This window comes from Sciurus vulgaris (assembly GCF_902686455.1).
Source record: "Sciurus vulgaris genome assembly, chromosome: 6".
Classification (NCBI taxonomy): domain Eukaryota; kingdom Metazoa; phylum Chordata; class Mammalia; order Rodentia; family Sciuridae; genus Sciurus; species Sciurus vulgaris.
In genome coordinates, this window is record NC_136466.1 from 164,246,663 (window position 1) to 164,389,262 (window position 142,600).

A 142,600-nucleotide genomic window follows, 5' to 3' on the forward strand; every position below is an offset into this window, starting at 1 on the left:
TTAATAAAATCCTACCCTCGGCCCTCAGGGATCTCGAGTCCGCGCATCGTTTCAGCGCGGGCTGGCTGAGAACGTTCAGCGGACGAGACACTCAGCTGCCCACCGCGTCGCCGTCCACGTGGGGACAATGCCAGAGCGGTTCCGCGGAGGAGAGGGCTGTTCTCAAGCTGGGCCCTTTTTATCCACCTACTACGCTCCTGTCCCCAGCCAGCTGGGATCCCTTCCTCTACTAAACCCTAACGCTACGCCCCCCTTCCCCTCCACTCGCGCTCGCGGTTTCCAACGTGGCACTGCCTGCTGCGCATGCTCCGTACGCGCGCGCCGAGGGCCGGAGGGGCGGAGCGGACGCGGTGACGTCAGCGCGCACGGCGCCGGGGGGGGGCCGTGCCACGTCGGCTCGCGGCGGCCACGCCCCCCGCCGGGCGGCGGCGGCCGGGGTGCCCGCGCGGCGCGCGCTCTGGCTCGCTCGCTCTCTGCACGCACACGCGCTCCCACACGCGCACCCTCCTGTCCGCCAGCTGCGCCGCCGCCGCCGCCGCCCAGCCCCGCGGAACCCCGGTGGCATCATGTCTTCGCCTCCCGAAGGGAAACTAGAGACTAAAGCTGGACACCCGCCCGCCGGTACTGACTCGTTTCCGCTTTTTCTCGGGGGCGCCGGGCGGGGGAGGCCCCGGAGGGTCCGCGCGCCCCGATGCCCGAGCGCGGGGCGCAGGGGAGTGCGGGCGCCCGCGGCGCGCGGCCGGCCGCCGGTGCGGGATGTCCCCGCCGCCCCGACCCGCTGCGGTTGACAGACCCCGGCCCGCGCCCGCGAAGACCCGCTGCCGACGTGCGCGCCACGTAGCGTACCTGTGGCCGTGCCTTGCAAAGGAGCGCGCCCCAGCCAGTTGCACAGCTTTACAGGACAGTGTGAGCGTTGTCGTTTACCGAGAATGTTCAGATGTTTTTTTAAGAAAGAGTAACGGAAGTCTGTGTTTTTAGTATCGGGATGGTTAGTTGTAGCCTGACAGCGTAGGGTACTGATGAAAGAACCAAAGGAGTATCACTGATAACTCAGTATGACTTCTCTTACCCCACTTTCTTTCACGTCCAGCTTTTTCTCAGAGGTGGCTTGAAAAAAAAAAAAAAAAGAAAAAGAAAGAAAGAAAATGCTAAACTTCTGAGCCAAAGAAGCTAAACCCAGGAAGTAGCCATCTTTCTTAGAAAATAGGAATTCAAGCAGCCTTTATGTTCATGGGGGCCTCCTCTTCTCTGTGCTCACAGTTCCTGTTTGCTCTGACTTTGTCCAGACTGGTTGATTTCCATTTCTGCTGCCCTTTAAATGACAGTGGATCCATATGGAAGGATACTTGGTGAGCAGATCAGAGTACTTAGGTCGCAGAAGCCAAGTCACACCAAGGTCCGGGGTTCTTTTGGGGTCTTAATTGCAAACATTAGTACTAGAGACTCTTGTCTTTTTCTGACAGAATCCTTGGAGGACCGAGGCTTCTTTTTGTGGCGCATCTATGGCGGTGTAATAGTGAAGAATTCGTCTCCCACTGTAGGACACAAATTCTCTGCCTCATCACAGGGAATAGGGACAATTCTTTAAGTATGTCACACTGCAGAGTAGGAATATGCTTCACTAGTGACAGCTGCCCAAAGCAACAAATCTAACTTGCTCTAGAGTGAAAATATGGCTCACTGTTCAAAAAGGACTTAGGAAGCCTGTGTTAGAAAAGTGTCCCCTGTAATGGGAATGGCTTTGGGAGCTTTTGTGTCACATTGGCTTAACACCAAAAACAAAGAGCCCCCCAGGTTCTGGGAGTGTCCTCAGTAATAGAGTACCTGACACCCTGCTTGCTGTCCTCAGCACAGAAAAACAATACAAACTCAAGCAAAACCACCCTCAAAGGGATTTCCTATAAGGTTAAATGATCTTTAATTCCTACAGCAAGAGGTCCCTGCCTGGCTGCCCATAACTCTGTGCTTCAGTGTAGGGAGGAGCACCTTTATTTACACCAGGTGGCAAGACTAACACTCCAGAACCTTGCAGTAGCAGTCTGCCTGAGACTGTCCATTCCCCCAGGATAATGAATTCATTCAAGCGTATTTGCTGGAATGATACCAGATCAAAGTAGCAGTAATTAAATTGCATACAGAGACATTCATATGGAGATTTTTAAGATCAAAACTATCAACTGTTCGTATTAACTCTGGGAGAAATTTTCATGCAGAACTCTAATTTTGCTTGAATTGTAAACTGCTAGACTTTTAACTTAAAAATAAATGGTTTATTTATGCCTAACAAGAGCAGAGGCAATTTATTTGCACCTGTGTATCAGTGAACTTGGGTTCCAAGTGTTGAGGAAAGCCACTTCACTTCTCTGTGTCTCAGATTTTCTCACCCATGAAATTCCAGGATGGCCTGAAGATCTTCCTCTGGATAAGTCACCAGGTTCTGCCTTTGCTGCTGTGACCTTGCATTGCTTTCAGCTGCCCTCCTCAGGATCAGAGCCCCCAGGACAATTAATTCCACAGTAAACACCAGGGGTTTCTGTGCATACTTTTTAACTGTGGGACCCAAGTCTAGCAGGAGTGCTTTGGGTAGCTGTCACTGTCACTCAGCATTTTCAGGGCCAGTAAGACTTGGCCAGAGTTGAAGGAAGGGCCCAGGGCTCTTGGCCCAGAGGCCTCGGAAGACAGGTACTTGGAAAGTACAATACTTGGAAGCTGCAGTATTGGCCACTCAGCAGTGCCCTTGGGAGGCGTGCTTTCCCCACCCAACAGAGAACCTGTGCGCAAGCCTCTTCCCAGGGAGCTCCCCGTGTTCTTCAGCCTGGTGTTGCCAGAGAGTAGGCCATGCTGCAAGCCACTGTAATAATCATCACAGATAGCCACGAGCATAATTCATAAATCAAAATAATTGCCTTAAAAACTTGGGGAACACTTTTATTAAGTGCTTAAATTGGATAACAGACTTGTGCTTAAATCCTTAATCAGAAATAATAAAGTTCTCTTGCAGTGACTGCCTTGCTATTCTTTTGTGTTTTCTCTTTATTGCTATCTGGACCAGGTCCCTCTTCCCTCTCCCCACAGTAGTCCCATTTTCTTTATTGCACTTACTTCCACCTGTCTACCTCACTTCTCCTGGCTTCCAGGGCTGGGTCTCGTTGGTATCTTTAAATCCCAGGGCTCTCCCCGGGCCTGGCACAAGATATCAGTAAACAGCTTGCTCCTGGGAGTTACTTCAGGGCCTTTCTCACCTTTTATTCCCACATAGCATGCTCGGCCTGCAACTTCCCCGTCAGACCTCTCCAGCGTGTGCTGATGGTGCAAGGGGTCCCCTCCACCCACTCATGCTGCAGAGTGCAGGAAATGGTGACTGTCACTTATGGAGTGTAATACTGTTCCAGCACAGTTCTAAGCATGTGGCACTTTCATGAAATTAGTAGTCACCTTACCCATCGGGACACTGAGGACAGTGCCATTTAAAAAACTGAACTGTTTGGAGTATGTCTTGCTGACTCCTCTGAGCCAGTAACCAGGAGACTACTAGCCTAAAGGGCCTTTGCCTCCCACATCCAGAAAGGGGACCCTGTCACTTGCCAGGTGCCGCCCCCTTGAAGGTGTGAGATTATTGGGGCAGTTTGTAACGGCTCCTGGTTAGCATGGGAGGAAGGCCGTGTGCAGATACGAAGTGTCCTCACTTGAGAGCCATGGATGGCGCTGCACCACCTTCTGCCGACTCTTTGGAGAAGGAATCCGTCTTAGTGACTGGATTCCCCAACACTGCTCTCCCCTACAGAATATTTGCAGAGAAACAGGATGAGAACGCTTATTTTACAAGAGTGATTAGCACAGTTAAAATTAGCGAGATTCCTTGCCATTTCATCCCACAGCAATAATAGCATTCCATACAGAAAGGAGGACATAATTACAAGCCACGCTGTTACTCATTTCTGCCAGTCTCTGTAGGGTTTGGCAGTGATATGGATAAAGTCTCTTCTGTAAATACACGTTGCTGGCCACATTCCCCCGCCCCCATTTTTCAGAGGGGCCTAAACCGTGTGTCAGTGAAGTCTCGTAAGTCTGGTGTGATACCATTGAATGTTACTAATATTATATAGCTTTCTTCAAAAAGTAGATGGCATCCCCCATAGTACTAAGTCAAGTGACTATTTATTTAAAGTAAAATGGTAAATAGATCAGTTTGCTGTTTTTAGTAATCAAACTAACTCAGTTCTCTGTTTTATTAGCCAGTGGGTCATGAGTAAAGGATGCATTTACAAGATTGTCCGTCACATTTCTCCCTGAATTATCTTCCTGTGGGAAGGTTTGAAGTTATCCAGGCCATTCTGTTGCTCGACATGTGAAGCTCCCTTGTCTTTTGTTGTATTAAGCATCTAGTCACAGACTGCCCAACAGGGTCCCCGTGTTTTCAGCTGATGTGCTTTTGCTCCCAGCATACCAAGGGGAAAAGACCCTTCAGTTACTGCATCTTTTTTTCCCTCCAGAAACTTCTGGTCAGGCTGGACCACAGCATTTCTAGATTTTACCACTATTCCCTAACCACCTTTGGTTATTTTCCCCTTCTGGCACCTTCTGTGTGTGTCCTTTCCATTTCAGCCAATGCTCTGTACATTCTGACTTGGTTTTGTGAATCGTTTCCCCTTCCCAACCTCAGAAGTCTTTTTATTTATGTAAAGAATATTCACTTTTGTAAAAAGTACTAGATTGGGTACACTAAGTGAGCTGAACAAATCAAGGTTGATTTCTCCCCTGGGTGACACTTCACGAGGAACAGTACAGAGGCCCAGACCCCTCCTGCTGCAGGACACGGCTGTTTCAACGCTGAGCCTGCAGAGGGGATAAGTGTAGGTCAGCGTGCTTCGGGCTTTCTGGTGGCCCCTGTGCGTGGCCTGCTCTACTGGGTTAGTTTCTATGACTACTGTAGCAAAACACAATAAACTTGGTGGTTTAAAACCACCAGAAACTTAGAGTGATTGTACACATGATCATATTTATTTAAAGTCAAGTGGGAAATGGGCCCCTGTGTGTGTTTTGGTAATAATTCAGTTTTTATGATGCTACAATTCTGGAGGTGAGAAGTCCAGAAGAGTCAAGGTGTCTGCAGGGCTGGGTCCTACTGGAGGCTCCCAGGAGAATGCTCTCCTACCCTTCTCAGAGTCCCGAGGCCCACAGGCCTGGTGGCCCTGCCCCATCTTCAGAAGTCACCATGGCTGCTTACGTCCTTCTTTCATCCCATCTCCAACCCTGACTGACGGCTTACCTCGTCCATGTTTAACGGCCCTCATGATAATGGGGGACCTCCCGGGTGATTCCTTATGTTAAGATCCACTGCTTAGCATCCTACTCCATCCACAGCCTTGATTCCCCCTTGCCATAGAACACTTTAAGCTCCTGGGATGACAACATTGTGCTGCCCACCAGTCACTTTTCCCCGGAGTGACAACCTCAGCCAGCAGTCTGTAGTGCCAGGTTTCTCCCCGGCACCTCCAGGCAGCGGCTCCTACTCTCCCCCTGGATTTTTTAGAATTAATTTCTCTCCCTAAACTCAAAGTTCCCCACACAGCTGTCCCCCACATTCCCCAGCTTGAAGGGGTGTAGTTATCTGACAGGATCCCCTTCTGGTCCCCACCCAGTTTGTCCTTGAGGTCAGAGCTGTGTGGTGAATGGAGCACACTCTGTGGGAGACACACCCAGCCTTTCTGGCTGAGTCAAAGCCCTCAGGGCCTTGCGGGTCACACCATGTCTCTGAACTTCATTTCCACCCCTGGAAAGTGCAAGGAGTCGCCCTCTGTGGCCCAAGTGTCTTAGCAGCTGCACAGTCTGCGATTCTAATGCACAGTAGCAATTTCCCTTCCTTCCTCGGCTTCCTTAGCCATTTTGCCACCTGGGGTGCAAGTTCAGCGATGATACAGGGCCTCAAGTTTTAGTACGGGCCGTTACTTCCCCCTGTGCACATACCAGAAAGCCCCTGTCCGGCCCACAATGGAGAGAGGGTCTCACTGGGATCCCCCACAGCTGGTGTCTGTTTTCAGTACAGATGTTAGAACCCAGTGTGCCGAGGGTTCCCTCTGCCTCTGGCCTCTTACCCTGACACTTTGTCCTTACAGGAGCCAGGTGATAAACTCCATCGAGGGGTCCTTGACTTGCCAGTGGTTCTCCCCTCCAACCCTAGTGCCACTTCCCTACTAAACTAGATGCCCTGTGCCTTTCAGGAGGCTCACCCTCTAATCTCGCAAGCCAGCAGAGAGGTCCCATGCCATCCCTTTGCTTATCTGTCACTACAGTGCCTTATCTGAGAGCGTGAGGTTTAATCCTAACCTACAACACTCTGGTTGTTTTCTGTTTTGTTTTCTTTTGTTCTTCCTACCTGGATGATCCTCTCAGAATATTTCATTTCTTGTAGCGGATTAGCGTCCCTTTGAATAACATTTCAATAGCCCTTCTCAGGCAAGAGCAAAGGTAGTGACACTTCTAAGCCATGCTCCAGTCTCCACAGTCAGTGCTTTGGGGACATTTGTGTGCATCCACAATCCTTTCTCTTCCCTTCTGGCACCACCTGGGAGCTCTTGTGGCTGCTGAGGTACTGAGAGGTCCTGGGAAGACCCTTCTCCGCCCCACCTCCATCGTCCTGCTATTGAGTTTTCTAGCTGGCCATTGATCCTTAGCAATAGCCAGCTGCCCGTGGCTCCCTCTCACGGGTCCCTCCTGGAGGTGGTAGAATAGTCAGGACCTACCTGTAGGCCCTGGCTTTGTAAAACTGACAAGCCTCCATGCTCTGCTTCTTGGAAGGAGCCCCAGCAAGGGAAGGTCTGCATGTGATCGGGCGAGCAGGCTCCTGGGTCTGATCCTGCCGTGCTGCCGGCTGGCTGTGCATGCTGGCTGCTGTGTCAGGCCCAGTCCCATGGGGAGCTGATGGAGTGGGACCGTGCGCAGGAGTGGTCAGGGCAGTGCCTGCACTATGGGGACAGAGAAAACGGACGTGGGAGGATCATCCAGGATCCAGGTTCTCTGGAAGCTTCCCTGCTTAGGGGGTGAGTAGTGGTGACTACCCGGTGATGGCTGGCTGGCCACATGATCAGCACACAGTGGCCAAGCACTTTGTTCTGGAGTCCCAGGAAGTGAGCGCACCCTACATCTTTTATAGGTTAAGGTCTCCTGTTCTCCAGCTCTCTCCCCCCTTATCTCTCTCCTTCCTGCCTACTTGACTAGGCCCAGGAGATGCCCGTGACACAGCAAAGAAAGAGAGAAGCAGGTGGCAGGGGAAGGGCCACAGGGAGATTCAGGCAGGTAGAGCCCAGGGGGCATTAATTAGCAGCTCCCTGCCTGCAGCTTTTTGGGAGTTAGGCAGGTAACCTTGGCGATCACAAGGGCTCTGACACTGACATTCCAATCTGCCAGGGGCCTCCAACTTCCCAGACTCTGGTGGCCTCCGTGCCTCGATTTGCCCAGGTTTCCTCTTCTACACTCGCTGCCTGTCCTCAATTCCGGAGGAGACAAGCCAGCACCAGGGATCTGAGCTCCGCAGGTCTCCAGGCACACGATCCTAATTTGTAAAAGCTGCCTGATTGGTTCAGATGTGCCGTGTCCCCCACAAGCTCAAGTGAGAGAAGGCAAGAAAGTCCAGAGGTGAAATGATCTGAAATGATCGTAACCTAATCTGCCTGGATCCCCCGACAGGGGTGGTGACTGGCAGATGGGGTGTGGCTGGAGGGGGTGGGTGGCGGGGGTGCCTTGGGGTTCTGTTTTGTCCATGAGGGGAGCTGTCTCTGTCTCCCTTCTCTCCTGGTCCTGTCCTGACCTGCGCTCCTCCATCACACCCTTCGGCCATGACGTGCTGCTCGCCTCCAGCCCTGAGGGTCCTGAGGAATGGAGCTGGCCACGTGTGGGCTGAGACCTCAGATAAACTTTCCCTCTGCTAAAACTGTTCTCGTCAGGAGCTTTGGTCACAGTGTGAGAAAGCTGACCGAAACACTGTGTGGTGAGACTAGCTGCCAGTTACGCACCTCCCGTGCGATAGACCCTGCCGGGGTGTTTCAAGGGTGCTAATTCATAGTCCTCAGCTGTCTTGGGAGGGAAGAATACTGTCACTCTTCACAGAGGGGGACCCTGAGGCACAGAGAGCTTTGGCAGCTTGCTCAGGCACATTCACACACACGCACATAAACGTGCAGGCAGACACGGAAGCCGAACCCAGGGGTCCGGCCCAGTTTCCATGTGCTTCACCTCTGCAGAGCACTCTTGCTGAAAGGTAGGTTGTTATTCCTTAAATTTGAAGCTCTTGTTTGAATAACAACCGACACAATAAAAATTTGAGTTTCTTTCTAATGTCTCTCATGAAAATACCTAGATTTGCAAATAATTCTACAGAGTTTTCTGAGAAAATAATTCTGCCATTGTAGTTTTACCAGTGGAAAGTTCTTGAGACACAGATAGGACAATCACAAGAAATATGTGCTGTCATATTTTGGAGCAGTTTTGCAAGTTAAAATGAATCTGTCTCAGCCTTGAATTATTATTATTATTGCCACTTTTTATTGCTGCATTAATCACCAAACATACTGAGAGAAATTAATGAAGTTAATTGTTTTTAGAAACAGAATTAAACGCAAGTGCTAATGCTGGCCGACCGAGCCCTGACACCGTGCCCTTATTTCAATGGGAGAAGGGACAGGCCTTTCCACCAGAGCTTCCAGAGACAGGTTATTTCAAATGTCACCTTGATGCTCGTCATCAGTTTTCGTTGTAGTTAGTTTCAGAGCCCTTTTTACTTTTAGTTAGTTTATTTTTTTTTTTTTTTTTACTTTTAGTTAGTTTATATTATACAGTTTAAATGTTTTATGTCTGCAAGTTGAAATTGATTTCGAGATTTTTTTTTTTTTTTTCCGATGCTGGGGATCGAACCCAGGGTCTTGTGCTTATAGCAAGCACTCTACCAACTGAGCTAGCTATTCCCCAGCCCCCGAGATTATTTTTAAATGAATTTGCTAGGGATGCCATAACAGAATATCAAGACATTTCTTTCTCACGGTTCAGAAGTTTGCAAGTTCAAGATCAAGGTATGGGCAGGAGTGGTTTTTCCCGAGGCCTCTCTCTATTTGGCTGGCAGTTGGCTATTCTCTCTGCCTTTTTCCTGTGCACATGCATTCCCTGCATCTCTCTCTCTCTCTCTCTTTTTTTTTTTTTTTTTTTTTTCTTTTGGTACTGGGGATCGAACCCAGGGGCACTTAATCACTGCGCCACATCCCCAGTCCTTTTTATGTTTTTATTTAGAGGCAAAGTCTTGCTGAGTTGCTCAGGGTCTCATGGAGTTGCTGAGGCTGGCTTTGAACTCACAGTCTCCTGCCTCAGCCTCCTGAGTTGCTGGGATTACAGGGATGTGCCTCTTCTTGTAATGACGTCAATCTTATTGGATCAGGATCCAACCCAGTTTTAATTACCTCTTTAAAGACAGTCACATTCTAAGGTATTAGGACTTCAATGTATGCATTTTGAGGGAACATAACAGCATCTTTCATCGATTTCTAAAAGGCATGGGATCAAGGTGGGGAGAAAAGGAAAATGTATTCTACCTTTGATGGGACAGTTCCTCTAGGCTTTTCCTTTGGTCAAAAACATTCATAATTCTCAAATCCCTTATTTCAAGAGAGTAGAAATTCATCTTACTGTACTATAGAATTTTATTTTCAAACTCCATTTCTAATGGGGTAACAGACTACATAGGCTGGGAAATCTTAGATTTAAAAGCTATCCACTGAGAGTGAATTCTTTTTGTCTTTTTTTTTCTTTTTTTCAATCTGAGTTTAAAGTGAGGGAACTCCTTAGGAAGCAAAAACAAGGAAAGAACTGAAATCCAGATAGCATGAGAGCTGGCCCACATAAGGCAGGGAGTGGCACCCCAGACCCCAGGATAAGGCTCGATGCTCAGAAGTCAAAACCTGGGGGAGACACAGTGGAGGGGAACCTGCCCAGCAACACAGTGGAATGGCAAGATGGGCCATCCCACCCTTGGGTGTCCACGTGGGCTCTGAATGAAGGCACACGTCACCTTGAGAATTTGTAAATGTGGCCTGCACATTTGTAAATGTGGCCTCGATGACATGGGTTCAGATTCACACTGTCTGGTCTGGCTGTTCCATTCTAAGAAATTCTAAGAAAGGACTTCCAGGCTCCTTTCCTCTTGATCTAACAGAAACACATGCAGCATTTCTCCAAAGAATTGCCTGGGTCCCATAAGATCCTCACTGATAGGCCCGGTGAAGACAAGGGCATAATCCATTCATCAGCACAAAAGCAGGAATGAGCAGACAAAAACAAACAGGAGGCTGAGTCGCTAGGGCCTCAGGTAACGAAATAACTGCATATACAAGTGTGCCCAGATGACTAAATGCTTTGTAATGGGGAACTTGAGAACCGAATCAAACCCTATCAATAAAGACCTGATGAGTTGGAGACCACAAAGCATAAGCGCTAGCAGTCTGAGAAGCAGAATGATTAAAAATGAACTGCTGGCATAAGAAGCGAATCGCCGAACAGCATTCCATTTCTTTCTTTCCAAAGTAGAATGCGCCCTCTCCATGAAAGAAGCAGTGGGGCCTAAGGAGATTTTAGTTCCAGTCCCAGACCAGCATCTGCACTGTTTAAACACAGCCCTCTATTTTACTTGCTCCCTGTTTTATCCTCATCTGTGGGACAGCTGCTAGGGTACCTGTGGCCCTGAGAAGCCAGCATCCTGGTCTTCCTGAAGTCCGGGGCTGGCGGGGTCTCCCAGGGAAATTGAAGACTGATTATCTTGGAGCATGCGAAGAGAGGTGACTTCACATTCTCCTTCCTGTTCTTCAACCTCTTAACTTGCTTTAACTTTTATGAATCAGCAAGGTCCACCCAAACTTGTAACACCAAAGGACCTGGAGGGCACATGGACTATAGTGTGGAATGTGGCAGCCTCGTGGCCAGAGACTCAGGGGTTGCCCTAGTGGGGCGAGGCTGGGACTCCGTGGGGCCTGCAGCAGGAACCGAGGCCAATGCAAAACCCTCCTCGCCATCCAGCACTCCCCCGCACTGCTGTCCCCTCCGTTGTCCCCGTCTTAGGAGGTTTCTCCCTTTTCTGCAGATGAAGTGGTGTGCTGGCAACCAGTGTCCATGTAAAATAACAACTACTTTAAAGGAAACAAGAAAAGAGTTTACTCCAAGCCAAACAGGAGAGACTGTGGTCCGGGAAGTGACACTGTGTCACCGTCGGGGAATGACAGACTCCACCATGCAACTTTTATAGCCACAGGACAGAGGAAGTCCAAATCAAAACATTTAGCAAATGCTTGGTGGGGCATCAGGTAGGCTGGCTGCAGCAGAGTGGGAAAATCTTCCCTGTGGGTTCCACCATTACCCTATGCATGCTTAGCTTGGTAGTGGCTATGTGTCAGCAGAGCTTAGTGGTTTATTCTGAGAGTTTTACCTGAAGTTATGAGGATGTTAGGGCAGATTCCAGGGTTGAACGTAAGTGGCTATAAAGAGACCTGGAATCTTCCATCTCTCCACAATCACAATGCTCTGCTCAGCCAGACAAGCAGTCTGCAGGATCTTCTCTAAGGCTGCAGCTTCTTCAGAGAACTTCAGCTCCACACCACCATGTGAGGTCAGCTTTTTGGATATAGGGCTAGCATTTCCATACTCTCCTCATGAGACGCTGTGGTGCTAAAAGATGATAACAGCATGACTGCAAAACCAAAAATACATCAAAAAAAAAAAAAAAAAAAAAAAAACGAAGTCAAATGTATTTGGGGCCAGGCATGCCAGGCATCCCAGCCACTTGGTAGGTTGAGGCAAGAGGATCTCAAGTTTGAGGCCAGCCCGGACAACTTAGTGAGACCCTGTCTCAAAATTTAAAAAAGGGTTGTGGAGGTTACTCACTGGTAAAGCTCCCCTGGGTTCAATCCCCAGTTCACACACACACACACACACACACAATAGGAAGAGGAAACATTTTGGGGGAGACCACAAGCTCCATGCCCCTCATAAAGCTTCACGTTGCACCTTAGCATGCTAAAGGGCCCCAAAATCTCTCTGGAAGAAGCGCACTTGCTTTTATTCAACCTAGTATTTCCTACACCAGCTAGATCCTGGCGTCCCCATGTCCCACCCTCCTCCTTGTAAAATAGTATTAACATGTTAACGTTCGGCAAGTGCCCGTCGAACTGCTGTGGGATAGCACTCATGCCCATGAGGATGGCTGTGATTAAGTAGACAATAGCAAGCCTGGGCACACGTGCACAAGGGCAGGCCCTCACACGGTGAGAATGGAAAGTGGTGCACGCAGTCCATGGCTCGTCACAAGTGTCCGTGCAGTCACTATGTGACCCAGCCATTCCTCCTAGGATATTATATACCTTAGGAAATGAAGACATGTACACAGGAAAAGTCATGTAAAAAGTGTTCAGAGCTTAGTATCCATGACAGCTGAAAAGTGGAAACAGCCCAGTGTCCTCTGCAATGAATGGAGGAATGGAAGGTGGTGCATCCTGGTGGTGCAGTGTATTGGCGTCCAGAAGGAACGAGTGCTCAGGCACACTGCAGAACAGATGACCCTGAACTCGTACTATCTGAAAGGAGCCAGTCACCCAAGCCCATTGTTTTATGATTCCATTTCTATTCCACACATCCAGGACAGCCCAGCCCAGGTGACTGGTAGCGGGAGGCAGGGGTGGGGGGTGGACAGGTAAACAGGGAACAACTGTATGGGGTTTTCAGCTCAAGGTGATGGAAGTTGATTGCAGTGACGGTTGCATAACTCTGAATACACTCAAAATGCTATATTATACAATTTACATGGGTGAATTGTACATAAGGTATATCTCCACTAAGCTATTTTTTTAAAAAAGCAGAATTAATATCTACCAAAAGGAGGGTTTTGGAGCACAGCCTGGGAAGGGCTGTGCTGGACATCTTTGCTGCTCCTGACTGAGCTCTGTGACTGACACAGTAGCTGTTCTATGTCCCCTGTGGCAGTGTCACCTGTCGAAAACATCACTGATATTTGAGGAAACAATGACCACAGGGCAGGGTTTAGGGGGCCCGCATGTCCAGAAGATGTGCAGAACTAAGCCACTTCTCCACATGCTTCATACTCTGGTTATGTGACTGTTCTTACAAAATATGTGAGAGGTGACCAAAAAGGAAACCCAGAGTCTTGGGAAGTTTCTAACATCTGGAGCAAGAGAGAGCATTGTGCCTTATACCCCACTGAATCACCTCCAAACCAGGCTTGCCCCCCACCCCCAGTTAATGATGGTCACTGTTAATGACTGACTTGCCGCCACTAGGCAACCAGAAACTTTCCAGGCAATTCCACTTCCCCACTAATCATACCTGCCCTTTGTTTGCATTTTAGTGAAAGCGGGTGGAATGCGGATCGTGCAGAAGCACCTGCATGCGGGAGACACCAAGGAAGAGAAAGACAAGGATGACCAGGAATGGGAAAGCCCCAGGTGGGAGAATTCTGGTGACTCTTGGCAGACTTTGCAAACACCCATCATTCTGCTAAACATTAACCTTTGTTCTTTCTCTGCTCTGGGCTTCTGATAACACTTGGGCAGCTGGACCTGTGCTGTGTATTCTCAGTTTTGTGGTCAGTGAGGCAGGATTTTGTGCCCGTCGGGCAGGAGACAAAGCATGTAAAATGCACCTTTTTCCCTCATGACAACCCAAAAGCCTAGGCAGGTACAGGGACTGCACGGGTGTTGGCAGGCACAGAGTCTCCCTTGTGCCCTGGATAAGTTAGGGCTACTCCCTTCCTGCAAGGGGCTGTGCCTAGCAGAAGCAGGAGACCCTGGAGGAGCTGACTGTGGCCCCTGGGTCTCTGGTGGGTGGCACCCTCCCCCGACAGGCCCGAGTGGAGGAAATAGGTGAATTCTTGCAGCTGCAGGCCATCTGTACTCTCGGTTTCAATTTACTGTTCCAGAGAAGTAAGTACTAACAGTCTGTGGACTGCAGTTCTGAACCCCCCGGGAACCCTGAGATACCACACTCTTGAACCTTGGCCATCTGCACAGCCAGGATGGAGAACTTCTGGTTTAAGAAATGCTCACAGCAAACTGTACGTGACATCTCTGCTCCCAGCCCTCTGGGTCCTGCTCACCATTCTGTTGGGCACCTCCTCTCCTTGGAGGGTCTGAGTTCAAGCTTGGTTCAAGGGCCTTGTCCTTCGCTGTGTGTGACCTTACTGTGCATAGCAGGCACTGTGGACATAGGCACCTCTCTGGGAGATGTCCACAAAGAAGAATGGGAACATCAAATTTTCTGCTCATAACTTGTCTCCAGACAGCAGAGGAGGAAATGAAGGGTAGGAAGGAAGAAGGGTGTGGACAGAGTAGACTCTGGCTCCTGCGGACCAGGCACAGGCTTTGACTCCACTTCACTCCCATAGTCCTGAGCAGCAGGTAGCATTCTCTCCCACTTACCCATGAGGAAGCGGAATCCCACAGAAGCCAGAAGCACGCCCACATCCCGCTCTTTCCCAGTTAAGATAGCAGTCATTTAAATGCAGGTTAGTGGGATCTGGAGCTGGCCAGGTTTCCAAAAGGGGGCTCCCAGGAGCGCACACCAAGAAGAGGGCATGTGTACTTGGTACCACGTGTCTGCTGGTGTATGTCCCCACCTGGGCATTTTCCATAAGCTGCCTATGGGATGCCTCACAGTCCAGCCCCTTGAGGGGAAGATGTTTGGGTGAGGTTTCTGTGTGATCATTGCCTATTTTGAACCATGAGTTAGCAACGTCAAAGGAAGTTCAGCCTAAGTTCCAGTTTTATTTTTTTTAACTCTTTTTGTTTGGTGCTGGGATTGAACTCCAGGCCCTGCACATGCTAAGCGTGCACCTGAAGTCTGGTTTTAAAAGAATAAAGTGGTTTAAAGAAAATTCTACAATGATGTCTCACTGACTGTTTTCACAGAGCTGCATGTAGGCTGTAACAGCAGCAGTAATTCCTCCAGGCCCACAGCTGTGGGACTGGCAGCCCAGTATGTTTCACGAGCCATACACGCTGGGGCTTTAGAGAGTAAGGCAGATGTAATGCAGTAGTGCACACACCATCCGTCTGGCGAGACACGGGCACCTGACCCAAGCTGTTCCCTGCCCTCCAGCCAGGTGGGCTGAATGCTCACCTGTAGGGACTTGTGTGTAAGGGCAGGTTAAGTTTTGCGTCCATATGGGACATAAGGAAACACAATTTCAGAGCATTCTAGAATTAGGGCAAGAGCATGTGGCCTGCAGGAGTTTCCTCCTTTGGGAAACTTGCTGCCACTGCCCTTCCTCAGGTCTAGCTCCTTCCTTAAGACACAGGAAGAGGACGAAGGTCCTGCAAGGGTAAGGAAGGTGCCTCCTGAGTGTCCCTGGGACGAGGACACATAGCTTGTCTCCTGCCCAGTGCAGCACCAAGAAGCCCAACATGACAAGTTATCTGCATGCTGAGAAAGAAGGGCAGAGCAGTCTGTTGGTTTTCTTCCAACTGATTTTTTCATGAGCTCAAATGCAACATTTATAGAAGATGAGTAATTCCACTAACTATGCCAGAGGATGAACAGTGGCAAAGAGAAGGTGGCACACACCAGCGCTTCCCATCCTAGCATCTCCTTCCCCCAAAAGATTACTCTCTGTCTCGACAGACCCGATGTTTTGAAGCAGGCTGGCCGCAGGGTGGGCTCCATCAGGTGTGTCTCTGTGGTTGTTCTCTGCAGCTGAACTACAGCGTGTTGCTCTGTCCTCTTCACTCTGGCTGGCTCCTCACCAGCATGGGTTAAACCATGTGACACAGTGTGCGGGCAGCCCTGTTGTTCAGCTTCTGATCTGTGTCGCCAATACAACTCCTAAAACCCCGCATCAGGCCTGGGACCCTGTGTAAGTTTTCTTCTACCACCAGGCCCACCCATTTTTCTGTTGGGTAAATGAATAATTGCAGTCATTAATGTCATTTCTAGTCATGGTGCAGTGAGTCTGCCTGTTCCAAGTGTTCTGTCCTCAATCCATTGGATTCTCATAACTACTCTGTTGTTTTTGCTATTTCAAAGTTGGGTTATCCCCATTCCGGATTACTACTCCCTCTTCAGTGGCTCAGAAAGTTAAGTGATATTTCCAATGTCACACAGCAAATAAGTGGAAGAGTGCTGGCAGCTGAGTCCAGATTCTTCACAAAGCTGTGACTACTGATTCCCATTTCTCATCAGGTTTTATACATTAACATATCAGGTGTTAATGTGCCCTTTGTAGAGATGAAGAAAGGCTAAGGTGGTCATCCAACCCAGTGATATGTAGCCTGTCAGTCTCCTGGCTAGGATTGATCCCTGAGTCTGTCTTGACTAGAAGCCGTGTTGGTTAACTTATCACTGTGACAAAATACCTGAGAAAAATAACTTATAGGAGGAAAGACTTATTTGGCTCATAGTTTCAGAGGTTTCAATACATGGGTGGCTGATTCCATTGCTCTGGGCCTGAAGCAAGGCAGAACTCCATGACAGAAGAAAGTTGCTCATCTCATCACAGCCAGAAGGCAGAGAAAGGGGGGAAGCGAGAAAGAGGCCAGGACAAGACACACCCTCTAGGGCATGCCCCAGCGACCTACTTCCTCCAGCTAGGCCCCACCTCCTACCACATCTCCCACCTCCCAAAGTGCCATCAAATTATGAATGCATCAGTGGGTCCTCCCACCACTGAGGTCAGAGCCCCATGATCCAGTCACTTCCCAAATGCTCTACCTCTCAACGTTGCCACCCTGGGGACCAGGCCGCAACACACGAGCCTTTGGGAACATTCCAGATCTAAACTGTAACAGAAGCCCAAATCTCCAAGCTGTTACAGAAGCCCCTGATCAACATGACCGCAGTCTGGATCCCTTCATAAATAAAGCTCAGTATTGTGAAGTCACCCTAACATCGTCTATACCTCTCAACCCCATAATCCTACCCTTCTTCAGCCTCACCATCAAGAGATGGTCTAATTATCAGTTCACAACAAGGTTCCAGGTGGCTGGGCTGATTTTACTTTACATATGAGAAGGTCTTTTATTTGCAGAATTTATAAAACATGAAATAATCCTCTTGGAAATATCATATGGCATATGACTCAACCTTATCTTAATCCTAAAGTTTTGTGTTTTTTCGTGTTTTGACGCAATGTTCTTCAGATACGAAGATAAGTGCATTGCGTTGGGTGCCAATTTCCTCCTTCAACATAGATCTACATTTACAAACTCTCTGTTTTCTTTCCCAGATATTTGAGACTGTTCTTAATTTACCAACTCTTCTCTGGTGGCTTCCCTCCCCATTCATTGAGAAATTATGCACTGATTACAGAGAAAAAAAAAAAAAAAAAACCTGGATTATTGGAAAAGTTCTTATGTGACCAGTAGAAATCCCAAGACCTTTTTTTGCAATTACTTTTTTTTTTTAGAAATCTTTGTGCAACTCTTACTCCTTTTAATCTTGTAATTTTTCATAGATTTCAAAATAACCTCTTATGCTGCTAAATTGTTGGGAGATGCTACTTTAAAAAAAAAAAAAAAAAAAAAAGAGGAAAGTGACTGGATTGTGAAAACATTGTCCAAGAATTCCCATCAGGCTGAGTTCTAGTCATCTGTGAGTTTTTACATGCAAGCAGAGTAAGAGGCTGTGCTGTCAGCAGCCTCCCTCCTGAGTGGCTGCTAGATTCCATCTCACAAGCGGCCCAGTTGAGGAAAGCAGGGGTTGTCCTCAGAGGCTTTGTTGAGCATAATAAGACAACGTGCCCAGCTTCACTGGGTACAGCAGGAGCTGCGTTGTGGAATGGGCTCCAAGAGTCAGGATTCACTGAAGGAAACTTTTAAGTTGAGTATTATCGAGGACCTGCCATGAACCAGGCTTAGTATAAGACATTAAAAAGCAATGAGTGTCAGAAAGAGTAAACCAGAAAAGAATGCGTTGTTTTTGTTGTTGTTGTTTCGTTGTTTGCTTTTGTGTATCAGAGATTGAACCCAGGGGCACTTTACCACCCAGCCACATCCCCAGCCCATTTTTACTTTTCTTTTAAGACAGGGTCTTACTAAGTTGCTTAAGGCCTTGCTAAGTTATCGAGGCTGGCTTTGAACTGGCAATCCACCTGTCTCTGCCTCCTGAGCCACTGGGATTACAGGCATGGGCCACCATGCCCAGCAAATGAATGCATTTTGAAGGATACTAAGAAGTAGAGGATGGAATGAGTAGTCAGGATCTTGAGGAAGCAACAGCTCCTCACTGAGCTTGGCTTCTTGTGTCCCTCTGACCTTGAACCATGGTATTGTTCTATGTATCCAAGAAATAAGCAAATCATTCACATCAACCAAATGCAGGAGTGGGGGATTCAACCTGCAAACAAACAGTAGCAGATAAGGCTGGCTGTAATACAATTGGTTAATATCACCACATGGAAGGGAGCAGGAGTTTGCCTAAGTAGCTTTGTAAAACAACATTTTGATTGGATACCGAAAGGCTGAAGACAAACAAGAACTATACCCGAATACTGTACCCCAGTTAGTAAACAGGTATCCCAAAGGGTCTTGGGTAGCAATATTGAAATGCTTTATGTATACACCAGAATTGAACAAGTTAGTAAATATGTTGTAGATCATGATAACCAAGTTTCTCATTGTCAGAACAAGAGGTTATAAATAGAGGGAAGATTGCGATGAACTTGGAACTGTTGGATGGGTGTTAGAGGCCAAACTATAAGAACCGATGATTTTAGATGGTTGGACGGATGGATAGAAGATGCATACATCTATGCAAAAATAAATGAAGATGAGGGGTTAGTACACATGCTAGTATTTCATACTTACATTCCCTACCTCTCTTCACTGAGAGGATACTGGTATCCATGAAGCCGTAAGTATCCTAGGCCGACATCTTGGTTTCTACACGGTATTCCCAGTCATGGGAGCAAGGTCCCTTGGAGAAATCGTGGATACCAGGACCACGGCAAGAAAAGGACCAGATTAGCCTTGAGGGTCTCATAATGCCAGAACATAAGGAAGTGCTTCAAAAAGGGCACAGGCATGGCAGAACACACAGAAGCCCACTTCTCGGAGGATCTCTTAATGGCCAAAGTTGAACCATTCTGCCACAAAACATACAATGGTAGCATTGGGCTATAACCTCTACAGTAGATTAATACCCGAGTCCATGCTGATATAAACAAATAAAGAAGGGGTAAAAGACAGCTCTTATTTACTGAATAATTCCAATTAGTAAATATGTAAAGAAGGAGGGAACAACACAAAGAGAGTGTCTTTACCTTAGAAACCATGAAAAGGACCTGTGTTTACAGGATGACGAAGGCAAGTGTCATTTGCGAGACCCCAGCTGGGGAAGCGCGTATTGAGTGGCTGAATTTCTGCTGCTGCGTGCAGGTCTGTGAGTGACCCTGAGAGCAGCTGCAGGGTGTGCAGGTTGGCAAGTTCACAGCAACCGGGCCTGTGAGTAGCGAGCGAGGACTCCTTACTGTGTGGCCCTGTTAGGAAAGATTTGCCAGCCCCTATTTTGATTTAGTCTACCTTCAAAAAATGTTCTGCTCCATAAGCGATTACGAGCCTTCCAACGGTACCCTTGGAATTGCCACCTCCCACTTTGTGCCCTTGTCAGATACTTTACTTCTACCTATTCCACAAGGAATAATGTGCAGGTGCCACTTCACCACCGGCTCTGCAGTGGCACAGAAGGCCTGACTGGTAGCTTGACGGTCTTTATGTGTAAGAACTCCCCCGGGGCCAGTTTCAAGTGAGCTCATGACATTACTGAACATGGACTTGTGAAGAGACGCTTCCAGTCAGCCCTGGCACACTAGTGGCTACAACCCCACATGAAAAGTTATTAGTTTTGGTTTTTAAAGATCAGTTGTCTTTTAAAGAGTTTTTTTTTTCTTCTATGAAATGATTCCAACTTGTTAAAAAATATTTTCATTTGTTCTAATTAGTTACATAGGACAATAGAATGCATTTATGCATTTTGATAGATCATACATAAATGGAGTGTAATTTCTCACTTTTCTGATTGTACATATTTTAGGATCACATCAGTCATGCAGTCATATAAGTACATGAGGTAATAATGTCTGTTTCACTCTACTGTCCTTCCTACCCCCATACCCGTTCCCCTCCCCTCACTCCCCTCTACCTAATCTAAAGTAACTCTATTCTTCCCTAGTGCCCCTCCCACCTTATTGTGAATTAGCATCCGCATATCAGAGAAAACGTTCAGCCTTTGGTGTTTTGGGTTTGGCTTACTTCGTTTAGCATGATATTCTCCAACTCCATCCATTTACCAGCAAATGCCTTATAAAGAAAGATGTGAAGTAGTCATAAAGATCCATTATGTATTTTCACAAAAACATCTCTTAGTGCAGGTACTCTGATCAGGCTGTGGCTTGAGAGTGTCTCCCAGGGGTTCATGTGTTGAAATTTAATTTCCATTGTGAAGTCTCAGGAGGGTGGAAAAGCAATGTGACTATGGTGGTTAGAGGTGAGGCCTTTAGGAAGCAATTAGGAGTAGATAGGTCTTAAGGGTGGAGCCTCCACAGTTGAATCCTGCTGGCTTTTTAAGAAGCGGGGAGAGAGACCACAGGAAACCCATCTACACTCTCTGTTATTCCCTGCATCACCTTGGAACTCTACCAGCAAGAGCATCTTTACTGGAGCAGATTCAGGACCTTGGATAGAATCATGAGCCAAAATAAAACCTCTTTCTGTTAAAGTTACCCTGCCCCAGATTGCATTATAGTAACAGAAAATGTTCTAATAAGAAGTTGTAAGAAGGTATTCGTCTGCTGGAGATGAAATTATTTCAGTTTGTCTCTGTCTGAAAATGAATTTGTTTTGCTTTAACTTTGAATATATGTTTTCACTATTGAATTCCTAGTTATGTTTTTTTCTTCTAATCCTTTAAATGTGATCTTCCACTGTCTTCAGGCCTCCATTGTACACAGCAAGAAATCAGCCATGATTCTTATCATTGTTCCTTTGTATAATCATTCTGTACCTTTGGTACCTTTCAAGATTTTCTTTGTTTTTGTTTTTCAATAATTTGTGATATAAGAAGTATTGTTTTCTTTGTATTTGTCTTATTCAGGGTTCTCTAAGCTTCTTGGGTCTGATTTAATATCATCCATTTAGAAAAATTATTAGCCATTTTCATTTCAAAAATTGCTTCTGCTTCACTCTACTTTTCTAAGACTCCAGTAGCTACAGTAAACCATTTGACTTGCCCTCAGACCTCAGATGATCTGTCCTTCTCCCATGCCCTGACTCTTTTTCATCTTTATATTTCTGATTAGTTTCCATTGACCCATATTCATGATCACCAATTCCCTCCTCTGTTGTATCCAGTCTTATTCTAAGTGTACCAAAAGGATTCTTCATTTCTGAGATCCTGTTTTTCATTCCTAGCATTTCCATTTGACCTTTAAATTTTTTAAAAAGCTAAAATTTAAAATTTTAATTAAAAATTATATAGCTCCCATTTCTCTGCTGAAATTTCCTGTCTTTTCAAACTTTTGTCATAGTTATTCTTAGGTCCATATCTGATGATTCCAACATCTGGGCCATCTGGGCCTGTTTCCTGGTTCTGTTTACTGCTTATTTCTTTACGGTGGTTCACATCGACTTTTCATATATCCAGTAACTTTTAGTTAAAGTGATAACTCATATGTAAAAGAATGGCAGCAGAACTAAAAACACTGAAGGTTGATGTGAATAATATTTACTCTAGCTCAGAAATAATATGCCTTTCTGCTCAGCCCAATAGTGTGTGTGTGTATGTGTGTGTGTGTGTGTGTGTGTGTGTGTGTGTGTGTACGCACATGGCTCTGAGCCAATCTAGTATCTCTAGTTGAACTTGGCCAGGGCTGTGTCATCGTCCTAGTTGGATTCAAGTCACCACAAATTTCAAGTTAATTGGAGGTGGGGGTCCTAGCCTTCCCACTTATTATGGCCTAGTTTGTGAGCACTTGAAATTTTGTCTCCATTTTCCTGCCCTGGTCTCAGACTTCAGCAGGCTCTGCTGATGTGCAATTGAAGATTCTCAGCTCCCCTGTCTCCCTCTACCTTTCTAGGACTCTGCATGGTACTCTGGGTGAAGCTTGAAGTGCTGTCAGGAATTATATTTGCAATATATATAAATGCCTCAAACCATTTCAAATATTCAGCAAAGGATAATCATTATTTTGTCTATGATCTTTTGTTTGTTTGTTAGTTTTGGGGTGCCGGGGATTGAACCCAGGGCCTTACACATGTGAAGCAAGCACTCTACCAACTGAGCTATATCCCCAGTTCATCTATGATCATTTTTTAAAACTTTATTTTGAAATAATTTTAGACATACAGAAAAGTTGCAAAAAAAAAAAAAGGTACCAAGAAGTTTAATACACCTCTGACCACATTTCCTGCATGGTGAGATTTTACCTCATTTGCTTCTGTTTGTTAGCATCCTACACAACCAAATCTTTGTCTGTCTGTATGAACACTCCCCTGAGTCATTTGAGAGTGAGTCCCAGATACAAAAAGTGCTTCAACTGCACTTACCCCATAAGTGTCAGAATCAGGACACTAGCATTGAAGCAGTGTAATTATCTAATCTGCAGACTTTTTTTAAAGATTTGATCAGTTGTCCCCAGCTCAGATTTCTATCCAGGATAATAACTTCATTTAGTTTTATCTGTTAGTCTTTTCTGATCTAGAACAGTCCTCCAGCCATTTTTCAGCCTTCCATGACCTCATCGTGTTTGAAGAGTACAAGTCATTTATGTTGTAGAATGTCCTTCAGCTTGACTTCTCTGACATTTCTCCAAGAGGGCGTCCAGGTCCTGTTGGGCCAGGACTCCCCACCTTTGGGATGCCCCGTTGGAAGGCACACAATGTCTCCATGCTCCTCTACTGGCAATGTCAACTTTGTCAGCCTGGGTAAGATGGCCTCTGCCAAGTTTCTCCTCTGTAAAGTTTCTATTTTACCCTTTGTAATTAGTGCACGTCTTGTAGGGAAATGCTTTGAGGTCATCTGAATGTTCTCCTTCTCATCTCATCAAACTTTGACCTGCTACTTTAGCATTCACTGATGATTTTTGCCTGAAACAATTATTCCTGTCAGGATACTCTCTAAATTTCTAGGGCTGCCTTACCAACGTGCTGTAAACTGGATAGCGTAAAATAACAGATATCTATTGTCTGGAAGTCTGAAATTGAGGTGTTGGCAGAGTGGGTTCCTCTGGAGGCTTGGAGGGGAGCCCGTTCCATGCCTCTCTCTGGCTTCTGGAATCTTGCTGGCAGTCTGGCACACTAGGCCTGCAGATGCACCTCTAGAATCCTCTGCCTGTACCTGGTGCTCTCCCTGTGTCTTTTTCATTGGATTCCCTCTGTGTGTCTGTCTCTTGAGTCCAAACTTCCCCTTTTTCTTGGGTTGGGGCCCACTCCGATGACTTCATTTTAACTGATTATATCTGAGAAGTCCCTCTTTCCGAATAAGGTCATATTTTGATGGCCTAGAGGTTTAAGACTTGAACACATTCTTTTTGGAGGACACAAATGAACCCGGAACAGATGCCATCTTGTGATCATGGCAGTTTTTAAAGGTTCTCTTAGTAAAATTAATTGTTAAGGAAAAATATTGAGATCTCTGAGGTTGAGAAGTGGCACAGCTGTGTGCCAGCTGGGATTTCATGACCTCCGTGCCTGGGAACGTTTGCGTTGAGCTGAGAGCCGTGGTCTGCAGGTGTGACTAATGGCTCCTCGTGTGAACCAAAGTCGACATCCCCAGAAGGACAATGTCGGATTTTGTGTGCAGGCGGCTGTCAGCTGCCTTTTTAAAGAGTGTATCCTCTCCGCGGAGCATGTGGAGCCACCAGTTGAGCAGGAACGCTGAGCACCAGCCAGCACCAAGTGTGGTGTGCAGGGCCCACAGAGCCCCGTCCTGCCAGAGGCAGCCCTTCCATGTGCTCAGTGCCCGTGTGGCATGCAGTGTCCCTATGAAGTGGCTGGTTGGTTGTCACCTGCTGTGGACTGACCTACCTCAGTAAAGAAGCTGTCGGAAGGCACAGTGAGAGCCTCAGATCAAAAGCACTTGAAAGGCAAGTTTCACGTCAGCACAAAACAGTGAGAAACACCCAGAAGCCCGGGTAAGAACCATGGGAGGCAGTGGCTCTTCCTGTCGACACTGTCTGTGTGACCCTGGGCAAAACAGGGCGCTGCTGAAGGGGGCCGCTGCACACCAGCCAGGGAGAGGTGCGGTGACCACCTGCCTGTGGTGACCTGGGCAGAGCCCACGCGGGGCCCCCATCCCAGCCAGAGCCCAGACCAGCTGCCACATCAGCTGCACACCAAGTGCCTCTGAGGTGGCGTCACGAGAGGCCACCAAGCCTCCCTTGCCCCACAGTCTACCCAGAAGCCGCCTCTGTCTCCATTGCTCTGCGGCGGCTCAGGCCAGCTCGCTCTCGCCGCCAGCAGGTCAGTCCTCTGAGCAGACTAGTCCTTTCCCGGGGCTACCCTAGGAACATGCCTCAGACTGGGTGGTTGAACTGAAGTTGACTGACTCACGTCTGGGGGCTGAAGTTTCAGGGTGCAGCAGGGCCGCGCTTCCCCATGCAGGGAAGGGTCTGCCCAGGTCCCTCTCTCAGCATCCCCAGTTCCTGGGATATGGCAGCAGATCTCCAGTCTTCATGCCGTTTCTCCCTGTGCACTTGTCTGTGTCCAGATGTCCCCTTTCGGAAGGCGAGCAGGCCAGTTGGAGGCACCTGCTTCAGGATGCTCTCCTCCTAACCCATCACATCGGCAAGAACCTATTTCCAAATAAGATCCCATTCGGGGGTCCCAGGGTCAGGACTTGCACACACACATTCGGGGTCCCAGGGTCAGGACTTGCACACACTTTTTTTTTTTTGAGGGTACCAGCTTGCTCTGGGCATGGGTTGGCAGCTCCCTGCTCCTTGGACATCCCAAGGACGATGGCTGTACAATAATTCATTAGCCGAGGTCTGCGTGGCCACGAGTCCCGCTTCCTCCTTGCCAGCAGTTTCTGTCGAGTGCTGCAGCAGCCTGCCTTCCAGCAGGCTGGCCCCCACCCATCACCCACCCCATCGAGGACTGTGTTCTGCATTCATCTCCAATGTGCATGTGTTCAACTTAAATCACACGTGTGTGAGGTACAACCTGTGTACAAAAGTGAGAGGTGACGTGTTAGGTAAAGGTGAAATGAGCAATATCTTACCTGTGTTGCTAAGCATTGTGACTTCAGACCCGGTTAGCTAATATCTCAAAGTCCAAATACCCTTGAGATCAAGTTTCTCATTACTGATTCAGGATGCGAATCTGAATTTCTAATGACCTTCTGGTGATTTCGGGTTTTGTGGGGGAGGGTGCTGCTTGTCAGGTCTGATTATATCCCTTGTGTCTGCGATGTCATTGATGAGTCGAGTGTGAGCCCATCCCTCATACTGTTCACTTGTGCTTGTATACAGATTAACTAATACATACTGAGTTTTCTTTTTCTTTTTTGGGGGGTACCAGGGATTGAAGCCAGGGGTATTTAACCACTGAGCAATATCCCCAGTCCTTTTTTAATATTTAGAGACAAGGTCTCATTGAGTTGCTTAGAGCTTTGCTAAATTGCTGAGCCTGGTTTGGAACTCACGATCCTCCTGCCTCAGCCTCCCATGCCGCTGGGATTACAGGCGTGCACCACCACACCTGGCTTACAGAAATTGTCTTAATCCACTTGTCCATTTCATAAAAGTTAATTTAAAATCATTCATAATGTGATATTTGAGCATAGTTTTGGGTACTTGGGATTTATTGAAGAGTGTCAGAGAATTCAGTCATCCTGTCACTCAGGCACAGTCAAACGTGAGTTTCAAGACACTGAAAGCAAGTTTTGGGACATGGGGTCAGCTGAGGGACAGTTTGCCTGTAGACAAATTTAACAATCCACATAGTATACAGTGACAAAACATAATGTGTTTTGTTTCTTTGGATTAAAAAACTAAACAGAATAGATTTTCATGTTTATTTCATTTTCCCAACTAAATCAGAGCCTTATGAAGCGGAAGGAATTTCCTGTCATTGCTTGCTCCATGGAGATCGCAGTACAGTTTCATTGTTGTGCACGGTAGAAATTAACCGTTTCTTCCAAATCTTGTGGGCATGGTGTTTTAGCATGATCAACAGGAGTTCAGCTGTGTGTGTTTTAAGAAGCTTTGCCCAGAGTCACCCTGTGAAGGCAGAGCTTGATGTGTGAGATGTGACACTTTGTGCACTAGAAATCACAGCTGGGCGCTGCCAGGATCTCCATCTCTGCCGTCCCCTGCGTGGGGCTGGCTCCTCCTCTCGCTGGTGGGCAGCAGGGAAGGCCCAAGTCTGGCAGGTTCGAGTGCTGTGCAGGCACAGAGCATATGGACGCCCATATGTCCCGGATCCTGACTGGACTCCTCACTTCTGGGGAAGGAAAGCACAGCAGGCCGGCTTCCTCCCGGCAGGCCCCGGTGCTGGCGAGGCTTTGACAGTGTTCGTACGGCATCTGGTTGCATGACGGGCGTGGAAACCAGGTGTGATGTCCTGGCTGCTGAGCCGCCTCCCACCAGGGGAGCTCTTCTTGTCAGCGGGGAAGAGACAGGAAGGAAGCTCAGCCGTGGCCTTCCCTCCCAGACCTGCGCCGCACATCTGCGCTGGAGCCGGCCTCTGAATAGACGATGCTGCTGTTCCTATGGCGTGGCTCACAGGGCTGCGCTGTTTATCAGGAGTCTGTGTCAATATGTGAGCCAGATTTAAATCAGTGATCTACCTTGGATTCTATGGAATGAAATACATGATAATAACTGCATAGAAACAAGGGCCCCTTATTGAGCTTCTTACGTCAAAGTTTCTTTGCCTGAAACTTAAACCCTCTTCGTCTAAGCCAGCCCCACTGACTTCACCTGCGTAGGAACGCACAGCACTCTGAAAGTACTTGGTGCATCAGTGATAAGTAGCTTGGACTTTGATTCTTTAAAGATTATGTAACCTAGCAGCATGATCACTTCTTACTACCTGGTGAATGGTGCCAGTGTTGGGAAAGAAAATTCTTAGTCCTTATAGCCAAGTTGTGGAGCTCTCCTCTCTCTCTAGACGGGATGTTTACTTGATTTGGGGTTGTGTATGTCAGACTGGGCTGCGGTAGTTAACACAAAAATAATGTGGACGGGAGGAGCTGATGTGGAGGGCCGCAGGTGCAGCTGGACCCACTGAGAGATCCCCAGTCCAGACGTGCTCCAGTGGGGCCCGCCAGGGGCCAAATGCCAGACTGTGCTGAGGACCCAGAAGGATTTAGACTCCAAAAGCAAAACATGTACTAGGTAAGTGTTTTAGTCAGCGTTTGTCACAGCTGCAACTGAAAGACCCAACCAGCATAATTGTAGAGGAGGAAAAGTGTATTTGGGGGCTCACAGTTTCAGAGGTCTCAGTCCACAGACAACTGGCTCCAGTCCTCAGGACTCAAGGTGAGGCTGAACATCATGGCAGCAGAAGAAAGCGGCTCACACGAGGATCAGGCAGCAGAGAGACGCTGCACTCGCCAGGAACAAAATACAAAAGCCACACCATGCAGCGACCCCCGCCTCCTGCCACATCCCACCTGTCTTTAGTTACCACAAGAACATGGAGATAATTGAAAGAAGCCAGTCACCAAGGGACAAATGCTGTATGATTTCCTTTATGAGACATCTAAAGCGGCCACATTCACAGGTTAGGAAGCAGGACGGTGGCTACTGAGGACTGGGCAAGGAGTGGGAATTAGCGTTTCATGTGTACAGTTTCAGATTCACAAGACAGAGAAGTTTTGGTGATCTGTTTCACAGTCGTGTCAATGCACCTGACACTGCTGAGGTGTACACTTTAAAAGTGGTTAAGATAAATTTTATTACCTATTTTTTACCATACTAAAATTATCTTTTGAACAAAAGACAACAAACAGGCACTGGCTGCTATTATAGGTGGCTTGGTGGCTCCTCAAAGACTAAACAGCATTCACATATGACCCAACAATTCTATCTCTAGGTATTCACCCAAGAGAATTGAAAATAAGTGTTCAAAAAAATTTATTCTTGGATGTTTATCACCTCACTATTGACAAGCACCAAAAGATGGAAACAAGCCACACATCCATCAATGCATGAATGCATAAACAAAATCTGGTCTATCTGTGCAGTGGAATATTATTCAGCCATAAAAAGGAATGAAGTACTGGCTGCTGTTACAGCATCAGATGGACCTTGAAAAACATTATGCTAAGTAGAAGAAGCCAGACACAACTGCTCACATGTTATTTGATTCCACTTACATTAAATGTCCAGAGGAAGCAAATCTATAAAGACAGAAAGCAGATTACTAGTTGCCAATGGCTGGGAAGAAAGGCAGAATGTGCAGTGACTGGGTGACGGGCTTGGCTTCTTGTGAGAACGGTTAAAGTGTCCAGGATTGGACAGTGGTGATGGCTGCACAGATGCTGAGCATTCCAACCTCCAAACTATAGGATTTTAGATGGTCAGAGTGGTGGACATTACCTCCCAAAACATTACCTCCCAAAACAAAAGGCTTTATGTATAAAACGTGGGGACTTTATCTTGAGTCTAGCCCAGATTTGCTTAGCTGGGAAGGTGGAAGCTCGCTGGGGTAAAAGGCTCTCTGGGGCCTCGGCTGCGTCCCCGGGACACCAGGGCTGTCCTGGGGGAGGGGGAGGCGGGGCATGCTCCTGCAGCAGGGGCAGATGCTGAGGCAGTGTGCGCATGCCAAGTTCCGTGAAGAAGGGCCAGGGTGGGCGTTGGCTGCAGCAGAGGGGGGCCCTTGGGCTCCCCTGGAGTCACTTCCCAGCTACAGAGGGCTCACCACTGCAGGTCCAGGCTCACGCCCAGACAAGTGGGATCCAGGGGACAAAACAGGAATCCCTTGCATCTCTTTTTAGGAGAAGACAATTTCCTCTGGAAGACTCTGGCAAAGCCATCGGCCACCATTGGGTCACGTGACTCCCTAAGTCAAACGTGGCGGCTGTCTCAGATCTATGGTGTGCCGTGGAGCGGATGGGGAAGCAGGCACAGCCCGTCCCACAGGCCAGGCATCAGGCAGGGCCAGGCCAGGAATGTCTTGGGAAACCGTGGGAATGCGCAGGTGCTCCAGATAAGCAGGGAAGGGGTGGAGTCCAGGGAGGGACCGAGTCGTGCGTCAGAACCTGAAGAGCTGGGACCAGGTCCTACCCTGTGAGGCTGGCTGCAGGAGTCAGACTCCCAGGCCAGGGCCCGGGAACAACTGGCATCCGCCGAACTGCAGGACTCCCCTCCCAAGCCCCCAGGAGAGCCCCTCAGAAAGCCGGACCTGTCCCCAGAATGGCACACGTGAACCCAGAAATAGAACAGGTAGTGCCCCGGCAATTCAGAGTGAGAAACAGGCTTCTGAGTAAAGCCAGATCTTGTCAAAAGGTTAGTCCCTACAGCCACCTCTGGAACTGACCAGGGACCCCCGTGTACATTCCTAGAATGTCATCGTCCTCATTCATCTGGTAGACGTGCCTGGGACGGGGACGTCACGTCACCGACTTTTCAGCAGCAGCTGTTACCCGTTTCCAGACGTGCATGCATCCTTGTGGCCCACTCCGCGGTCCTTGACCATTCGTCTGTCCCCTGGCACCTGTAAGCACCTGCTACGTGCCAGGCACTCTTGGACACAGTGGGGTCCTGCTCATAAACAAAATCCCTCCCTTTCCCCTGGATTCCAGTGGACTGGTACCCACACCGCCGATGGAACGCATGCCATGGCAAGTGGGGGCATCAGTGCTGTGGGAAACCAGCGCAGGCCAGGCCAGGGCCACAACGCCCAAGAGCACTGCGCGTGCAAGACAGCCCAATGGAGTGCTCCTAACCACCGCGACGGCAGCCAAGGCCTGTGCAGAGTGTGCGTGGAAAGAGAGGAAGTGGAGGCGTGGCTGGGCAGATGTCGCAGCACCTGCCAGCCCAGGAGGGCGCGGGAGCTCTCTGAGCCAGGGGGCAGCACTTCCACCCCACTGCTGACTTGGGGACACTGCAAAGATGAGTTTGGTGCTCACGGAAAGCCGAAATCTTTGTGGACACGGCAGGTCTGAGGCTAAGGGTTTTGCAAATAATGCACAGTCACTGCGAGTTGTTTGGTGCACCCGTCCAAATTTGGTTGGCTGCCGCCTCCCTGGCATTCGACAACACAGATCTCCAGTGGGACAACTACAGAGCACTAGAGAGAGAGTGTCTTTGTGTGCCGAGAATTTGTCAAAAAAGTTGGACTGCCACCGCTAAGTAGATCACTTTGAATTCATTTAAGTTGAGAATAAAGAAGATTGTAAATGACATCTGCAAGGTGTTCCTTGGGAGCCGTTCCGCTCAGAGGAACTCAGGAAAGGAATCCAGGGAAGTTCAGCCAGCCTGACCAACGGAGAAGAGCAATGGCTGCTCATTCCCTGGGAGTAAGGAGAGCAGGAAAGAAGAGGAAGGGGAGAGGAGAAAGGAGAGAAGAAACTCCAAGATGATGGGGTAGAAATCCACACATTCTGATGTGGGGCCCGTTTTGAAAGACGATGGTCAAGGACAAAGTTTTATTTGCTCACAAGCACTGATTCATTCTTTTTATCTAGCATTCCTACCTACGGATTAGCAACAGCATGACCTCTGTAGCAAAGATTAACTTTCAGCTACACGTGGATTCAATAGAAAGCAGACGCGAGGGGATTGTTTTGACAGTTTTGAAATCTATATTCTCTGTGAGAAAAGGGTTGTTGAAATCCTGCTGTATTAAGCCATTTTGCATTATCTTAACAAATCACCTGGGGTTGGATAAATTTATAAAGAAAAGAGGTTTATTCTGTCTCATGGTTCCAAAGGTCCAAGGCCAAGGGACAACTCCAAGGCTGTGCATGGTATCACATGGCAAGAACAGGGCATGTGCATGGGCGTGTGCCTCTTCTGGTTTCTGCCCCTGTCTTTGTAAAACCACCAGGATTCAGACATGGGCCCCACCCCACTGACCCCATCTAATCCTGATCACCAAAGGGCCACACCATGGTGTGATGACGTTTTGATCCTCTAAGACCTCACAGTGGCTATTAAAATTCAGCACATGACCCCTCGGGGACACACTCTGACCATATTCAAACCCTTGTAATACCACAAAAGTTCTGTGCGTTGAGAGAAGAACTCAGACAATTATTAGTCATTGATCAGCATGCCCTTTAACTTATATGGGAAAAGTGTTGCTCTTTGAACCTAGAAGCACACGTAGAAGTGTGATGGGTGGACACACAGGCAGTCCGTGCTGGCCAAGAGGAATCGCACCCACGAACCTTTTGAAAAGGCAGAATCCTTGGTGCTGATGCTGAAGACAGGGCGGGGCCGCCTCCCTCCTGCCCTTTCCGCTCTGCTTCCCTCGGCCTCTCACCTCTCTCTCTTCTGAGGGGCCACGTGTTGTATTTCTCCCCGAGGTTTCAACGCCCGCCTGGCCCTGGCCCAAGAGCTGTGTGGGGGCCATGGTCAAACAGTTGCAATGTGGGACAAGATACATTTGCCTGATTTGCCATGAACTTGAACGTAGGATTTTGGTGACTCTTATCTATGACTTGCTGGCAGGTCAAGTGTCTAAAGAAGATTCACGAATCAGTAAAATTATAAATCTCTACCAGTGCTTTAATTCCTTTAACCCAGCACCTGCTGCCTGTTCATCTATTTATACCTCATTTCCCCTGAGCTTGAAAAGTAGGGAAAAAGATCATGGTCGCGGGCCACAGAGGTCCCCGTTGTTGTCTTTCTGCTGTCCCTTGAGCTAATTCTAGATCTTTCCCCAGCATTTTAAATAACTCCATACTTAGCTTCTTAAAGTAGCCACAAAGAGACGGTTGGAACCAATAGGAAGTTTGTGCAAATGAATAATAAACACATCACGTTCCCAACAGATTAAAAAGAACACAAACGATTCACAAGAGTAAATATCTGTAAACAAATACTATTAGTGAACAAACAAACAATAAATAAAACGTCACTCTCCCTGGCTTCTGAAAACCAGACTCTTGACGTTCTGTTCCGTTGCTACTAGTTATGGACTCTCGGTCTGTGTCCAGCAGACTCAGAACGCCGTCCTCCCCGCCTTCGCCCTCCCTGGCTTCTCAGACTCGTGTTGGGCTCTCAGTTCTGAGTTAACCACACCAGGATCAGGAAACTTTGTCATTTCTCCTTCTCCCCGTCCCCCTTGACCAGAACCTCAGCGTAACTAGGGTCCTTCGGCGTCGAGAGCGAGGCTGAGCCCCATCCTGCGTACCCCCTGCACCTGTCTGTCCTGGCTTTCTGCCTTGTGCTCAGAAAACGGACATCCTGAATGCTGGGGGTCAGCTTGAAGTCAGCAGCCTGGAGACCCTTCCCAAACATTTCCCGACTCCCTAGGCTGGGGCGGAGGATGCAGGCTTTGGTGGCCTGTGCGTTCCCATGGATGCCTGGGACTTCCCCTCTCCCAGCTGGGCAACTTGATTATGGCTGCCTCTGCTACAAGCTCCCTGGGGCAGCACAGCCGATGTCCCCTGCCGTGTCCCAGCCACCCGTTATCCCGACACATGGACACACTAAGCATCCGTTCTCCACAGACGTGGCTTCTTTCTGCACTCTGGATTCTCTGAGCAAAGACTTACACAGCCAGGCTAATCATGTTTGCATAAGAGAACATTCCAGACCAGGAGAGCTCAGGGACCTTCCCTCCCCAGAGGTGACCCGAGCAGTGAAGGCTCCCTTCCCCTCCCAGGAACAAGTGCAGACTTTCTGCAGCCGTAAGTCTGTCCCTGTGTCTCCAGAGAGGAGGCAGGGAGGTCACCAGAGCCCAGGATAAGATCAGGGTTTGCTGATTTCAGGTTCCTCTCCTGTGGTGGTCCCAAATGCACAGGGACCCCACTGTCACTGTCATTGTTGGAATCAGCGCTTGGGGAACAGAGGTGAAGACACAACTCTGGATCTGAGTGTTTTGGTTGTCTTTGCTGTGAGTGATAAATGCTCTTTTTCTCTTACTTCCCCCCACCCTGTCTCACACACACACACACACACACACACATACACACACACACACACACACACTGTGGCTAACCTGTTAGAACAGAGGCTGCGCAGCAGTCAGAATCCTGGTCTCCTGGGTTCCTGATCAGGACCTTGACCAGTGCATGACCTGCCTCCTCTGTGTGACCGAGGGGTGAACAGAGCTTCTCTAACCCTAATGTGCTAGCACATCGCCTGGGAACCTGGTCAGAATTCAGACTCTGCACCAGCAGAGCCTGGGGCTATTTCTCTACAGCCTCCCCAGGTCCCCAGGGATGTGGCACCGCCTGTGCTGACCCCACACTAGCAGCAAAGCTCTAAGGCACGCACACCCCAGTCTCTGTAATGCACACTCTGTATGAATGACTTACCTGTTAGTTGTGGCTGGATAATTACACCTCCGAATTGACCACCTTGTTTACAGGTACTTCAGAGGGGAAGGGGGAGACTGTATAAGTGAGAACTGCTCATAGAGCAGAGCTGGATATTTTTTCCTTGGGACTTTGTTTTGGAAATGTGTGACATTCAGTCTGCTGAATTTATGATTAGGTCTATCTTTGCATTGCCTTGGGGAATGAGAAGTTTTGAAGATTGTCCTGGATGTTAAACAAGCAATTCAGCATCATTCAGAAAGTCTGAAAGCCCAATAATGGCAGTGCATGCACCTTTAGACCAGGTACTTTCACCCTTAGTCTTCCTTTGTCTTCACATCCTGTAGGAGTGTGGACGCTACCCGACTGGATGACCAAGGAGATCTGCTGTGGAAAGATAAGGATATGCCCAAGGTCATTCCAGCAAACTCTCAGAAAGTCTGAAGGCTACTCCACTGCCCACCATCTCTTCTAGCAGCTAGTGGTCTTTTCCCAAAGTGCTGGGCGGGGGGATTATTGAGAAGAACACCTACAATTCTACCTGCAATTTTAAATTCAGAGATCTTTTTGGCAATAGAGTACATTCGTAGGCACTGGTTTCCACCCAAGCTCATTTAAGATGCAGGAGTCTGTGATTTTCCATCCCTGATCATCATCTTAGGCTCATGGTTTTACAAGGTACCAGGGAGTGCAGGATGCTCGGCAGAGGCATCACTTCTGTGGAATTAGCCCCTTCCCAACTTCCACCGCACCAGGAGTCTCAGAGCCAGGAGAAGGACCATCCCCAGAGGAAACATCTGGCCCCGAATTTGGGAGCCCCGCACCTCCAGACTGGAGACACAGGGCACACCGACAGCCCTCACCTCGATTTCTAGGCCAGAAAGTGGAGGTCCCCAAGGGCAGCTGCAAAGAAAGGAAATCGGGAGGGAAAAGCACAAAGAGGAAGTTTGAGTCGGGGTAAAAACTGATGACTCACTGCTACTAAATTCGTTATGACTTTAAGTAGAAAAAAAACCAGACTACCCTTAAATGGAAAGGGTGGTGCCCACTGGGCCCAAAAGAGAGGCTGCTAAAGAATGGAAGCATGTGCTTTCCTCTCCAAAGGATCCAAGTGTGATGGACAGGAAAGAACGCAGACCTTCTCCAGCTGCTGCAAGGCAGAGGGGTGCGGGACCCCAGGGACCGCAGAAAGGCAGGTCCCTATGGGCTGTGGAATCCTTGCTTCTCCTGGGATGGGAAGGAAACCACCCCCCAGAGCTTGGCTCCGCCCACATCCCTGGGTGACAAGCACTGAGAACCCAGGCCCCCGGGCCCCAGAGAGCGGAAGGGCCCTGCCTCCCTGGAGTCCCTGAGCTCTGTCTGCATCCCTAAGGGAGCAGAGCCAGAAAAGGGGAGTGTTTTGCCTGGGTCTTGACCTTGATCCAACCCAGACTGCCCTGCCCTCTCCATGAGGTCTTTCTAACTTCTTTTTTTATCATAGACCTTGTTTATGACCCTGAATTAAGCAAATTAGGTGCACACAGTCCCTGAAAGCCAGCCTCCTCCCTCCGTCTTCCTGAAGTATGCATAACACATTTTTTGTCTGGGAGCGTCCAGAGCTTAAGGGAGGAGCCCTGGGCTCCCCAGGGTCCTGGGCACAGGCCTCCTGGGCACCTCAGGTAAATCGCTGGGCTTTGGCACCTGTTGGCATGGCTGTAGCACAAGATGTATGCATGTGTCTGCTTCTCTTTAAGGACTTTCATGGTAAAAATAAGATGAGATAAAAAACGAGAATCTGAAAGTTATGGAAAGGATTAGAAGCACAGCATGAATTAATAACAGCCTCGTTCTTGTGCGTTTTCTGTTAATGAGGCTGAAAGCTCACTAGACGCTGGAGGAGTTAAGAAAAGAGGACCTGTCTGCAGGAAGCCCCCAGCGCCTGCCCGTCCTCACTGAGATGGGCTAGTCCTGCGCGGCCTTGTGGGAGGGCAGGTGCTGGGTAGGTGTTGATAAATCATTTCAGTCTCATATAAGACTAGAGGTGCTGTGCTCTTCACTGCTTTTAATTTACAGTTTCTACCAGAAACGACTGTCAATCACTGTAGGGCAGCACCTGAAGTGGAACGCCCGGCTCCAGGGGCACCCGACCAGCCTCACGGGTTCACTTTTGTGCCGTTTGTTTTCTTTTTCTTCTGCACTCAAACAATGTGCCATTTGTGTTTTGACCTTTGCTTCCATCACCGTCCAAACAGACACCTGGCAAATGCAGGGGATGACAAACAGCCCCCCGTGATGCACAGCGAGGTGGACGAGCCGTCCGCAGAATCCTGAGGAGCTCTGCCAACACTGAGCTGTCAGAACTCAGCACTGCTGAGGGGAGACAGTGGCGCGTGGTGAAATGTATAGCCAAGGCAGGCGAGGTTGTTTTAATGAGAGGGGAGCCTGATTTCACACATCTATTCTTTTGCTGAAGTGTCTGGCCTGCAGCCTGGGCTAGAGTCTCTGCTTGGAAAGTGCTATGTGTTAATTAGGGACTAGAGCCTGCTGGCTTTTTCTTTACTAAAAATGTTCAGGAACTCTTTAGTGTCATCTCCTGCCTGGGTCCTAAGGACTGCTCTCCGAGTGAGCCGCCCTCCTCCAGGGCGCCTTCCCCAGGTGCTCACCCTCAGGTCTCTGTGTACTGACCCCGAGCAGCCAGGCATGGTTCCAAAGTTCTACAGGTTGAATTGTTCCTACAGGCCTGGGGCGAATGAAGTGCAAGACCCCCAGGAGACAGCCAATAAAAGAGCTGAGGTGGGGCAGCCATACCACCTACCGGTGGCCTTGTGTGAACCAAAGTATGTTTATAAGATAGAAAGATAAATACTAAAGAGAGAGTTGAACTCATTTCTGTGATTATCATTCTTCTAGCTTTTTTAATCTGATGGGCTATTAATACCATATCTTTCCTCCTCTGTCAGCAGAAGTCTATTGTAAATGCTGTTTTAGAGGAACTGAATAGTTGGCTTTTTATTTTTAATAACTTACTCTCTTAGAGGAGAACATGTTGGTAAGAGGGAAGAGAGACCACAAATATGTAAGGCATGTCTCCTGTATTTCTTTGGCATTGACATTTCATTTCATCAGGGAACACAGCTCTGAAAGATGGCTGTCCCTTCTAATGGCTCGGACTTTGCGGCTGCAATGGCCAGAAGCATAAAGACGTGTAAAGAGGATTTTTCGGTACATGGAGCACTGACTGCCTGGCTCAGCGGCTCCTGTGATTGATACCCATTTCTGTGTGCTCCTTCCTAACTGCAGTCCCTCGAGGATGCTGGGGAATAGTAATTTCAGGAAAGAATTGTCCATCACTGGGTGGCAGGTTTGGGGAGGGCAATACTGCTGGTGGCTGATGTGTCACCCTCCCTGCGATGGTTTTAAGGGATTTGCGGGGGAGGTGCTGAGGACCAACCCACTGGTTTTCATTAGGGTGACATTCCCCGGGCATCTGTGTGAGGTGGGCCAGCCACCAGGCAGCAGTCAACGTATTAGAGACAGTTTGGGGAGAAAGGCTAGGTAATATTATTTTTCTTGCTGCCTACAGGTATCTAAGTCCAGAGAAGTTTGCTTTGCACAGTGGACGTGTCCCTGGAAAGCTCCAGCGTGAGCCCCGCCAGCCTCGTTTCCCCTCGGACTTTCAATTAACAGCACTCAATTTCCGTCCCTTCCCCTCATGTCCTCTTCGCCTCTAAACTGCTGAGTGGTCCGCAGACACCATGGTACCCCATGTGTCTCGACACTGGCCATGCAATTAGGTCCAGGGGGCAGAGTCGAAAGGAGGCAGGCACCCAGAGGGGACTGGAAATAAAGAAAAGAGATCCTGGGCTGATACTAGCAGACTCTGCCCGAGACATTAGCAGGGGGTTTATCTCTGCTAAATCTGGGCATGGTGTATCACCAGGGTGTCCCGTCGGGCCCAGTTTGGGATCATCAAATTAATTGTTACATGTTACAAGCCGACATGTGCAGAAAGTGATAAATAGCTGGATCTGAAACTCCGCGGTGCGTTCTCACTGTGGGGCGGAGGATGGAGAGGCTGGCAGCTTCCATGCGCGGAGAGCAGCCTGCCCTGAGCTGCCCGTCTTCCTGAGGCCTCGGTTAACTCACTGCCTCCCCAACATTCGTGTTTACTCTTCGCATTCTTCCACTGCTTGGAGGGGTGCTGTCGACCGAGAAGTAACACAGCAGCTATTTTAAAGGGACGTTTGCTAGGTCCCCGGGAACTGTTGGTTAGCCAGCGTGTGGGCTGGGTCAACACGCACTGAGTTGGGAATCACAACGGATCGAGCCTCTGCTCCGTGTGTGTCCCTGTGGGTGGATCGGAGCAGATGTGGCCAGGCATTAGAGTGGCCCTGGTGGTGGTGTGTGCCAGCAGCGGACAGGCTGGGAAGTTACTCCCACTTCATCCTGAGCCCTGGATCTCGGTCAGCATTTCTGTTACCAAGGAGGTCGCCGTAGGGTGGGGTACAGCAGCACACTTCCGCGGGACGTCGGACCACAGTTCTTCAGCCTCTGCAGCATCTGAGGTGTGGGCCTCCTTCCCCTCTCTTCTAAAATAGGAGCTTAGCTACTCTCAGCGAGAGGGAATGCCAGGTTCCATGAGATGCTGGTGGAGGTGAAGATGTGGGGGTCGCTTGGTTGGTGAGCTGCTTTCCCAGCGTCCTTCATGGGTGCCCTGAATTCTATCTGTGGGTGTGTTGGGTGTGTTGTGTTCCTATGGCTGGGGTACCTTTTATATTAAAGCATGTGTGTTTAAACTCACATCAGGTCGCCTCGACTTTCTGTGACATCCGACAACTTCCCAAAGGCCTGGGTTTCTGTGTGGCTCTGATGGTCCTAAGCTCCACGCGCACCTTCTCTGCGGAAAGAACCCGCCTCTTCATTTAAGAGGCCGGTGGCAAGTCTGCTTGTTACCGGTCTCAATTAACCTTTTCCGTTGCAAATAGGAGAAACACACATGCAGGCAGGTTGGATTTTCCCCAGAAGATGAGGGTTCCTGACACCCCGCCTCCGACTCTGGGCTGTTCCGGCTCACCACCCACTGGAGAATTTGCTTGTTTTCCTGCTATAGTCATTTCGCATGGCTGATCCCAGCTCTGTGCCTCCTCGAGCCACCCAGCCCGCTGCTGGCTGGAGGGCAGGCACTCCCCAATGTCCAGAGTCCCTCAACCTCTGAGGTGTGGCAGAGGGCAGAGCAAAGGATGGAGTCAGAAGGCGAAGTTTGTGTCCCAGTTCTGTGACTTGCTGCCTGTCGGACAGTGGAGAGTCACAAACTCTCAAAGCTGTACTTCTTGAGTCTAAAATGGGGTAAAACAATAGCCCCTCCCAGTGAAAAGGCACTGGCTCTTTGCAAAGGGTGGTCATTGGTCATTCTCTGCTTCAGCCAAGGGCCCCCTCGTTTTCTACTCCATCTGGGCTTTAAAAGTGGTCATCTTGATCTTCTCCTCTTCTTTTATGTGCCCGATCCCTCCTCATTCCTTTGACATCACTTTCAGAAGGAACCACTCCAACTGCCGCAGATCCTAGCTGTGGTTTTCTGTGGTCAACATCCTCCTGGCCTCCCTGTACCCAGGCTCCCCGAGTCCAGTTCGCCTGGACTCCCATACAGCCTGCCTTCCTAGGTTCCCGCTGGCTCCCTTGCTAAGCCCTGCTCCAGGGAGTAGATCACAGAGTCTTTGCCTTGGGGAGCTTCCCTACAGAGCCTGGGCCCCATGGGAGATGCCCTGGGGTCCCTCCACCTCAGGGCCCCCTCCCCGACTTCAACAAGGGCATCACCCCCGCTCCACTTGATACCCGGGCGTTCCATTCGGATTTGATGTTTTGAAAGGGTGTTCTCCTGCCACTTGAAAAAGAACAGATAGCCTCACTGTAACTCAGCACCTTCCTTCTAGAACCGAATAAACAGAAGCCCTGAGGCTGAGGGTTTCCCCTGGACTCCAGAGCCTGGCCCTCCCGCCTTGCCACAGGGGTCTCACGGGCTCCTGCTCCTTGTCACCTGTCTTCAGGCCCTGCCCAGTCTCAGCCCAGTCGGCCTTCCCCTCCAGCAAGACCTGAACCGGCCAGCGGCTACGCAGTCTCGGGAGCACACGGTGGTCATTGCTGCCGCTGCCCTTGGAGTGGCTCCTTCCAGGTCCACATACGCTGCTTCTCCACGAAGCCTTTCCTGGCAACTGCAGGCCAGGGTGCGTCCCTCCTGACTTCCTGTGGGCGCCTCTGCATTACTTTGCTGGGAGGCAGGAACAAAGTCCCAACCGTCTGGGTGGCTAAAAGGACAGAAGTTGACCGTCTCATTGTCTGGATACTGGTGGCCTGGTTTCTCCAGGGGGCTGTCCTTGGCTTGGGGTGGCATCTTCTCACGCTCTCTCTGCACGTGTCTCCATCCTAGTTGTTTATCTTACGAGGACATCTGTCATCTGGACGCGGGCCTGCCCAGGACCCCATTTCTGAGGTTCTAGGAGCTGGGACTTCAACATAGGAACCTGGGGTGGAGGACACCTCATGTCAGAACAGCCTCTTGCTCGGGTCCTTGCTGCCCTGCCCGGTGCCCTGTTTCCTCCGAGACCACCCCTCTGAGGAAAGGTCCAACACTATGGTGCTCTGTGCCCTGCACGGTTGGCAAATGCTGGGCCCCAGTCCGCGTAGGTGCGAAGCTCAGCCTTGACTTCAGGCGTGGTCTGCGAGCGGCGAAGAGTAATGGGTGCCTGAGGACCTAGCCCAGGACCTGGGAGGAGGCTGTCATAGGACCTCGCCCTGAACAGGTGCTTACGGTCTGAGCAGAAGACAGGACACTCACCGCACCATAGGACAGGACAGCCGGGTGCCGAGTGCACGGGGAAGAGGAAGCCCGGGCGGAGTTCAGAGGATTTAAAATGCCAACAGCGTCCGCGAGGCGGACAGCCTAGCACAGCCTTCAAGGGCCGGGGGCCGAGAGGCCGGAGCAGGAGCTCAGGAGGGGCTCACCAGGAGTCCTCAGCACTTGTTTGCCAGGTCCAAGGAAAACATGCCTCCCTTTGGACACCTCTGTCCCCAGTCTCACCCTGGCTGGAGCTGGCTTTCGGCAGAGGGGTAGCAGGGGCCTACAGCTCTTGGCTTTGGGCTGAGGTTCTAATGAAGGAAAAAGCGCCAGCCCAAACCCAGCAGGAGGCCGCCCACCTCCCAGGGCAGCTGTGGGCACGGTGGCCATGCCGAGTCTTGTTCTGCCCAGCTCCGACTGCCCTTTCACCGCGCAGAGGAGTGCCCCTCTTCCTCTGCCCTGTTCTCACACCCGGAAGCCTGTGCCCACGGCAGGATGTCTCTCTTGCTTAAAGAGCTCAAATGTTTCAAGGGGTCAAGTCACACATTCACTCAGGTTTAACTAACGCCCCCCGCAGCTCCTTATCAGCCACACGACATTTTCCTCTGTCCCCTGTCCTTTCACACATGCTCAGGAGACTCCTCTTTCAGTGCAGCTTTCCACCTGGTGCATGTCCAGCACCGTCACTGCCCCGCCGCTACCCCTCCACGGGCACGCCCAAGAGACCTCGCCTGGGTTGCCCCAGACCGCTTTCATTTGGCCCATCCTGTCTCCCCACGTGACATACACACACGCACACACCCCTTGTGTGTGCGCCTGCAGCCCCCTGTGCAGGGGACTCTGCCTGGGATGAAATGTCTAGATGTTTCCAGCAGTAAGTCACACAGTCTGGTGACTCCAGGAGCCGCACAGCAGGCGCTCTGCCGTTCAGTTCTCGGGAATTTCCACTTCCTGAGCTGGCAGCTCATCTGCGGTTCCTCCTCTGCCTGGCGTTCCCTCTGGGGCCCCAGCGGGGTGGGAGCCCTGGGGACACTGGGGCCTCAGCCATGGTGCTTTCTCCATCCCTGGCATGGGGCCATCTTACAACAGCGAAAGGCCACCAGCCTTCCCCTGCCCACCTCCTGACCCCAGCTCGCCCTCACATCCGCACTGAGCTCCCGGCCAGGGGAGACGCCCCTTCCTGGCTTCCCTGGAACCCTCTGACTCTCGTTAAGCCGCGCTGTGCTGACAGGGTGGCTCTAACCTGCCTCCCCTCTGTAGAGTCCTCGCTGGCCACATGAAGAAGCAGACGAAGCCATGAGAGTGGTGGACACGTGCTGCGTTCCGTGGCAGGCCACCCGTCCACAGGGTCATGTGTGTCGCTCTGGGTGGGGCTAGAGCGGGGACGCTGGCCTGGCCCTGGCCTCAACCTGGGCATTTTCCCCAGGGCAGGGCCACAGGCTCCAGTGGAAGCCACCCACTGCCCGTACCCCAGCCATGCCGGGCTCAGGTGAGGAGCAAGCCCACCTGCTGCCGCCATGGTCCTCAGAAGGCTGTGCACGGTCACCCTCCTGGAGGTGCCTCTCTGGCCTCTCTCCACACACTGCGCCAGTCACTGGCCCGTCCTCCAGGACGGTCCCTCCCTCCTTCTCTCTGACCTTTCCCATGCTCCCTACATCCTGCTAGGCGTCCAGACCCGGTGACAAAGGCAGCCTGACCTCACCAGAGCCATCTGTCTCCCTGAGCCCCTAAGAATCCCCCATGGCCCCTTCAGTGTTGTGTGGTGTTGACTGTGGACACAGCCCCCAGGAGGACTTGATGTGGTGAGCTGAGCGCAGGGTGAGAGTGGGGGCCCGCTCAGGTCTGCCATGACTGCTCTGTGGCTTTTGCAGATAAACTCTAACTCTCTGAGCCTCAGTTTCCCGTCTTGGAGATGGGCCCGTGACATCCTGCCCATAGGATTTTCTATGATCAAGGCTGGTCAAGGCCTGTGAATGGCACCTGGCCAGCAGCAGGCTCACCCAGGGCCTCAGCACTAGACTTTTCTCGAAAGGGCTGGCAGGGAGGGGGACTGAAAAGTGCTTCCTTGCTTTTCTCAATTGCTCAGCCTCAGGGACTGGCTTTTCCCTGATTTGTTCCTAAAGGTGAAAGTGGTTGAGGCCCCCAGGGTTGTCCCTTCCTGTGGACGCTGATCCCTCCAAGCAGAGCCAAGTTCTCAACCGTGAGCCACACCAGCATCACCTGGGCTGGCTCAAAGCAGGTCACTGGCCCCAAGATTCCCATGGAGGTGGTCTGAGTGTGGCTTCAGAATGTGCAGCTCTAACTGTTTGTTTCCAGGGTGAGGCGATGCTCATGCCTAAGTCCTGTGACCCCACTTTGACCTACTGCCCTAGTGAATAAGAGAAGCGCTGATAAACTTTGGGTAGCAGCCCTTACTGTTCCCTTCGAGGCATGGCCGGGGACATGGTACACCCTTCCTAAACACGGCCCTTTGACTGTCCTTGTGGAGTGTGGGAGCAGTCTTTGTTGTGCGACATCTTTCTTAGTTGTTCTATGAAATATTCTGAAGACGAGTTCAGTCAGGGGTCACCGACATAGGCAAGATCCTCCTAGGGCCGCCTCTTGGGAATCCACACCTGGCTTAGAACCTAGCCAAGGGGTGGCCCTGCCTGAGGGAAAGCCACACAACCCCGCTTAACCCAACACTTACCAAACCTGCTCAGCCACGAAGCAGCCCCCTGAGCAGCACAGAGGAATATTTATGAGCCCACCTGGGCAAGGTGGCCGAGGAGGACCCTCATCAAACCTCTCCAGGGGAACTTATTGAGCACTTTACCTGCTTTTCCTGTGTGTTGCGTCGGGGTCTTGTACCCACTGACTAAACAGCTGCATGGGCTGGAGCTGGCTTCGGCTTATCCTCCATGGTAAGCCATTCCTCTGGGTCTCTGCAGGAAGTGTGCACGTATTCTGAATAGCAAACATAGAACCGTTTATGAAGTAGGCCTCGTTCTGTAGAACCTCAACAGCTTGTATTAATTATAGTGAGTGGTAGTTTGATCTGCTTTCTAAAAATCCAAAGTATAAAATATTTATAAGGAAGTGTGGTGCTACTTTAAGATCACACCAAGGCTCAGACTCGTGTAGCAGAGGGGCCCAGTAATTTCCTCTCGAGGGCACATGATTCAATGCACAAATAGAGTGTTTGTAATAAGCACATCAATTATTTGTGCTTAAGCTTTCACTACGGGATATCATTGGGTTTTCCCAACCTTGTTTTCTTGAGGATTTTTGCTCTTCATCCATCTTGTTTATGTTGCCTGTGGCCTTTTACCCAATAAGCACAAACTTCAAATTAGTGAAATTCAGCTAAATAAGGCTTGCGTCTGTCGGGACATGATTCCCCTATTGAGAGGCACACGCGATCCCCTGTGCTCCCTCAGGCCTAGTCACAGGTTCTAAGAACATGTGATGCAGTCACAAACCCGCTCCTGCCACGGGCCTCTGGTGCAGGAGCTCGCCTGCAGAGTCGCAGCAACGTCACTCACTGCTCAGTTACAGAGGAAATGGAAGCTCCTTCAACCTGCTCACAGAGTAAGCCCATGCAACCAGGCTGTCGCCCACTGGCAAGTAGAGATCTGCAGTTTCAAAACAGGAAAGAGGATCAACAGAGGCCATTAGACTACAGGAAACGTCACACAGCAAGGCCTTGCTCTCCCCCCCACGACAGGCTCCCTGGCACCCCTGTACCCAGGCTGCCGAGTGAAGAAGCTGTTGGCACATGTCCTGGGATGCTAGCTACAGCCAGAGCCAGCAGTTCTTTATGAAACTGAAGAATCTTGTTGTACTAGTCCACTATGAATTATTGAATCAACATTGCATATTTATAGGAACTTCTTAATAGTTTAATAATTTATTTATTCCTTATGGGTCCTTTTGTCTATTTCTTTTAATTGATAAGAGACTTTTTAGAGCTCAGTTCACTGGGCTACTCCCTCAAAATGATGCTTCCAGAATTCTAAAATTGAATCCCACACAATTGTCCCTGAGTTGAAATCACTCGGCACACCGTAAATAGACCTGCCCACAGGAATGGGAGGTGACCCCGGCCCTGGCCCCGGGCTGCCCCAGTTCTGTAGAAGCCAGCCAGTCTCACGTCTCAGTTCTGAGAATTAGTATCCAGCTGGATTCCACGTATTCTAGCAGCTTAGAGGCCTGGGAAAACCCTCCTGTGTCCACCAAGGGTGCCTCTACTCGGGGGCACCTTCGCAAGCTGGCCTTCAGCCCGAGTCATTCCCGCAGGCTCTGAGTGCCTCGCTCCTGCTCCCAGTGCTCACTGAGAAAAGGAAGCCAAGGGACATAGCCTGTTTCCTAGTGGTCACCCGTGATGACCTGGCCTAGTGGTTGTGGGCTGGCCCTGGGTAAGGAGAATGTTTCAGAATGAAGGCCTGCGTCCTTCAGGCTGAGGAGGCAAAGCAGGTCAGGTGGGCCCCGTTGGGGGTGAGAACTGGGGTTGCAGGTCTTAACCTGTGAGGATGCTGGGGGGGGTCCCTTTTGCATTGAGTTGGGTTGTGTATTACGAGTGACCTCACACGTTGAGAAGGCACTGATTTCTTTACAAGACAGCTGCCTTGGAGTATGCCCCTGTACCTTCTGAACAAGTGTAGATGTTTGGGGACTATGGCCAGGGTCCTGCGGAGAAATGCTGGGCTGTGGCCACTGCCGGAGTTGCTCCATGGGAAGCAGCAGGGCTTTCCCACGGTCAATGTGCTCATTCAGCTCTTAGAGGCAGTCTTTGATAAGATGCACACCCTTTCTCCCTTCCTGCCCCCAGCGAAGCCACCTCATTGATTAAGATTCAACCTGGTTCCATCACAATTCTCAAGTTTGACTGGAGACTATCTGAAGAAGTACATCTTAGCCTGAGTTCCCTCTGAAGAGGAAGAAAAGCTGCTTATTCATCTTCAAGGTCCAGCACAAGTTGGAGGAAGAGCCCATTTGCTTGGGAAATCTAAGGCAGTGCCCTGTCAACAGTGGATCCAGCTTGGCTGGATTGTTAGGTAACAAAAATAAATCCACATACATCCGGTGACTCTTTTGCAAACCTTTCAGGCTCACTGTGCACAAAGGAGTTACTTGGTTTTTAAGAAAGGAGCTACAAACGGCCAGGCTAGCCATCCCGGCGAATTTGCTCTCTGATCGCTATTGCAAACTTGTACCAAGCTGAGGCTCGCTGGCCAGATGTGCTCATGGTGCTAACAGCATTTGTGGAGCACCTGTGTGCATCAGGCATGATGCTAGGCATACAGCAAATGCCACCCTTGTCCTTGACCCTGAAGGGGAGCCAGGCATGCAGGAGTGGGAAGTGCCTGCAGCAACACAGCTGGGGAAGCGTAAGTTCTGCCCTGGGAGGGTCAGGAAAGGTGGTGGAAAGTTAAGAAGTGGGCCGGCCTTTGAAGCTGGTGCCCCAGGCTGTCATGCCAGCACTTCTTCCACCAGAAATGGAACTCCTGTGCGCCCTGGTAAGGTTGAGGATCATTCCAGAATTGTGTCTCAGCTCGGAGTGACTGTACAGCATGTTTAGTCTGGCATATCTTTGTGAGAGAAAGAAGGCGCTGTCAGAAATTACAGGAGGACATAGGACAGACGCCTGAACCCAGCTGCCCAGGCGATTTGGAACGTGTGTCCACCCTGCGGAACACTGGCCTGTCTGCCTCCTTGAGTGAAGTCTTCTCCCTCTACTGGTCAGAGAAGGAACAGCAGGCCATTGGTTGCCGCTTTTTTTTTTTTTTTTTTTTTTTTTTAAGAAGAAGGGAGGAAGACAAATACAATGCCATCTGCCATCGCAATCATCCTGAAAACTACAGTGTAGAAAAATGTTTGTACTTATGTCCCCGATAACCATTTTAGGGCTCTCTTTCAGCCCTGTTATTGAACCATAAAGATGCTGGTGTTTTCTTTATATTCAAATTGGTACCTTTTGAGGCAAATGCTCAGGAAAAGCAACAAATTGCATCTTGAACTTGAAAAGAACCCCGTTTGACTCGCACTCTTCTTGCGTGACAGAATTCACTGCCTTTACACGGCGTTCGAGTTAGCCCTGCTTTTCCTTGCTCTCCTGCCTCTGCAGAACAAGCAGCAGAGATGCGAAGGGCTTCTCTGGGGCTTTGTTCAAGTTCCTTATTTTAAGCACCATGCCTTTTATGTTCTTGGAAAAGAAGTCTTCATCAAAAACAGATGCTTCAGTGTTGGCCATGCACCCACGTGCCCCAGCCAGACTCTCTGGTTTTCTTCCTGGGGTCACCTGTCCCTGGGGTCCTTCCTCTGGATCAGAACAGAGCAACACAGGCACAGCCTGCAACTCCAGGTTTTCTGGGACGGTGCTAGTGCCAAGCATTCTCTCCTGTTGCCCACACAAGGGCTGGTGGGTGGCAGGCAGTGTGTTCTGGTTCTGGATGGGAGAAAGCAAAGCCGCAGGGTTACCTGATCCAGAGACACGCTCCTCACTGGTGGGTGAGTACGCAGAGCAGGTCAGAGCTGCCCTGCGCCCACTCCCTGTGGAGCCCAGCACCTGGTGTAGTTAGGCTCCAGCATGGCAGGCCCCTCAGTGCTGACAGCGTGAGTCTGCAGCACCCAGAGCTGTGGCAGGCCCTGGGGCTGCCCACTGACGGTATCTGATGGTAGGCACAGGGTAGGTGACGGCAGGCACAGAGTCCCCACATGCTAGTTACTGTGTCCTGGGGCTCCACAGTGCCAGGCAGAGCTCCCCAGCCAGGGCATGCCAAGAAAATACCCTTCCCCTAGCTCAACCCCCTGCCTCCTTCAGCTCCTCCCTGGCCCCAACCTTACCTTACCTTCTGAGTCCTTCATCTTCGTTCCTTGGCTGCTGATGACGGTGATCGTTCTTAAACTTCTCTGAAAAGCAGCTGCACTGTCCTTACACTTCCCCTCTCTCACGGTAGCAGGGTTGGGACTGAGGTAGAGGATCTACAGGCCCAGGCATGATGGACAGGGGAAGTTTCTAGTGTCGGGTCTGCTCACGCATACCATCACAAAGTGAGATTCATGAGCCATGAATTCTCCTCTGATTCCTAACAGCAAGTGTGTACTTAGTCCTCTCATCCCTGGAAGCAAGTCGTGTCCAGCCTCTGGGTCTCCCTCTTTGTGCTTTGGCATGGGTGACTCCCGGATGCATCTGCCCCTCAGGGTCCTCCAGGTCATTGTTCATCAGTCTGTCTGCAGAGTGCTGGGCAGGTCAAGTTGTGTTCCCAGAGCCCAACCCCAGATTGGAGCATCCTCCACGCCTAAGGATGGTGCTCCCTGCTTGACTTTATAGCCTTGATCCTGTCCTCTGTCCACCTCACAGCCTGCTTCAATGGACATGTCACTAACGCGTTTCTTCCTGAGTCACACTTTGCACGTGCTGCACACCTAATGTGTGGAGGCTCATTTCATCTTCCCCAAGCGCCTGCAAGCTCCAGAGCAGGTGCTCGGCTTCTTATTTAGAAAGGAAGCTGAAGTTCAGAGTCCAAGTCTGCTCTGGTTAGAACACGCATGTCCAGCCCTGGTCTCGTGTTGCCCGTGGGGTTGCCCCCAGCTCGCATCTGCTGCCTCGCTTTGTAGACAACAAGGCAGGCTGACCGCTCCACTGGTGAGAGTGGACCTGGCGTCCCCTGGAAAGTCTGGGTGGCCTCAGGGCAGGAGACCCTCATGGAGCGTGGGGAAGGAGGGAAGTCGAAGCTGGGGACCGCAACCTGAACGTCAAGTGTGATTTAATGCCTGCCCTGCCTCGTGCCCTGCTCCTTCACTCTTGGCTCGAAACCCTCATATGAGAAGTTTAAAGAGATGCTGTGGCCCAGATGTCCCAGGAGCCCCTGGGGGAGTCCGCTCTCAACAGAGGCTCTGTCTTGTGGAAGTTCTTCCCATCCATAAGCACACAGTTTCCTCATGGTCGTCACAGGTGCTATCCGCACTGAAATGAGGACGACCCTGTTCCCAGAAAATCATGATGACCTGTTTCCACTCCAGCTTCCGGCAAACCTCATAGATGGCCCCACTGGCCTTCAGTGATCTTCAAAGGGCCTTTCGGGACCAGTTCATGTGCTCACCCCAACCCTGAGATCAGCACCCTGCATGGTGGGTGATCACCAAATGCTTGTTAGTATAGAGGAGGGAAGGACTGATTGACCCATGCTGACCCAGGACCAAGCATCAGGGAGTGGGGACTTCAGTCAGTGCTCTGAGTGCACTCCAAACCCACAGCTGAAGTGGCTGGGCGCTAGTCTGTGCCACAGTCCCTGCTGCTGTGCTCCACGCTCCGCCATCACTGCTTGCTTGGACATTCGGGGACACGTGGGCTCCTGGATGAAACGGAGGTCCTCCTCACTAGCTGCTGTTGAAGCACAATTGGTGAATTGGTAGGGTTTGATTTCCTTTATCCTCGACTCTGCTCCCCTTCTGCTAATTCCAGAAAAGTCTTGAGCGCTTGGTGTGGTCTGAGGTGGTCCCCAGAGCTGGCCTGTCCATTCAGACAGCTGGTGGATTTGCACATCCCAAGACCACTGCAGACAGCAGCTCATCTGTCAGCTGGGCAGAGCTGCTCTCCCAGTTCACCAAACCCTCCCATGAGCACATGGAAGGGACTGCAGTACAGTGCTGGTGGAGCCAGCAACAGGGCAGTTAGAGAGCACTTCGCATTGCTCAGTGTGCTGGACTCTGGCTGCGCTTTGACTCTTGCTTGATGTATCCAGAGAGCAGGGAAACCTCATTTCTCTTCTTTTATTTCTGGGTTCTACACAAAAACCTCCTAGTGACAGCTGGTCCCATTTAGAGCCAGCCACCTGTACTTCTGGAGATGGGATGAGCTGCAGAGAATGATAGTTTCAGTGTCTGTATTTGATTATCATGTCCTTTCTAATAGGGATTTTATTAGCAGTTGTCTTGTCAAATTTTTCTACCTACATAATCATTCTCCTTTTTAAGCCATGATAGCTGTCCTGTACCAAATGTACACTTTGCACTTGAAACCATGAATATTCTCTTCCCCAAAACCATGCCACTTTAAAACATGACCCTTGAACCTGAAGATCCCATTTCAAGATGGAACAATTAATACTCCGCTTTTCACCAGCTGTCTAATAAGCTCTGGTTATTCATTGACACTTCCTCATAATTAAAATTCAAAGGAAGAAACCTAAAACATCAGTGTGTTCAGAATCCAAAGATGGACTCGCCATAAGTGTGGTACTTACTGAAATCGAGTAACTTGTAAAGTTTGAATACACATTACATAGTTATACAGGCTGTCTGACGACCACACAAGTTGTTCCCGCGCTGTGGCCATGAGCAGGCACTTCCTGGTTGGGCTTGGGAGCCTTCCCCAGCATCACAGGCCGGCCTCGAACTTGGGATCCCCGCCTCAGCCTCCCAAGTGACTAAGACTACAGGTGCGCACCACCATGCCCAGCTCTAGACTGGCTTTATATAGGCAATTAAATCACTTGTTGCCGTTAAATGCGAGCTTGTCATTAGGGGCGCCTTCTAAGCAGAGTAAAAATGTTATTTCACTAGAACTCCCAGATTCTCTATGAAACAGGTAACGTTTCCATGTTGCAGATGGACACTGAGCACAGAGAAGCTCCTGGTGTGAACCCAGAGCTCTGTCTCCAAAGCCCAGGCTCTCCGATGACCATTACCAGGCTTTCAGGATCTCTGTGCTCTCGAGGGGCAGTGACAGAACTGCTGGGCACAGGACCGCACTCCCTCGCCGGTCAGGAAGTTCTCTCCTCTGTGTAGGGATGGAGGGACAGGTCCACGGTGGCCCGGGGCCATCACTGCGTATCAAGTCTGTGAGATGCAAGATAAGTAATCAGAACACGTGCTGTGATTAGTTTGTGTTCTTTGCATCCAATAAGGTGAGAGCAGAGGGAAGAAGGAGAGGGAAAAGCCCTAAGTCAGATTCTCTGGTTGTCAAGATTCCTGAGCTGAGGGCAACTCTGGAACTGTGTCCATGGTTAAAATGAAGATTCCAGCACCTCTTAAAGCAGCTGGAAACTCTCCTCCTCCTCCTCCTCCTTTTTGCTCTCCTCCTCCTCCTCCTCCTCCTCCTCTTCGCCGTCCTGGGTGAGGGTGGAGCCTGTCTCTCCGTGCAAGCTGTGGACACCCCACACTCAGAAGGGAGGTTCGAGCCTTCTCTAACTGCAGAAGCGGGTGGGTGAGGTTTCCAGGTGTCCATCACAGCTAGCCAAGCTCTGGGACGAGTTCTAGAATCCCCGGGCAAGAGCTGTCCTCTCAGAGGAGACCCGCCCCTCTCATCTGAGACTCTCAGGGGAACCGGCAGGGATGAGGCTTGGCGTATTTGTGGGCCCGGACGTGGGAGACCTGCAGGAGGGAATGGGTCACTAAGAAGGCGGAAGTGCACTTCGCTGGGTCACAGGCCCTTCATTGGAGGAGTTGGAGACTGGGATTCTCGCGTCTTGAAGCACCATCTTCTCACTGGAAATCCGGTGTCATTGGACCAGACTGAACAGGAGCTCAGAGGCTCCACCCCAGCCAAGTTCCTTCGCTCTGGCTCTTTTGGAAAGCGTGTAAGTTCCACACACCAAATCCGGAAGGAACCGGGCTCCAGAGCGCCGTCTGGGGTTTAGAGTCCTGCCTGAAGTACTTAGGCTGTGCCCCTGTTTTTGCTTTTTTCCTCAGTCCGACTCACTTGACAGTTAAGGGACTCCTGAGGGAGAAGGGGCACACCTGCCAGCAGGGGGCGCCTGGTTCCCGCCTTCCTGGGAGCAGCCCTGAGAGGACCAGCAGTGCCCTCTTGTGGGACGTTCCCAGCTGCAGAGCGAAGCCAGTCAGGCTTGGAAGAATGACAGGGCCGAGGGACGGGGGCCATGGAGCAAGGCCGTCCCTCTGCTCACCAGCCACGCTAATTGTTATTTTCGTGTCTGGAAAATTAATAACCCCAATAAATTAAGATCTGGCCAGGAAGATATTTCAAGAGCTAAAAATGGCAGGAACGAATTTGTTTCCCAGCTGTTTACTAGAAAATGTTTTTGAAAGCCCCAGGTGAAAATAGATTTTTCCATAAACTTCACGAAAACACAAAGCCACATGTTCAGAGCAAAGTCAAAGTAGAGTTCCAGAGTGCTTGCAGGTTGCCTCAAGAGCCCCGTGCTTCCAGGAGGAGGGTGGGCAGGAAGAGGGCTTCCCAGGGAGGGCCACAAGAGCCGGCCACCCCCCGCCAGGGCGCCCCTGGGACCTTATTCGCTTTGCCCTGGTGAAAGCTAATTAAAATGTGCCCTTCCCCCGACCCTGAGCTCCCTGGCTTCAAGCCCTCTGTTCTCGTACACAGACATGCACACGCATGTGCACACCTCAGAGCTCAGCTGCCACGTCTGGTCTGCATGGACTTTGCGCAGCAGGTGCCTGCCCCTTGCCTGGGCACTGAGCACCTCTACTGTGGAGGGGCACTTGGAGTCCTCACTGGACTTTAATTGTCCCCATCTTCTCTACCTGGTACAGAGGAGGACTCAGTCTGTCGACTGAGGCATGGGAGTGATTTTGAAGCCCCGACGAGGGATGATCGCATTCTTTCTGGTCGGTGCTGACCCCCTTGGCCGCCAGCAGGAGGGCACACTCCGGGAGTGTCCGTTAGGGGGACTGGGTTTGGGAAGCCCAGCAGCCTCTCCCCGTCCTGTTGACAGGGCACAGGTACCCTCCTGATGCTCCTTCCAAGCTTGCTTCCTCAGATAGGCGCCTTCTCATGAGCCGTTGGCTTTGAGCTGGGAAGTGAAATCAAGGCTCTGCGCACAGCCCGCACCCTGCTCCTGACTCACCAGGCAGGGAGATTTTAGGACAATATCCCCTTCTGAGCACTGGCTGCTTTCAGACCAGGAAGAAAGGGAAGTGGCACAGAACGGCCCTTCCAGCCCCAATGGCGCCATGCAGCACTGACCGCCGTCGACCTTGCGGTCTCTTCCGTCACTGTTTCCTGGACCGTCATCAAACGTGGGGCTGGTGGAGGAGCTGGTGGCACGTCGCTGAGGCTCCCCACCCTCCCCTCCAGCACGTTCCTGGAGCATGGCCGCTCCACTGCAGGCTCAGGGAAGCTGGAGCCAGGGCGCCACGCCAGCCTCCCAGGGCACTCGCCACCGTGTCACTTGCATCTGTCTCTTCTCGTCGTCATTGGGCTAGGAAGCTCAGTGCGCTGCCTCAATCATGTCAAACATTCGCCCAGACAGAGGAGGGCCTGGAGAGAAGCCCGTCCAGGGGTTTTGAGGCCTTTTCTTTCCTTACTTTGGAAATCCATCTGTTCCAGAAAAGCTAAGTATAACCACGCATGGCCATAGGATCTGAAGTGAGCAAGCTGGAGCAGCCATGAATGAGCGGAAATGCCCAGCAGTGTGTGTGGGAAGGGACGTGTGGTCCTTGTCATGGTCACCAACTCCAGCACTGATGGAGTGCTTTCTGTGTGCTAAGCAGTGTGTGCATGTGTGTGTGTGTGTGTGTGTGTGTGTGTGTGTGTGTGTGTGTGGCATGCGCACGTGCACACACTCGCAGGCACACAGTCACCTAGTGAGGTAGGGTCTGTTGCTAGCCCATTTCACAGATGAGGAAAACTGGCCTCAGAAATGTCCAGCACCCTCCCACCAGCTGGTCACTGCAAGTCACGTTTGAACACAGAGCCCACACTGGAAGGTGTGTGTTTGCCACCTTGCCTCCTGTCCTCCCACCTGGAGCTGGCCACTGCATCTTGTTCAGGGGAGTAGTTTGAAACCACACACTGTGTCTGAAGCCTGAGAACGGAGACCTCTGGGGTGGTGGGGTATGGCCCGAGAGCCCCTGGGCTCTGCCCCTGGGACCTTGAACACATTACAACCCCTCTGACCCTCTGTTTTCCTCCATCAAATAGAAATCACACCTGCTGAGGAGACTTGGGTGAGCCAGTAATTTATGCAGAAGTACCCTGCATACCAATTAAGTGCTACAGACATAAATGATAGCTTTTAAGAAAAAAATCCATTTCAAGTTAGAAAGTAAATGTTTAGAGAGACGTAATGTACTAGCTGGTTGAACAAGGGACTCTTATATTGCATTTAGATGACTGACTTAAAATCTGCATCTCTAAATCATATACAAAAGACAGAATCCATCATTTAAGTCCCCTTAAGATGAAGGGGTCAGGCTCCTGGCCACAGCCATGTTCCCTGGATGGTCTTTGTCTCAAGTCTGGCTCCCAGCACTTAGCTGCTGAATAGCCTTCAGGTAAATGACTGACCATCTCTGATTTACCGTCTCGTCTGTAAAATGGAGATAGCCGTTCCTACCTCATTGGGTTGAGAGGCTTAGATGCAATAATTCTAAGTAATACACTTCACTCTAAGCCTGGCCGTAGCAAATGATAAATAAATAGCAGCTATTACCACCTAAGATCATCCCTGTGCTTGAGAGAAGAACGCAGACAATGCATCGAAGGCCCCGTGAGGGACTGGATGTGTAGCTCAGTGGGAAGCGCTTGCCTGGCATGCTCCAGGCTCCCGCCACAAAAATGAAAAGAGAAGGGCTTAAAGGTGGGTGTTCCATCTTCAACGGAAACACCTCTGCTGGCTCTTTTAGAGGTTGTCCATGTGGGTAGGAAAAAGCATTTGCAGAAAACGACTTGGACTTGAACCCATGTCAAATGCCAACCTGAAGACCTGCCCGTGCCACCACCCGACCCCTGCGCGCCTGGCTTCCAGTCAGACCCATGTGCACGCGTGGTGGTGCGTCCTCCCCTCCCATGCCCTCACAGGGCAGCACCCACCCCAGTCTCCACCAGGGTGCTTGGGAAGGACAGGCGGCCAGTCGAGGGCCAGTGAACCCTCCCTGCCATGAGGAGTCCCCTTGGGGGTGACAGAGGGCTCTGTATCTTTCCAAGGGTAGTGCAGGACACCCCAGGGTGAAGGGGAGGACCTCACAGTGGGTAGATTACCCCACTGCCTAGCAGCAGCCCTCCGCGTGACGATCAGTAGCCGTCAGTCCTCTCGGAATCATTTGCCCAGGGAGAGCCATGTGGATGTCGGTGTCCTGTGAGGCTGGGTGGGTCCCTGTGGGCTACGGGGATGTTCTGGGCAAAGCTAGAAAGCACCCTGGAAGGCGTTCAGGAGAGGCCTGGGAGAGAAGGCACCTGAGGCCATGCCCTGAGCCTGGGAGAGCCTCCGATTCCGCAGGGCCGTCCCCCTGAAGGCATTAGGCTCAGGAAGGGCCTCCGGGCGGAGCTCAGGAACCGTGAACTCTGTCACCGGAGACCTGGGGGCCTTGGCCTGCAGAACCACAAAAGCGCAGGCGTCAGGTCACCCCTAAGGTCCTGCCTGGCCCTTAAGGCCAGATATGTGACTTGAACCTCTCAGAGGTGGGGCAGAATACGTTGCCGTCCGGGACCCCTGCTGAGGAGAAGTTGTGAAGTCCTAGGACACTCAAGAAAGGGTGCGTCACCCTAGTGATGTATCGACCCATTACGTGTTGAGATGGCAGCATTGGGGGTATAAATAAAGCATGATGCGATTGATTTCAGTCACTGCTGCTTTGGAGTTCAGGGGAGTTTCAAGAATACGGACTCAGGTTCCTCAGCCCTCGGGACGCCAGGAACTGGGTCCCTGAACCAGTCGCGATGTCAGCTGCTCCCCACAGGCCTCTCTTCCCTGAGCTTTCCTTTCTGGCGTTTCTTCCTGCCAACCTGCAGTTCCAGGAAGAGCCAATGTGGCGGAAGTTTACTCATCGAGGACATTTAGAGAATGAGGAATGGGGGACTTTTGTTAAGGACCAGTGACCCTGGTAAGGGTTGTGGTCATTACCAGGCGAGCAGTGGAGGCCCAGGACCAGGGCACTCAGCAGCCCCTCAGTCCCCAATGTGACAGGCGATACTGGAAGTGCTCCTGGGACTCCGATCAGACTGACTGTTCTCGGCTCGCAGTGCCTCTGCGTTCAGTGAGTGTCATTAAGTCTGCGGAGGCCCAAGGGCTGGGGAGAAGGGACGACCGCGTTCCCTGTTTCCTGAGAGAGAATAATGGTGTGTCTTCAACGCCTGTCAGAACGATCTCATCAGATTAAATAGATCCCCAGGCTGCGCTCCCAGTCTACAGAGCCGGGAACGCAGCTGGCCCTGTGCGTGGACCCTGACGGGGTTTGAAGCACCAGCCATTCCAAGCCCAGCATTGCACCTGACTCTACCCGGGGTCCTCATTCGTGACTTGTCTCAACTACCGCCAAGTGTCCTCTTGGCTAGAAGACTCTGCACATGCAAGCACAATTCTTATGTTTTAAAGTGCCGTTTAAAGCAAGAACCATGCCCGCAGTGTGCCTCATACGCAGGAATTGGCCTTATTTCTTTCAGTGCTTCATTTCTTACTGGCTCCAGAGGCACTGGGGGAGAGTAGGATGAAGTCTCTGATGGGAGACGCCCCACCCTCGCCCCTGCTGACGTTCTAGAAGGCACAGTGTTCAGGTTGGGGACTGAGCTCCACCGTCACCATCACTGTCCCTGCTACTGGGCCAGAATCAGCTCAGGATCAGGGCACACAGGGCAGGTGCATACCCTTTCTGTTCTGAGTCCCCTTGGGGCTGCCAGACCCGGGGTCACGCCAACCACCTCAGAGTCACAAACACCAACCCCAAATGGGCAAATGGGGCCCTGCCATGACTGCAGTGCCGGAACACAGGGTTGGTGTGGCCATAGCTGCTTCCTGAGCCACCGCAGCGGGGGACCCATGCACTGTCCCAGCCCACATGACTCCCAGGAACCCCAGTGGGCTCCGGGTGAAGTGAGAGCTTGTGTGCTGCTCTCCATGCCCGCTCGTCACCACCGAGGGGTGCCCGTCGTGTGTGATCTGGGTGTGCTCAGATAGGCCATGTACATCTTAAAACACATATCCCCAAAATAAGCCTGAAAAGATGATACTTGAACTTTTACTTCTTTATTCATTAGTATTTACTCATTTTTAAATATTTAATGCTAATTCAATATAAAAATCTAATATTTACTTCTGTGGTGTTTAATGTTTACCATTTCTGGATTCCTTCCCAAAGGGCTATCCCCAGCCCACGGGCGCCACAGCTGCTGTTATCTCTTCCCTAACCAAGAAGTGCGCCTTCAATTTCAGGCATAAGGATCCAGAGATCCCTCCCCCCAGCCTAACTGGCCACAGAGTGCAGAGTATGACACCACGCTGGTGCACCACGCGGCTGGCTCCGCCATCACCCTGATCTTGTCAGAGCGCGCTTCCTCACTCTGAGCTCCACACGCGTTTCCTCGACCGTCTCCCTTTATGAGCAGAAGCCAGCGATCAGCTAACCCTCAGCAGGGGGCAGGTGCATCCACAGGGCTAGAGGCCCGAGGAGCGTCCATGCAGTGCCTCCTGTGGATGCTCAGGATCCGTGGACACTCCCAGGACGACAGGGACTGGGGTCATTCCTCCTGCCGAGTTCTGCTTCAGCTGAGCCTCAAGGCCACTCAGAGGCCATGATGGGACCCTCTCCTTGAGAGGTTCCCAGGGCCACCGGAGGCTCAAGTAGAGCCGGAAAAGAAAGCTCCCTGCAGCCAGCCTAGGAGCCAGGGCCCGGCCGGGCATGGTGGCCTCTTACGCAGTCCACACACCTCCCCAGAGGACACTCTGACCCAGGCCTTGAGCATTTGACTCAGGAGACACCGAGGGCCTGGTTGCGTGGAAACAGCTGAAGCACAATCCCCCGCGCAGCTCCCAGGTCACTGGGTGCAGGAGCCAGACCCATTGCGTCCACGGGGCCTGGACCCCGTCCTTGGCACACATCATGGGGAGCAGATGCTGGGGACAGATATCCAGCAAACTTGTTCCCAAGATATTCAGCGGCCAGAACCCCAAGCAGAGCCACTGTGGCCTGGCATCCTGCTTCTTGGTGCCCTCGAGGTGGGAGGTGGGTGCAGCCCAGTGGCCTCCCTGGGGTCAGCCACACCTGCTCCACCAAGCGTGACCTGCCAGGCAGGGCAGCCTGCTGACAGTCCAGCTCTGGACTGGTGCAGGGTGTGCAGAGTGACAGAGCTACAAGCAATCTAACTTCCTTTTGCTTCCCTGCTTTTCAACAGTGAGTGTGTGCGTGAGCGCGCGCAGGGGAGGGGGACTGTTTCTGTAATGACCTGGGCTTCCCGGCCACCTTGGGGGGCTGCCTTCGGCAGGGAAGCTGGCCCCTCTCTTGTGTGCTCACCCTGACGGCACTCGCTCTCTGCAGAGCACTCTTGCCCCGTTCTTGTGGGGAAGACGAGTCCCCTGCGCTCCTGCCTTCCGGGCCTTGACTCAGGTCAGAAAGCTAAACGTGGGGAAGACTGACACAGCCGTGCGCGCCTGGTGCAGATGGCTGCGTCTATGGTCCGTCGTTCCCAGACGGAGGCCGCCCTGCTTCAGGCTGTTCTAGTGCTCAAGAGAACACCCAAAATGACCCAAGAGGCCTCTGTGCTGCCACGTCCCTGTTCCTTCTGCAGCATCTGCAAGAGTTAGAACCCAGCCCAGGCTGCCAAGCCCCGGATGCAGACCCCTCAGCCCCAAACCCCCAGGGGGAGCCGGCAGCCCACCTGCCCACATGGGTGGGGCTTGAGAATCCAGGTGAACCCAAGCATAGCATGCGGAGGACGAGAGGGCCCCCTACCCTGCCTTTAGTTCTTACCTGGGCCCTTTGGCTGGATTGAGGAACCCAATTAATCAGAGAAAAGGACAGGAGTTTTACTAGTTTTGTGTGTTCGTGGAGGGCTCCACATGACAGTGAAGTGTGAAGAAGCAACCAAAGTCAGACACAATAAATCTGTGGAGGATGACGGGGTACCCGCATCTCTAGACCAAGCTAGCAAATTCTGGGGATGTCATCAAGAGATAGACGGGGGCCTGCGGAGGCAGGCGGATGGTGAAGTTTACTCCGATGAATTTGTTTATTCAGGCTCATGACAACCCACGTACCAGTCTCTAGTGATTACAGCTGTTTCCTCACCTTGGTATGAGGACAGCCCTCCCCAGAGAGTCTCGGCCACTGCAGGTGGGAAGTCACAGGCCCCTGGCCCTTCCTGCCATCGCTGTTCCCCGGGTGATTTCCGCCTGAAGTACCCAGGTGCCAGCCCAGCGTATCTGGAGACTGCGTGTCCTGAACTCCTTCTCTACACAAGGAAGCCTTAAACTTGAGCATACTGATTCTTCTCTGCTAATAATCTTAGAGTTAAACCATACACATAGAGGAAGAAAAAGAAATTCCACCCAGTAAGTCACACAGCAAACACTCAGTAAGCCAAAGCAAGGCAGGGCATTTCTGTGCCCATAGAAAGACCTAAGCCCTTCACTTCATGAAGTACAGAAATCACCAGGGGACGTTCACGTGTTTGTGCTAAGCTCTTTGGGATGTACGCAGCCAGTGAAATACTGGAACTGCCGGTGGCAAAACAAAGCCAAGATGAGTGGTTTCCTTAAAATGACCCCAGCAGCAGAGCTAAGAGCAGGCTGGAAGCTGGTGGGATGCCCAGCAGGACTGGCATGCTCCATGCTCAAGGGGACCACCTTTCCCTCCCCACCACACCATCCATCTCCCCCCCAGTCCGTCAGGGCTGTGTCCTTGTATTCTCCTCCTGTTCTCAGGTCTGCTTACCTCTGGGGAAGGCATGTCAGACGCTTTGGGAAATGTGCTCCACTTGCAACTGTGTCTGATGTTTTTAAATCATGAGATACGCAGCTAACCACCACCAACTCCCAGGGGGAAAAAAAGAGAGAGAGAGAGAAAGGCAGAGCAGAGTATATCACATTTTTTTCTTTTCTTTTTTTTTTTTTTTTTTTTTTTTGGTACCAGGGATTGAACCCAGGGGTGCTTCACCACAGAGCCACATCCCCAGACCTTTTTAGTATTTTTTTTTATTTTGAGACAGGGTCTTGCTAAATTGCTTAGGACCTCACTAAGTTGCTGAGGCTGGCCTTGAACTCACAATCCTCCTACCTCAGCCTCCTGAGCCACTGGGATCACAGGCATGTACTGCTGCACCCAGCATATGTCATAATTTGGAAGCAGGCTCACCATTTTGTCAGTTCAGAAAGTGCATCACAAAACAGCGTGACTAATTCTGTATGGAACAAAATTAATAAGAAAAGCGTGTGCATTTATTCACAGGAATGGACCACAGGTGCATGGTGTCAACAGTGGTCATCCTCAGCACGCTTTGGCACAGGGAGGAACTTGTGCTACTTTGGTGCCATGTTCTGCCCCCTCAATACCATTGACAGTTTGGGGAGCCAGGTATGAATTCACATGTTAACAAGTGAGAACTCGCTGGGCGCAGTGGTGCATGCCTGTAATCCAGCAGCCCGGGAGGCTGAGGCAGGAGGATCACAGGTTCAAAGCCAGCCTCAGCAACCCTAGGCAACACAGTGAGACCCTGTCTCTAAATAAAGCAAACAGGGCTGGGGATGTGGCTCCGTGGCTCAGTGTCCCTGGGTTCAATCCCCGGTACCAAACACAAACAAACAAGAAGCAACAGCTGGTGTGACAAGGACCTTGCATTTGTGATGTTGGGGGTCCACAGGGGCCAGGAGTTTGTGTCGGCTCTGGGATCTCACTGATTAGAAGTTTCTGGAAGTCATGGACTCTGAGGGGACACGGGGAGGGAAAGCCCCTGGTGGGTAAGGAGGGAATTCACCCCAGTGAAGCTCCTTCTGCTTGGAGTGAGGGACACACCTGTTTCCGTGATCTCCTGGAATCATAGTGAAAATTTGAGGAGTGATCAAAAAACAAACCAAGAAAACTTCTTTGGGCCTCTGTGCTCTGCAGCCTGCTCTCCGCCCTCTGCGTGGCTCACCTCAGGACGAGGAGGCTCCTGAGCCCCAGGCGGGCCCAGTGGGAGCAGAAACAGGAAGAGGTCTGCTCCCCGTCCTCCTCTCCTCTCCAGGGCTCAGTCCGCCCTGGGACCATCCCGTCCAGGTCCACGTGGTGGCCAGCCCCGCCCCTTCTGCAGGCGGCCGTCACACCTGCCTCTTCCCTCCTTGTTTTCCAGCCCGCCTAAACCCACCGTGTTCATCTCCGGAGTCATCGCCCGGGTAAGTCGCTCTCCGCACCTGCCCTGGGCGCGCCGCTGAGCCTTCAGGCCAGAGCCCCCGACGGCTGCTCGGCTCCTCCAGGGCCGTGACTTGCATGAGTCTGCAGTTAGGAGCGGGCAGCAGAGTGGACGCCGAGCCACCTGCCTCTGCCCCCGCCTCTGCTCGGCCAGGCTCCGCAGACCACCGGCTCAGGAGTTTTCAAGCCACCTGAGCTAAAAGTAATTTCACATTTTAAATGATTTTAAAAATCAACATGAGAATCATATGCCTGGACAGATGAGAATTTAAAAGAAACACACATTTAGTGTCCATGAATAAAGTTTTAGCAGCATGTGGCCAAGCCCGTGCCCATTCCTCCTATGGCTGCCTCCTTCTGCCCCTGCTGGCTAAATGCATGGTTCCTGTCCCACCCACGCCCTGGGGAGCCGGCACTCTGTCCGCAGGCTCCCGGCAAACTCCATGATGCCACCGGGCTCTGCTGCTCTCAGCACAGCCAGGTCCTCATCACGCCATGCCACTACCAGCTCTGTTGATGGAGCCGTAGCCACGGCCATCCAGAGACCCTGGGACAGACAGTGACATGTCCACCACACCAGCACAAGTGTGCGGCCACACCTCAGCCAGGGCTCTCGCTTGCCACCCCCTCACACACACTGTGGGTGCCAGAAGCCAACTGATCCCTCCCTGGAAAACAGCCCGCCAGCTTCTGCTGGGCCTTTCCTTCCCCCACTGCACCCAGGCCGGCCCTGGCCGTGGTGGCAAATCTGAATTTGAGGCTCTGGTTCTGGTCCTTTCTTGCCTCCAGTGCAAACGACCACAGAGCAGATCTAGCAGAGGAAAGCTGCCAGCACCGCGCAGGGCCCGGGTCCCCTGTGCCTGTCTCTGCAGTCCCCGCGCTGCCCCTGGTCCTGAGGGCCCCTGAGCACCTCTGCCCCAGTCACAGGAGAGGCTCCTGGCCGCTGAGAGGCCACTGCTGCACCGCCCCTCAGTCCCCACTCTCCCTGCGGGAAGCCAGTGCACACTGGCTGTGGGGCCTTTGCTAGCTGTCCTTTCACCGTGGCTCAGCCTGTGCATCGGTGTCTCCTGACAGGGCGACAAGGACTTCCCCCCAGCGGCCGCGCAGGTGGCTCACCAGAAGCCCCACGCCTCCATGGACAAGCACTCTTCCCCCCGGACCCAGCACATCCAGCAGCCACGCAAGTGACGCAGCCCCTGCACCCCAGCGCCCCGGCGGTGCCCCGCTTCGCCTCCCGCGACGGCCCCAAGGAGACCCGGCACCTTCTCCCCAAGGCTGCGCAGCAGGGAAATCTAAGACAAAGCCGAGCGCTCCTTCCTTTGTCTTAAATTTCCATATGGAAAATTAGAAACAGCTCAAACCTCCAAGTGTGTCTGCAGGAGTCCTGGGTGTGCTGAAGGATCAGTGCACCCTCCCCTAAAAGCACCATTAGCAGAATCTGTCGAGACCCAAGTAAAATGAAGCCCTTCCCCTTTAGCCTAATTCTGTCTGCAGTGGTCTGAAGTCCTGCCTGTGGTCCTGGAAACAAGGGAGCAGCAGGGAGGACTCAGCAAGGTTCGGGAACAGTGCGGTCAGTTCAGGAGGGCAGAGTAGGGACGGCATTTAAGCAGGCTCCGCGACACCGAATTCCCCTCCCTAGTGACCAGGACTCTCGGCACCCGGCGCGCAGGCGTCACAGGACCAGCAGGAGGAAAGCAGCCGGCTCTGAAAAGCCCCTTTCACTCCAGAGCCCGCTGTGCTGACTGGGCCGTGAGCTCCTGGCAGAGCAGGCAGGCCCCCGGGAGAGTGGGCGGCCTGTGTGGCTCAGCTGTCCCTCTAGGCTGCTCTTGCCTTGGGGAGGTGACCACTGCCCAGGGTGGAGGAGGGCACAGCTAGCTCTGGGGTGCTCAGCACGAGAGTTGAGACTGAAAGACGGGGTCCAGGCCTGCCTTTGCCCCCCAGGGATGACCACGTTCCCCTGAACTAGAAAGACCACTCGTAGGCCTGTCTCCCCATCCAGAATCCCTCCTGCCCGGCCAACATCCTCTGGGACCCTAGTCGCTTGGGCCCATCAGATTGTACAGCTCTCCTGCCCTAGATTGTCCCGCCTCGAGCCCAGGCATGCCCTGCTTTTCTAAAAAGCCAGAGGGTTCATTCAGCCAGACATTAGAACCTTCTGGAGCGCTGCTCAGCAGAGGGCGTGCCCGACTGTCCCGCTGCCAGTCTGTTGCAGGTCACGGTGGCACGGTGGGCAGTGTCCCTATGACCAGCCTTTCTGGTACCTTCCCCAGGCCCTGTGGTAAAAACTGAGGCAGGGTCTGCTCGTCCTTTTCCCGAGGGAGAAGCACAGCGCCACGTTCACGCAGCGTTGGTTTCCCAGGACGCCGGTGCATCCCCTCGAGGCCCGTGTGGTCAATTTCGTGTTTCTTGATCGCTGACACGTAGGTGTGGGGGGAGGGCACTCTGGAGACCCAGACCAGGCTGGCAGTGCTGCCACGGAACAGGCCACGCGCAGCCTGCCTGTCGCGTTGGAAGGGCCTCGCCGGGAGGCCGCCGGGCCTCTGCCCACACCGGGCCCTCACTGCGGATGCTTCGGTACCCCTCCGCCTTAGTTCTGCCCAGAGGCGAGCCGGCTCTTCCAGGGCCTGTTCCGTAAGCGCCAGGTGGCACGGGACGTGGACTCTGGGTCCCCGAGAGAAGGCCTCTGCTGAGCTTCTCATCGCCGAGCGCAGGAGCGACGGTCACAGAGCTCCGGCCTCCGTTCTCAGGGCTCCTTTCCTTGCCCCTCAGAGTCCCTCTCCCACCTCCCTGGGCTGCCAGATGGCTTCACAGAAATGCAGACGTGAGGACTCGTCCCAAAGCATCGCCTCCCAGTCAGCAGATCTGCCGAATCCGGGCAAGTGGAGCACCGGCCACCGAACGCCAAGGCGGAAAGCTGAAGGCACCGAGGGCAGCGCCTGGCTGCCGGTGCCCGGAGGCCGCTGGGAAGGGCTCTGGAAAGCGCAGCGGGTGGCGCTCCGTCGTTCCTTCTCTTTTTGATGGCTTGTTTTGTGCCAAACATTTGCCTTTTATATTTACTTTTTTAATTTTTGAGTCTGGTCCCCAGAGGCAACCTGGCAGGAGGACAACCTGGAGACGCAGGGTCAGCCCACGTTTGAGCCGGGGGAACCCTGGGGTTTCCCTGGGAGCCGCACGGTCCGGAGGGACCGATCGCGCAGTCTGCGACTCCCGCAGCCTCTGCCACCACGGTCCTGCGGCCTCTGGCAGCTGCCTGGGTAAGCGAGCCTCCGCCTCCTGGGGCGGGAGTGAGGGGCTTACGCACTTGGCATCATTGGCAGGAAATAAGCAGCCGGGGGCGGACCCCAGACACACGCCAGACCTGGAGCAGGGCTGCCCGGGTTCCCGTCACTGGTAACGCCGCTGTCCCGGCACTGGTTTCCTGTTCCTCGGAACAACAGGAACGTGTCGTCTCCCGTTTCTGGATCTGGGTGTGGGGAGCCCAGGTGCTGGCAGGCGTCCGCGCCCCTGCGAGGGGCAAGGGGGCTCCTTCCCACCCCGGCTGCAGGCCCGCCACCTTTGCCATTGTCTGCCTCCGAGACCATAGACCTAGTCTCGGACTCCACAGTCACGTGGCCGTCCCCTCTGTGCGTCTGTGTCCAAATGTCCCTCTTCTAAAGACACCAGTCATTAGATCTGTGCCCACCCTGGTCCAGCGTGATGTCACTTTCACTAGTTACATATGCAAAACCCCTATTTCCAAATGATGCCACATCTGCAGGCAGTGGGGGTCAGGGCTGGAACACTTCCTTGGGGGGACACCAGCCTCACTCCCGGCCACACCAGTCCAGTGACTTCTCAGAGTGAACCACCTTTCCCTGCTCTACCCACCAGGCTCAGCGGTGCCGCTGGCCACGGAACAGAGCCCCCCGGGAGCAGGGGATAAGGCCCCGCCCTGCAGAGGGCAGCTGCCATGGCTCCCCTAGCTCCTGACCTTGGCTCACAGTACTGTGCCGAGTCCTGGAGTCCCGGCTTTTCCAGATTCCACTTCTGTTTCTGTATGAATTCTCCATTGGTAGGGTTGTCCCATTGTACAGATGGGAAGACTGAAGCCCAGTGTCCAGTGTCTAAAGTCACTAGCAGCACCATTGCTCCAGGTAAAATGCACAAATGGCTGATACGCACATGACAAGATGCTCAACTTCTTCAGTCACCAGGGAAATGCAAATTAAAACCACAAAATACCACTTCACCAAGATGGGCGGCTTCGAAAAGTCAGATAGTGACAAGTGTCAATCAAAACTGTCGTACCATGCTTTTGAGCATGTAAAACGGTGCAGCTGCTTGGGGCAACAGTCTGGCACTTCCTCAGACAATTGAATATAGAGTTACCATTGACCCAGCAATTCCCTCCTGCATATATACCAGAGAAAAATGAGGACATGTATCTTCACAAAATTTGTACATAAATATTTACAGGGTTAAATGCAATATCCAAAAGGTGGAAAGCACTCAACTATCCATCAAGTGAAGAATGGATAAGCAAAATGTGGCACATCCATATAACAGAATATTATTCAGCCATGAAAAGGAATGAAGGAAGACATTGCAACATGGATCAACCTTGAAAACACGATGTTCAGTGAAAAGCCATTTATGTAAAATGTCCAAACAAGGAAGTGTACCAAGACTGACTGTTCAGGCCTGGTAGGAGGCCAGGGAACTAGGACAGTGATAGCTGGAGGGTGCAGGGTTGCTTTTGGAGGTGATGAAAATATTCTGAACTATGGGGTGCCTCACATATCTGTGAGAAAGCTTTGAAATCTTGGATTATGCACTTCAGGTGGGTGGATCATGTGGCATAGGGCTTTACCTCATTGAGGGTATCATTATTGTTATTATTACGGTTAGCATTACTTCAGTACAGGAGTTTTGCAACCCAGGGGTGCCCTACCACTGGGCTATCCATCCCATCCTTTTTATATTTACTTTTTTAATTTTTGAGACTGGCCTTGAACTTGTGATCCTCCTGCCTCAGCTTCTGCGGTCGCTGGGATTGCAGGCATGAACCACCCGTCCAGCTCGTAAAGACGTTTCCTTTAAAAGCCTTTAGCTAATGGCAGAGGTGAGGCTTGATCTGGATCATTCTCACTCCACGGCACACCTGCCCTGCTCTGCCCTGGTTTTGAACAGGAAGAGCTCTCAGAGACCTGCTCATAGGGGGTGAAGGGCCTGAGGCTCAAGGCTGGGTGGCCAGGAGAAGGGAAGGTTAGCAACCAGGGCATCAGCGGAGGAAGAGTGGGGACAAGAGACCACGCTGGGCAGCGCCTGATGTGCGCGCGTGGCCTCGAGCAGAGCTTCTGAGCAGCCTCTCCCAGCGAGACCAGAGCTGAGAGATGCCAGGGCTGGGGTGCAGCTGGGCCCATCTGGGGAGCCGCTCCTGAAGGCTGGGCCCGAAAAAGAGGGGGTGCAGACCAGCCCTGGGAGACGCACTGGAGATGGGAGCAAGGGGAGACAGCAGAGGATCTTGCAGAGGCGCAGGCCGTGAGTTCTAGAAAGTTCTGGTAGGTGGGACACAGGCACAGAGGAGGGTCAGGAAGTGGGCAACCAAACTCCATCTCCTGGTAACTCCAGAGCAGAGCAGGGCACGTGAAGAGCTGGAACTCAGACTTCACAAGCCCTGAATTGGAGTTGTCCGCCCTCCGTGGGAGGCTGCGGGGGACCTTCAGCCAAAGGTCAAAGTCAGTTTGCAGAAGAAACCACGTTTTCAGCATGAGCTGAAGGGAGGTGAGCGGGGCCGAGGGGAGGGACCCAGGGCCATCTGAGGCATGAAGGGACAGCGAGATGGTCCCTGCTAGCCCAAGCCGCAGGACGGAGCCCACCCTGGAGGCACAGAAGCGGATGTGGACATGGGATGGTCTGGAGGTCGGACGAGGACAGCCGAGGACAGCCGAGGATGCCCAGGCACAAGCGCACACTCAGCCTCTCGGTAAAGCCTCTCCTGCAGGAGAGGCGATGAGAAGGTGTGGGGGTGCCACGCACAGGGCCACTTGAAGGCCATTAAGACCTCTGAGCTTGCAAGACTGAACCGAGAGTAGACGGACCGAGGCTCCCATCTCAGGACTTCCCCGGCCGTGACCCGGCCTGGCCGAGAGGATCGGGCCTTGGGTGAAACTCCAGTACTGCGTGGAAGGGCACAAACCTCACACAGCAATACCACAGCCCTGGCTCTTCCCTAAGCCCAGGGTCAGAAGCCAGATGAGTGTCCATGGGCCCATGGGAGCAAAGCTGCGGGTGAGAGGTGCCCAGTCTGCAGGAGACCTGGTGGTGGAGACAGGGGGGCGACCTCCAGCCAAGGGGAGGGCCCAGCCTGGCCGCGAGGAGCCTGAAGCTCAGGCAGCCAGAGAACCGGCAGGGACCGCGGGGAGAGGCGGATTTTGCCGACCTCGCGGGTTTGTAATGAACTAGTTATTCTCAGAACGTCCGCCTCCTGCGGGGACAGCGCGCGGTGCTCTTGCGCTGTCCTGCAGATTCCCTGACTCCACAGGCGCTGCGCTGGTTAAATGCTTCTTTTGAAAAACTCAAAGTAAACTTTTCCCCCGCAAGACTTGGCATCCTGCTGGCCTCTGCAGGATAAAAAGAAAAACAAAACAAAAACCCAGGCATTTCGTAGCCCTCCCGGGAGGTATCCATCGCCATATGGTCCTGAAGAACAGAGCCGGTGAGTGGGTGGTGGTGGCGAGCCATGGAACTTGGAGTACCTGAAACTCCCTCAGAGGGGTCGTGTTAGGCAGGGCTCTCCAGAGAACCCGAACGAGTCATGCACCTCATAACAACGTTTCGCCCAACGACAGGCCACGTGTGCAGCGGAAGACCTGTGAGACGCCAGCTTAGTTTGTGTAGTACGTTCTGTGCAGATGACAGTCACCCAAGAATGCATTTCTCAGAACACGTCACTGTCCTTAGTGGCATGTGACTACACACACACACACACACACACACATACACACACACACACACATACACATACACACACACATACACACACACATACACACGCAAACATACACAGAGACACACACACCCATACACACACACATATACACACATATACACACACATACACACACATACACACGCAAACATACACACACAGAGACACACACACCCACACACACACACATACACACACATACACACGCACATACACACATACACACTCGCAGACACACGCACACATAGACACATACACACACACACACACACAGAGGAAGAGAGACTCTTTTAAACAACTGGCTCATGAACTTGTGGAAGCTGGGCACTTCCGCTACCTGCTGGGCGGGCGGGCGGGCTGGGGACCGTGGAAGAGCCGAGGCTGCAGGGGAGTCTGGGGCTGTCTTCGCAGAGGCCCCTGTGCCGGGAGAGCAGGCCTTCGGTGGACTGGAAGAGGTCCACCGCTTTTTGGAGGGGACTCTGCTGTTCTCAAAGCTCTCCAATTTAAATGTCAACCACATTCAAACACACCCTCACAGAAGCATCTAGAATAATGTTCAACCAAATACCTGGGCTCTACGGGCCAGACACATTGACACCTAAAATTAAGCTAGCAAAGAGTCCATTGCAGGCTGACTCAGTGGCAGAGCGCTTGCCTCGCACACGTGAGGCACATCACATAAAATAAATAAAATAAAGGTAGTGTGTCCATCTAAAACTTTTAAAAAATGTATTAAAGAGTCCATAGCAGCTCATTGTTCTTTGAGTCTCCGGGCATCTCAGGTCTGTTTTTATACTGGTCCCAATGAGGTGTCTACCTGTCTCCATAAATTCTGTCTAATATTGAACTTGCTCTTCCAAACAGACTCTAAAATTCAGTGAAGGACACAAGAGAAAATTATTTTCCCTTCATCCTCCCCTTTAATCCTAAATATTATTATTATAAATCCAACTGCCTTGCTTTAAAAAAAAATCTAATTCGTCAACTGGAAAAGACCCAACACTATCAGACGCAATGAACTAATATAATCTGGAGGATTTGGGACTCTACCCTGAAGCCCTACCCGAGCTTTTTGATTACATTTCAACATTGTCGTTCTGCACCACCAGTGGTCACTGCAAAGAGAAAGTCCACCGTTTTGTAGCCTAAGGGCTCAGTTTCCTGTGCAAGTTACCCAAAACCTGCAGGTGTTACTCTCACAGAGGTCCCTGAGGACATGGAATGTGTTTAGAACAATAGCGACAATGTCCACTATGGCCGGAGGCAGTGGTTACCACGTGGGGGCAACACTGCTGCCCAGGGAATTTGGGCAACGTCTGGAGACATATTTGGTTGTCGCAACTAGTTGGCTCGGGAGGAGGAGGCTGGTTAGTGGCATCTAGTGCATGGAGGCCTGGGACACAGCCCCATGTCCCCCATGCATGGATGGCCTTCTACACAGAGGGATCGCACACAAACATCCACCATGTCCAGACTGACAAACCCCTGGGGCCCTGTTCTGGACGCCCGTGGCTTATGGTAAGGTAACTAAGAAGCCACGGCCAATTCCCTGGACCTGGAGTCTTGAGAACAAGCAACTTGTGTCCCAAGGCGAGACCTCAGTGGGAGCGGCTGAAGTAGCTCAAGGTAGCTAGGTTTTGGTCCCTGGAACAGGAAACAGTCAACTGCGGAGATGCAGATTTGCTCGCGGATGCAGAGGGAATTCAGAGAGAGCGACTCTGCCCCTTTGGGGGCGTGCAGTGGCTGTTTTCTCCGACACGATACCAAGAAGAGCAGAGGTGAATGTCCCTTGGTGGCTTCCCCAGCACACCCACCAGGACACGCGGGCTTTTGGCTCAGCCAGTTAGATTCTTCTCAAAGAAAGGTCCAGAAACCTCGTTCCAAATGACTGCAGCCTATTTTCTTCCATGAACCGTGTGTGCCTGGAGCTGATTAGCCTCACAGTTCCAGGACACACGGTGAAGGGACGACCAGCCAAAGAGGAAACGTGTGCTGCCCCGCGGAACAGCCACTGGGAAGAAGCTCCTGCCGGTCGAGTTGTCCCAGGCAGGGCCAGCGGCCAGGTCTCCATGCCCGCCTCCCGACATGGTGCCCACCCCAGGCCGGGCTCCATCCTCGCTGCCATCACCAGGGTGGGGAGCAGTGGGAACTCGGGCACGGGGTCCTTCCTCAGCTGTGCCCCTCCCCTCCACATGCTCGGCCACAGGGTCCAAGCTGAGGCGTGACCCCTGGGTCCCGGCTTTCCCTGAGTTCCTGAGTCCTCCTAGGGAATCACTGGAGCTGAGGACAGTTTGGGGAACATCCCACCAGGTTTGCGATTTCATCCAAAGTGAGCACACCGTGGGGACTGTGCCCTGATGCCTTCTAGGGTGGCTGACTCTGGACCTCTGATCCGTTTGGACCTGGGTGAGGACCTGGGTATCAAATGGCCCCATGGGTCCTCGAGGACCAGGAGGGCGTCGCCCTCCGAGCTTGGTCTAGGCGGGGGTCCCGCATTCGATTCCCTCGTGGGGGATCCAATCAGTTGAAGAAGCGTCCAGGGAAACCCAGGGCAGTGGCCTCTGCTGAGCGAGTCCTGGATCCTGAAACATCCTGTGCCTCTTTAAGAAGATAAACTTCTTTAAGAAAGTTGCATAAGTTTTATTTGCCCATGAATGAGAAAAGAAAGCTCATGTCTAGACACGTCCAGGTGGCTACCTCCTGGAGCTCCCCCGAGGACCTGCAAGGCCAGAGCTCAGGGCCCCAGGTCCTGGAGCTGGCATGACACTGCAGAGGGTCTCGGCTTTCCTGCCAGTGCTCAGTGGTGGACTGTGGGAGGGCAGGGGAGAGAACTGCCCTCAGAGGTCTGAGGGCCAGACCCCTGGCTGCACCCCGTGCTCAGGGGAGATGATGACTTCCCTGGCAGACGCCCTTCCTACCTCTAGCCACAACTGGAAGCTATTGGCCTGGTCAGTCCAAAACACTGTTCCTGAATGAAGGACCCCAGAGCAGATAGAGCAAGCATGGAATATAGATTCTTCTAGAACATGTTTGCAGTGGTTCTAGCAGCAAGGAACCAAGGACCCCTCCCTACCCACTGAAGGCCGTGCGTAGTTCAGAGCAGCTCGCCTGAGCTCACACAGGGCCTGCGGCTCAGCAGGTCTGGCTTGATTCTCCCTGGGGACCTCGTGGATGGTCTTAGAACTCAGAAGGACTTAAACACACGTTCCTCCTCACCTGCCGAGGCCAGCACTGTGCTTCTGTACCGGACCCAGGCATCACTGGGGCCTTGAAGACGCTCCTGATCACCTGGAGGGCAGGGAGGCAGAGAAGAGATGGGGAACCTGAGAACCAGCAAAGCATGGGGCACAGAGTCTGGGCTGAGATTAGCGCCAGCAGCTCTCTGTCCAGGACTGGCGCTGCTGTCCAGAGCTCGCTGATTCATGCTCAAAGCCAGGACCAACCCCCTGTCAGTCTGTCCCCGGAGACGTTCCTCACACAGCTTAGGACACGCCTGCTGTCTGGTTTAGTGAAGCAAGCCAAGCATCCTCTTCCCCGTATGCTTTTCTGGGAGAAGAGCCAGGCCGGGCTAATAAAGCTGGTATTTTCCGAATTGCCATCTTTTCTGAGCTGATTTAGCTGATTTCCATGGTCGTTCAGCATCCCCCTAGTCCAATGCCAACACCTTCATCAGCGCGGCTTCATCTGCAAGGTCTGGAGAGGGGTTTGGTAGGACAGCCACTCCACCCAGGTCAACAGGTGGCAGGCATTTCTGACCCCTGGGCAGAAGAGGGGGAGAGGCCTGTACCCCAAATGGGGCCTGCCTCCGGCTTCTGCTCATCTCCCCGGAAGGGGGCTTGCTGCTGGGAGGGGCGCAGCTCGGAGAGTGGGTCAGGAGCGGCGCAGCCCAGGCTTGGAGGGGTGCTGCCCTGGCCGGCGTTCAAGATCCTTCCAAGTAGGAGCACAGAGAGCAGAGATCTTCTCCTGGCTCCTGCCCTGCTGGGGAAACAGGGGTGTTAGCCCTGGGGACACCGAGTACCTCTGGTGCAGTCACAAGTTGCGATCCATCCTTAATCTTGGAATCGGAGGCCCCCCGAAGCCCTGCATGTGGCCGAGTGCAGTGAAGGAGCCTTCGGAGCTGAGGGACAGTGGGTGGGTGGGCGAGGGGGCAGGGAGCCCTCAGGAACAGGAAGCCGTTGGCTGCAAGCTGACCCCCTATCTGAGCAATCTGCTGTGACAGCTGTGGACAGACTGGAGGCTCAGGCCTGCCTTCCATGGCCCTTGCTGGAAACCAGGCCAGTCCTCGCCGAGGCTCTGTGGTGGACAGGGGGCAATGGCGCGGGCATGCAGAAGCCTCCTCGGATGTTCTGACCACACTCTGCCCGGTGGGCACACACTACCCCAAAGGCCACTGGACCGAGCAAGCGCCAGCCTATGCCTACCCACCACACTTCCAGCTTGCCTGGGAGCTCAGTGCCCCCGGGTCCTCGGGTGTTCCGGCCAGAAAAACAGAGACAGGACCACCGTCTTTCTCCCCTGCCACCTCCCCTCCCTTCTCCCACTCCGGTCCTCAGACTATTGTACAGGGTCTGCCTGGTCAGTCAGCTTCACAGTTAACATTTCAACCCACCAAATAGGTCACTGACTCTTTTATAAAAGCACCACAACCTCCAACAAGGATTCTACCCTAGGACAAAGTTCTGTGTAAAGTTAGATAGGAAACAACCTATTCGGGTCCTTCCCTAATAATCATGTAGAATTATGATGTTTAATGAATTGGACTTCAGACTTCCTAAGATCAGCACAGAACTAAGTCTTCCAAGTCCCATCAAAATAACCTAAGGGATGAAGTGTATCTAATTCTTTGAGCTGAAAAGAAAAAAATATCTATGAATCGTTAAAAGAAGCTGTAGAAGAACTAAATTGTTGACTTAGGATAGAAGGGTCTTTGTGGAGAAATGCAAAATGCAAATATAAAAAAAGCTCATCAAGTTCGATTAAATCATGATTTTCCATACATAAGGTATCATACGGATAAGTGATGAGGGAAATGCATACAACAGGTGTGAAATAACTAAGGTCCAAAAGTCTTTAAAACCAGCAAAAATGATGCTAAAAAAGTAAAATAAAAAGTGAAGAACAAATGGAAATAAGGAATTTATGACACAGGAAATAAAAATGGTTGGAAAACACACGCAAAGGTGCTCCACCTCACCAGACACTGCACTGGGGAGATGAAAATGAAGCGAAGAGGTGCAAGCTGTCACCGCGGGGTCTGCAACACTTGATGAGGGGGCTGCAGGTGGGAGATGCCCCTCGGCTCCGCCTGAGGGAAGGGCCACGGGGACGTCACTGGAGAAATGAAGATTCCTGTTCCCTTCCACCAGGGAAGTCCTCTTCTACACTCCCACCTTTTAAAAACACTCATTCGTGTCCACAAGTATGGGTACGGGGACCGCCCTTATTTATAAACAGTAAAAACTGAGAGCATTTATGCTTCAACTCTCCGGGGAATACTAGGCAGAAATTAAGTGAAAAAAATCTAAATGCTCCCCCAAAACACAGACAGTGAACAACACTGCATGTCCAACAGGATCTTGTTTATGCAAGAAAGGGAAGAGCACATTAAAAACATGGTTCCAGTGGGGTGTAGTGGTGCACACCTGTAATCCCAGGGACCCTGGAGGCTAAGGCAGGAGGATTGCAAGTTCAAGGCCAGCCTCAGCAACTCAGAAAGGCCCTATGGAACTTAATGTGATCCTGTCTCAAAATTTAAAAAAATAAAATAAAAAGGACCAGGGATGTATAACTCAGTGGTAAATCACCCCTGGATTCAATTCCCAGTGCCAAAAAAATTGACTGATTTGAAAAAATCATGGTTCCAGAGACAGCACAAGCAACTGGGGTGTGCAGGATGCCCCATCCCAAGACCCTTGAGCTGTGTTTTCTCCCATGTTTGTGTATTACCTTTTCAGCTGTTAAAAGTAGATAAAAGGGCTGGGGATATAGCCCTTTATAGCTCAGTTGGTAGAGTGCTTGCCTCACAAGCACAAGGCCCTGGGTTCAATCCCCAGCACCACAAAAAAAAAAAAAAAAAGAAAGAAAGAAAAAGTAGATAAAAGGTCAGGCGCATGGTGCACGCCTGTAATTCCAGCAGCTCGGGAGGCTGAGGCAAAAGGATTGTGAGTTCAAAGCCTGCCTCAGCTCAAAGCCCGCCTCAACAATTTAGCCAGGCCCTAAGCAACTCAGCGAGACCCTGTCTCTAATAAAATATTAAAAAGGCTGGGAGTGTGGATTAGTGGTTAAGTGCCCCTGGATTCAATCTCTGATCCCTCCCACACAAAAAAAGGAGAAAAAGTAAATAAAATATTTTTGCCCTGCAAGCACAAGGCCCTGGGCTCAATCCCCAGCACCCCAAAATAAATAAATAAATAAATAAATAAATAAATAAATAAAATATTTTAAAAATTATTTTATAAGGTCCCCAAGGGCATATTTTAAGCAAAAAGAAACTGAAGGACAACACAAACAGTATACCATTACACAAAAGAATATGCACAGAGCAAATCCATTTTGCTTCTGTGTGCGAGCACGTAAACCCAAGGCCACGCCCCCGTGGGGGCACTCCCCTCTGCGGGTGCTTTTGACAAAGTACCATCTCAGTTCTCCCTCACTTCACCATATGGGAAAGTTCTCATGGGGACTCACACAGTTTAAACCCTTACCCTGGAAAAATTAAGTGAGTGTGGAAATAAGAAAATGCAAATCTGATTCAATTAAAATGTCACATGAAAAATACCGTATGCTTCATTGTATCTTTTCTAATTTATACACACAAGTTTATTCAAAGATCACAGTTTGGTATCATGAGAATACATTTATTTTGCAAGTGGTTTTTAATTCTTTTGCCACAATTTCCCATGTTTTTACATTACCACATTTTTTTCTAGACTTAAAATATTCAATAGAATTTTTCATAAGTTAAAAAGGAAAAAACATTCTTTCTGCTGAATAATATCACATTTAACTTAAAAATCATGAACCTTTAGAATATCAAGAATTGAAGCTGCTGGGGAGGGGGAGGGGTCACATTTATCTGTAGGTCTCAAGATAGCCCTGAGGTCTAAATAGGAAAATATCTCTTATAAACTGTAACAAAACTCTCACCTCAAAATAAAACACTCTGAGATGTATACAATTATATCCATATTCAACAGCTTTACAGCATCCAGAAAGTCTGGGTTTATAGAAATGATAAACAAAATAGCTTTACATTCAGAAAACAGGTCCTAATACCCGTTTATACCAAAACGACAAAACCTGAAACCCAGCACCCTGTGCAGAAGTCTGTCCATTCCTAGCCCGTCACAAAGCCATCGCTGTTAAACACACAGATCCTGGGACATCCAGTAAACGCCATCTATCATCTGAACAAAGAGAAGCCCAGTAAGATCAGCTCTAACGCTTCATTTGAGGGAAGCATCTGATTCAAACCGAGTCTGGATCCACGAAGTGCTCATGAGGCTGCCGGGCCCATTTCTGGGAGAGTGGTGTCATGCACTTGGCCTCCATCGAGTGCAGCCATACTGTGTGGCCCTAAGCCAGCTTCCAGAACTTCTAACCAGTGTTAAGGTGCCTCGATTAAGGCGCGGGGACTGAAGTCCCAGCCACAGCGGCCGTTTGAACTCCCCGGGTCGTCTGGGCTATGGCACGTGTCGCTGGACAGGGTGTCCTCAGGCTTGTGATTCTTCTGACCAAGTGGGTCACATCAGACACTCGGAGAGCCACTGGGAAGCCACTGTCACCTTTCCAGGCAGTCGGTCTCCCTGAGGTCATCTGTGTGCCCCTGGTGGCTCCTGCACTTGGTCACCTGATTACACACTGCTCCTGGGGGCACCACGGGGCCTGCGCTTCGCACAGAAGTCCGGCTGCAGGCTGGGTCAGAGTGATGGAACTGAGTGCAGCACAGGCATTCCATGTCCCTTGAAAATCGTCACATCAGTGCAGGTAGTGATTTGGTTTTGTTGGTCTTTTTTTCCCCCCTCCCATTCCTTTAAATTAAAAAAACAAAAATTCAGAGGCATTTTTTTAGTCCCTTATTTAAAATCTTAATGAAGAAATGTGAACTCAAGGACACAGAAACGACTAGCTGACTCAAGAGTTATTATTCAGGTGCATAAAACAAGTTCTAAATGCATCCCAGCCGGGGACTTGAGCAATCAGCGTTTCAGGAAGAACTGGGTTTGTTGTGAGTTCTTTGTGACTAGCGTCATCCCACTGTGAAGTTTCCAGGTGTCCCAGTAACCGTGACTGGGTTGCTTCATGAGGATCTATCATGGACAATACTTTGGTGTGTAAGAACCTTGCAGGACCAAGTCCCACCCTTTCTTTCCCTAGAAGACAGAGTCCCTCCAGGTGGTTGCCTGGCTCAAAGGGGGTCTCGTGCTCCTGGTGGGCAGGAAACCAAGAACTGGGGAGCAGGGTCCAGAATCCACACAGTTACCCCTGTGGAGGGCCAGGACCCCGAGCAAACGTGGGGGACATGTGAGACCTTCCCAAATACTGTAAAGAAAAAGCACTTCATCACACAATAGCCCAACTGCGCTGGCAGCTTCCAGTGGGACGTGGCCACTCCCACCCGGGTGGCAAATAACTGTAGTGTTAACAGAGGAGCAGCGTGACCCTGCAGGTGCACTGGGGAGGGGACACAGGAGACCTGCATCAGGGTGTAGGTCGCTCCCCAGAGCAAACTCGGGCCAAGGCAAATTACACAGAAAGGGCCTTCCGGCTTTAGATAGTGTGGACACGGTGCGTGCAGGCAGGCCCCCCCCTGCTGCCAGGGCATTCCCTCGCCCTCCAGGAGCATTTCTTCATGGAGCTCGGCGGCCTCTGCTTCCCAGGTTCCGCACCACTTCAGGCCTGAGGCCTGGCCCCCTCCCCGGCCTCCGTCTCAGCCACAGCAGCCTCTTCCCCAGAGCCCTGGTTTCTGCTGACAGCTGGGAAGAAACGGGAACAGGCATCACGAATTCCATTTTCCAGCCCACGTCACCGACTCTGCTGAGCCACGGAATGACAGGCGCACCCGCAGCGGAGGTGCGATGCCACTGCACCTTCACCTTCTGAGTATCTGGTGCGGCCAGGAGTCTGCGGGGTAGCCTGGGGGTTGGTGCTGGGCTGACTGGGACGCTTGAAGGACACAGCAAGTAGAAAAGCCAAGTCATCAGCGCTCTGTATCCTCCAGCGTCAGAACGGAGGAGCCGGCTCTGGAGGTAAAGGCCACGAAGGGCCCTCTGTGCTGTCAAGTAGCCACCTCTACGCACAGAAGCAACTTCACGTCCACCCGCAGCCCTTTCCTCTGCCAGAGTCCCCCAGCCTCCAACAACCGAGGAAATCTCTGTCTGGGGTGAGTTCCAGGAACCTCGCTTTCAAATCAGCAGCATTACTAATGTTTTGGAAATAGTTCTTCTGTCCAGTTTAATCATCATTTAGTCACGCTCTAAAGAATATTAAAATATACTCCGACTTTCCCCTAACTATATTTATATATAAATCCCTGAGAAGGTACCTGTCAACTTGAAATTTGCTATGTACAGTTAACAAACATCCTGGGTGCCAGCAGAGGCCCCGAGCCGTGCCCTCTGTGCTGTCCCATGTCAGGAGGGTAGACGAGCCACCATTCCTGAAGGTGGGGTGGGGAGGGGTGCTGAGATGCTGAGCCCCAGCGCAGGAGCAGGCCAGGCCTGTGCTCACACAGCCTTGGGGACTCAGAGGTCCTGACCTGATAGGGCGTTAAGAACATTGCCTAAGAACGGACCGGCTCACTGTGCCCCTCAAGCCTCAAGGTGAGCCAGCCCGTCCGCCTCTCCGTGAGGGGCTGATCACAAGCCCAGCTGCCCCCACTGCCTCCCCCACCTTCCCGGAAGCGACACTATCAAGTGACAAGCATGGGCTCCCAGGAGGGTCCACTTGAGGACATCTGCCCTGGTGCTCCCGCAGACCCCCAGCTTGGAAGAGGAATGAGTCCAAGGCCACCTGCTGAGAAACACCCGGACGTTGCTTCCTGACCTCCTGCACTGCCCCCATCCCCCGAGCCAGGCAGAGTGTCCATCTGCTGTCCTGCAGTCCATTCCAGAGACTGAGAAAACAAGGGCAAAACGACATTGTCCGTGAAGGAAAGTGAGCAAATGTTTCCACACTGCCAGAACGAGAAGTGCTGGCCACCTGGTCCAGAAGCCATCTGGACCCCATCAAGGAGGACTTCCCCAGGTGGCCCGGAAGTGACTTGATTCTGGAGAGAGGATGGGGGCATTTGCACCACGCAGCACCGACGCTTCCTGCACTTGGGTCCTTCGGGTTTCACAGCCGAGTCCTCCTGTCCGGGGCCTACGTCCCAGCTGCCCTCCCACACACCTGTCTCTCGCCTCATTTCACAAGGCCCGCCAGGTGATGGCCGCACCCACAGAACCAGGAAAGTGGGGGGCTCACCTTCAAGTCTGCCGAAGACCCGCCCGGGCGCCCGGGGCTTGCTGGCTTGGTAGCCTTTCTAAACGCAGGTGTCTCCAGAGCTCTGGAGACACTGCAGAGCAGTACTGTTGGCCAAGCCCCTGCGGGTCAGGTGTGTCCTGTGCAGCTGGACAAGGCTGGAACGACCAGGAGAGGCCCGGGCCATACACTTCAGACAACTCAGACACCGAAGGAATCACCTGTCACACTGTTGACCGCGCACCCGTCGCTGGAGACTGAAAAAGGGTTTCAGTGAGGTAGAGGGTCGGGTGGGACCAGGGAGGCGCACTTCTGACCCGGTAGCAGCGGAGAGCCACGCCTGACAGGGTGGGGCTCCACACCCTTCCAGTGTCCATGTCCCCAGCAGGCAGGATTATTTGGCAACCCGCTGGCGGCCAGATGCTGAATCATCTGGAGCAGAAGCTGCCTAACACTGGCCGTTCCAATGACACACAGACATTCTTACACAGTTGAGGCCTTTTGAGGGAGCTCAGGTGGGGGTCCTGGAGAAGCAACCTCCAAGTCAGCGAGAGGAGAAGCTATAGTTCTCAACACAGGCTGCAGCGTAGTCTCCTGGGAACTCGGATCAGGTTCAGCTCCCCCAGACCAACACAGTGACAGCCTCTGAGCAGGGTGGGGCGGGAAACGTTGACAAGCTGCCGGGTGGTCCTCAGGGCAGCCGGCTTTGGGAACCACGGTTTCGAGACCATTTGGCACTGTGGCTGGACCCTTGGCTGATGAGGGAGGGGCCGTGGCAAGCTAGGTGAAGCTGTGGATTCCATATACAGGCAGGAAGATGCCACAATGCCAGGGACACAGAAAAGACAACTTCCAAAGATAACTGAGGTCCTTTACAGCCCTCGTCTCCAAGGAAATGTGGCCAAATCCAACTTCTAAGCCACAGAGGTGATCCACAACCCACTAATAGCAGCAGTTCTCACAGGGAGTCCAGAATCCTGTGGCATTCACCTTTCAGGATGCCTTTCTGGGATTAAGGAGAAATGTGCTAAAGTCTGATTTTGAAACACAGTATTTTTATCTCGCCAGTCTCCCCATTGGCCTGGGTGCAGCCTTATGACCCGTTGAGCGGAAAAGGCCAGTGTGAGATCCCTGATTGGTCAACAGATGAAGGTGCGGGTGGGAAGCAGCAAGGAGAACCCGCACCCCTCCCTGCCTGCCTGGTCAAAGGGCTGCATGTCAGCTCCTACCCAGGGTTACAGGAAAGAGCTTCCGAACAGTCTGCCATAGTGTAAATCCATGGCTCCCGGTATTTAAATTAATATTTAAATAAAGTGCATATGTGACAGATACTCTAAGATCCAGTAAGAATTTCTCGGTGCTTTGGAGATAAAAGCATAAGCAGAAAATTCCACTGAGAGCTTAGGGCCCAGGCAAATCGCATCTGTGTCCTGCCAAAGTCTCCACAGCCTGGACATTTTATAAAGCTGGCATGAGGATGAACTGGACATCAGGGACAATCACCAAGGGAAATATCAAAGTAAACTCCACTTGAGCCTGGAAGAGGGCTGCCCGGAAGTGCCGAATACTCCTAGAAATTTGCCTAAAGCCAGCTTGCTTAACGCTCAGTTCTAACCACCAGGTTCTAAAAATCGCTCTCAGCCTCCATCAGCAGTTTCACCCTCGGGGATCTGAATCCTTCTTGCATCATTTTTATATTTTAAGGATATAAAGATTTGACTTATCTAAGGGCACATATAGCTTAATTTTGTATTTCTAGTAATCATTTATTAAACTTACCCCACTTCTTAAAAAGAATTTTTCTTATATCTAAAAATTTCCTATCCAGTTTATCCAAAGCCCCTGTTTAAAATGAGTCCAGCAAGAAATGCGTGCTTATTTATGCATTATTTCATAATAATTTGACAATGGTTTTCATTATTGTTACTGTATGGACTACAGAGTTTTAAAAGAAGACACACTGAAATCTGAACTGTTTCACTTGATCATTTTGCTGTAAAAATTAACGCCTCTATCAAAAAACTCCAAATATTCAGCATCAATTAATCAAATTAAAAGGAAAATCTAGTGCAAATGTGCACCCACAATGAGACGGCAAGGCAAAAGCCGAAACCAGTGGTAAAGAGGGAGAACCCTGTGAATTCTGCGTGAATTCATACAGCTATCACGAATATTTATTGCTAGAAACAGTATTTTAAACTAAGGGCCTTCAGATAAGTGTATTTAAACTGCCCTAAATACAAAGAGCCCCATCACCTGTAAAATGCTGCAGATTGGTAAATAAAGATGATGAAAAATACAAAATTATGCAAAAAACGCCCTTTGATAAATTGGTTTTTAAAATTCTTAATTGGGGTTCTCTAAAGGGAGACATTTAGGTAAACTGCCCGCTAGGTGCATTGACTGCTAGGGGAACCGGTGTAGGCAATTCAATTTGTGCCGTTCCCAATTCCTTCTTGGGAACAGCTTGACCCCTTCTGGGTTCCGGGAGGCTGTTAGGGGAGGCTGCGCAGCGTAGGATGAGCGCCGCCTCCCCTGCGCTCCTCCGCGGCCTGCGCGACCCCGCCCGCCTCCCCGCTGGGGCTCTGCACCGAGTCCCCGCAGCTCCCAGTGCGACACAGGCCCTTGCTCCGCGGACCCTTCACGTCCTTTTCCTCCAGCGTGGCGCTCGCCTTTCCTTCTGCGCTTCTGCCTGGCGTTTCCTCTCGGCCTCTTCGGCCTTCCTCTTTTCTTCCTTGGCCTCCTTGTACCGCCACTTGGGGATCTGCAGGTGGGTGCTGTCCTTGGCGCTGCCCTTGCGGGTTATCCGCTCTGGCTGGAAGGTGGGCGCCGGCGCCTTGCTGATGCGGACCCTGGGGACCACGACACCCGGTCGCACACTGCTCCGGCGCAGGAGTTGCAGGGGCAGGAGGCTGGCCTTCCTCCGGGCAGAGGCTGAGCCCTGGGCCCCTGGCAGGTAGGGAGAGGGGGTGCTGACTCTTGGAGTCTCCTGGCTGGAGCTCCCCGAGGTCTCAGAAGTCCGAAATTGCTGTTCAGCGCTTTCCACCTCCTCCCTCTCTTGAGCAAGGGTGTCCTGGTCCCCCCTGAGTGCCAGGATTTCCTGCACCGCAAGCCGCCTTTTTCCCACACAGGGAGGGTCCTCGGGGCACACGGTTTGGCAGACGACGGCCACAGCGGGACTATAAAGGCTCGTGGTCATCCGGACCATGTGGTCCAGGACGCCCCCGTCCTCCAGGCCGCGGCTGGAGCGCGAGCTCAGCACGGACCGCACAAACTCGGCGAGCCTCTGCAGGCAGCTTTTGGAGGCTGCGGGCTTCAGAACCGCCTCAGGGGGCAGCGGCAGCTCCGGCCTGTACTTCTCCCCAAACTGTTCGGGGCAGGGTCGCTCCAGCAGCCTCTGCATGAGCCGGACCGCCTCCACCCGGCCGGTGTAGGCGGCCCACTCCTGGGGCGACATCCCCCGCCGGGTGTCCCTCGCATGTGCATCTGCCCCTGAAAAACAGAAAGCACAAAGGAGAGTGGGTGGCTGCAGCGGTGACTCTCTCTCCCAGGCAGAGAAGCAACAAAGGGAAACTGCGGAAAGCTGATGAGCTCTAGCCTAGACCAGGGCAATCAGGGTACAACCGCCACCTGCTCCCGACAGTCACCTACTCCATTTACCATGGCAACAAGAAAGGTTTCTTGTGTATCATTTGATGTTTTTGTCTTTCCTAAATAAAAACTTGTTTCAATCTAAACCATGAGGTTTTTTTTAAAGAAATAAGATTCCATGGCTCTCTGCCAACAGAGAGATGACTAGATGACAGAGATGTCTCAAGATCACTTGACTCATGCAACCAGAGTGCTCTAAAATGCTAACAGTGACGGTCATTTGCAAAGCACTTGGTACCATCACTGCCGTCCGGTCCCTCGGAGGGCACCTGTGAGTCCTGTTCTGTGGGATGGTGGTCCTCCTCCTCACCCTGGGGAGGTAACTGGTTGGGGGCTGCCCGTACTGCCACACAGCAGAGAGTGCCACTGCTGGACAGAGCCACGCCTTCTGCATCTTCCTTCTGCAACACAGCTAATCCTGGCCGACCTGAACAGAGGCTCACTACAGAATGAGCGATGCTCACCGTGGCTGAGGGGCCTGCCTGGGCTGCAAAGCCAGAAACCTCCAGGGAGTAGGGAGCTCCAGGGCGTGCCCTGGGTCCCCTGGTCCCCGCTCCGTGTGCTGACCACCACCTAGCAGGCAGGTCTGTTGGTCAACATTCTGAGTCGGCCTGAGGCTCAGAGCACATAGTGCTTTAATCAAACCCTGATCTAGGTGTAGCCTGAAGGGATCCTGTAGCTTTGGCTAACACCAAATCAAGGAGAGCAACTCCAAAGATGTGGACGGGCCTCATCCAGTCACTGACTGCCTTAAGAGCAAAGGTGACATTTCCTAGGGAAGAAAAGTTCTTATTGCGTGTGTGTACAACTATGCAACAACAAATCCCATTGTTATGTATAATTATGATGCACTAACAAAAATTAGGAAATAAAAGAAAAAGTTCTGCCTCTAGACTTCAGTATCAACTCCTACCTGTGGTTCCAGCCTACAAATTTTAGACTTACCAACCCCCACAACTGCATGAGCCAATACCTTAAAATAAATCTCTTAATGTATGCACCCTATCAGTTCTGATTGTCTAGAGAATCTTTCCTGATAGATCCCCCAACATCTTCCTGAACGTCTCTCCATTCCACTCACTGCCCCCGCCAAATACTGCATTGTTAAACATCAACTCATCTCGGTGAAATCTGCCTAAGTTTCAACTTGGTAATGTAGGAACTAATACAAAGTTGCTGTTAATCTTGGTCCAATTCAGCCCACATACAGTTAGAAATCATTCAGGATTTCAAGTTCCATTAGTCATCTCTCTACTGGCAAAGCACTGTGGAAAACTAGGGCAATTATCTAGTCTGTGAGCTCCCTGGAGACAGGGCCTGGCAGAGCATCTTCATTTATATCCCACGCAGACCCAGGTGTCTGACATGTGGTGACTGATCAATATGTGCTGAGCCGAGAGAGGCGGGGGCTCAGCCACTTCCCTGCCCTGGCAGCCCATGGCGGCCTCTTAGCCAGGCAAACCTGGCTCACCTGAGCTCACCTGCTAAGGGTCTTAATTTTGTGACACATTAAAGAATAGCCATCTTACAAGAGTGGTAATTATTTGGAACTAGAAATCAGGAGAACTCATTAGTTAGAGTACAATTTATAAACTGACTAAAATGAAAAGGGGGCAGTAAAAATGTCATGGCAGAAAATAGATGACACATTAAACCTTAATTAATTGCATGTCACTTAAAAAAGGAACAAACTGCAAAATTAAAACCTTAATGAACACTGCATGAAAGAGACATTTTTCAAATGCTAATGGAAAACGAAAGGAACAGCTGTCCAAAGCTCAGCGTTCTTCCCATTGTCCCCCACCTTTTCAAAATGCTCAGAAAATACAAACACCCCAAAGAACAAGGGCCATTCCGACGGCCATGCAGCTCTAGAGTTGGAGTTGTGCATTAATTAGGGGTTTGCTTCCTAAGAGTCCACTGCTAAGGGTAATACTGATGGCCAGAACATAGCCAGCAAATTATGAATGACAGTTACCCTTCAGTGTCCACCGGGAATTGCCTCCAAGACTCCATGGACATCAAATTCCAAAGACGCTCAAGTCCCTTGTATAAAACGGCATGGTCTTTGTGAGTAACCTCTGCACATCCGTATGCTCCAAATCATCTCTAGATTACCATAAAACCGAATGCAAGGTAAAAGCCACGTAAACAGCTGCTATGCTGGATCGCTAGTGAACAATAACAAGGTAACAGGTCTGCAGTGCTCCATACAAATGCATGTTTTAGAAATATAAAATATGTCAGAAGTTGCCTGAATCCACAGATATAGAACCCAAGATTTGGGGGGATCAACTGTACTAATAATTGACATTTTACTTGAATACCTTTAGAAGGATATAGAGAACTTCTGGAATGCCACTGTGTCCATCTTCTCCCCAGCAGACCACCAGCATCCTTGCCTCCTACCAACAGTGCTCAAACCCGTGGACCGGGGAAGTGGCTCTTGCCAATGGGTCCATCTGCCACCTTGCTGATGGTTACGAGTTGTCTGCACAAAACCCTCTATTTTACTCAAAACAGCAACATACTCCCTTCTAGGCAATGGGTTGTGATCGGTCTAACCTAGGAGTGGCAGCACTACTGGCATTTTTAGTCAGATAAATACTTGTCACGAGGACTGTCCTGTGCACTGTCTACCCAAGATATCATCAGTAGCACCCCACCAGTTGTGACAACCAGAAATGTCTCCAGCTGTTGCCAAATATCACCTAGTGGGCAACATCAACCCTCACTCTGAACCACTGGTCTAACCTAATGACTGAAGTCTGTCCCCCATTTGTCCAGCAGCCTGTGCCCAAGCAACCCTGTGCCAGCTTGAGCGCTAAAGGGATGTTCACCTCCTGACAAAAGGGACCAATGTATTTGCGGCTGTTGTCACTGCCTCCTGCCTGTAGGTCTGGTGACTCTCTTGGAATCCAGAGGTGACAAGGGAGCAAGCCAAGGGGATTAGTGAACAGAAGAGAATCAGGGTCTGTGATGCCTTCACAGACCCAAGGCCAGCTTTGGACAGTGACCCCTAATCTTCATACTCCTGGTGAGGTATAAGAAAGACACTTCTTTTTTTTCTTTTTTGCAGTGCTGGGGATTGAACCCAAGGCCTTGTGCTTGAGGGGCAAGCACTCTACCCACTGAGCCATCTCCCCAGCCTAACACCTGCTTTCTTTAAGCAACTATCAAGCTAGCAGGTTAGCTAAACAGTTGCTAAAGAGAAAAAAATGTATGTCCCATCACTCATTTTCTGGAACACTCTCCCCTGGGAGTCATGCCAGGCCCAGGAGGCCGTGGGAGGCAGGCGAAGTATTTCACTTCCTTTCTCACTTTTCCACCAGACCCCACCCTGACAGCATCGAGTCAGGTCCCAGTTGCCCACCAGTGACCTGCTCAGGAGCCCACGGTCCCCATATTAGCAATCATCTCTTCCCAGCTTACTCCCCCGGCCCTGCCATGCCGCTTCCCAAAGGCAACCTTTCAAAAAACCTACTTGTCCTCAAGTCCTTGTCCGGGGTTTGATTTGGGGGCTGGCACGAATTTCCTGACTTAGAGATTTTTCTCTAATAACCTGAAACAATTCTAATGTGACAAATTCTCAGTTCACAGAAAATTCCCGTTGTCCTCATACACAGAAAGCAGCGTACTGATATGGGTCACCTGGTTTACAGAAGTCTAGTCAGGGCTTGCCGGAGAAGAGAAGGACCACAGCGCGAGAGCAGAGTGTCTTCTGGCTCCTCATCTTCCTATCAACCTGTGTTTTCCCCTGGAATGGCGCAGGATGCAGGCCTGTGGCTGCCTCTCTCCCCAAGCCAGCAGCGTGACGTTGTGCCGCACTTCAGTATAAACGGGAGCTCTCTAAAGCAAGTCTGGAACCTGGCGCCCTCCAGGGAAAAACCATCCTCCACGCAGCTTCTCAGAGCCACTGATTTAAAGAGACCTGTCACTCTGGGACATTAATATTCCACTGAACTAACAAGGTTCTGCACCTCACTTGTGATTCTCATCAGCACAGCCAACAGTAATGGGAGCCAAAGATGTTTAAAGACCCACCAAGTCAGCTTTTCAGAATCCAGTCCTATTTTTTTATTAAAATTCAAATTTCTGATAATTCCAACATTATTTTGTTCTACTGCACAATGCAGATACAAACTGTTACGAATGATGAGAAAATCTATAGAGTTGAGGGTCCGATTTGATCATTCATCACGTATAAACCGAAACGTGTGCTATTGAAAATAAACTGCAACTCAGAAATTAAACTCAAGTGCAGAAAAACATTCAGGAAATGGAGATCAGCCCATCTGAAGAAATTGGAGAGAAAGGCATATTTTTTGGCTGTTAATATGTAGTAATGTTTATGCACTTTACTTTTCAGATTATCGCAGGATGACCACTCTGCAATCAGCCCTTGGGTTCCTTCCTCAGTGGTACATAGACTCACTCTATGTCGAAGGGTCAGCCAATCTAAAAGAAATGATCAAGCTGTTGGGAACGTCCAACACTTTCAGTTCTCTTAATATGGACGTGTTTAAGTGGAGATAAGAAGACATAAAAATAGTTGAGAATTGTAGTCTAACTTAGTAGTGGCAATAACCAATGAAAATATTCTAGAAGTTAGCCACTCCAACTAAAGTCTAAGGGGACAGTTTGAAATCTTGAAAAGGTCTCATCTTTATTTTAGGCAACACAGAACCAGCTGAAAGGGAGAAACATCTAAGAACAAAAGATCTTCTCACATTTTTCCCCCTTTCTCACTTAGGAGTTGTATCAGTAGTTCTCAGCAGGAGGTGCCCTGCCTCTCCAGGGATGTCTGACCCTGCCTGGAGACATCTCTGGTTGTCATGACTGGGGTACTCAGCCATCTAGGGGTAGAGGCCAGGGACGCTGTTGTCCGGACAGCCCCCGAAAATATGGCCTTATCTGGCCCCAGATCTCAAAATCACGCCAAGGTCCAGAAACCCGAGTTCCATGCTTACGACCCCAACAAGTTAAAGTGTCTCATAGCAGGGTGTTTTTCAAAGAGAAGAATACGCCATCTTCTTTTATTCACTTAATGAATAAATACAGATCACACACACTCACCAATAACGACAGCGACAGGTTCCTAAGCCCCGTGCCCTGATGGCTTCCTCCAGGCCCGGCACGACTCCAGGGCAGCCCTAGCAAGAGCTGCCGCAGCTGCCATCAACCACTCCCGTCTCAGAGAAGAGGAACCCGACCCCGTGGTCACAAGAGGGAGGCAGGCATGGGGCGGGGCGGGGTCTGAGCCAGTGCCCTGGCTCTCCGTGTTGCTCCCCCTCTGCCCGTAGCAGCCCAGCACGGGGGGGAAAGCACTAGGGCGAGGCCTGCGCTCAGAGGGCTGCTACAGACGTCAGAGGGGGAGAACTACAGACCTGACGTGCAAAGGGCAGACATCGGGCAGGGTAGGGGCTGGTGGTGACCAGCCCACCTCCCCAGCACCGTCTCCCCATGATATGTGACAGTGCTTCTACCAGCCTATAAACACTGCAGCAAATGCCTGAAACCTCCAAGAGGCCCAGGCAAGACGAAATGACAGGGACACGGAGACTGAGGCCCTCCTGTTTTCCAGGGCGATGAGAAGGCAGCTGACCCCCCACCAAAAGGGAAAAAAAGTTGGTGATTCAAATTAACTTGTTGGGAAAAATGCATTTGATGTGATTGACACCATCCATTTTCAGTTGAAAAAAGTAAAAAGATCTGCACTCAATTAAAACTCAATTCAAAAGCAATAGGAGCAAACAAAACTTTTGCCACTCACAAAAGCATCCCAATCACCATTTAATTAGGAGGGACTGCTTATTGGGACAGAAAAGGCAGAGCCTAAACTTTGCTGAGACTGAGCTCTTGCTTTTAAAAAATAAAACTGCCACTGAATCAATCAATGGGATTAATATTAATTATGAACCTTTATATTTCTAAGAAGGTTCTCGATCTTCAAAACCTGGTTGAATTTATTTTTCCTATAGCATCCCATAAGACAATCAGTTTAAAGCAGGAAGAAAAAAAATTCAAAGTCGTAAATCTCACAATCCCAGACTAATCCCAGAAAAACAGTCTCAGATCGGAGGATACTGTGCAATGTTGAATCATAAACAATAGGTGAAGCCAGGCACAGTGGCGCACGCCTGTAATCCCAGTGGCTCAGGAGGCAGGAGGATCACAGGTTCAAAGCCAGCAACTTAGTGAGGCCCTAAGCAACTCAGTGAGACCCTGTCTCTAAATAAAATACAGAAGAGGGCTGGGGCCCCTGAGTTCAATCCCCTCTACCAAAAAACAAAATGAGATAAACAATAAACAGTAGGTGAAGACAGAGAAACTGTCACAGGCCAGAGGAAACTGAGAACACATGACAACTAAACGTGGAGCCAGCTGGGGTCCTGGGACGGAGATGGGGTCTGGGAGAATTCTGATGGCATTCCCAGAACTACGACCTGAATGCTGGCTCCCCAGGCTGCAGAGCCAACGTGACGGTAGACAGAGGCTTCCGGAGGTGCTCTGTCACAAGGGTGGGCCTCAGGAACGCGGTTGGTGTCCTCGTGGAAGAGGCCAGAGGGCACCTCCTGCCCTTCCGACAGTGAGGGCAGGACAAGGGGGAACAGGCCCTCCCTGGACACCCATCAGCTGGTACCTTGATCTTGGCCTCCCTGCCTCTGGGACACGAGCAATTAACTTACACTGTTTATAAACTACCCAGGCTGGGCTCCGCCAGAGCAGCAGGAACGGACTAAGACAGCAAATGCCACCTCTTCGCAGCACTAAGCAGATTGGCTAAACCCTGGGCCAGGACCACAACTAAAGATAAATTAAGGCAGCAAAATGAACCACAGCAACAGCCACTGGACGTCGAGGGTACTACATGCACTTTATATACGTTTTCTCACTTAATTCTCAAAATAACCTGGTGAGGTGGCCCTGAAGATTATTCGGGACCCCAGTTTCAAGTCAAGAACAGAATCAGAGGCTCATCAGAAGGAATTTGGTTTAGCAGTTTCTTAAGACTGCGTAGGCCTTGAGTTTATAAAGGGAACTACTTCATCCTCAGAGAGGAAGGCGGGAAAGAGGTCACTACCCCCACTTCACAGTCGGGGACAGGGAGTCTTCTCCAGGCTGACAAGGACCTAGGGACAAAGGGGACCAAACTGAAGCCTGGCGCTTTCCATTGACTCTGGAAACTGCCACGCGGCACATCACGCTGCAGCTCCAGCTGCCAGCAAGCCGGGGACAGTGCAGCCCCACCCCCAGTCCTGCGCCCACCTCCACCCCAGTCCTGTGCTCCCGTCCAGGGCCACATCTGAGAGCAGGTGTGTGGGCAGGAGGAGGCACAGCCGGGGAAGGCATGGCCGCTCCAGAGCGCAGCTCAGGCAGGGAGCCGTGTCCTGCCGGCAGCTGGCGCTGGGCCCTCCGCAGCCCTGCAGCAACTGCCATCGGCCAGACAAAGAAACCAGTCCTGGTGGCAACTGCCAGGCTGCTCCCACGGCATGCCTCCTCCCTGTGAGGACGAGCTTTAAAGGAGGCACGATTCCCGGGCCGGCAGGTGCGAGGGACCAGGGACATACCTGCCAGCATCAGGGCTCTGATGCACTCCGTGCGGCCCTGCATGGCCGCTTTCATCAGGGCAGTGAGGCCGAACACGTTCCTCCTCTCGAGGTCAAGACCCGGGAAGTAGTTCAGCAGGTAGTTGGTGATGGTGACGTGCCCTGGAGAGAGAAGAGCAGACGTGCGTGGGTCTCGCTCACACGAGGCCGTCACAGGACAGGAAGGGCGACGGGAGGGTGGGAAGAGGCCAGCTTCCTGCTCTGCACGTTTTCCTCCCGGAGCCCAGGAGGCAGGAGGAGGCAGAGAGGCCACTGTCCAGGCCACACGCTGCTGTCTCAGCTTCCCTCGAGGTCCCTGGGCCACCCACTTGAGAGGTGCGGAGTCCCACCCATGTGCAGAGGAGGCTGTGCAGGGACAGCAGCCTCATCCCAGGCTCCCAGCTGGAGCCGCCAGGGCCGACAGAGGTCAAGCCAGGAAGGAGCCTCAGAAGCACTTCCAAGGGCTTCCGGGAGGAAGAGCTCATCGTCCCAGCAGACCACCAGCTCACACCTCTGCTACCACTCGGCAGAGCGTCTGGCCCTCGCTGCCCACCCCACCCCTCACACAGGGTCACGAGGACTATCGCCTCAGCCACAGCCCTGAGCAGGTGCGAAGGCCACGCAAACTCGGCAGAGAACACAGATGTCGCCCTTTCTCATCTCACTCTGCCAAAAATGGATCCGGTTTTCTGCCTGTTGCCAGAGGTGTTCTCAGAAGCCCAAGGCACCCTCGGTGGGGTTGAATAAGGAGACCACTCTGCAAAACGCAGTCGTTCTAGAATCCATCCCTGGAAATCCCTGTCCTCAAAGAGAGCTTCCTGAGCCACGAGGTGGCCCTTGGGTCTGCTGCCCACGCCCAGGGCTAACTCGCCCACCCCCCTCGCTTCCCTGGCGCAGGGCCGCAGCCTGCCCTCTGGGCACGGGGTTGGACCACTCTGGTGGGGCTGTCCTGTGCACTGAAGGTTGGCTGGCAGCACCTGGGCTCAACCCATGAAGTGCCAGCAGCAACTAAGCCCCAACTCCTGCCCCAGCTGTGGCAATGAAACACGGGTCCAGACATTGCCACGTGTCCCCTGGTGGGGCAGGGACAAGAAGGGGCAACATCACCTGGGTTGAGAACTACTGACCCAGAGGCCCCCTCGCTGTCCCAGCACCAACCACACCAAGCGGGAGACAGGCCCTCTCCCGGTCCTTTGTCCCTGCACCTGGCTAGACACCCCCCTCAGCTGCCATCCCCTCCTGGCTCCTAAGATGACGGCAAGCACCCCCTGTGAATGTGAGCACTCGGAGAAGTCCTCTTCTGGCGCCCTGGGGTGGTGCTGGGTCCCCAGCCCCGTCCGCCCTGACATGCCAACCATCTGCCCGCCGAAGTCTCCCTGCTCATCCAACACTGTCTCGTCCCATTCCACCGTCAGGGCCACAGGCACAGGACCCCATGGACGTGTCCCTGCGCTCCCTCTGATTAACTCGGCATCTCCCCCACCCCAGGGAAGCCCCCAGCCTTGGAGGATCCAGGAGCCCTGGGGTTCGAATCTCCGATTGCAGGGCAGAGACTTCCAGTTGGTGGATTGTGTGAGACTTGGGACGTGGGAGGGGAGGCGAAGCCATGACCCTCCTGAGGGGGGACAGAAATGAGACGTGAGGTGCTTCCAGAGGCTCTGCCTGCGGACCGAGAGGGCTGGGGGAGCTGGAGGCCGAGGCGTCAGCGGCTCCTGCCCAGCTTCAGCGTCACGAGGACTGGGTGCTACACCCTCTGCAGGCCTGAGCGGCTTCTGTCTTCCCCATGCACCTGACAACTGCAGCTGTGAGCTGGAGCCCCGAGGCCCCTCTGATGGACACGCGTGACCTCTGAGGCCGAGCCACGGCCAGGAGGCCCCGAGGGACATGACTACATCCAGTGTGGGATCCTGGATGGGAACCTGGAACGGGGAAGCCGAACACAGAATGGACGCTCATTAGTCACAACACGTGGTCGCAGGTCAGCCCTTGGGTCAACAGTGTGACCCGAGAGTGGACCCGAACACAGAGGAAACGGGTGCGAGGTGCTCCGGAATTCCCCGCCAACCTTCGCAGCTTTTCTCTAAGTCCACAGTAGCCTGAAACCTAAAGGGTTTTTTAGAAAGAGGGAAAGGAGCGCAGGGCCACACACACAGTGCAGGCCAGCCACGGCCTGGCGAGGACCCTCTCCACCCTGGGCCCCAGCGCTGCCCTGTGGCAGAAGGTCACCAGGAGGCGGGGCTGGGCACACAGGCGGCAGAAGATGGTGGCCAGACCCGGAGACAGGAGGAGGGACAGAAGTGGTTGACTTGGAGCACTTCTAACCAAGTAAGAGGACAGGCCACAGTCCAACAAAGAAGAAAAGCTGCTGCCATCTCCGGCACCACCCGCCCCAGCTTCTGGGTCCCCGTGGCCAGCAATGGCGTCTCCACTCACAGCACGTCAGGTGGCAGAAGTCCTGGCGGCTGAGCCTGAGGGGACTCTCAGCCCGGCCCACTTGCATGCTTCCCAGTTGACTACCCACCAAGCCAAGTGGGAAATTTTAAACTTTTTACAGTCCAAAGTCACTCATCTACCTCGTGGCAAACTCCTCTCCTAGGAGATGACTCACCTCCCACTTCAGAGGGAACAGAAACCACAGAAGGGAACCCCTCAGCTTTCCCCCATCACCCCACAAACTTCCCACACCACCAGCAGTCTCTCCTGGTGAAAACCCAGGGCGGCGCAATAAATATGCATCGAGTGAAAAGGACCGAGAGGTTCCTACTTTTCCCTGGGAAAAGCTCATCTATTAAAAGTTTCTAATTATCAAGTCAACAACACAGCTGATCGCTGATTCATCCAACATTTCCTGAGCGCTGGTTACGGGGTGAGAATCGTGCTGTCACTAGGAGCACAGGAACAAAAGAAAGGGAGACTTTTTGATTCAAGGAAAGGAAACATAAAATTGATAAGATTCGAGGTGCCTAAAAACCTAACTGCAAGTGCTCAAGATGTAGTTCTCCGACAAGGCCAGTAGAGGGGGCTGTCGGCTTTGGAAATACTGCATTCCACCAGCCGAGCAGCGGGGCCGGCCGCCCGGAGTTCTTACCCAGAAGAGGGGAAGCTGCAGACGAGGAGCAGAGCTGGCTGTCAGGAGCTGTCATCTCCCAACTGCAGCATGGGTCGGTCACTGATGGAGGCCTGGGCTGGCTGCCCGGCTCCATCCTGCCTGCCCAGCTCAGAGAGGGCGGTGCTCTGCTCCCAAGGCGGGAGCTCACGGGAACACCAAGGCTCACAGGAAAAGGCAGGGCAGCAGCAGGAAACCCAGGAGGTGCCAGGCTCCAGTTTCTTGTTTGAAAGAGTGGCGACAGAGAAGAAGGAAAACAGACGAGCTAAGACGAGGCCGTGACCGTGGGGCGTGAGAATGAATGAGATTCTGACAATGAGGGGGCATTTTATTCCTAGGTTCTGACCAAGTCAAGTTCTCCTCTGAACTGGGACCCTCCCCAGGTCCAGGGAGCCACCCTCCCACGGCCAGCCCATCATCTCAGGGCCACTCTGTCCCTGGGCGGTGCACATCACAAACCCTGCCAGCCTGGCTGCAGCCATTTCCTTCAAAACTGAGAGCTAGGTGCACAGCATGCCGAGCTGCAAGGACCCACTGGAGGTCACTGGTGCCCCAAACAAGCCCCACCCGCTCTCCACTGTAACTGGTCCCAGGAGACACCCTGTTTTTTGTTTTGTTTTTTGGTACCAGGGGTTGAACCCAGGGGTGCTTAACCACTGAACCACATTCCCAGCCTTTTCATATATTTTATTTAGAGACAGGGCCTCGCTAAATGGCTGAGGCTGGTTTTGAACTCACTACCCTCCTGCCTCAGCCTCCCAAGCTGCTGGGATTCCAGGCATGTGCCACTACACCAGGCGACTGCCTGGTGTTTTATCAGTTCACTGAACCCATGCCTCTCTGTTCAAGAGGACAGTGAAACAGAAAGGAAACACAAAGCATCCCTGTGAACTATTGTTCATTTCTCTGGTGGTCGTATCCTATTTTTGTTAGTGAGAGTGCAGTAGAAATTACAATTGCTGGCTCCGGGGTTGTATACGGATTCGTTCTCATATCCTCCCCACTGGAAAGACTGAACACAGACTTGGCTGTATTTGTTGTGTTAAATATCCAGGGAGGTGAGAGACCTTCAGTAACACTCCAAAGGCAGGAGAAGACACCTGCCCACCAATCTACACTCACAGGTGCCACACTCTAGAAAGCCAGGACTCCCGCTCTCCTAGGATCAACCGGCTGTCATACCAAATAATAGAAACGCACAAATGGTTGCCTTAAAAGTTTTGTGCAACACACTGAGCTTCCTGGGGTGAATGTGAACTAGACCGAGTTGGTTGTGGTCATTCCACTGCCCGGGTCCGTGGCTTGTTTCAGCCCAGGCTTGTGATACAACCCTGGCTGGTGAGAGGCCAGTGAACTCTGCTGGCGACTTCTGGAGATGCCGTCTTGTCATTAAAAAGGACACAGGCAAGGATTTCCTCCTTGGAGGAACTTCTGGAGATGCCTTCTTGTCATTAAAAAGGACACAGGCAAGGATTTCCTCCTCCTCCCTGAAGCCCCTGAGTCATGTCCCCTGCTGCAATGTGAAGCCCCATTTTGGAGCTGCTGGGGCCACCTAGGGACCATGAGGAAAGTCAAGTGTATCTCTCAGGAATCAGCCACTCTGTGAAGCAATCCCCAGTGTCACCTTGAGAAGGATGTTGCAGGAGGCAGTCTCCTGACTGTGGAAGCCAAAAAGCATCCCTCCAGATACTGGGCTCCGAAGAGAATCAGGAGAACACTATTGAAAACAAGAAACACCCACATGGAGTTGGCAAACTCAGAAGACGTCTCAGCCAGGGCTGGCAGGAACTCTGGGCCCCCAGGGAGGTGTGAACGGGTACGGCTTCTCCGAAAGGCCAGCTGGCAATGCGCAATGGAGGACGTGCTGCCCCGCAGGAAGCAATTCCATAACAGTCTCTGCATTTCTTCTCTTCCCTTCTGTGTCTGCTTTTGGCCCGGGAGGCTGACCTCGGCCTGCCCCTGCTGGGTTTGCTACCCCTGAAGTTTCAGATGAGCTCATCGGGGGACAGGCCTGACCTCCCCAGCCCAGCCCCAGCTCGGAGTGGTGGCATTCTGGGCCTGGGTGGCTCTCACAGGGTCCCTGCCCTCAACCCTCTCAGCCCTGGTTCCCTTCACCTGCCCTGCCGCCTAGCCTGAGCTCCTTTGTCAGGGCCTCCAGTCAGCCTGCCGCTCAATCTGCTTCCTGCCACCGGGGCTGACACCTCAGAAAGTCACGCCTGCTCACAGGCCTTCCCCGCAGCCCTGATCCTATGGTCCATTCACCTGCCCACCCACAGCTGTGCAGCGAGCCCCGGTTCATCCACTCACTCAGCGTCTTCTTTTAAAACAAGTCTGTATTCGGCGATGAATAAATCTTTTTTCAAGATGAAGGACTGCGAGGAAGCCAGCCCCCTGCAACCAGCAAAAGCACCTGCGCTCCCTCCTCCTTCCCACACTTGGGGTCTCGGTGGAAAGTGGAAGGGAGCAGAGGCCAACTCAGCAGGGGTGGCCATGAGGACCAGGAGGAGACAGAAGGAGCCCCCAGCCAGAGCAAGCAAAGAGGATCACAGTCACAATGTCAACGACTTATCCTGGTTGTGTGAGGACCGAGCGTGGGTATCTGCAAAGGGCCAAGAGGGAGGTGGGTCTGCAGCTGGCTCCTGGGGACCCGAGTGCTGGCCTGAGTCAGTCAGCAGAGGGAGAGTGGACCTCCCCGCTTCTCTCTTTCTCTCACAGTCCTGTAGTGATTTCTCTTCACCATTAGACAGCTTGTAGAACAGCCAAGTGGAAGAACTGGTCACATAATGGGGTTACAGTAGACCATCTCCTGGTTGGACTGGAAGAGCCTTCCCTGGGAAAATGGCCCATGGAGGTCATGAGCAGCTCCTCACCACCTCCCTGGCTTTCAGTTAGCATCAGAGCGCCCGTGTCCCTGAGTACACCTCACCTGGGGCTCCAATTGGGCCCTTGAACCCTGTGGCCTCAGTCCTCCAAGCGGGCCCCCAAACCAGCATGTCAAAGTTGCCCCCAGGCCGGGTGACAGGCACATACTCAGGCCCCAGCCCAGACTGTTCAAAGACACACTCCAGGCCTGGGACCTGTCAGTCGAGGTTTTAATCAGATCTGATTAAAAGGGGGACCAGGCAGAACAGGTGGTAGGGATGCGGCTGGATCTAGGTTCTAAGGGGACAGTGCCTCGTAGCCAGGGTAGCCACTGGAGCTTCCTCCTGCTGAGGCAACCCGTTCTGTCCTGGGGCTCAGTGTGGAACACCTGTCACGGAAGGCGGTATGGAGAGTCCTCAGGAAACTTGGAATGGAACTGCCATTGGTCAAGCCATCCACTCCTCAGTTTATAACCAAAGGACTTAAAATCAGCATACAGCAGTGATGCGGCCACATCAGTGTTGACAGCAGCTCAGCTCACAATAGCTTAATTTATGGAACCAACCTAGGTGTCCATCAACAGGTGAATGAATAAAGAAAATGTGGTGGGTATACACACTCAGCTTTAAAGAAGAATGAAATTATGGCATTTTCCAGTAAATGGATGGAGCTGAAGAATATCATGCTAAGCAAAATAAGCCAATCCCCAAAACCAAAAGTCAAATGTTTTCTCAGATACACGGATGCTAATTCACAATAAGGGGGAGGGGTGCCAGGGAAGAACAGAGTTACTTTAGAATAGGTAGCGGGGATAGAAGGGAGGGGAGGGGTTTGGGGATAGGAAGGATAGTAAAATGCATCAGAGATTATTACCCTTTGTACATATATAACTATACAACTGGTGGGATTCTCCATCTGGTATATCCAGAAGAATGAGAAATTATACTCCATTATATATGATGTATCAAAGTGCACTCTACTGTCATGTATAACTAATTAAAAACAATAAAAAAATTAAATGGAGCAACAGACACACTACTTATGGTAACACCTAAACAATTAATTTCATTAAATTAACTGAAAAGCTTTCAACCTGCAATTTTAAGTGATATAAATGCCCCCTCCCTACTGCCTCCTGAACAATTCAATCCTAAGGCCTGGGGGGCAGAGAAAGGTAGCAGAGTCCAGGGGCAGGAACTGAAGACCCAGGTGGGTGTGCAGGGCCAGAGCCCAGGTGCAGGCAGCTGGGGGGCATGGACAGAGAGAACTACTGATGGAGACGGGCAGCTACAAATTGGTGGACAGAAAGAACTTCCATCCAGGCACCAAATCACCAACAATGATCACTTCCAGACAGAAGCTCAGAGGGCTGCAGAGGGGACCTGAGACCTTCCCTATGGGTGTGCTTCTTTCCAAATGCTGGGGATGCTAGTCCATAATCAGCACAGGGGCTGAGAGTGGGAGTCACCTGGAAAGGTGTCGAGTCCACCAGCTCCCCCAGCTCCACCAGCCGGGTCGCAGCCGTGAGCCCGGACTTCTCCCCCTGCAGCCCAGACCCTCATCCCCACCGCCATGCATTGAAGTCCACCTGGGCCAGCAGCACCTGGAGTCTAGAACACCCTGATTCCAGGGGTCTCCCTCCCCCTCCACGGCTGTCCACCTGCTGCGATCCTGTGTCCCTCCTAATGCATATGCTGCAGCCCTCCAAGGTGAGGTGTTGGGAGGGGTGGTCGGCACCTCCCGGGTGGGCTTGGTGCCCTCGTGAGAACACTCTGGCACTCCTGCCACAGGGAGGTCATGGTGAGAAGTCATCATCTATGAGGACGTGGACTCTGCCGGCACCTTGGTGTTGACTTTCCAGCCTCCCAAACCATGGGAATGAACTGTGCTATTCCTAAGCCACTTGGTCATGGTATTTGTTATGGCAGCCTGAATGGCTGACAAGGGAACCAGACCATCGCTAGAAGCCACAGAGAGCCACCTTCTCCGCGCCAGAGCGGGGCACATGTCTGATGGGGTAGAGGAGACAGGCTGCCTCGGGAAGGATGGGGTTTCACACCTAAGTAGATGGTGGCAAAAGTCTAGCAGAGCCTGCAGATGGGAGGCAGGGGTGGGGAGGTGGTCCACACGGGTGCCCTGAGACCCGCCCCCCACTCTCCAGTATCCTGGACACACGAGGCCAAGCTGGGCACCAGGCCCACGGGTCGACCCGCTCCAGAGGTCACCCCAGGCAGAGGTGGGCTCCACGTGTTCCCACGGCAGCCCCCCCACACTGGGCTGGGGATGAACCGCAGTGCAGGGTTAGGCAGTAGCTACGGTGAGCAGTGAAGCAGGCAAGGTCACAGCGTCCTTCAAATTACGTTAGGGTCCGCTTTCAACTACTTCCCAAGTGGACAAGAAGGCAAAGGGCGGTGGCTGATCTGTAGAGAACAAACAGAAGCAAGGGAGCGAACGGAAGACACGACCAGAGGAAAGGATTCCCGGGACCACTCCTGCCAGGGCCCTGAGGTCGGTGTGAAGCCGGGAATCGTGGCTACTGGTGGCTCCAACTGTCCTGGAAGGAAGAAGCCTTTAGCAGCGCGGAGCACTAAGGTAACCTCTGGCCAGCTGCTGACCCTGGTGCCTGCACTGACATGGGGTGGACTTGCAGATGAAGCCCCTACATAGGACATGAGCCTTCCGGAGAGGACCAGCCAAGGTCAGAAACTCCAGCACCCCGGAGGTGAAGGAGGAGTTGAACACCTGACGGCAGAGTACAGAGGCGGCCCCAGCTCCCCTGGTGAACTTCACACAGCAGTGAACTTGGAGAAGCACTGCACCTGCTCGCAGACCGCCACTCTCCGGAGAGCGCTCTGCTTGCGCCTCACTTTGCTCTTCCTTTACTTTCACCTCACTGTCACTCACTGTCGTTCCCATGCCTGGCTGTTGCTGTCTGACTGTGAGTTTTCTTTCATGGAACACGAGAACTGAGGTTTGGGGTTTCGGCTCCCCACTTTCCTGCGACACAGGGATGCCAGCAGGGTGGGACCCGTTATTACCTCATGTGCATGTATGATGGCATATGACCGATGTGACCCTACAGCATGTACTCTCAGAGAAATGAGGGACACTCCATGTATGTGTGATCTAGCAAAATGCATTAATGCATTCTACTGTCATGTACGACTAATGAGAACAAATTAAAACTTTATATTATTTTTGATTCATTGTACACAAGTGAGGTACGACTCATTTTTCTGGTTGTACATGAGGTAGTCACACTGTTCGCGTAATCATACACGTACATAGGGTGATGATGTTTGTCTCGTTCTCTTTCCTTCCTCCACCCACTCTCCACCCCTCATTTTCCTCTACACAACCCATCCTTCCTCCATTCTTGCCCCCCCCCACCCCCCATTGTGTATCATCATCCACTTATCAGCCAAATCATTTGGCCTTTGGGTTTGGGGATTGGCTTATTTCACTTAGCGTGATACTCTCCAGCTCCATCCATTTACCTGCAAATGCCATAATATTGTTACTCCTTATGACTGAATAATGTTCCATTGTGTATATACACCACAGTTTCTTTATCCACTCATCTGTCAAAGCGCTTCTAGGCTGGTTCCACAATCTAGCTATTGTGAATCAAGCCGCTATAAACATTGACGTGGCTGTGTTACTGTAGTTTGATGATTTTAAGACCTTGGGGTATAAACTGAGGAGTGGGTCAAATGGTGGATCCATTCCGAATTTTCTGAGGACTCTCCATGCTGGGCATGTGGCTCAGTGGTTAAGCACCTCTGGCTCAATCCCTGGTACCAATAAGTAAACAAACAAACAAAATTTGGGGGTGGGGGTGGATTACTTGCCAGCCTGAGCTTTCTAATAAAAAGCAGTAGGAAATGGCGACCGAACCAGGTAGCGGGGGATCTGAGGAGTTTCCCTGGACCCCGGAGGGTAAGGATGGAGAAAAAAATGGAGCTGGGGGGGGTGACCTGATCTCTAGGTCCTCAGACCCCAAAGGGGCACCAACAAAACAAGGCAGAGCCGAGGCAGGGGGAGCGTGACTAAAGGGAGACAGAGAGCAGGACAGCGGGGCTGGGAATTCCTCCCCAGTGTCTGAAGGACGGGGTGGAAGCACCAACAGAGGTGCAGAAAGCAGGCTGGCTCACCTGTGCCTGGGAAGGGAGGGAGGGGGCGGGGAAGGGGGAGGGGAGGGAGGGGGAAGTGACAGTGGGGGGGGGGGGAGCTCTCCTGTCCAGTTATTTCTCTAGACACATTGTCACTCGTAGGTGAAAACAAAATAAAAACAGTTTCAGAGGGTCTGGTGAGCGCTGGCAAGCCAATCAGAAAAGGAGCTGCTCCTCCCTTTCTCCCCCATTCTCACACTGCTCAGGACCTACAGGTCCCCAGCCCTCACTGTTCCTGAGCCCGGGAACCGGCTGCCTTGCCAGGAGGGCCAGTGTGGGCCGTGGGTCCTCCGCATCGCCAGCCAGGCTCCTCGCTCCACCTCACACGGCATTTCAAAGGCACCGTGGCCAAAATGGACCCACGCTTCTCCCGCGCCCCGCTCTCTTCCTTCTGTCCCCTCTGCCGCCAGTGCTGTCCCCGTGCAGCTGCCTGAGCACAGCCCTGCGGCTCACCCTGGAACCTCCTCGGCCTCGTCACCACACGCAGTCGCACTGGGAGGCATCCCCTGCCACCGGACCCGGGTGATCTGGCCCCTGCCTTCTTCGGGGCTCTTGTCCCTCCAGGAACATCATCCTACCACCATGCAGCCGTACCTGGGACTCCGGCTCTACCTCCCTCTGGCTTTGCAAGCCACTGTCAAGAAGGACCTGCCTCCGGCTTCTAGAACACGGGACTCAAGCCACCTCTCCTGAGATCCTGCCCTGGACACCCAGGCCAGATGGAGTGGCCTTGTCCCGTGGCACAGGGCGCCCCGTCCTCAGAGCTCCAACAGACAGCGCTGGGCTCCGTGCCTGTTTCCCTGTCCCAAGAGCCAGAGAACGACTCACGGACAAAGCTGCCCCTTGCTCACACGCGAGTCCTGGTCGCTGGCACAGTGCCTGGCCCACCAGAGGTGCTGGGCACCAAGCATCTCGCCGTGTCCTTTCACATGCTTGCTGCTCTCAAGGTCATGATCTCAGCTCCAAGGCCTAGTTCCTCAGGGAGACGACACTGAGAACTCCGAAACCCAATGAGGGGAACAGGGGCTGGCACAAACCCTGGCCCTTTCTGGGTCTGGGGAGTGGTCTGCCATGCATGCCCTGACTGGCAAGAGGGGTAGACGGACCAACTGCCCTCTGCAAGATGAAACTGCCACACACCGATGTTTCCAGCCCCCTGGGGTCCCCGGACCCGACCTACCTAGGCCGGCACTGACACAGGAGCCAGGGCGGCAAGAGGGGACAGGAGGCCTGTCTCTGGGACAACAGCAGACACTTCCTTACCAGGGTCAACGGACAGCGTGGTTTGGGCATGTCCTCCAGCTTCCCGGCCCTGAGTTCAGTTCTTGACAATTCCCAACGTGGCAGGAACCACCTTAAGTGCCTCAGTACACAACCCTTTGCTCCTGGTCCAGCCTGAGGTCCTGACTGATGGAACAGAGGCAGAGCTGGCCCTCCTGCGGACTGGTGGATACCAGGGTCCTCGGATGCCCACGTGCCTCACAGGAAATTGCACAGTATCTGCGTATAACCTGCACAACTGCCTGTAGACCTTGAATCCCTAGATTACTGATAACACCTACTTCAAGGTAAATGCTACATTAAAATCGTTGCCACACTGTATTGTTTAGGGAATAATAAGAAAAACATCTGAATGTGTTCAGTAGAGACACAAACTTTTAAAAATATTTCTACCCATGAATGATGTGGAGCCCAAGGAGTCAAAGGTCTGACGGTCCTTTGGAAGCCATGTTCTTTGAAAAGATTAAAGACCCAGTCAAGACCTTGGTTATGACTGAAGTGTTATCATGAGGGGACAATACAGCTTTCACAGGGGCCTCAAAAAAGGTCTGAACAGGGCTGGGGAGATAGCTCAGTTGGTAGAGTGCTTGCCTTGCAAGCACAGGGCCCTGGGTTCAATCCCCAGCACCGCAAACAAAACAAAACAAAAAGTCTGAACACGAATCTGAGGGAGGAGGCCCCGATTCACGTGGCAATGGTGACGTAAGTGCCGGCCTCGGGAGAGGATGGCTGAAGTCCCGAGGACACACCTGTACAGGGCTACCTCGCTGATTCTCCTCACCTGTTACCCTGATGGTCTAACGGCTGCAGAAAGCCATTCCTGGGGTCTCTTTAAATCTGTAGGTGAAGTGCAAGGTCGCCTTCTAAACGCACCCACCTTGACATTTAGCTGTCCCTAAAACAGGTCGTGCCTGCCAGTCTCAGCCACTCGTGGCCTCGCCGGCACTGCGCCATCCTTCTCGGGGGGCTGGCCGGGCGGTGCAGCTGCAGGTGGGGTGGAGAGGAAGCTGGGTCTCTGGGGCAACCCCCATCCCCAGAAGCTGGAGGGCCGGGACGGGCCTGCCCCACCGGCACTGCATCACGACATTCCGAGTGACTGACTCATTGCCACAGGGTCCCCGAGGAGGTGCCGCCCTCTCCCCGCGCCTGTTAGCGCAGGTCCACCTCCGTCCTTCCCAGGCGACGCTCCTGAGCCAGCTCAGCACAGCAGGCCCGCCGCCCGCGCAGGGCCCGGAGGAGGCCAGGCCAGCTCTTACCTGCCTGCGCCGCGGTGATCAGAGCGGTGTTCCCCTCGTTGTCCTGCCAGTTGACGTCAACGTGGGGGCACTCTGCCAAGGCCACCACAGTGTCCACAAAGCCGTGGTAGCAGGCGACAATAAGGCCGGTCTAGAAACGAAGAGGGGAAGTGGTCAGAGGGCAGAGCCTGAGCATCGTCGGCCAGCGCTGGGTCCCGAGGGCACGCGCAGCGAGGACCCCGCATCCCCTGCTCTTAACGACGCTTGAGAGCAAGTCGCCCCTGGTCCACGCTCAAACGTCCACTGGGCAGAGCTGGTGAGGCCTGGCTGCAGGAGCAGCAGTGAAGCCGGGTCCTGCCCCAGGAGCTCGCTCCCCTCCCCGCGGACGTCAGGAGCTCAGACTGCGACGTGGGCACGGCAGGATGTGGGGACAGAGGAGACACTGGGACCCGGAGCTGACGGGATGGGCTGACCGGGTGGGCCTCGGGTTGTAGGGGAAATAGCCCAGCAGAGGGATCTGCAAGGGCAGCGTGGGGACCGGGCCTTCCTTCGGGGAAGAGCCGTGGGTGCAGGACGGAGCAAGCCGGGAGCAGCGGGCAGCGCTTAGCAGAGGGGGCTGCCCATTCTCTGCTCGAGTCTGGCCAGAAACAGGCTCCAGGAGACCAGGGGTGTCCACTGCCGAAGCCGGGCAGGGACCGTGGCCATCACCCAGGGAAGGGGCAGAGGTTAGGGCATGCTGGGACCCAGGCATCTGGTGAAGGTATTTGCTGTCAGCGCGAACGTGACCTGTGAGAGGAGCAGAGCCCGGGACGACCCGAGGTTCAGCCTGAGCCACTGGGCAGACGCCGCTGCCGCCAAATGAGACGGAGGAGGCGGAGCAGGTGCTGGCAGAGGCGGCCGGGTGGACGGCAGCACGCGGCTGAGACTCACTGACGGCCAGACGGAGACGCGGGGAGGCGGGCCTTGTGTGGCACCGGGAAGGGCCCAAGCAGGACAGGTGAGCAGGCCGGTGGCCGATCCCAGAGCACCGTCAGCTAAGTATCGACCAGGCCGTTAGGAACACACAACACGAACGCCTGAGAGCACAACAGACCGCCGGTCTGACGCGGAGGCCGTGAGCGACTTCACGGGAGAGCTGGCCTGCTTTCCCCAGACCCCCTGTTCCTAGAAGAGCAAGAGCACGGCAGCCCTCAGGGACCTCTGCTGAGCAGGTGGACAGCAAGGCCCCCCAGGAGCCCGAGACAGCTGGCCTGCAGCAGGATGGCAGGTAAGGAGAGGAAGGCACCATAGGCCTGCCATGCTGCATAGGAGAGGAGGGGAGGGGACACAGTCCGAGATGCTGTCCAGCTCCAGCAGCAACAGCCAGGGCACATGAAGCCCTGCGGCCTGCCAGGCGAGGGCCTCCCACCCTGCATGCGCCAACGCGGCTCCCCTGTGAGAACAGGCCTGGCTGCCACCTGCTTCACAGGATGGACCCGCAGCCTACAGTGACAGAACTTGCCTGGGCTCCCTGGGTGAGGGACGCAGGAGCCAGGATGCAGAGCTGAGCACTGGCCCCCACGTCCCTGCACTGACCTGGTGTCCACTGGCCACAAGGGACAGGAAGCAGCAGGTCATGAGGATGGGAACCATCCCTTGCAGAGGTCCCTGGCCCCACTGGCCGCCAGTGCCCACCGGGCCCTAAGCCACAACCCTCTCTATGGGGTCCACAGGCCCTTAGGGGTGAGACCAAGCAACTCCGCCACAAAACCATGAGGGCCAAGGGCCTGCAGCGACCTTGCCCATCAGCCAAATAAGCGCTGAGCCTCCAGGTCCTCCCTGAGCCTCCCCGGGAAGGCTCCTCCCCCGGAAGGAACTGTGACCCTGCAGGTAGGGAGGTCCTGACCCCAAGCCCCAGAGCATGGCCTTCTCTGACAGGGCCACTGCAGATGAGAGTAGGTAAGACGAGATCACACCCCGTAGAGCAGACCCTAGTCCAACGCGACTGCTGTCCTCACCAGGAGGGCACGGGAGAAGGCCAAGTGACCACATGGACAGAGACTGCCAGCGGACACCAGGACTTCAGGGAGCCCCAGGGCTGGAAGAGGCAGGAAGGACCCTGCTATGCAGGCCTCGGCGAGCATGCCTGCCCCGACCCCATGGCTTCAGACTTCCGGTCTCCAGGCTGTGGGACAAGAAAGTTCTGCTGTTTGGAGCAAATGTAGTTTCTCAGACCCGGAAAGAAATGCACTCGACCCACAAACCTGGACCCCCTGTGCACAGTGGCCACTTCTGTAAGCCAGCTTAGTGTCACTTACAGTTACAGGACAAATCGCAAAAGGGATGCAGTGGGTGACTGTGGCCTCCACGTTCACCTCTCTTCTCAAGTCAATGTAGCCCGGCCGTGAGTCAGCCAGCAGTTCCACGGGGGCCAGCCTGCCCTGCCAGGGCTCCGAGCAGCCCCTCTTCGTCCCCGAGCAGAGATTGGGTCGGGAGGAGCCATGTGACCTAACAGGGCCAATGGCGGGGGTTGGAGAGCAGCCGAGGCTCTGGCTGGAGCGGGAAGAGGGCGCCGGGCTCTGCTGGCAGGAGAAGGTGGTGAAGCTTCCACGGAGCCAGGCAGGGTGGGAAGACAGAACCCAGTCCTGCCGTCCAGCGTGGGCAGCTGGATCAAGCCTCACCTGACATGACGTTGCTGGGCTTTTCAATTATGTGGGCTGATAACACCTTGCACTCTTCTTTTTGTCGTTATTATTTTATATAGATAACAAGTTAATGTGAATTGGGTTTTGCAGCACTAACGTGGAAAGATGCCCAATTCACTGATGTACTTGCCTTATCGGCAGCTCATCATTAAAAATCCCCTTAAAGGAGAGGCACCTTTTAGTCTGCGGCACTTACAGACTGTTCCACCCAAGACTCCCAGGGAAAGGACCCCTCTTGGACTCTGTGACACTCCCTCTGGGTCAGAGCAGTTCCAGAGGCAAGACTTATTCTATCAGTTCAACCGCGTCAGTGACAGGACGGGAGTGGGGACCCTGGGCGGTCCTTTGAAACTGCAGAGTCCAAAGACCCAAGCATGACATTCCCCAAGGCACACACATCCACTCTTGCACACACAGGCACACACAGGCACCCCCCACACACACACACACACACGCTTGAGAAAAATGTATTAGGGGGATGACTGAAGAAAAAGAAAGCAGGAACATAGGCCAAAGGAGGCAGTCCTTGGGTCCTCCGAGAATTCGCATGTCAAATCCTAACCCAGCATGTGGTGACAGTGGGAGGCAGGATGCAGTCAGGAGGGTGGAGCCTCATGAAAGGGACCTCAAAGATCTCTGTCACCGTGTGGAGAGAAGGTGGCCATCTGCAACCCAGAAGCAGGCCCTCCACAGAAACCAGCCCTGCCAGCACCTAACCTTCCAGCCTCCAGACTGAGAAAGAGATGCTGTTCCCCACAAGCCCGGCAGTCTGCGGGATTGGGTTTAGAGTCGGAGCTGACCGAGACACCCTGTGGCAGGCCCAGACTCGGTTCATGGCCTTGGACATGCGGCTGCAGTGAGATGATAAAATCCAACCCACAGCTAATGCTCAAGCCCCTGTCCACACTTCCAGTGCGCCTGCCACTGCTCCAGGACACCAAGGCCAAGTCCAGAGCAGCCCTACGGTGGCCCAGCACTAATACCACCAGATTCTTGATAAACATACCATGTCCCTGGACACCCCTGCCTGTTCTCTCAGTAAGCCCTCCAGCTGCCCTCCCAAAAGAACAGCGAACCGTGGAGTTGTTTTAAGTTCCTGAGAATACCACTGATGTGCTTGACCCGAACATCCGCACCCGACATCATCAGCTCAGTGAAAGCCGCTGGACAGAACATCGTCCGGCTGACGCGCCCTTTGGAGTGATCCACCACAGAGTGAAGAACTTTCAATGGTTTGATTTTAGAGAGAGAAAAGTGAGCAGCACCCTGGACTTGCAGCTCCTCCGCTAACGGGAGCTCCTGGCTGCGCCGACTCCTCTGCAGTGGGCCCGACCTGGGGACTCCCCGGGCAGGTCACCTGGGACTCCCCCGGCACCTGCATCTCACTCTGAGCTTCTCTGGACGTTAGGATTTCTCCACTATTCCACGACTTCCTGCCGTAAATAAGACAAACTGAGCACGACGTGACTTCCTCCTGTTCATATAGTTCCAGCAGCAACCCCGTGTCAGGTACTGCAGAACAATCCAGAATCACAGAGTAGACAACGCCTACCCACGCGCCCGCATGCGCACACCGAAACAGGACCCTCTGCTGGCGTTTCCACCAGAGCTTGTCCGCAGTTATCTTTCCACATGGATAAAAGCACCGGTGGCCATTCGCCCAGTAGACAGGACGCACTGCGTCCCCCCATATGCGAGAATCACAGACTGAAGCGGCCCCGCTCTGGGCACTCAGGTTGCCGATTTCTCCTTTGCCCTCCTGTGAGTGAGTGACCCGGCAAGGAATCCCCTAGAGCTAAGGGTCCTGCACGGCGTCCCCGCCTTCCCAGGAGACCACAGCAGAGGCAGATCTCTGCAGTGAAGGGAACAGACGGCACCGCGACCGGCCTCCAGGACGTCCCAATGGCAGGTGCACTGCCCCCCCCATGACCTACAAAGGACTGTAAGGACTCGGGTGCGGGAAGAGTCACTGGTGGGTGAGACAGGGTGCTCCCCAGGCCCCCACTCGGCTCCTGCCTCAGGACACCTGCACCTCCATGCCTGCCGCCCTGCCCACCAAGAGGTCTGTTCCAGAAACACGGTTACCTCCCCAGGCGCCTCCTGACCCAGGAAGGACGTCCCCAAACAGAACACAGGCCTCGACTGATGACAGCCTGGAGGCCGGCGACTTCTCTGGTCAGAAAAAAAGAGATGACTGAACATGTGCATGTGCCAGGTCCTGAGCTCAATGCAGCACCAAAAACAAGAAATGAGCCGAGACCCCATACCCTGCAGGAAGAAGGGGTGGCATGACATTAGGGATCTAGTGACAGCATCTGCTACAACAATTCAGGGGATGATCAAGCTCACAGTGGGTCAAAACGCTTACAGCAAGCACACACAGAAAGCACCGAGTGGGCCGTGCCAGAATACCAACAGGGGAGGGGAGCGTGGGGGGATCAACTTCATGTGCAAATGGGCTGCGCCACACAACCCCAGTATTCGGTTTAATATTATTCTAGCTATTTCTGTGAAGGTATGTTTTTAGATAAGAATTAAAACAGTAGACTTTGAGCTGGAGAGGGTGGTACACACCTGTCATGCCAGGGACTTGGGAGGCTAAGGCCAGAGAACTGCAAGTTTGAGGCCAGTTTGGGCATCTTAGCAAGACCCTGTCTCAAAATAAAAAATAAAAAGGGTTGGGGATGTGGCTCAGTAGCAGAGCACCCCTGGGTTCAATTCTCAGTATGAAAACAAAACAAAACAAAACAAAACAGTAGACTTTGAGTGAAGCAGATGGACCTCCACAGTGTGGGTGGGCCTCATCTAATAAGTCGAAGGCCTTGAGAGGAAAAAACAGATGATGCCCCTCCCCCGCCACACTGAAGGGTGTGACCAGCACTCGGCCTTCAGCCTCAACTGCCACTTCTCCCTGGGTCTCCAGAGTTTGGACTTGTCGCCCCCGCAATCATATAAGCCCACAATTCCTTACAGCAAATTTTACTACATGTATAGAAATGTATAGAAACACACACACACACACACACACACACACACACACACACACACACACACACGGGCGCACTACTCTGGAGACCTCCCACTAACTCGGGCCTGTGGGAAGGAACACTTTGAAAGAACTACTGTCACTCCTACCTGCTGTTTCCGCACAGTTAGAATTCTTTAAAACAAAGCCGTCCTCAGGAGGGATTTATACCCTTTAATCAGCTGTGATCCTCATTAGCAAATGAACCCTGAACAACAGAAAAGGAACTGCCTGTGAAGGGAGGGCGCAGCCGCAGCACCATCAGCACCACGCGGCACTGGCCACCCCAGAGCCAGGAGGGCCCCAGGACAGTGACGGAGCCGTCACCCTGCTCATTCAGAGGGAGGTGATCGTCACTCACGTTCCAGTGGGAAACACCTCCATCGCGCGTGGTGTGATGTCATGAAGTTCAGAACCCAGGCAGTGACGTCTCCCGCCTGGAAGCCCTTCTCCCTGGAGAGCCGGGTCAACGGCCCAGGCAGGCCAGGGGAGCGCCGTGTCCTTATGAAGGAAGTGAAGAATTCCGGTCCTTTAAGAATGCGCTAAGGGCGCCGGTGCGTGACCGCCGGAGCGTGTGTGAGGTTAGGGAGTGTGTTAGGGACGATTTCAGTGACCTCAGGACGCCTCGAGACACGGTGAATTCAGATCACCGGGCTCTGAACAGCAGGACGGAATCAGGTGAAAATACATGACACCATCTGGTCACAGCAAATGCCACGGCGTTGGAGGATGGACTCCCAGACGGGGGCAGCCTCCCCGGAGGCCTGGTACCCCGATGCCCGGGCACACGAAGGGACAGCAGAGGCCAACAACATTTCCATTTGTGTCCGAAAGTCCTCTGGACACACAGCCGGAGCTCAGCAGTGGGCTGGGTGCTTTGTCCCCCAAGTCCTCACCTCAAAGGTAACAGTGTGAAGAGGAGGCGGGCCCTCGCGAGGTGACGGGCCATGAGACCAGAGTCTCATGAATGGGATCACTGCCCTTCAAAGGGGCACAGAGAGCTGCTTTGTCCCTCCCACCACATGGGACACAGAGTAAGACGCATCTATGGGACCAGAAAGCAGGGCTGTGACCTTGAACTCCCTCCTCTAGGACATTAGGACACATTTCTGTTGCTCATACGCTTCCCAGTGTATTGTATTTTGCTGTAGCAGCCAAAACAGACTAATGCACCAGCTAATGAAGTGATTCTCCAAACACGATTCCAAAGCAATGGTCATTTTATAGAAGTCTTGAAAATTCTAAGATCCCATAACACCAGTTCATTATCTAAGCACATTACAGTCGGGATGGTGGCTCGTGCCTATAATTCCAGCTACTTAGGAGGCTGAAGCAGGAGGATCTCAAGTTAGAGGCCACCCTGAGCAACTTAGAGAGATCCTGTCTCAGAATAAAATAAAAAGAGCCAGGATGTCCCTCATTGGTAGAGTATCCCTGGGTTAAACCCCAGTATCACAGGAACAGACACACACACAGAAAAATGTGCAGCTCCAAGCCCACCAGGGATCCTTCCTAGTGTCCAAGACAGACAGACGGGCACGAGAGGGAGCCCTGCGAGCAGGGGGCGCCCCTCGGCGCTCGCAGCTTGCAGGGAACACACACCTCCCACCGGCTGCCTGTCTTGCACTTGCACTAACCTGGGCCCTGGGTGGGGCATGAGGCCAACCCATCCCAGGGGAGCCTGAGGGCTGTCCAATGGACTCCACCGCACAGCCCCGGAAGCACACTTCCCCCTTCAGGACCTTCCCGGGAATTGAGACTTGTCTGTGACTTTCAGGACGACATCTTGTCCCTGGAATACACTCGCTCCCTAAGGGTGATTCTCAGGGTCTCGAGCAGATTGCTTTCTGGGATATGCTCTTGGAAGTCTGGAGGGTTAAGATCATGTCAGGAGCAGAGGGGTGTCGGGGGCAGCAGAGGAGGTGCCCTGGGGCCAGAGGGGGTCACACTGCTGGGTGCAGCCTGGCAGGACGGCCTCCACCCCTCCAAAGCCGGCTCGGAGAGGCAGATCCCACAGAACACTCAGCGCAGCCAACAGCCAGCCGAGAGGGTGCCGGGAAGCAGGAGGGACAGGGACGATCTCCGAGGAGCTGCTTTCCTCAGGCGGCCTGTTCCCAAGATGCTCCTTGGTGTGAACACATGCTTAGGATTTTAAAGTTCCAAATGCAGAGGAAAGTAAAATGGGAAGTGAGTTGTATGACCAACACCCATTTCTTCCCTGGGCACATTAATGAAGGCTACTGTTGTCATCCTTGTTCCCAGCCTTTTATAGAAGTCAACATTCCGGAAGGAGGGATCCTGGAGTCTTCCTGCCCCTCCCTCTCCTCCCTCCCCAAGGCAGCCACTCTCGGTGCTGATGAGTACCCCTGACTTTCCTTCTGAATCTTTATTACAGAAGCACGTGTCCATGAACGACAACTGAATATAGAGCATTACACTGTGTTTTACATATTTACACAAAATGGTCTTCTTCTGAGCCTGAAACCTGGTTTACTCACTGAGCTCGGGCATGAGATCCGGACCAACAAACGTGGGGGCTGCTAGAGGGTCTTGGGCTATGGACCCCCCCTCCCCATTCATCCTTCCCATCCACTCCCCAAACTGGCGGACACTCGGTGGCTTGCACAGTTCCTCAACAGCAAGTCCAGAGACTGAGGCAGAACCTCCATCTGGATCTCCAGACGCCCCTGAGCCGGGAGCGCGGAAGCCTCGCCGGGTCTGTTTCTCCAACGCTGCGCTGCTGACACTGGAGCGGGATGAGTCTGTATTCTGGGGCGGGGGGCTGTCCCAGGTACTCTAGGGTCTTAGCCGCCCCCTGGCCTGCAGCACCCTCTATCCCTAATCTATGGCAAATAAAACCGTCTCCAGACATTGCCAAATGTCCTCTACTGTCCCCAAGAGAAAAATCACTGTGTGTGCGGACCTGCTGGGGGAAGAATGTGTGCGGGAACACTCTCCAGCCTGATCGTAACACCGACTCCACCAACAGTATGTGAAAGTGAAATTTCTCCCGTCTCATCAATGCTCAAAACCTTAAAAATGTCACCCGGGGGGTGCTTCGACATTGTCACTGTGTTTATAACTTGCACTTCCCTGATCACTACTGAGATCGGACACCTTTCACTACAACTACCGGCTGTCTGAATTTCCTCTGTGATGAATGATTTATTCACACCCGTTGCCTGATGGATTCCTATTGGCTTCTCTGTCTTTTCCTCACTGACAGGTCTCAGTGCTCCTAAGTCAGAACCACTCAGGAGAAATACACTGGGAGATCCAAATGCCATTGGAAATGTTCTAGTGGCCACATTAATAAAAGCAAAAGAAAAAAGAAATTAATCCTAATCATGTATGTCATTAAACCCAACGAATCCAAAATAGGGACCATTTCAACACATAATCAATAATGAGATTATTGACTTAAAAAAATAATAATAAAGTCTGCTGTTCTTTTCTTTCTTGGTACTGGGATGGATCCCAGAGGCTCTTTACCACTGAGCTACATCCCCAGCTCTTTTCATTGTTTATTTTGAGAAAGGGTCTCCATGAGTTGCTTAGGGCCTTGCCAAATTGCTGAGCTGGCCTTGAACTTGAGATCCTCCTGCCTCAGCCCCTGTCTTGCTAGGATTAGAGGTGGGCACCGCCATGTTTGACTCTCTTTCCCTTCTTTTGGTTTCCTCGTTCCATCCCAGCCCTTGTCTTTGTAATGCGGATGTTCCCACTTACAACGCACCCACCGCCTGGCTGCGCCTGCTCCACAGCACAAACCTCAGCTCCAGTCTGGATCCTAAGCCTGCCCCACCCAGCTGCCAGAACCAAAGGAGGCTCTGCCTCAGGGTGGCCCTGGGCCCTGCAGCTCTACCAATGGGGCATAATTGCTTTCTCCAACCTGCCACTTGCTTTTTAATTTGCCACCCAATTTTACATTTTGATGCAATCAAATTGTTAATCTTTTCCTTCATAATTCTTTTATGACATAAAGAATCCTTTCTATTCAAACACCACAAAGATACTCCTACACATTTAATTCTCAAAGTTTCAAAGTTTGTTTTTCTATTAGTAGTTCTTTAATCCACGATTGTCTTAATTTGTGTAGATGATATTGTGTAGAAATCTAATTTTACTTTTCCCCAAGTGGAAAGCCAACTTTCCCAAGCATTGTCTGAACGAATCCCTTCCCCTCCCCAAGCAACACCACGCTCAGGTCTGCAGCAGCCCCTGCCTGTGTGCCTCTCCAGAGCCTGGTTCCATCCATCTGCCAGGCCACCTTGGTCCCAGGACCATCCTAACTTCACACTGCAGTTGGGCTCTTCTGTACACGAGAAACCCTCCTTGCTCTGCCACTTCACCATGACAGGGCAACTCTTGATGACTGTTAACGTTAGACTGTGCTGGAAACTCAGCCCCAATGCAACAGAGGGAGGTGGGGCCAAGGTGTCAGGCACCAGAGCTCGGTCCCCAGGAATGGATCAAGGCCAATCTCATCAAGGGCTTGAGGCAGAAGCTCCATTTCTTGCTCTCTGTCTTGAATTCAAGCTCCTCCACCTTTCCGTCTTCTGCAATGAGATGATGCAGCAAGAGGGCCCTTGCCAACAGGGCCCCTTGATCTGGGACTCCCCACGCCCAAAACCACCAGCCAAACAAACCGAAGTTGTCTATAAATCACACAGTCTGCAGTATTCTGTTATAGCAGCACAAAATAGGCAACTGGAAAGCTTCACTTTAAACCATTATATGTGCTACCACGAGGAAGGACTGTCAAAACACCAGCCCACCATCAAAGTCAACTTAGTGAGGTCCTAAGCAACTTAGCGAGACCCTGCCTCAAAATAAAAGGGCTGGGCATGTGGCTCAGTGGCTGCTTAAGCACCCCTGGGTTCCATCCTGGTACCAAAAAGATCACAAGCCAAGAGGAGACGCCCTGAGTCTGCGTGCTTGAGTGCCAGGAACAGGCATCTGCTGCAGTCCCTAGAGTGACAAAGGACATGGGTATTGAAAGTCGAAGACTCGGTAACTTCAAGCTATAAATAAGATGAGCTCACAGAGTCCACCAGGGTGTTTTCACCGACCCAATACCCTTCAGTGCAGCACTCCTCAAAAATGCCCTCCCCGCCAGGCACGGTGAGGCACGGTGGGGCACTGTAATCCCGGCAACTCAGTAGTCTGAGGCAGGAGATCAAAATTTTGAGGCCAGCCTGAGCAACTTAGCGGACTCTAGCTCAGAATGAAAAAGAGAAAGGGCTGGGAACGCAGCTCAGGGGTAGAGCACCCCTGGGCTCAACCCCAGTGTCCCCCGAAACGCCCCCAACAGCATTCTGTTCTCTTCCACTAGTACGGACAAGGCACACACTCGCCCTCAGGTGAGCAAGGGTCCCTGAAAGAGCTGGTGACAGGAAACAAAAGACGTGTTTGGGAAACACAAAACCCAAGGACACTTAGCGCTGATCTCGGGAGCTGGTGCCGCGTTCCCGGGTTTTCCTGCCACATGGTAGAACTCCAACTCCCAGGCTCCTCGCACATTCTAACTTGACTTTTTGATTTGCTTTAGCTAATGAAATATCCGTGAAACGGCTCGTGCTGCTTACCTTTCCAGAGAGCGTACCTCTGCCGCATTCCGGGCGCTCTGCCTGGACCACCCTGACGCCGAGAGGGAAGGACTCGGCCTGGCCTTGGTGTAGGGAGGGAGGACAGCCCCACGCCCAGCCCTCCGGCCGCCACCAGGGTGTGAGTGAACAGGAAGCAAACCTGACACGCTCAGCCACTGAAATCTGGGGTTGTTTGTCGTCACAGTAACACAGCCCGTCCTGAGTGCGTGTGTGACGGTAGTGTGCGTTTACCAGTGTGTCGTGTCAACGGTTGTCTGCTGTCCTGCCCGCCGCCCAGAGCCGTCCTTTACTTTAGGAGTCTGTGTCTGCCACTTGATGGGGCAGAAGATGTACTTACAGTTACGCAGCGGCGAGGACAGCAGTGTGGGCTCTTCACCTTCTTAAGCTACAAAATGAAAATTTGGCGCCTGTGTTACACCACAAGTTCTAAAGACGTGCCACAAGGTGAGTCCAGCAGCTGGGGATCTGCCATCCCAGGTCTTGTGTTTAGGACCCGAGCAGGCTGCCACTCGTCACTCCTGAACCCAACGCAGCCATGCGGTTCCCGAGGTTGGGTCCGTGCTACTTCCCAGAGCCACTGCTGGCTCCTGCACTTCCAGGCCTCTGCTCTGCGGTGGTCTCTGCCTGGAGAGCCCTTCCTCCTGCCCACTGCCCGCAAGGCCTAGCGGTTCTCCACGCCTGACCCTCCTATAGGGTGCGTTCAAGCCCTGCACACGCTGGTCCTCAGGGACGCTGGGCCCAAGTGTGTTGGGAGAAATCCTAGTTCTTGGCTGGCAGCAGTGAACGTCTCAAGTGTGTAAACCTGCGGGGAGGAGCGTTCCGCTTCAGCCACCTAGGAAAGTACACAACTGCCCCAAGTTGGCTCAGTGTCACCAAGGGAACCGTATAGGAACCTGGTGGTCTGATCCCCCGTGGCACATTGTGGTTGGGCAAGAAACCTATAAAATGGATAGCTGCCCCTGCAATGAATGAGTTTGCAGGCTGCTCGCCACAAGCCTGCTTCCGCCCAGCCCCCGGAGTCTGGGTCTGGACTCTGTGCCCTTACCCAACGTCTGAGCTACTCCAGCACAAGAGAAGCTACACGAGTGGACCAGGATCCCACCTTTCCCTCTTTGTTTCCTGTCATCTGCAAGACGCCACTAAGCACCTGCTGAAGGATGGTGCACACCACTGAGGCGCACCGGACTTCCCACCTCGATGGCGCTCAGTTCACTCTGAACCAAGGGCTGGCACAGGGCGACCCGAACTTCAAGCTTTCTATCTTGCTTCCGCAATCAAGAAAGGAAATGACTTGAGGAAACCTCAGGGCAGACAGCTGCCTGTCAGTGTGACAAGCACCACTCTCGGCCCCAGATCTGAGGACGAGTAAGAGAGCCGAGAGCAACAGGCCGACCCAAAGAAACCGAAAGTGACCCAGCAACTCCTCCCTCAGGAATGCACTGTGGGGACACCAGAAGTAGAGCCGCATGAAGATCCGTAACTGCAAAAGCCTGAGATACACATCAGAGATGGCGAGCTAGCTGGGCACGGTGGCACATGCCTTGTAATCCCAGCGGCTCAGGAGGCTGAGGCAGGAGGATTGCAAGTTCAAAGCCAGCCTCAGCAGCTTAGGGAGGCCCTAAGCAACTCAGTGAGACGCTGTCTCTAAATAAAATACAAAAAAGGGCTGGGGATGTGGATCAGTGATCAGGTGCTCCTGCGTTCAATTCTGGATACGAGAGAGAGAGAGGGAGAGAGAGAGAAAGAGAGATGGCTAGGTAATTAGGTACATGCCATGGAATCCCATGTCACTGAGCTAGGAATGAAGCCACAAAGCAGCTGCTGATTAAAAAGATGTCCCCAGGACAGTATTAGATGAAAAATAATAAATAACTACAGTTCAAAACAGAGGATATGATATGATTCCTTCTTTCCAACATGTGTGTGTGGTTCTGGAAAGACTGAAGTTCTTTTATTTTTCTGAAAGGAGAAAAAAGAAACCTAACTGGCCATTCTGTAAAAGAGAAGCCTTGGAGGTTTTATGATTTGCATCTATTTCGATGTCCTTTCAAGGTTCATGCTTTTTTAATTATCCAAATAAAGCTATATGGACAGGTGTGCTACAGATTGATATTTATATTTTATTGATGCTTTTCTGCTTCAGATAGAGATGCCAAATAAGCTGTTTTGATAAAGAAATGAGGCAAACACTAATAAAAAGATGAACATGTAAAATACATCAGGAGAATTATTTCCAAGTAAAATATATCAAGAGAATTCTTTCCATGGGAAGGTTCACCAGGTAGCCCAGGATTTGATGAGTTTAAGGTTGTCAGCAATTCAAAACGATTTCCATTTTAGACTAAATTTTGCATGATATGTGAATTTTATTATCATGGCAAACCTCTTGTTTGGGTTTATGATTGTAGATCATTGGTAATTTTAGCTGCAGCGTGGCTCCATGGCAGAGTGCTTACCATGTACCAAGCCGAGTTTAACTCCCAGTATTGTAAAAAATAAAAACAAAATTTTTAGAAGTTGCCTTAGCTGGGTGGCACATGCCTGTCATCCCAGTGGCTCGGGAGGCTGAGCCAGGAGGATCAAGAGTTCAAAACCAACCTCAGCAACAGCGACCCAGTGAGACCCTGTCTCCAAATAAAATACAAAATAGGGTTGGGGATGTGGCTCAGTGGTCAGGTGCCCCTGAGTTCAAGCCCCAGTACCCAAAAAATAAATAAATAAACCCCAGCAGCAGGAATGGTTTCCACACAGACATCCCATGGTGACAGGAAGCCACGCCTGCTCGCGGATGGTGAGGCGGAAGACAGTGACAGTTGATAACAACACATTCTTCAGACCTTTTACTCACTGAATGACTTTGAAACCAGGCTTGGGGTTTTTACAATGGGTGCACACAGCTCAAGGCAGAACTATAAGGAAACAGAATCGCTGAAAGAGCAAAATACAGGGACCTTGTGCGCCCTGCCAGGCGAGGAAGCCAACCTGCAGAGCCCGCACACCCAGCCGGGGGCCTGGGCCTGCCCTCACACCACATCCACTGGGCACACCGTTCTTATTTATCCCTCTGTGAGCCAGGATGATGAAGTATCTTGGTTTCCTCTGCTCCCCACAATCAACTTGGGAGACCTCTGACCCCAAGCAGGCTCTGCAGCAGTGATGGACATGACTGGTCCAATGCAGATGGCCAGGACCCCAAGACTGTCCCCCACTTCAGGTGCCAGTCACAAGCTCCAGGATGTTTATAACATGCACTTCTCACCAACCAGCTGTAAGTTGGGGCTCCCACAGTCCCCTCTTTGGGTTTAGTTTACTTGAGCAGCTCAGAGAATATAGGAAAATACATTTACTGATTTATTATAAAGGACGCTACAAAAGACACAAATGAAGACATGCAAAAGGCAAGGTATGGGAGAAAGGACATGGTACGTCCATGTCCTCTAAGGGTGCATCTGCCTCCAAGAAGCTCTCTGCAAGAACCCTGTCCCTTTGTTTTTACGGAGATTCATTGCACAGGCGCTGGGCTAACAGGCTGGGTGAGGACGCCCAGCAGGGCCCGCCTACAGACTCTCAGCAGCAGTCCTTCCTGCAGGACAAGGCGTAGGACTTCTCTGGAACGAGAAGGGTCTTATCAGAAATGGTAGGTCAGAGAATTCTTTGTGGCCAAGTAAAGGTGGGAAAGATTAGTTCATATGGCCTACCTCAGAAAGGCAGTCGTAAGTCAGGAATCATGTCCGAAAACCAAAACACACAAGTCGCAAGTCCACACTAAGTACTTCTGACCTTCACAGTGACAACTGGGCAGCTGGCTCCAAGAAGGCCCAGTGATCTTTGCCTCCTGGTATTCACACTCTTCGTAGTCACCTTCTATGCTCAATCAGGGATGGCCTTGTGTAGCCCACAGAGTACGATCGAAATAATGATATGCACCCCTAGAGTCAGGGCTTAAATGGTCTTGTGGCTTTGACCCTGGTCTCCCGGATTACAGGCTCTGGTGGAAGCCAGCCACCATGCCCTATGGATGCTCAAGCAGCCCTGTGGAGAGATTCTCCAAGGGGAGCAGCTGAGGCCTCCAGCCAACAGCCAGCACCAACCTGTCACCATGGAGTGAGCAGCTTTAGAGGGATCCCTGTAGCCTCTGCCAGGCCTTCAGACAACTACAGTGACAACCATCTTCTTATTCTCTCGGTTGGAACTGCGCAGGCTGCTCCCAAGATCCTGAGCCACAGAAACAGTGACAGAAAATAAATGAAGTGTTCATTTAAGCCATTATGTTTTGGGGCAATGTAATGCAGCAGTAATGTAATAAACATCATAAGTAAATAGGACAATTGACAAAATCCATTCACAATCTTCCATAGCCTGGACATACTAACAGACGAGCTTAGGTCTGAGAATGGATCTCTGCTTTGGGTTGAACATGTTTATGTGGAAATATCATTAAATAGAATGTACTAGTATTTTATTAACCATGAGATCTATTGGATCTCAAGCTAGGTACAGTTAGAGTTAATACCACAAATCAGCTAAGAAAATTTCCCCTCTGGGCTTCAGTCAGGATTCACTAGATTCTTAGAAGACATAAGGACAATGTCATTTTTTTTTCCAAAAATGTTCTTTCCTTTTGAAATTAGTGGAAGCGGGGGTTAAGAAAATTTTTCTATGATATAATTTCATGTTATCAAGTATTACTAAAAATGAGGAATATGAAGAAGTTTAATCATGAGGAAAGTATTAAATAGTAAAATAAAGGAAAAACAGATACACTTTGTAAATAATTCTGTAAAATTATCTACAACATGCATAAAAACACACCAGGAAATGCACCCAAATTTCAATAGTGACGATTCTGAATGGTGAGCTTATTAGTGACTTCTTTATTCTTTTTTTATCTAGTAAAATGTCCCATTCTTTCCTACAATGAATAGTCACTTCTATTTAATAATCAAAAAATGCAGAATTTTTATGAAAATATAAATTCTGACCAAGCTTCCTATCTTCTACTTGTTTAATTACAAAAGCAAGTTCATAGGTTGTGAGGAAACAGTACAAGAAAAACACTGCTTCCCACCAAAGGACGACTGGGGAGGAGCCGGGTCAAGCGGAGGCCCGGCCTGTGACCCCAGCTGCACGGGGCTGAGGCAGGAGGATGGTGGCTTCACGGCCAGCCTGGGCGACCCAGGGAGACCCTGTCCAAAATAAAATAAAAAGGGCTGGGCTGTATCTCTGAGGTAGAGCACTTGTCCAGCCTGGGCAGAGCCCGGGGCTCAACCCCCAGAACCACAGAAAAGAAAGGGCTGGGCGGGTCTGTATAAGTTCATAAGCAGCCATCAATTAACAAGTGAATCATGAGTGGAACCTGCCTGACATATAGTTTATGATCAGTTTCATGAATTTCCTGTAAAAACAGTCCATTAAAATATCAACCAAAAAATCTAAATTGTCCACGCATGTCCAATTCAAAGAACGAAGCCCTGCTTAGGCAGGCGGACTGGGTGGCAGGCGGTGCTGTGCCCGAAGCTGCCCACGTCCCCCAGCTGATCCACTGCAGGCACTAAGACGGTCCACATGATGACACGCAAAGCCCAAAACCTTTCCTGAAGGCGACGTTCTCACAAGCATTAGGCCTGTGATGCACAGATGCTGGTCCGCCTCACAGAGTGTGGCCCCGATTGCCTGCCGTCCCCCCGCGAATGGAGAATCCACAACCGGGCCAGGCGCCAACGACCTAGCCGCTCTTTCCTGGTGAGTTCAGGTTCGGCTCCAGCCTGGGAACCCACAGCACTAATGTCATCAGGGAACTGAGAGGGAGGCAGGACCCCTGCCCCAGCCCAGGTCTCCTGAATCCAGGCCTTTTAACACGGCCCGGGGGCCTCTAGGGCCTGAAGGGCAAGGACCCAGGTCGGTGCTCGAGTCTCTCAGGTGGACAATGCCAACACCGCACCTGGGCACCGGGCAGGGATGCCAGACACAGAGCCCTGTTCACTCTCACTCATTTTTATCCTGATCGTTTCTTCTTTGGACCGGGAGGTGCAGCCACTTCCGTGTCCTGCCCGGGCTCTCTCATACAAGATCAAGCAGATCCTCACCTAGTCCTGGCCCAGGCACCCAGGGTCACACCTCAAATGCCTCCTAGCTAGTCTTGCCGGTCACCTGGCAACCCAGGTACTCCAACCCAGCTGCTCCCTGGTCCCATGGGGACAAAGAGCAGCCCCTGGTCACAGGTTGGGGTGCAGTGGTCACGGGGAGAAGGTCAGAATGTGAGGTCCGGTGGTCTGTACTTTGCATCACAGATTTAGGAATATACAGGTGTTGTCACACACACACTTAGAAGGGGTGTGACCAAATAAACTCATCCGCAGACAGCGTGCTCCCGGGAGGAAGGGCACGGGGCACGGGGAACACTGCCCAACAACCTGCAGGCGTCCGACCCCCACCCAGCAAGCAGGGGCACTGACAGAGCAGGGCCCCCAGGGATGCATCCTGGGGAGGTCAACAACCACGAGGCTGGGCTGGCCGGGGACTGTGGGAGCGCAGGCAGCAGAAAGTGGTCCAGGCAGGGGCAGAGCTGATGCAGCCGAGCCCAGGAGTCACCCCATGGGACCAGGAAAAGTGCAGAGAAGCCTGTGAAGACCTGGCGTGGACATGCCGGGTCAGCACGAGCCACAGAGGGCCAGGGTGTCTGGATGCGCTCAGAGTTGGTGGACAAACATCACGGGTCTTATCAGCACCAGTTGCCACCAGAATTTTCCTTTTAGAAAGTTAGTTCTGGGCTGGGGCTGGGGCTCAGTGGTAGAGCACTTGCCTAGCACATGTGAGGCACTGGGTTCCATCCTCAGCACCGCATAAGAATAAATAAACAAAATTCACATAACATAAAATTAACACTAAAAAAAAGAAGAACAGAAGAAAACTAGTTCTCAGTGGGAGGCAAGATGGGAGGAGAAAGCCTTGCCTTTTCCTCTATTTTCAAAATAGTCTTTAAATACATGTCCCACTCCCTGCGTTTAATTTTTTAACTGAATCATCAACTTATTTGTGATTGAAGATGTATCTGAAACTGACATCTGTCAGTCTGACTCAACTGTCAGAGCAGACATCCTGGGGTTCCAGGGCTGTTCTGCAGGTGTTCATTAGTATCTTCTCACTTGACTTTTTAATGTGAAAAATGTAAATCACAACCTTTTCCAAATGTGAAGGTGCTGATATCATTAGTCATCAGGGAGATGCAAATTAAACCCACAATGAGATACCACCACACACCCACCAGGATGGCTAAAATTAAAGACTGACAATACCAAATGCTGGCAAGGGTGTGGGATGCATGTTCCTGGCGGGTGGGGGTGTAAAATGGAACAACCACACTGGAAAACTGACAGTTTCTATTAAAGTTCACCACGTGCCTAGCTTGTGACCCAGCAGCTACCCTCACAGATACACTCAGGAGAAGAGTCTATATCCACAGAAAGACATGTACAAAAATGCTTAGGGCGGCTTTATTCATAAGAGCCAAAAAAGGAAAAAACTCAAATAGTCATCAAGAGACTGATCCGCGTTCTCGCAGACACAGTGGTGCATGCCTGTGGTCCCAGCAGCTCAGGAGGCCGAGGCAGGAGGATCACAGCTGGCCTCAGCAAAAGGGAGGCGCTAAGCAACTCAGTGAGACCCTGTCTCTAAATAAAATACAAAATAGGGCTGGGGATGTGGCTAGTGGTCAAGTGCCCTGAGTTCAATCCCAGTACCCCCACACACACACAAAAAGAGAGAGACTGAATGAGTAAACTTGGCTGTACCCAAACTCAGAAAAATGCCCAGCAACAAAGAACAAAATCCTGATTGATACAACAATACCAACAGATCTCAAATGCACCGTACTGAACACAACAGCCAAATATACAAAAAAAAAAAAAAAAAAAAGCTTGCTTTTTTATTCTTCTAATGAAACCCAAGAACAGGCATGATTAACATACAGTGATCAAAATAGCGAGGGTGAGTATCAGAAAATGGCATGAGAGAACTTTCTGGGTGACAGACTTATCATGTCTCCATTTGGGTGATATTTACACGTGGGTATCAATTTGTCAAATGCATTGAGTCCTTGTACAAACAGAGAAACAAGATGTATCCCATTTGTTTACAATAAAAATAAATTTTAAAAAATGCATTGAGTCCTACTTTTAAGAAGTATGCATTTCACAATATGCAAATTATGTCAATAAAGTAACAGGATAACAAGCAAAGAGGCAAGAATACACAAACGGCCCAAAAGCACCCGAAATGATGCTCGACGACACTAGTCACCTGGGGGAGCGCAAATCAAACCAAGTGAGATGACGCTCACACCAGGATGGCTCTACTCGACAGAGACACACCCGCCAGTGCCGGCCAGGATCCGGAGAGATCGTGACCTTCCTGCATCTCTGGTCACCTCCGAGAAGGTGCAGTCACTGTGGAAAACAAACAGCTGGAATCACCAGAGGAGCCAGCGATTCCACTCCTCGGTTAAAAGCAGGACACAGAGAGACATCTGCGCACCCACCGTCGGGGCAGAACTACTCACAACGGTGAAACTGTGAATGCACCCAAGTGCCCGTCAACAGATGAATGGACCAGCAAACCCGTGTACCCACGTGACAGACTATTATCCAGTCTCAGAAAGGACGAAGCCTGAAAACATGCTCAGTGACAGAAGCCAGACACAAAAGGATGGAACGCAATTCTCTTCGTGTGAAGTAAGTTGAACAGGGAAGAACGTAGATCAGAGGTTAAGGAACTGGAGGGGCAAAGTCAGCTATTGCTTAAAGGTTCCAGGGTTCTGTCAGGGTGATGAAAGGGACTGGACCCAGTGGTGATACCGCACCGTGCCGCAAACGTCATAATGCCAATAACTAACAGGTTCATTGTGATGGTGAAAACAGCCAGTTTTATATCATCTATATCTTACCACGATTTTTTTCTTTTTTTTTCTTTTTATTTTTTTTTAATTGTAAACAAATGGGATACATGTTGTTTCTCTGTTTGTACATGAAGTACAGGCATACCATTTGTGCAATCATAAATTTACATAGGGTATTGTTGTTTGATTCATTCTGTTATTTTTTCCCTTCCCCCCACCCCTCCCACCTCTCTTTTCCCTCTATACAGACCTTCCTTCCTCCATTCTTGCACCCCTCCCTAACCCTAATTCTAACCCTAACACTAAACCCTCCCTCCCCCCATTATGTGTCCTCATCCACTTATTAGCGATATCATTCGACCTTTGGTTTTTTGAGATTGGCTTATCTCACTTAGCATGATATTCTCCAATTTCATCCATTTGCCTGCAAATGCCATAATTTTATCCTTCTTTATGGCTGAGTAATATTCCATTGTATATATATACCACAGTTTCTTTATTGAAGGACATCTACGTTGGTTCCACAATCTGGCTACTGTGAATTAAGCAGCTATGAACATTGTTGTGGCTGTATCTCTGTAGTATGCTGATTTTAAGTCCTTTGGGTATAGGCCAAGGAGTGGGATAGCTGGGTCAAACGGTGGTTCCATTCCAACTTTTCTAAGGAATCTCCACACTGCTTTCCAGAGTGGCTGCACTAATTTGCAGCCCCACCAGCAATGTATGAGTGTACCTTTTTCCCACATCCTTTCCAATACCTATTGTTGCTTGTATTCTTGATAATCGCCATTCTAATTGGGGTGAGATGGAATATTAGGATGGTTTTGATTTGCATTTCTCTTATTACTAGAGATGTCGAACATTTTCCCATATGTTTGTTGATTGCTTGTAGACCTTCTTCTGTGAAGTGTCTATTCATTTCCTTGCCAATATTTTAAAAATTAGAAATGGGATATGCTAAAACATCGAGTTGTGTACTTTAAATGGGCAACCCGTATGCTATGTAAACAGTATCTCCACAAAGCTATTTAAAAATGAGAAGTTCAAAAAGCAACTTAGTGGTACGCACCAGATGGGGACGTCCCCACACCAGTGTGTGGGGTGACCGCCGGGCCCCTCCTGCGCTCCGGGAGTCCTCTGAAGCGTCCACCCAGCCACGCTGTGCAAGGGCGTTGGCTCTGAGGGGCGGAGACTAACTGGAGAGCAGCAGGAGGGCCCGACCGTGGTGCCCGTGCCCTGTGTTTTAGGACGGGGGATGCTCACACGGGCACAAGGACAGCAGTGGGCATGTGACAACCTTGCAGTCAATGACAGACCCCTGGACAGCAGTGGCCCCGCAAGGTTCCAATGTGTCACTCGGGAGGCTGAGGCAGGAGGATCACAGGGGCAGCTCAGCCTGGACTAGGGAGCATGGAGAGGGCGGGTGTAGCTCGTGGGGCACCTGCCCAGCTCGGTGAAAGCTCTGGGTTCCATCCTCAGTGCGATCGTAATGATCGCCGGGAGCAGAAAGACTCCTGCCACTACTGACTTGGCGACCATCGTAACTTCACGTCTACAGTGATGCTGGCGTAAATAACTTACTGCACAAAGTCATAGAAAGTGTAGCACTGGTCATGCGTAGTCCAGAACAGCTGGTGATAGTAAAGGACCCTATCAAAGGGGGATCGGCGGGAGGGTGGCAATACTAAGGACTGAACCCGGAGCAAGCACTGTACCACTACATCCCGGGCCCTTTTCATTTTATTTTGAGACAGGATCTGGCTAAGTTGCAGAGGCTGGCCTCAAACTTTCCATCCTCCTGCCTCAGCCTCCTGAGTAGCTGGGATTACAGGTGTGTGCCACTGCACAGGGCACTGTGTCTCTTGACATTACCAAGAGGCCACCCAGTGATGGACCCACACAACCTGTGCTGGCATAACCACACTGTGATGTCCCCACAACAAATCACATTTCTCAGAACCTGTTCCTGTTGCTAAGTGACACTAGTTGGTCACTTAGAATGTGAGCACGATACCGTACATAAATTACACCTCATGAAGTGCCACCCACATGAAGCAGAGCTTCGAAGTGACCAGGCACTGCCAGCACTGGGCAGAGGGGCTGATGGCAGGAGACTACCGGAAGGTCCGTAGGAGCCGCCTGTGACAGATGCCACGTGAACCAGGTGGCAGCTCCAGGTGCCGAGGCTGGGGAATCAGACACCTGACAGGGCTGCGGAGAAAAGAGGGGGACTGGTTTCTGACTAAGGCCGGAAGAACAGAAATAGCCAGAAGACGCAGAACTCTGGGTAAACGTACCAAGGTCCAGAAACCCAAAACCGATTTTTTAAAAATCCCACACGTATCCAAGATACATTCGACTTGCACAAAGGCTCATATTAGAAAGCATAATTAATTTCCAAGGGTGCTGGCACGTAATTAAGTCATTCTGTTGTTTCGGTCTGATTTTTCTTCTCGTCTAGGATGACCTGTCCCACTTATGCCAAGAATAACAGACACCCACTGTCAGACCCAGGCAAGACACCACCTTTTCAGCTAGCTTCCCAAGCAGAGCCCCCAGGAAGGCCTGTGGACAGGGGTCTCACTGCTGCCCTCCCCACCAGCCCCAGACCTGTACCCACTTCCACGCCAGCCACAGAGAACACACAGCGCTGCTTGGTGACGGTGGGACACCCCCACGGCCCCATCGGTCCCCAGCCCAGGCAAGCATAGGCCCAGACCCCTCCCAGTGGCAGCTGACCCAGCCCGGCCGTGCAGCTCGGGGAGCTCTGGGCAAATGCAGGAGGCCCAGGCCTCCTCTGGCCTGGGACCTCCAGAGCCACACCCTCCTCCCGACTGAGTTACCTGCAGCCCAAACCCTTCGCCGCCACTGCAGCCCTGCCCAGCCTCTGCCGAACGAAGAAAGCCCAGCCCTGCCACTGGACCTTACCACCTGCCACCTCCCCAGCCCCACCTGTCTGTGGTCAGGTCCTGCCTGACCACATGCATCCTCCCCTGCGGGACCCTCCAGCGGAAGCCCACCCGGACCGCAGCTCTGGGCTCCGGACACCACTGTCTGCGAACCCCTTCCCGTTCCCTCGCGTTGCTCTGCCAGGAGTCCCTGGTCTGGATGCCTGTCTTACCTACCTCGTGGGTGAAACGCGACCCCCTAGAGACTTCGGTCTGAAGTCCCCACCCTCGGTGGCCTGGAGGTCTTCCCGCTCTTACCGGGACACGCACAGAAGGCAAAGGATCACGGGAAGAGCGTGTGTTCTGACGATCCCTGACACGTCTCCAGCCGTGCCCTCCCGTCCCCTCCTGAGCCAGGAGATGAGAAGGACACAGAGCAGGCACTATGCCCACGACTCAGAAGGGGACGGCTGCCCCTGGTTAGGCAGAGGAGCCCTCGCGATCCCCACGGGGGTCCCTCGAATGTGGTCTCACCGGCTTTGCTCACTGGGGAGACGTGGGATCAGATTCTGACCCATCATCCCCCAGCACACGACATGGCACCACAGTTAGGTTCAGGGCCAGCCCGGGAACCAGCTCCACAGTCCCAGGAAACCTGCCCTGTGGACAGAGCAGTCTTGCGGCAGAGGCGAGGAGCTGGCCTCGGTGGGAGGAGGCAGGGGAGGGCGGCGAGCAGGGGCACAGGGCCAGGGTGCTGAGCAGTGAGCTGGGGTGGGGGTCTCGAAGATCTCAGAGGGCGGCGTGGGGTGGGTGAGCCAAGGTCAGGTCTGAGCCAGGCGACTGGGGGGCGGGATCAGGGGTCCGCAGGGGAGCAGGGCTGGGGGAGGCTGGGCCTGGGAGCCACAGGTGAGCCGGGGCGGGGTGTGGGCGGGTGAGCTCCGCTCCTGGGAAGTGAAGGTCCTAAACCCTAACCAAGCATCCGCAAGGCTTTGGCTGGAGCAGAGGCCAGTGGCCTGTCCCTCCGGACGCTGCTCTGCAGCCAGAGCAGCCCTGCTGTCTTCTCCCTGTGCTTTCCAGTGCAGCCCGTCTCCACGTGCCTGGCACAGGCACAATCCCAGGCCAGGGCGCTGAGTTTATCTGGGGGCACACTGACGTCCCAGGCGGGGCAGAGCACACAGGAGGGCGTGTGCCGGGTATCTGGGGTGAACACACCAGATGCCACAAGCCAGGGCCACACAGCCCTGGGGCAGGATGGTGCTGAGGTCCTTGCAAGGATCACGGCTACTGCGGGCCGAGTGCCAGGAAGGGGCAGTGGGAACCAGGTTCTGGAGGAGCAGCTTTGGGACGGTCAGTGACACCTGGACAAGCCTGCAGCAGAAAGGTGGCACACTGAGCAAGAGACACAAGCACACAGGATGCAGCAAGCATCCTCATCTGGGCCCAGTGCCAGGTACGATAGACTACCACCCCCCAACACACCAGGTGACTGATGGGTCACGGGAGGTCCACGTGCGTGGGGTTTGTTGCAGGATACCATGCCCTAGAGGTTCTAGCTGGTCCCCTCAGGACCCAGGCAGAGCAGAGGGAGGGACCAGAGGAAGGTAGGCCAGCCTGCTGGCCAGCTGCACTGCTCAGCATTGGCCACAGTCCTTCCTGGCTGTGTTCTGGGCCACATGCCACTCACCTGGCCTCCTGAGTCACAGGTGTCTTCTAGTCCTTGCAGTGACTCACCTCAGGCATAGGATGGCCCTCATGGCTCCCCCTGCCCTGTCTGCACTTCTGCAAAGAGGTCCCCACTGAAGTCCCCTGCACCTGCCCACTCGGAGCAGACCATCTCCCTCCTGCCACGCTTGGCTTCCTGCTTCCTGGTGATCTCAGTGCTCAGCTAAAGCTGGACACTCCTACTGCTGAGGCACCTGCCCTACCTTCAGAGAGACAGGTGGGACCCCCAGAGGGGACCCCCAGAGAAGCAAGAAGAGAGCCTTGCCATCTTCCACACAAGAACCAGGTTGGTGGGAGACCCTGGCCTTGTGTGGCTTAAGCTGGTTGGTAGGTCAGGGCTGACCCCTGGCTAGCACTGCCAGGAATGGTGAGGACACGCTCTCCTCCTGACCAGGACTGGAAACCCCGGCACAGCCGCCAGCACTGACATGTGTGCTGGCAACTGTGGGGCCTGCTGGGCTGGAGCCCCACCCAGGGTCCAGGGCCCAGGGTCATTCCCTGTAAGTCCAGATGAGGACACAACAAAACGGACCCCAAGGTGAGCTCCTCATAGAACTCCATGTGTTCAACTTCCAGAACAGTCTTTTTCCTCAGATGATGCCCTTCCGCCTTTTGTGATGTCCAATTTCCCTTTTTATTCATGAAGTGATGAAATGCACGTGGTACCTAGTTTTCTAGCATCTGTAGTAGAAAAACCCGGTGTCCCTTTGTTAGTTCGAGCAGTGACCATTTCGATTTACCTGGCATCATGCTAGGGAAGGCCCCTTCAGTGACCAGCTCTGTTCTCACCCGTTGTGAGAGCAGGCATCTGCTTTGCACATTGGCAAAATGAAATCTGACTGTGCCATGCACCTGAATATTCAAAATAGCCAGGGATTTGCTTAGCTTCCCCTCCCCCAGCCCTCAGGAACCTCAACCGTGACTGTGCAGGAAATCACAGAGGGCGAGGGATACGAGTGGAACAGATACTTGCAAATAAAGTCCTTCAAACGACTAAACGCAATGCAAAAGAAACAAACCACCTGGGAACCAACATTGTTCAAGAGATGCCACATGGGTGCCAGGGAGAAACCAGAGTTCACCTGCTTGCGATTCTCTGGAACACACTCTGAGCAGGGCCCATTGACTCCTGGCCCGCGTCTCAACCTCCGTTCCCTCTGCCTCTCCAGGAGACCGTGCATCCACCAGGATCACTCTCACAAGCAGATGGCAACGCGGGACTCACTAAGCCTACGTCACTGACAGCTAGCTGTCACAAGCTACTGCTGCCTCTGATTCATCCTGGCTTCGGTTCTATTATTTGAAGTTACACGTGCCCTCCATCATTCCAAAACCAGAAGAATGTCAGTTGATCTCATGCTCCAAACACCCATCTGCAAATTTTCTAATACCTGAACTTATGTCCTGAGCAAGGTAAAGCCGATGCTATATCCAAATTGCAAAAATGGGGCTAGGAAAGTAAGACCAGTTCTGCTTGCTTTTCCTTGAAGAAGAATAATGAATTCATAGCTACAGCTTTACCGAAAAACCACCAGGCAAAAAGACAAGAACGCCAAGGAAAATGTAATCTAAAATGTGTTACTGCTCAAGAAGGAAAAGGCAGTCCTAGACCACCAGCTGACTCTTCAACCACTGACAGAGAGTCCCAACCACAAAAATGTCATTTGGTTGAAAAGGATCAAATTATAAGCCTGAGATAATAAACACAAGTTTAAGGAAATGTCATCAAGCTCCTCACTGGAGAAAGAGTGACAGCCAGGGGAGGAGGATCTGGGGAGAAGGGGAATTGCCTAACAGAGGACAGGTCAGGAAATGCTGGGTAGAACTGACGGGAAAGGAATGGAGGTTGAAATAAAATGCATTTTACAAGGAACCAGAATATACATACGCAAAATTATGGGTGGGTGGGGCTGCCTGCAGCCAGGGGAAAGTAAGGCAGGGAGCAAAAACTCCATGTGCCACAGCAAAGAATCATTAGTATTGTCCCAAACGGATAGATCAAGACAGGACAGGTCACTATGAGCACATGCACACCGGCAGGGAGGGCCGCAGACAGCGGAAAGGGGAAATGGTCCCAAGCGATGGCCCCAAGCAGCAGACAGGAGGGCGGAGGGGGAGTAACTGTCGCTTTCGCTCGTGGCCCCTGCGGAGTCTCTTTTCATCACGTGCATGTGCCACCTTAACAAAAATGAGGAAGAGAAAACGTGGAATGCTGAAAAGAACAAAAACACAAAGGACCGGGGAAAAAAAGAGAACAGAAGGGGGCGGGGCTGGAGCTAGGTGGCAGAGCACTTGCCTAGCATGTGCCAGGCACTGGGTTTGTTCCTCTGCACCACGTGAAAATAAACAAATACAGTAGGGGCACTCCGTCCATCTACAACAACAAAAACACAAAAAACCAAAGTTTAAAAGAGTAGATGACCCAGAAAGACCCTGACTTTAAAGGCAAATGTATGTTATAGGAATAATCTGGACAACATTGCTAGAAAAGTCAATCATTGAGCATGACACACACCATGAATCAAAATACAACACAAAAGGGCTAAAAAGTTAAGGGCAAAAATAAACGTAAGCATCCATGGGTATGTACATCCTGAGACAGTTTGCTGATGAGGAGATGAGGGTTTCAAAAGCATAAAACAATAAATAAAATAACAATAATACACAAATGACTTAACTGCATAAAAAACATAATATTCACTTACATCAAAAAATCCTAAGCAGCTGAACTTGGGGGTGCACACCTTGTAATCCCAGCAATTTGGGAGGCTGAGGCAGGAAGATTGCAAGTTCAAAAGCAGCCTTAGCAACTTAGCAAGGCCCTAAGTAACTTAGTGAGACCCTGTCTCAAAATGAAAAATAAAAAGTGCTGGGGATGTGGCTCAGTGGTCAAGCACCCCTGGGTTCAATCCCTGGTACCAAAAAAACAAAACAAAACAAAACAAAAAAACAAAAAAACATGAGCAAAGCCAGGCACAATGGGCACACCTGTCATCCCAGCTACTCAGGAAGCTAAGACAGGAGGATCCCAAGGCTGAGAACACCCTGGGCAACTTGGTCAGACCCTGTCCCAAAATAAGAAATCAAAAGGGCTGGGGATGCAGCTCAGCGGTAGAGTACTTGCTTAGCACATATGAGGTGCTTGGTTCAATCCCTAATATTGGGGGGGGGGGGGGATCATAAGCAAAACTAAAAGGCAATCAAAAAACAGCAATCAAAATTAATGACATACACAAGCTTTTAAAATACCAACAGAAATATATTAAATATTAACATGAAAACACCAACAATACAATTTTTCAAACGAGTAAAGAACAGAAAACCCTAAAGTTAGCTAAGAGCTAATGAATATATGTGAAGTATGTAGACCCTCACTAATAATCAAAGTCAGGTAAATTACACTGTTCATGAGACCCAGACACTAAACAAGGATCAGACTTCGGATATTCACAGAAAACTGATCACTCAATTAACAGTGCTGGACAAACGCCCTGGACATATGGGCAAGAGTGAGGCTGGATCCCCACCTCATCTCTTATGCCAAAATGAATCATTAACTACGCAACACTGGAAGAAAATGTAGATGACTACTTCGATAAATTTGGCTTAGGAAAAGAAATCTGAAGCATGATAGCAAAGCCAGAACTCATTAAAAAAAAAAAGAAAAAAGATAGATAAATCTGACTATACAAAAATTTAAACCTTCTCAGCAAAACAGTGGGAAAACAAACAAGGACATGATCTTTCAGCTATAAGTCACCAGCTTCAATCAGACCCTCTGCCACTGAGATCAAGTAACAGCACTGACTACATTAAAAAAAAAAAAAAAATCCATCCAGAGGCATCACACTTCCAACACAACCTGGGCTCACAGGCCCCCTGCCCAGGAAGAAAGTCACAGCCTGGAGATGGGCTTCCATTCTGGTCACGCTCCCCACATGGGATTTGTGGATTCATGAGGCTAGGAGGCCGAGAGACCAAGCAGAAAGCGGCAGTGAAGCGTCAGAGACAGGCTGAGTCTACAGAGTGACAGTCTGAAGATCAGAGAGTTCACGGCCTGCCAAGGATAACGGGCCTGTTAAACATGTCGTGTTTCCATAGGAAATCCCTCCTATAAGACAGGCAAGCCGTAAAGAGGAGAGAACTTACAAAGAGGACAACCTAGCCTGCCATCATCTGCCTGGCTCTGCCTGCCAGAAGCAAATTAAAATCTCTCTGGAGGAAGATAACACCATCCAGAGTTCTTCAAATTTTGTGCACAATGTCTAGCACTTCAAAAAAAATTACCAGACATTGGGAGACAGGAACAAGAGAAAACCGGACCAAAGAAAACATCTCCAAGGGCATCCATACACTGGAATTATCCAACTTTGAAATAAGTACCCAGGCACACACCTGTAATCCCAGTGACTCTGGAGGCTGATCCACAGAAGGATCTCAAGATTGAGGCCAGCCTGGGCAACTTAGTAAGATCCTTTTTCAAAATAAAGTAAAAGGATTGGGGATGTAGCTCAGTGGCACAGCAACCCTGGATTCAAGCCTCAGTACCACAAAAATAGATAGATAGATAGATAGATAGATAGATAGATAGATAGATAGATAGATAGATACAACTACTTAATATGCAAAAAAGATGACAAATGAAAAATTTTAGCAGAGAACTGGAAGAATAAGCAGAGTAAAGAAGAATGAAATAAAATTTGTAAATAAAATATATAATAACAAATTAAGAATTTAAGGGATGGGGGTATAGCTCAGTCGTGGAGTGTCTGCCTAGAATGCTTAAGGTGCTGAGATAACTCCCTGCACTAGCAGGGAAAAGAATTTTAAAATCAAGGCGGGGAATAGGGAAAGGTTGATCACTGGGGGATTAAGTTACAGTTAGAAAGGAACAAGAAGTTTTGGTCTGCTATTGTATAGTATAGTGATTATAGATAAAATAACCACTGTATTTCAAAAAGCAAAAAGAAAGGATTTTATTAGTTTTCTTTATAAAGAAATGATAGAGCTGGGCATGGTAGCACATGCTGTAATCCCAGCTTCATGGGAGGCTGAGGCAGGAGGAGTCTAAGTTTGTGACCAGCCTCAGCAACTCAGCAAGACCCTGTCTTGATATTAAAAAAAAAAAAAAAAAAAAAAAAAAAGGGAGGAGCTGGTGTTGTAGTTCAATGATAGAGCACCTGAGTTCAATTCCCAGTTCTGAACAAGAGAAAAAGAAAATTTTTAAAAATTGACATATGCTTGGGACAAACATGCTTAAACTGACTTAAACATTGTACAATGTATACATGTATCGAAGCATTACATGGTACTCCATAAATATGTATAAATTTTTTATGTATCAATTCAAAGTAGATTTTAAAATAATTTGAAAAGCAATAGCGGATTATACTAAAGAGAGAAGTAGAGAACAGAAAGGATAAAAAAGAAAAAAATATAACACACACAGATCATGGTGGATAGAATATAAAATATGTGAATTTGATGTCACAGAGAGAGAAGAAAAGGAGAACAGGGTGAAGCAGTATTTGACCAGACAACATCAGAAAACTGTCCAAAACCGACTAAGATATCAAGCCACAAATGCAAGATATTCTACAAACTCCAAACAAGATATTTTTTAAAACGACAAACTAAAAGAGGAATGTGAAACATATGATAGACAAAGAATTAACATCTTTAGCATATGTTTAAAAAAATCCTTAGACATCAAAAAGACAGACAAATTAAAAACTGGCAAAGGATATAAAGAAGTAAATTCAAATAAGGAAAAGGATAAAATGCTAGAAAACAAATTATACGGAATGTGTTTCTAGTCAAAGACACACAGATTAAGGTGAGGTATCATTTTGTGACCTTGAATGGAAAAAGATTAAAAGAAGTCAGAGTCACCAGTGTTAGCAAGGGTGTGGGCCTGACCCTGCTAGTAAGCCGCGTTCTGACCTGTTAGGTGAGGTCTCTGCGTTAGGTGTGATAGGCCCAGAGGCCCAGGGAGGCACTGAGACAGGAATAATGACAAGGTTAAGCTTATTACCCCCAAAGCCCAAGAGGAGAGAGGGCACAGCTCCCCTGACCAGGCCAAAGACTCAGAGCCGTCCAGAAAAAACACACTTACCACAAGGGGGCAGCAAGGGGAAAGGGCAGGAACCAGGGGTCCAGAGCCATTCCTGAGGTCCTAGGCATTGCCCAGTGGTTTTCCTGGACAGGACAGGGTGGTTAACTTGAAGAACACAAGACCACATGTTAAACTCACAAATGATATTACTGGATTCACCCGGTTTAAAGCGGAAGTAATGTTGCAAGCAGCTCAGGGTACAGAGCCTTATCTTCCTAGAATGTGACAAAGGAACTGGGCAGAGACTGCCTGGAAATGTTTTGGTGAAGGGTGTTGAACAGTCACAGGGCAGAAGATGGAAGCCAAGGCAGTACTGTCATGACCATAATCAAGCCCCCTTTTCCTACAAGTCAGTTTGCTCATATGCACTATGTTGGCCAGGATAGGCTCAGTTATGCTGCAGTAACAAGCAATCCCCAAATTCCCAGGGCTTCTGACCAATGTCTGCTTGTGCTCATACCACATGTCACTGCAGGTCAGCTGCAGCTCTTTCCCCATTGCTTTCCCTTCCAGGACAGGATGATGGAGGAGACACTACCTGGAAGAGGGAAAGGAGGGCATGGTGGATGAGTACTGGGTCTTAAAACTTCTGCCCAAAAGTGATACAGTTCACTTCTTGCTGAACTGGCCAGACCAGGTGGCATGGCCACAGGCAGCAGGGTGGGGAGAAGCCCGATCCTGCCTCAGGGGCAAGCAGATGACCTGTGAGATACTGATCCAAATTCAAGCCCCAACACTTTCCCAAGAAAGTAATCAGATTAGTATGCAAAGATACTGAGAGTCACTGTGCTGTTCCCAAATTATACACTAGGAATAACCTTGATGTCCACAGGAACTCATGGGCTAAATAAATAAAAATATCCAGAAAAAGAATGCATTGCACTATTAGCTGACATAGAAAGATGCCCTCAATATGCTCTTATGGAAAAAAAAGAAAATTACATATATCATGTTATACTAAATGTCTCTAAAGTAATGCCTAAAATATATACTAATTTTGTCTAGATAATGAACTGGCAGTGATTCTTTTTCATCTTTAGTATTTTACCTTTCTGTGTCATCTGAATATTTTACAATAAGTATACATGACTTTTAATGCTTCAAAGACCAAAAGACCATTTTGATATCTGTAATAATTAGTGTTTAGTGTGATAAGGATATAGCAAGGTGAGCAAATTCACACCCCACTGGGGGAAAAGCAAATCAGTGAGGTCTTCCTAAAGAGCAAGGTGGTTAAAAGGCTCATACTATGAAACCAAATAACAGACATTCTAGAGTGATCTAAAAAGGCAGGCCCTGAAAGCCAGTAAAGCATTGCACTAAGACATTCATCCATGAGAGCATTACCTACATAGTGAGAGTCTAGAGACGACCAAAATGCCCCAAAATTAGCCAGTAAACTATGATATACGCAGAAGATGGAGTTTGAAACTCTAGGTTCTGATGTATTTCTAACAGAAATGAGCTCAGAATGTGGTAAGTGAGAAGAGGAGGATCCAATTGTATTCATGGATAACTTTATAGACTAATCGATCCTACATATTCCACAACACAGGGCAGAAAAGCAACCCAAAGGTTGACCATCATTATCTCCAAGCAACGGTCATACAGGTCACTTGTTTTTAATTTCTTCCTTGTTCTTCTTTGTATGTTTCTCTCTTTTCCCCTATTAGAAGCAGAATAAACTAACAGAGTAAGGTTCAGAGTATGGGTTGATCATTCACAGGGAAAATGAAGCAACTCCACTCAGGCCAGAGGACAGCAGCTAATGCCTACCTGTGACCCCAGCTACCTATGAGGCTGAGGCAGGACGATTCAAAGTTCAAGGCCAGTCTGAATATTTCAGCAAAAGCCTGTCTCAAAATAAAATTAAATTAAAAAGGGCTGGGGATGTAGCTCAGTGGTACAGAGCTTGTCTAGAATAGGCTAGGTCCTGGGTTCAACCCTAGTAACACACACACACACACACACACACACACACACACACACACACACACAGAAAAAAAAAATCACAAAACATCAGAAACATTCTCCTGCAGTGAAATTCCACAGATCCCCAAATCCACTGTCCCCTGAAACACAGCAAGGGAGTTTCTCCCAGCTTCTCAGTCACGCGCCTACAGCTCTCAGGTTCAAAGCCAGGAAACACATGAGGCCCTGGTACATGTGAACACACAGGAAAGGCCCATGTTTACACCGCTGGTAAGCAAAGCCCCAGGAAACAAGTGAGCAAGGTTCTGTCCTGGAAAGACATGCACTGGAAAGATCTCTTCACACTGACTCCGGCTGACTATAGGAGTCCCAGAGCAATTTCCTAAATGATGCATTAAGATACAGCACAGAAAAACTTATGCAGCACTAAAAGGCGGAGGCGAGAACTATTTATTGGTCTGCATGTTGTCCTAGAAACTAGAGAAAGTTCACACACACACACAGTTACAGGAAACTGATGCACACCATGTTCCCACACTGCCTCAGATACAAACAAGGATTTCACCCAGTGCTGTGGCACCAAGCTTTCCCTCCGTTCCTCGTACGGGCTGCGTTATTCCACACTGTGGCACACTGAGCACAGACGACCGAGGACTCTCAAGACGCGTGGGCTGTGCTGTCGTCCACTGGAATCTGCAAAGACCTGGGCTGGGTGGAGGACTGACGGAAGCATCTGCCTGGGGGAGCCCCGGGGGCCACACTGGGAGGCCACCCACTAGGACCACAGCTCTGCTTCATGCATGCCCCACTCTTAACCTCCACAGCCTAGGGCCTCTTCTTCCAGGGAGGTGCCCAGCAAGGTAGCAGTGGCTACCTCAGCACACCCCACAGCCAAGAGGGCCTTGGGGCAGCCGGCAGGGGGGCTGACGAGGAGACGAGGAAGCACGGCACCCAGGAAGTGCTTTCTAGATCCCGTGCCTCTGTGGGTTCCCTTCACCAAGCAAGGGCAGGCTCGTCCTCCACACTCCTGTGGTCCCCTGCTGAAACTACTGTGTCCATGGAAGCGGACACTCAGACTGAAGTGGGACCTGAGCAGCCACAGATTAACATCTACAGTGAATCACTAGTCCCTCGGTCCTCACCTCCTACCAGCCCGCTCTGCCTCCTGGCTGTTCTAGAACATTCCAGGCTCTCCTACCAGCTCCATCTGCCTGGAACATATTTGCCTAAACTTCCTAGCAACAAGACTTTCTCTACCTTGGAGTCTTTACTCCAAGTTTCCTTGCTCAGCAAGGAAGGGAAATTTCAGCAGCAACCCAGCACTGCAAAGCCCATCCATCCCCTACCTGCTTATCTTGCCTCCTGAGCTCTCAGCAGCCCTCCCATGCTGAAGACTTAGTCATCTCATTGTTCCTTTCCCCAGCGGCAGATAAGCTCGTCAGGGCAACAATTTCCCTCTCAGTTCCGTGTTCTACCCCTAGACCAGCACCTGGCCCAGCTATAACGTTCAGAAATATTTGCTAAATAAATGAACACGTTAGACTCAAAAAAGGCAACTTGATGCAGAATCAAGCATATTTAATGCAAGCCATTTTTTGTAACATTTCTTTTTAAAGGGAGAAATGCAGTACGTAAAATATTCGCTTTGAGTGTTATTAGTCATTAAAAATCACTTAGAAAATGAAAAACTAAAATTTAGTTATCTTGGCTAAATGCATATCATGCATCTTGCTAGGCATAAAATAGGTCATCTGACTCTTCATTAGCTTCACTGTCAATTAAATTTTCACAGCACACAGGTGGTCACCTCCACTCATCCTCGATGTCCCTCGTTGCAGGCACTGGATAAACGTGGAGGAATAATCATGAAATCGGGAAGAACTGGAGCCAGGGGCAGTGGCTCACGCCTGTAGTCTCAGCAACTCAAGAGGCTGAGGCAGGAGGATGGATCAGGAGTTCAAAGCCAGTCTGGGTAACTTAGTGAGACCCTGTCTCAAATTAAAATAAAAAGGTAGCTCAGTTGATAGAGCACTTGCCTGGCATGTACGAATCCCTGGGTTCAATCCCCAGAGCAACACCAACAACAAAAAAAAGTGTTAAAAAAAAAAAAGCATCATTACATCATAAAAAATGTAAGTGAATAAATAAATACAAAGCACCTGACAAAGCTCTTGGTGAGAAAGAGACAGAAGAGAGGCAGCAGGCATGCCGACTACTGCAGAACCTTCTACAACCTCACAACCCTCTCCAAGTTAAAAGGTGCCCGTTCACAACCCCAGCGTCTCCTCCCTTCCTTCTCTGCAGTGATTTTCACCCGGGGGTACTGTCCACAGGGGCAGTTTTGGTTGCACACAGTGGGGAGGGTGTGGATATTGGCACTGAGTGGGCAGAGGTCTGGATGCTACTCAGCATCCCGCAATGAATAGGACAGTCCTTGGGACCCAAAGTGCCAGCAGTGCCACCTGGGAAGTTTTGTCCTGCTGAGAAGTACAGAGGCTACCCAGCTATGATTGGGCTTCCAATCCTGTGACATGTGATGTGAAAGCAACACACATGCAGCAGGTACACTTCGAATTCCGAACCCAGCCTAGCAACAGTGGGCGGTCCCACCCTGCCTCCCACGCGGGACAGAGGCAGCGAGCCATAGCTCCCGATCACTGCGATCATAAGGGAAGCCCGGGATACCCCACAGGGCGCAGTGACATACGGCAGATTGGACCTACTCGGTGTGTTTTCAACTGATGACATTGTCACTGTAGGATGGGTTTGTTGAGACATGACCCCAACACCAGTTGAGGAGCACCTGGTAATTTCAAAATCAAGACTGGCCAGGCACGATGGCGCATGCCTGTAATCCCAGCAGCTCGGGAGGCTGAGGCAGGGGATTGAGAGTTCAAAGCCAGCCTCAGCAACTTAGCAAGGCACTAAGCAACTCAGTGAGACCCTGTCTCTAAATAAGATACGAAATAGGGCTGGGGATGTGGCTCAGTAGCCAGATGTCCCTGAGTTCAATCCCCAGTAGCCCCATCACTAAAAACAAAAAACAAAATCAGGATTATGTAACTGGCAGGCAGCCAAAGAACCCAAATCTTGTTCATCAGCAGACAGGAACCAGCAACCATGGGCAACGAGTTCTGTGGAACCAAGGAGGACACAAGCTGAGGGACCAGGACACTCCCTCGGGAAGCTGACATAGCTTCAGGAGAAATCACTGACCCATCCTCACAGACAAAGCAGGACAGCACTGAGCACCTGGCAAAAGGGCGCAAGGGAAATGTGTGCAAAAGAGATCTGAGGTGGCCTCAGAGGAGGGCATGTTCCCCACCGCAGGGAGCAGGAGGCCCAGCATGTGGCTGGGGGACAGCAGGTCACCCCGCTTGTATGACACAAAGGGACGCATAGGGAGCACTTAGGGGGGCCTTAAAGGAACAGTCTCTGAAGACAATGCTCTTAACAAAAGCAGCATGTGGGTTAAAACCAGAAGTGGGAGCAGGACACAGCAGACAGGAGACTAGGGGCGGGGGAAAGCGACTGAAGTGAGACCCCAGAGAAGTGAGAGGCCAGCCAGGAGGAGCGGTCAGTGCCTGGATGCAGAAGATGAGGAAGGGTGGGCTGCTCCGGGGTCGCAAATACGAGCAACCAGACGTGGGGGCAGCCAGGACCAGCTGTCACTGTGTACCCTGGTGCGAGACACCTATGCAGGCCCTGGTCCCCAGTCAGCAAGGGCTTCAGAACAGGCCCTGGCAAGACAGGCCTGCGGACTACAACCCAGGAAGCCGCCCTGGAGGCGGCAGCAGCAGGAAGGCAGGAGAAGCTTGAGGAAGGGCAGCAGGCAGACTCCTGCGGACAGTCCAGGTGCCCGTGCGACTCTGGGGACAGCAGCCCCAGGCCAGCTGGCACCAGCGGCACAGGGTGGGGAGGCTGTGCCAGCAGGTAGCATTGCTAAGGGAGTAGCAGAGAGAGTCTCCAGAGACCGACCAACAGGACATATGGACATAAAGAGGTTTATTTTAAGAAACTGGTTCACATGACTGTGGGGGCTGACTGCTCCCGGCGGCCAGACCTCTGTGCACGCTGCGCAGGCTGCTCTCTTTCTCTCTCTCTCTCTCTCTCTCTCTCTCTCTCTCTCTCTCTCTCTCTCTCTCTCTCTCTCTTTCACACACACACCTGGCGGAGGGACGATGGGGTCTGAAACCTGCCCCTGGTGCCTTCACCCCAGGAGATGTCCTCCGTTCCCATCCTCATAATAGTGCCCAAAATGCCGGAGGAGAGAGGCAGCCCCGCAAGGCCCGGGGGTGGCCAAGGGAAGAAATCAGAACTCCCGAGGGCGAGGCCGGAGCCCAGAGCACCGGCCTCCGGAGGGAAGCCCTGAGGGCACGGCTGGGCCCAGGTGGAGGCAGGTCACGGCGCTGCACCCCAGCCCGGCCCTTGGCCTTGGCAAGCGAGCCCCTCAAGAGCCTGCCAGGCCCGACCCACCGCCGAGTGAGTTTGAGCTTCTTCTGGTTTTTCTTTAATGTCAGAAGAAAGGAAAGAAGTGGCAGGGGGAAGATGGACGTGTCAGCAAGGAGGAACCACCGGAGAAACTGGAGGCACAGGACTCAAAAGTGCCAGGCCAACCTGGCCACTTAGCAAGACCCTGTCGCCAAACAGAATTCTCTTTGAAAAGCGTGGGGGTGTAGCCCAGGGGTAGAGCACTCGCCTAGCCCGTGGGAGGTCCTGGATTCAACAACAACAAAAAATTCAAAACTACCCTTCCCGCGTGCTGGCCACTGCGGAGCCCCACGGGGAGGTCCCTGCAGGGAGAGCGAGAGGGCACTGCGCGGCCAGGCGATTCCCGGGAGTCAGCGCTCACTGAGGGAATGTTATTGAGAGAATGTCAAGGCGTGTTGACATTAAGTTACAGGGATCTAGTTCTTTCATAAAAATCCCTCTATAAATAATGTAAAAGTTCTTCTATAAATAATGTACATAATCTACAGAAAGCAGCTTAGTGGTTGCTTAGGGATGGGGGAGACTTAAGGTGACAGCTAACAGGGCCTGAGATGCTGTAGGGAAAAGCTCCTACTGTCTGTGGCAAGGGTTGCCCACCATGCGCGGATGCACTGGAAACCACCGATTTTCATACCTTGAACTAGTGAACTGAGTGCTGCACGACTTCAATGCAGCTGGTTTTTGTTTTTGTTTTTGTTTTAAGATTTCGTTTTCTCCACTTTCTCTTTCGAATTACTTTTTGTGTGGGTACACGGGAGGGTGCTGGGGACAGAACCCAGAGCTGGTTCTGTCCCCAGCTGGCTCTATCCTAACACATGCTAGATAAGCGTTCTACCACCAAGCCACATCCGTAGCCTTTATATAAATTTGTTTTGAGACAGGGTCTTGCTGAGTTGCTGAGGCTGGTCTCAAACACTGTGGTCCTCCTTCCTGAGCCTCCCAAGTAGCTGGAATTACTGGTGTGCTCTACTGTTTCTGGCTTCAAATTTTTTTTTTTTTTTTTTTTTTTTTTTTTTTTTTTTTGCATTTTGGGGATTTTCCACTATTGAACTGTAATTAGCTTTCTTTTTATAGTTTTTTTGTTCTTTCGTTTTGTTTTGTTTTGCTTTGTTGGTCCTAGGTATCCTCTGATTACTTAATTTGAACTGTTGACTTTTATTCATTTAAACACTCTTTTTAAAAAATCATAGGATACTAAAATTCTGTTTTCAGAGGTAGAGAACATCTATATGTGAGTCCATTTTGATTTTCTGGGTACAGGCCTTGGCATTCTTTAAGTATAAGTCACTTTCAAAGTCATGCATATGTAGTTCTATTTAAACATTTTTAAAACCACATTTTCTACTTGGTGAAAAGATATTCAAAACACAAAAATTTATTTTTCCTTCAGCATTTGATATTATGTTTTCATGACAAAAGTTCAGAATATCCATTCCTTTGAAAAACAATGACATCTTCTGTGTTACTGATTGAAAAGCCCACAGCCTCACGATACACTGGAATGCCCAGAATCAAGCCGATTGCAAACAGGTGTGTGGACCCTGTCCAACACCAACAAAAGGATGATAAGTTTTTTATTATTTTCAAAAATCCTCCCACTGAATTAAAATTCAGGAATGAAAAGGTAAGAGTATCTTAAACATTTTGCGACCCAGTGAAATTGTTCACAGAGTCACTATTAGTCACTGCCTCTAACAAATGAGGTAGGTTTCATGTTTTTTTTTAATTAACTCAATCCACTTGTGCCTCATTGCAAACAACCCCACCCAAAGGACTTAGAATTGTTTATGCACAAGAAAAGTTAAAAATGATCATTTCTATTAAAAATAAAGTCACTGCCACTTCCCTTGTGTGTTCTGAGTCACTGAATTGTTCCGAGAAATGTATTTACATCAGTGGAGGCTGAACCTCCCAATCCATCCTCTCCCTATGAGCCCTCCCTGAAGAAGGGGTCTCCTGTCTCCCAAAGGTCCCACCAGAAGATATGTCTTGAGTGCCCAGGTTGGAGACAGCTCTCCTGTGACGAAGAACCCAGTCTGAGTTGGGGGTCCTCTAGGGCCAATGCTTGCCTGCTGACGGCAGCCCCCCACCCATCACCCCTTAGGCAGGTGGGCCTAAGGGGCCAGGGATGGTCTGGCCCGCCCACCCTTGAACACAGGAACACAGGTGACAAGACACGCCTGTGAGGCTCCCTCCCCTCTCCACAGTGCCCTTTGCATTCCAGGGGAATGGGTCCCCAAAGGTCAGACACCGTCACACCCCAGTGATGGTGGTCAGCAAGGAGACAGCTCCGTAACCAAAGCGTCCCTCAGTACACCAAGGCCAGTTCAAGGTCTCAACCAAGGTCAAGGTCAACTGAGCCTGGCTCTGCTGTACCTGGAATTCATTTCCTAGAAATATGCCCGTGATCTCACATCAAAGGGAAGAACCTAAACCCAGTGCCAGAACTGACGAAGGAACTATGTCACCACCACTATTTTTAGCAGATGACTATTGTCCCTCCAGTTGTAAAAAAGCAAAGCTGAAAGTCTAGAAGGAAATGACACAGACTGGCCCTCCCAACATGCATGGGAAGGCCAGTTCTTTAGAACACCTGCCTTGACAGCATCAAGGAGAAGAGGAAGTGAAAGGAACTTTGGGGACCCTCCGCGGCTGCTCACTGACAGAGCAACATCAGACCATCAGCCTGCCAGACCCAGGATGTGACCAAGTCCAAATCCAGGGCCCTTGGCTCTAACCCGAACTCACAAAAACATCAAAGACAGAGAAAAGCTGTGACCTCGCTGGCACAATACCACCCTCCCCACCCAGAAATACTCTTACTCAGCTGCCTGAGTCTGGACCCCGAAGCTCCTCCAAGCCCAAATCTGCCTCTGTTCCATTTCTGGGGGCAGCACCTCTTCTCCACCCACCTGGAGCCAAAGGTGCCCACAAGATGCACCCAGATGACTCCAGCATCCTTCTCTGCTTCCTCCTGGTCTCCTCCCCACAGCCCGGTCTCTCCCCTGGCATCAGCTGCCACTTCTAGTGGTCACGCGAGAGTCCTCCCCACATGGACATGCCATTGTCTTTACTCATCTTTAGCTAAGCATTTACTTTGCTTCCACCTTCCCTTGGCTACAATGGAACCAGAAGTACTGGTTTTGAGACTGATTCACCCACAAAAACAATAGCTCTATTTATTAAGTTTCTACTATGGAGCAAACACTTTCCACTTAAGTTACTGGTCTATTCTGCACAGAACCTCAGGAGGATGTTCTTATCTTCAGAAGTGTCTCCATTTCAGGTCAAAGGAAACTGGACATCAAAAGATCAGGGGACTTTTCCAGATTAACCACCCTAAGCCCTCATCCATAACCACCAAATCCAACGTCCACTCCAAGGAAATGTCTAGAGCTCTTCAAACCTAAATGTACATGCAAGTCACCTGAAGACCCTTAAAATATAGCTCTGGCTCAGTGGGTTTAGGGAGGATTATGAGACCATTTAGAAAAAGTTCCCTTAGAGGCCCACAGACTGGTGGCTCATTTACCACCCCTTAGGAAGCAAAGGTTCCAACACCCAATGTTCCCAGTTGGTT

The 142,600-nt window shown here is 51.5% G+C and overlaps 2 protein-coding genes and 2 long non-coding RNA genes across 8 annotated transcripts in view; 2 read left to right on the plus strand and 2 right to left on the minus strand.

Moving 5' to 3' along the window:
- The first annotated feature begins 391 nt into the window (after positions 1 to 391).
- DAP (death associated protein) lies at positions 392 to 61,673 on the plus strand. 2 transcript variants are annotated; one of them, XM_079145314.1, is made up of 4 exons: positions 405 to 621; positions 13,394 to 13,490; positions 60,279 to 60,321; positions 61,412 to 61,673. In XM_079145314.1, exons 1-4 carry the CDS (start codon positions 567 to 569, stop codon positions 61,523 to 61,525), a joined length of 309 nt encoding a protein of 102 aa, XP_079001440.1. In that variant the 5' UTR covers positions 405 to 566; the 3' UTR covers positions 61,526 to 61,673. The 2 variants fall into 2 exon arrangements, with proteins under 2 accessions (XP_079001441.1, XP_079001440.1); XM_079145315.1 differs by lacking the exons at positions 60,279 to 60,321; positions 61,412 to 61,673 and adding an exon at positions 33,816 to 39,871 and having other exon boundaries at positions 392 to 621.
- Positions 41,067 to 46,049, plus strand: LOC306664444. The gene is made up of 2 exons (XR_013764711.1): positions 41,067 to 42,097; positions 45,090 to 46,049. It is a non-coding gene; the product is annotated as an uncharacterized lncRNA (long non-coding RNA).
- A 5,244-nt stretch (positions 61,674 to 66,917) lies between the features above and the next one.
- Positions 66,918 to 70,946, minus strand: LOC306664650. The gene is made up of 2 exons (XR_013764770.1): positions 67,544 to 70,946; positions 66,918 to 67,289 (listed from the first exon to the last, which is right to left on the minus strand). It is a non-coding gene; the product is annotated as an uncharacterized lncRNA (long non-coding RNA).
- Positions 70,947 to 77,688: 6,742 nt separating this feature from the next.
- Positions 77,689 to 142,600, minus strand: part of ANKRD33B (ankyrin repeat domain 33B) — a 75,256-nt gene continuing 10,344 nt past the window's right edge. The window contains exons 2-4 of one of the 4 annotated variants that reach the window (XM_079145302.1): positions 101,686 to 101,815; positions 88,991 to 89,131; positions 77,689 to 81,260 (exon numbers count right to left, since the gene is read on the minus strand). In XM_079145302.1, the coding sequence (XP_079001428.1) occupies positions 80,410 to 81,260; positions 88,991 to 89,131; positions 101,686 to 101,815 (1,122 nt within the window). In that variant the 3' untranslated portion in view covers positions 77,689 to 80,409. Of the gene's footprint in view, positions 81,261 to 88,990; positions 89,132 to 101,685; positions 101,816 to 106,922; positions 107,000 to 142,600 lie in introns of those variants that run through there. The other 3 variants (XM_079145305.1, XM_079145304.1, XM_079145303.1) reach the window with 3 other exon arrangements.

Bases quoted from the DNA above. Each gene is read 5' to 3' on its own strand.
- DAP (XM_079145314.1), top strand. From the start codon at position 567: ATGTCTTCGCCTCCCGAAGGGAAACTAGAGACTAAAGCTGGACACCCG. The intron at 622-13,393 runs GTACTGACTCGT...TTTGCATTTTAG, and splicing joins AGCTGGACACCCGCCCGCCG to TGAAAGCGGGTGGAATGCGG. The intron at 60,322-61,411 runs GTAAGTCGCTCT...GTCTCCTGACAG, and splicing joins TCTCCGGAGTCATCGCCCGG to GGCGACAAGGACTTCCCCCC.